At 40.9% G+C, this 104990-nt stretch overlaps 2 protein-coding genes and 1 long non-coding RNA gene across 5 annotated transcripts; 1 reads left to right on the top strand and 2 right to left on the bottom strand.

Annotated features, from left to right (window-relative positions):
- Positions 1–17808: 17808 nt before the first annotated feature.
- Positions 17809–70719, top strand: RHOBTB3 (Rho related BTB domain containing 3). Its single transcript, XM_014867549.3, has 12 exons — positions 17809–18438; positions 18618–18843; positions 23373–23559; positions 33226–33380; positions 36378–36489; positions 38985–39350; positions 46006–46118; positions 49368–49488; positions 54656–54829; positions 57343–57509; positions 61909–62005; positions 67789–70719. Coding segments are annotated over exons 1-12 (1836 nt in total). The 5' UTR covers positions 17809–18436; the 3' UTR covers positions 67905–70719.
- GLRX (glutaredoxin) lies at positions 57900–102341 on the bottom strand. 3 transcript variants are annotated; one of them, XM_070517749.1, is made up of 3 exons: positions 101863–102200; positions 96146–96265; positions 57900–60471 (listed from the first exon to the last, which is right to left on the bottom strand). In XM_070517749.1, exons 1-2 carry the CDS (start codon positions 102070–102072, stop codon positions 96152–96154), a joined length of 324 nt encoding a protein of 107 aa, XP_070373850.1. In that variant the 5' UTR covers positions 102073–102200; the 3' UTR covers positions 57900–60471; positions 96146–96151. The 3 variants fall into 3 exon arrangements, with proteins under 3 accessions (XP_070373850.1, XP_014723015.1, XP_014723023.1); XM_014867529.3 differs by lacking the exon at positions 57900–60471 and adding an exon at positions 93429–94550 and having other exon boundaries at positions 101863–102341; XM_014867537.3 differs by lacking the exon at positions 57900–60471 and adding an exon at positions 93429–94553.
- LOC139046206 (uncharacterized) lies at positions 97039–98766 on the bottom strand. Its single transcript, XR_011505935.1, has 3 exons — positions 98669–98766; positions 97460–97571; positions 97039–97162 (listed from the first exon to the last, which is right to left on the bottom strand). It is a non-coding gene; the product is annotated as an uncharacterized lncRNA (long non-coding RNA).
- Positions 102342–104990: the final 2649 nt, after the last annotated feature.

The raw sequence follows: 104990 nt of genomic DNA, 5'->3' as shown, positions 1-104990 counted from the left end.
GAGTGCCACTGGTTGTGTCATGCGGGATGCTGCCTCAATGTGGCCTGACGAGCAGTGGCCATGTCCACGCCCAGGATCCAAACCGGTGAAACCCTGGGCCGCCGAAGCAGAGGGCACGAACTTAACCACTCCGCCACGTGGCTGGCCCCTAAGCTTTTTCATTTTAAATGATTTTTTATAGCTAATAACTGTCAAGAAACACACAAACATTAACTGAAATCTCAAACAACACAAGAGTACTATATTTCTATTGTTTGTCCATGGTTTCTAATTCAAATGTAAATAGCTTAAGATTTCCATTATTCAGAAACCCTCCCAGATTTTCTTTTTTGATGAATCAGAAGGATTCGTCTATCTCCTTACTTTCCTACTTCTGTAAGGAAAGCTAGAGAGGCACAGAAGGAGAAAAGGAGGAAAGACGACATGTTTCCTATCGCGTCTGGGGGTCCTGGATTCCTGAAGCTCACCCGTTTGACCTCCTCCCACCCCCAGCGACAACAAAAGAATCCATTCCCCAGACCTTCTTTTAGACTGGTGACTAACAAATCTTTTGATGGCCCGTTTGGTTCCTTTAGTCCACGAAGTCTTCCAGAGTCAAGAGTGAACTCGGTTCCCTCCTAGAGGAGCTGCTCCACAGGTCAGTCTCAGGGAGACCCCAGGGCGACCCCCCACTTTACAGCCAGAAGGTAAATTAAACTATTTCCCTCCCCGCTCATTCCTTTAATCATTTAAATAAGTTCTTAAATTCTAATATTTCTCTCAGTAACCAGAAAAGAGAGCAATTTCTCTGCTTCTCAATCTTATCTAAACAGAAACTCTGAGTACATCATACAAACTTACAACAATATTCATTTTCCTTGAGATATATATATATCATATAAAATACGTTTATCATATAAAATTTGTAGTTTCAACAATATTTATTTGAATATATATCATTTAAAAATATATATCATATAAAAATTTGTATGTAAAATATATGTTTATTTTTTGCTTAATATTTCTGCTTTACAGCTAAAGAGACAAGTTCCTCACTAGCAGGAACACACCTTATCAAGTTACTTGTATAAAATAATGGGGCAATGGAAGGTTTGGTCTTGTCATTTTGACTCTACTGTTTTTGAACCTGAGGGTGTTTTGACACAAAAGCTTTTTTTTTTTTTGCTGAGGAAGATTCACCCTGGCTAACATCTGTGCCAGCCTTCCTCCACTTTATATGTGAGTCACTACCGTAGCGTGGCTGATGAGTGCTGTAGGTCCATGCCCAGGATCCAGACCTGCAAACCTGGGCTGCTGAAACAGAGCACGCCAAACTTAACCACTGCACCATGGGGCTGGCCCCAGCATGTTTTAATTAAAATATTTAGCATCAGAAACCAACATTAAAGAATCTTAGAATTCTATAGTCAGCTAAGTTATCACTCAAGAAAAAAAGTGAAATAAAGGGTTTTTTTCAGACAAAAGTCAGAGGAGTTTTACCACAGCTAGGGCCTATTCACTCTTATTCTTGAATGGTAACTTAGATGAGGAATTTTAGAAGAAGGAAATTCTGAAGGAAGGATGGATGTGAGAAGCAATATTAGTAAAAGGGACCTATTATCACATGGATAAATCTAAACAAACTTTGACCTTTAAAATAACAATAACAAGGACTCAGTTTAGTAGTTAAAAAAAAAGCTAAAATACTGGATGAGAATTACAAGTAAGTGGGGAATGGGACGGAGACATTGTATACATTAAATTTACACGTTAACTGATAAAGAATTGACATTCACATGATGTTAAATTGTTCTATCCAAGAACATGTGTGCCAGATGACATTTTCCAAAGATGCTGCAACAACATCTCCCATTCCACATGCTCTTCTACAATGCAGCCTTAGCATTCTTCTCACTAAAAAATGGGGTCTATGTCCTCTCCCCTTTAATCTGAGCAGGCGTATCACTCACTTGTAACTGACAGAATGCAGCTGAAGTGACGCTTTGTGGATTCTAAGACTAGGTTACAAAAGGTGATGCAGTTTCCTCCTTGTTCAGTGGGACACTCTCTTCCGTATCCTTGAACAACCAAGCGAGAAATCCAGCTGCCCTAAGGCCTTTACCTTGTAAGGAAGCCACAAGGGGAGGGCATGTGTAGGCCATCTGGTTGTCCCCCAGCTGAAGTCTCAGCCAACTGCCAGCATCAACTGCCAGACATGTAAGTGAATATGCCTCCAGATGATTCCAGCCCCAAGTCATTGGGCTGCTCAGAGCAGTTTCATCACTGCAAGCCATTAGAGTCTATGCCCCTGAGGCCCCAGACATGGTGCAGCAGAGACGAGTCCTTCCTCCTGTGTGCTGTCTGCATCTTTGACCCACAGAATTTGTGAGCATAATAAAATGGCTGTTTTAAGGCACTATTTTCAGAGTAATTTTCTTTGTTATCCTAGAAATAGTAGCTAGAGGAAACAGGGAATGCTTTTTCGTTGGTTCAGTTTTTCCTACTGATGTTTAAGTTTTCTTCATATAGATTCATATGGTTCTTGTTCATTGAGTTCCAAAAGATTTTATCCTATATGTTGCTATTATAAATAGAATGTTTTCTTCTATTATATTTTCTAATTAGATGTTGTCTATATATATATGGATTAATTACATGCAGTCATTGTTCCTGGCCAATTTACTTAATTTTCTTATTGTTCTAACAGTTTTCCTATTGATTCTCTTGGGATTTCCAGGCATACAATCATAGCTTCTGAAAATGATTTTTAGGGGCACCAAAGTACATAGAGCAATTATTAACAGATCTAAAGGGAGAAATTAAAAGTGACACAATAATAGTAGGGGACTGCAACACCCCACTTACTTGAATGGACAGATCATCCAGACAAAAAATCAACAAGGAAATAGTAGATTTAAACGAAACACTTGACCAGATGGACTTAATAGATACAGAGAGCATTCCATCCAAAACCAGCAGAATATACATTCAAGTACCCTTGGAACATTCTCAAAGATGAAAATGATGATTTTATTCCTTTTTTCCAACTTTTTATGTTTCTATTTTATTTTTCTTTTCTGTCTCAGGTAAATTAAGTTCTACACATGCTGAGTTTACATAAATGTATTAATTTTTAAGTGGCTACAGTTATCAAACTTTTCTTTTATGAGTAAGTTTTCTGAGGAACGACCAAGTGAAGATGCCTGGGCAACAGGATATATAGGCCTAATACTCAGGTGAGAAAGATGGGATCTCAGAGTTTGAAATTTGAGAATCATCAATGTATCGACAAGTGTAGAAGCTCTGAGAACAGATGAAAAGTCTCCAGGAGGAACAGGGTATAGCATGAGAAGAGAAAAGGTCTAGGATGGAAACCTAAGAAACTCCAGCATATAAAGACTGGCAGAACAAGGTAACCCTGGGGGTGATCAGCAGAGAGGTGGAAAAAACAAGGAAGGTGCTTAGTAGTAGAAGGAAGAAAGATGGCATCTCAAGAAGGGGGGAAAGGTGGATAAGTTCTTAAGAAACCTGAGGAGAGTCTTTGGGATTGGGCACTATGGAAGCCCTTGGTGACCTTGAAAACAGCGGTGCAACTGGAGTAGTGGGGATGAAAACTAGATTGTAGTGAGTTGAGAAATGAGTAGCATGTGAGAAAAGAGAGATTCATCTGTAAACAACCCTTTGAAGAAGTTTGGCTTAATCATTAGAATTAATAACAGGATTTAGCAAAATGTCTGAAGGCAAAAATCAATGTCAAAAATCAACTGTACTTTTATACATCAACAACAAACAGGTAGAAGATGAATAGGAAAAATATTTCCTTTATAATAACATCTAAAAATATCAGGTAGCTAGGAATAAACCTAAGAAAAGTCATGTAATGCCTCTATGGAGAAAGTTATAAAACTCATTGAAAAACATTTTAAAAGACCTACATAAATGGAGAGATATACTATGTTCATAAATTGGAAGATTAAATCCCAAATTGATTTATAGACAATGCAATCCCAATTAAAAATCTCAACTGATTTTTTCATGGAACTTGACAATCTGATCCTAAAATTTGTGTAGGATTGCAAAGGCCAAGAACAGGAAGAGAGACTTGAAAAAGTAGGATTGGGTGGAAGACCTATCTGAACACTATAATAATTAAGACAGCATGGTATTGGCAGGATAGCCAAATAGACCACGGAAAAGCCCAGACCCAGGCATTCATAGACAGTGAACGTGTGAAATAGGGGGCAGTGCAGAGCACTAGGGAAATGATACTCTTTTCAATAAATGATGTTTGAACAACTGGATATCCACATGGAGAAAAATAAAGTTGCACACACATCTACTTTGCATCATATACAACAGTTATTTCCAGGTAGATTAAAGACCTACCTATGAAAGGTAAAATTTAAAATTTCTGAAAATAATACAGAAAAAATTTTATGATCTCAGGTTAGGGAGGAATTTCTTAAACAGGACAGAAAAAGTCCTAACTGTAAAGGAAATACGACTGATAAATTTGATTTCATTAAATTGAAGAACTTCAGAAAGGCAAAGAAAGTGAAAAGATAAACCACAGAATGGGAAGACACATTGGTATATAACCAACAAAGGACTACAATCTAGAATACAAAAATAATTCATTCAGATTAAGGAAAAAAGACGACCCAAGGTAAAAATGGGCAAAAGATTTCAACAGATACCTCATAAAAGAAGAAGTCCACAGGGCCAATAAAAATCAATCATATTATTTGTCAGGGAAATGCAAATTAAAATCAGAATGGCTTACTTCCCACCAGAACTGGCAAAAATTCTACAGTCTGAAAGTAACAGGATAGTTCCTTTGGTGAAGATGTAGAGAACCATAATCACTTATGACTATGTTTGTGGTGTAACATGGAGCTACCACTTTGGAAAATTGTCTGGCATTATCTGATAAAATTAAATTCATGCATATTTTATGATGTAGTAATCTCAGTCCTACATGTATACTGTAGAAAAAATAATGTACATAGGTGCATGGACAAGAATGTTCATAGCAGTAGTATTTATGACAGCCCCAAACTGGAAACAACACACATATTCATCAACACGAGAACGGGTGTATAAATCATAGTACATTCAGGTACTAGAATTCTACTCAGCAACGAAAATGAATGAACTGTTGTTACATGTAACAATATGGATGCAACTTCTGTAAATAACACTGAACAAAGGACGCACGACACAACAAAATACACACACCATGACTCCACTTAGATCAAGTTCAGAAGCAGACAACTATTTCCTCTGGGATTGCACACACGGTCGTGTATTGGCATACTCAAACTTGGTAACTGAGGGTTGTTTAATAAAAGGTGTGGGCAGGGCTTAGGAAAAGCTATCAGGAACAATGCAGTGTCCTAGGGCTCCTAACAGCAAGAGCCATAACCATCCCTAGGCATAAAGGGGTAAGCAGAGGGAATCCAGTAGGAGAGCAACGTGAAGAGGTAAGTTTCACAGGAACTGTGGCCTTTGGTTAGTGTGATGTTTAATTTAATGCTGGGCCGTGGTGCCCTGATATTTGGTGAAAATTTATCTGGATTTCTGTGACGGTGTTTTTTTTTTTTTAATACAAAATTAACATTTAAATCAGTGGGTTTGAGTAATGCAGACTACTCTCCATAATATGGGTGGGCCTCACCCAATCAGTTGAAGGCTCTACCAGAATGAAGACTGACCTCCTCCAAGCAAGAAGGAATTCTTGCAGCAGATTGCCTTTGAACTTGAACTACAACTCTTCCCTAGTTCTCCAGCCATCTGGCCTTGCTGCAGATTTTGGATTTATCAGGACTCCACGATTACATAAGGCAATTCCTTAAAATAAATCTCTCTCTCCCTCATATATATATATGAGGGAAAAAAAGTTGCTTTGAGCCAGATGGGGAAGAAAGAATTGTAGCTAGAAACTCAGACATGTCTAAAGGCTGATAGTAAAGAACAGTAGAGAGGTTAATGTTGAAGACACAGGAGAAGAAAGGGGAAATAGATGGAGCGCAGTCCCTCCAATAGTGACAGAGGAAGCACACGCAGCACTAGCAGAGGGATTGGGCTCAAATTAGATAAGGGATATTTATTGCACTGTAACTGAAGGAAAAAGAAAAGGACCTACGTGGCTGCCTGTAAATTTGTCAGCTTAGTAGTGGGAAGCTGAAGGGGGGTTCCCCACCTGATGCTTTGTTTTTCTCTGTGATAGAAAACATGAGGGAAGAGAAGCGGGGAAGGAGGATGTCAAAGTCAGAGATGGAGGACAATGAGGAGGCTTGAACCACTTTGGAGAAGAAGAGCGAGCACTAGCTAGGTTTGCCGGCGGTACTGAATGCCTGATTGAAGTTGGAGATTGGGAATTTGCAGCACCATCAATCTGCAGAGTTTTGAGATTTTCTACCATAAAATATAGCAACCCAGATATGGGTACAAAAAAGTCAGACACCTGGGTTGATCCAGGATTGAGGTTTCAGAATGAAGGACAATAGAACAAGGCATGTGAGGGTAGGAACAAGAAACACAACTTGAAATCTCAAGTGGCGTATGAAGGAAATGAAGACAGGAGAGGGCTGGCAGAGAGAGAGAAAGTGGAAAGGTCAAGAGTTTGGAGGTTCTACTAGAGCATGAGCAGGGAGCAACTGAATGATGGCAACAGAAGGATCGAAAGCTGTATGTCCCGGTTGCGGAACATTCAAATGCATTATTTTAGATGAGGAGTAGTTGCAGGTGGTAATAACACCTAGCGCCTGGCCATGGGAAACAAGTGATGAAGTGGAATGGAGGTGAGGGTCGCCAAAGATGAAGAAGCTGAGATGTTCAAAGGGGAATTCGTGCAGATATTGACATCATGGATGACCACAGACATATTGGAGCAGGGAGAAAAACAGTGAACGGGGTATGTGTGGGGAGGGTGAGGTGGGAAGGTTGACTGGGATGTTGCTGAATGACAGCAACAGGAGAGATAGAGGGGAATATAGTCTTCAGGAGGATGGAGGAGTAATGGTCTGGCTCTCTCCCTCCGCTCCAACTGGAATTCCAGAAGGTAAGCTAGAGCGGTTTGGCAGGAAGCAAAGTATGAGCAAACCTAGATGAGCAGGCTGTTGTAGCTGGGCCTGTAACAAGGATCTCAGGGAATGGGGCATGCTAAGTTAAACTGGCTACAAAGCTTTCAGGAAGAATTAGCCCTAGAAATGTCCTGAAATTGAGCAGTGGATGGTATTGGCGGCCTAGATGCCCAGACTAGCTCTGGAAGACTCAGAGCGTTTAGGTCACTCACCCATATGAGAACCTGGTAGTAAAAAGCACATGTGCATTATACACAATTATTTGCATACCTGTTCAGCAGGTTATCGGATTCCTTCAAAGCTCTAGGTTAAGAATCATACGTAGAAGGTGGCTTTGTAAATGTGGCTATTGGACGATTTTGGTGGCTAATTCCATGGTGCAGATAGATATGAATCTCTCCTAAAAGGCTGACCCTGCCAATCAGAAGCGAAAATATCAAATTGAACAAGGCATAAATTGGCTTAATGCAGTTTGCTCTGGAAAATAAGGTCTCTATGACAATTCAATGCTGCCATAATTCTAATTAAAGTATTTATATATGCAAAGCATCCTGGGATCAAAATAACCTGTACCTTAGGTGCTTAATAAATGTTTGTTGAACTAAAAAGACAACAGTGGGCTTCCCATGTAGACTTTCCTACAGGGAAAGGACGATGTTGACCACATATTATAGATTCCTAGGCTCTTTTGTAGTTACCATTCTCATTATAAATGAGCAAATTAGTATTCTAGTTTACACACTGTCCTCGTGTGAATTGGGTTAGCACAAGCCTTGTCCCTTGAGTATGACCAGCTCTGGGCACTCTGACAAAATAAAGTTTCTGGATTTGCAAAACCAAGGAATGAGTCCTGGAAAATGTGACTTGACTGAGGCAATGTCATTTTGAGGCCAGCCTCAGCAGCCCAGCTGGCCTCTCCTTGTGACATTTCAAGCTTGGTTGTTTAGAACAGTGACTCTATTTAAATCAATTTGACCTCCTGCAATAAAAATCTTTGAGACCACGACGGAGTCATTAGCAAAACATTGTTGTAATCATAGTTAATGCAAGAGGGCTGAGTAATTAATTAGAAATCATAGAGAGTTAATAAAACATGCTGGCTGAAAATGCCTCCTAATTCTAGAGTCTAGCGTGGGGAGTTACTAATAGTGTAGAATTTGTAACTGTTCATGGGTAGTGACCTAGTAACAGACCGTTCCATTTTAAGGCTACAGCTAGTGAGTACTAAAATGCTTGTAACAAAACAAAGCAAAGAAAAGCAAAGCAAACTGCTTTTTTGTCTGTTTTATTGTGTTTGTATTATATTATACTTCATTGCTTCTTGTGTTATGCTAGGGTTGCACATTTCTGAGTGTCTCATTCTTTTTGTTCATAGAATCACAGACTTTTCCCACAATTCTGAAGAGTTAGACATAATGACCAGTAAAAACAGGATTTTTTTCCAGCATGGCAAACATTCCAATAACAATTTCTTTTTTTTTTTCTGCTTTATTTCCCCAACCCCCCCCGTATACAGTTGTATATCCTAGTTGCATGTCCTTCCAGTTGTGGGATGTGGGACGCCACCTCAACGTGGCCTGATGAGCCGTCCCATGTCTGCGCCCAGGATCTGAACCCTGGGCCGCCGCAGCGGAGCGCACGAACTTAACCACTCGACCGCGGAGCCGGCCCCCAGTAACAATTTCTGATTATTCTCTTGTTTCTGTTCACCTACAAAAAGATAGTTTCTAACCAACCAGTCCAATGAAATGTCATTTCATGGCAGTTTTCACTGAAGAAAAGAGTTTTCTTGCCCCTCAGAATTTCATATATTCTTTTTAAGATTTACCAATTTCAATAGTAGTAAACCAAGGTACGTGGAAGAAAAGTCACAGTACGAACAAGTCCCATCCTTTAATTCCACCTTGCATCAAGTAATTTAATTCTTCTTTTTATATTAAATCAGCAAGGATATGCTATGGCTTACAGGCCAACCTTGAGAAGACTTTTTAAAAACTCCTGGGCTTGCAGTGGGCAACTTATGCTGCTAGCTGGGTGGGAGGTTAGGAATGGGAGTGTTGGAGGGTTTGTTCAAGTCCCTCTCTTTGAGGGATATTTCAGTGGAAAGTTTGAGAAGCTCTCTTTGCCCCTGGGCTAAGTCCAGAAACACGTTTGCTCTGTTTTCCTTACTGATCACTTTACTGAGAAAGTCCGAATGCCTTTTAATGTAGATTGAATTGCCCTTGTCCCTCCCTGATCCTAACGCTGGAAGGAGTTTGTCACGCGAGAACATCCTGAGGAAGCACAAGGAACAGGCCCCTTCATTAGCAGAAACTGTACAGGCCCTGCAGGAGTGGGGACAGCTCTTGGTGGGGAAGGGGGTTTCGATCCGGTTGCAGTGGGGAAAGAAACTGGTGGTGTAGCTGGAGAGATGACAATAACTACACAAGTCCAGATATTTTCATTTGAAAGTGAGAAGAGAGAATAGCAATCAAAAATCACATCGAAGCCCCAGATTAAGATTTTTAAAAATTGAATGAGCTCTAAAGAGGAGCACGGAGATCAGTGTCAATAAGAATATGCTCAAGGGGACTGATGGAGAAGATGAGAAGCAGAAAAAATGTCCTTAAGATAAGCCAAAAAATATAAATGCCTCAGCCAAGTGATCTGTTAGAATGCCGAAAGGACTATTCTCCAAGTATACAAGCTGCCAACTTCACGTTTAATGGTATCAGTTGGGCTTTCCTCAGAGAAAAGATCTCTGAGAAAATTTCAATTGCTATTCACTATAAAATAGAGTTTTTAACTTCAGAGAGAATTATAGACTCAGAAGTGAAAAGTAAAAGTAAAAGGCAAGTCAAGAAAATAAGGATCAGAAGTATTGTGTGAGCGCAGAAGTCAGGTTAAGTGGCTTGTGATAGCTATTGAATGAAAAAGAAGAACATGTCAAAGCATGTGGGTGAAATACCCCCGTTGGGATGATGCCCAATGGATGGCCGTAGCAGAGAAGCACGTACCCAAATACGGCAAGTAAGACGAATACAAGAGATGGGGAAGACTTAGGAATTTATCATTGTAAATGGCACATCTTTTAGTACAGTTAAAACTAGAGCCAGATTACAGGAATATTGAAAAGAATCTATTTTTTAATGTATTCAAGTTCTTCAAAAAGAAGGCCTATTAACAAAGTTATAGTGTGATTGAAATTACGCCATTTAAATCTAATATCCTATATTTCTGTATGGCTACAAATGGAAAACTTCACAAAATATTGTGCATAAATAATATTATGCTCGATTGTGATACTTGTATATCTGTTTTTCAAGGGCTAACTAACAGAGCAGGCATATTAAAGGCAAAACAATCAGATTTCTTTGAAATTCAACCCTTTGAAAAGTGCTTGTAGAAACAAGCAGTCCTGGTTCAAAGGAACATATGTTGTGGTATTTTTACGTAATATTTTAACTGGAAAACAGAATGGTTGTTTGAAAAACGTGATTGGGCACAATGATAGAGCTGGTGGATAATATAAATCCAATCAAATTAGCATTTTAGACCTTTTCTGAAAGAGCTTAGGCTAGCTGCATTTGGCACACAAATAACATCCTGGATTGCCACTTTACCGTCTCCAAACAGAATTGACGATATCACGGCCTTGCAATTTAGAAGTCCGCAATTCAGAAGAAAAGTGTAAGCTCTAGTTGTAAAAAGAAAAAAAAAAAAAAGCTAATCTTGAATTTAATGATTTCTGTGTAAATTTGCAAACTCTATCTCTCATTAGATTAGTTAATACAATGCAAATACATTATTCACTGGGCTGATTTCTAGGCAAGTAGGTCTGCAGTTTATCTGTGTGCCTTCTATCTCCTCTTTACTTCCTCTCTCACAGCCGCCCTCGCCCAGCAGCCAGCCCCAAGCCCTGTTCTGCTTCCTGGCAGCCAGGCCTCCACTGTGGTGCCCTTCTAAACTCGCTCTCTAGAGCACAACCCTAGGCACCTGACTGGAAGTCTCCAAACTTTTCTGACCGAGCACCCTATCAGAAAGGATTCTGCGCACACCCCCAAAATCCTTATAAAATACGTGTATATATTACTGTTAATATATTATGAATACAATAAAACATACTGAACTAGAAAATTTTCAATAGATGAGATAAAAATGAAGTAAATCATATTTTAAATAATTAAAAATGCATTAATAATAATACAAAATACATTTTCCTCTAACGTGTTACTGTTAATAATGCTTTTTAGGGAGAACAATAATTGAAGATGCCTCCTTATTTTTTAAATCTTGGTTGAACTTTTCATGCTACAGCAAGGCAGCTGTCTGCTTTTGTTGCAGTTCATTTAAAGGCTCTCTGAAAAGAGCTCGCAGAGATGTATAGATTTAAATGGAAGAACTGCCTCATTAGCTGGGTTACTAAATCATGATAGTACTTATTTTTCAGTCCTTTCACTCATCCGATTTTGGTTGAAATCTGATGATTACATTTCTGTCTTGTCTAATGTTATTGATTTGTTCCTGTAAACTAATCAGAAGATGTTGAACATTTTTATATTTTTAACAAATGGCTTCAAAATCCACAGAAATTTTATTAGGAGAATGTTTAAGTGGGTTAAAAAATCCTGTAAGCTATAAGAGTTTATATAGGTCACATGCATTGTTTTCAATCACAAAAATCACACAATGAAGGAAATATTTTCAAACATCAACAGAGCATAGTGGGTAAGGGCATAGGCCCTGGAGCCAATTGTCTAAGTCAGAATCCCAGCTCCTCTACTCACTACTTGCGTAGCTGTGGGCAAGTTAATTAGCCTCTCTGTGCCTCAATTTTCTCTCCTGTAAAATAGGATAATGATAGAACCTACTCAACAGGGGTGTTATGAAAATTAAGTCAGTCAATATTTGTAAAGCACTTAATATCTGGCATATGGTAAGTATATGTAAGTATGTAAAGATTATGGGGAGAATTCTCATTCCCTACTGTTTTAAGTGTAATAATTAAAATCCCTGTTGAAATCAGTTGGGTATTATCTAGCAAAGGTGGACATACACACACCCTGTGACCAAGCATACCCACCAAGATACTATGTTTTAAAACAAGAGTGGTCCTAGCAGCTTTGTTTGTAATAGACAAAAACTATAAATAACCCACATGTCCATCTACAATGGAATGGAAAAGTAAGTGGTCATTTATATATCCACTGGATGCTATTCAGCAATAAAAAGGAATGAAAACAGCAAACTACAGCTACATCAACATGAATGAATCTTACAAATTCTGATGAGCATAAGAACCAAGACACAGAAGGGTAAATACAGTGTGATGCCACTTATACCAAGTTCAAGGAGAAGGAAAACCAAAATATTAGTTTAGGAATGCATGTATAGGTAGCAAAACTATAAGGAAAAATAAGTAAATAACCATCACAAAAGTCAGGCTCCTGATTATCTCTGAGGAAAAGAAGAGGATTGTAACTGAGGAGGGGCACAGTGGGTTTGTGTGTGTGAGTGTGGGTATGAGTGTGTGTATGCGTGTGTCCACCCTTGCATGTGTGTTGATAATGCTCTGTTTTCTGACCTGGGAGATGTTTAGGAATGTTTATTTTATAATTATTTATTAACTTATTGCACACTTATTATGCACTTTTCTGTATCTGTGTTATATATCACAATGAAGACATCTTTAAAAACTGCTATACAAGTCTCATTTTCACCAAATTAACTGCATTGTTAACATCCTATATTGTCGTGTTTCTGGCTCCAACTTCTTGGCTGGAATAACTGCTTATGAGATATACCTTGAATGAATTTCATGTGGTTGCTCTCACTGTATCCTTAGTATAGAATCCTTCCTTTTTTAAAAAAAAAAAATACTTCTTTAGTCTAAACAATTAATCCATCAGTGGTTACACTTACACAAGTTTTGAATAAAACATAGGTTTTTTTTTTTTAAAAGTCTGTTATTATTTAAAATATCATTGAAAGACGTAGTAGGAAAAGAATATCTTTTCCAATATAGCTTGCCTTTAGTGGCTCACAAAAAACTGTCATTTTTAAATGTATTTCACTGTTGAAACACAATGTAGTAAATACCACACTGAAACAAAATCTATCAAATACCATAATTGAGACATATTAAAAACATCCGTGCTTGCAGTGTAACCTTACAGTAAACTTCCCACATTGTGTAACTTGTTCCAGCACTTGTGTCTTTGGGTCTTTGGCAACGTTTTATTTGCATATTCTCGAGGTATTTGCTGTCAAAGGAATGCAGTTGCTTTTTTCCATTTGTGTTCCATGTATTATTTCAGACGTTTTTTCTTGGCAAGAAGAAAACTATTTTCCCAATCGTATGTTGCTTTTCGACTTTCATTTTTAAGAAAGTTCAGAAGAGGCTTTTTAGCATTTGCAATTGGTGAGTTTTCTTTAAAGTATTGGCTTGAATAGTATATTACTTACATATGCTGGAAATATTGTTGAGTTTTATCTTCATCTTTGGATGTCTTGTTTTTACATGGCCAGCTAATCATAATCAGATCAGAATATCCAGAATATAATTATCTGTTACCTATAATATGCACTTAGGATGAGGTCGATGTTAGCAATAGTAGATGTAAATCCATATTTAAAACAGTGTTCTTCATAATTTCAATTATTATGGTCAATTTCTTATCAGATCTGATTAGCCATTTGTTTTTTATTTTGTAATGTGCTCCCAAAGAGTGTTAGAAATGTCAGCTTAGCCAGTTGTGCCTGTTCTTGCATCATTAACACTATCTCCATTGGTCTGTGCTTTAACAGTTTGCTTAAATATCATCCATAAATCCACTTAGTCAGATTCAAAAACTGCAACATGGGGCAATATGTGGAAAGAGAACAAAGCACAGAGCCCTCCCCTCCCCCACTGTGTGCTGCTGTGCCCCCACCCTCTCCCCTGAACCCCCTCTACCTGCCCATTAACACAAGTGGGGGTGTTAGTGCCAATCTTCACATTAGATGTTAGTAAGGTTTAATTTATTCCCCTCCTTTTTTGGTAAAAAAAAAATATATCTATCTATCTATCTATCTATCTATTTGTAAATAGGCGTTCCAACACCTTATTCTGGAATTTCAGAAGTCACCTTCTTCACCCCACTTTGCTCTTGCTCTAGATGGGCTTAAAATTTTGTTTGTTTTTAATGTTAGAAACCCCATCTTTTTAATGAAAATGAACATGAAACGCTGATACATATTAAGAAAGAAAAAAAGATGGCAGTAAGACTGCTCCGGTTGACTTTGAAACGGGAGGAGGAGGCGCTTGGACCTCTTTAAGCATCTCTCTTCCCACCTCCTCAGGCAGGCTTGAAGTTTCCTCCATGGAAACCTAGTTTCCTTGAAACACAGTTGGAAAAATCTTATGCCAAGCCTCGGTCTTCAGACATGCCCTTAGCAATACTTGCTTCCTCTCTAGTCATTAAGGAACCAGCATGTTTTTCAAAGGCTGGTATGTTAATATTCATGATCTGGGGACCAGTGATAGCTCACTGAGTTACTGCACATGTACCTTACACTCATATGTGGGTACATTTTATCTGGGGATAAGAACATCCATCAGAATAAACATGAAATGGTGGCATTTCAGTCCTGAAAATAGGAAAACACATTGTTTGGACTGCAGGCCCTTCCTTGTGTGTTCCCCAGTGACCTTGAGGTTGAAGAACATATGATAATCTAGTTTGTTACACGCTGGTAAAAGCAAAAAATTTTTTTAAATGCTACAAATGAAGAAAAGTACAAATATATAAACCAAACAAAAATTGTAAATAAAAGAGGAATAATTATAAAAAAGTGGACTTAAGATAATTATGAAAAGAATCTTTAAAATATCAGGAAATGGACCATCTGTGATAACATATTAGCCAAGATGAGTAACACTAGCTGCTGTAATAATTGACCCTGAAATGTCTGGCTTAACTCAATAAAGATCTATTTTCTCATTCATATCACAGTACAATGCATGCTGTGAGAAGGCTCTGCTGTAACCAGTCATTCAGGGACCCAGGCTCCTTCCACACTGCAGACCAACAGATTCAAACACATGGCTCCAATGTTTGACCTAGCTTCATCCAGTTGGTAGACGAAAAGATGTACGATAAAAGAGAGTGGAGGGGCCAGCCCAGTGGCATAGTGGTTAAGTTTGCACACTCTGCTTCGGCGGCCTGGGGTTTGAGGGTTCGGATCCCAGGCATGGACGTGCACACTGCTCATCAAGCCGTGCTGTGGCAGCATCCACATACAAAATAAAGGCAGATTGCCACAGGTGTTAACCCAGGCACAATCTCCCTCAAGCAAAAAGAGGAAGATTGGCAACAGATGTTAGCTCAGGGCTAATCTTCCTCACCAAGAAAAAAAGGAAGAGAGAGTGGAGAAGGCACACCTCTTAATTGCTCAGTAGGGATCATATTCCACTAGTGAGAACTAATCACATGGCACTACCTTCTTGCAAAACCTTTGGGAAACGTAGTTTAGTTTTGGGTCCTGGAAGAGAAAAGGGGTTTGGTGAGCTTCTAGCTGGGCTTTGTCATATACACAGAGGTTGGTCTAGGGATTCCCGATCTATAACTTGAGTATCACCAGGTCTGACTTTGGAAATCTCTTGGGAAGCCTCTAGCACTCTCTTTTCTGCCTGTTGTAATAAAGGAATCTGCACACCAGCACAAATTCAGCTTTTGCTGTTCCCTGACCAAGCCATGATCTTCCATGTCTCTACACCTTTGCATGTGATTTGCATTTGATGTCTGTTCATTCTTTCCAATATTCCTTCTCTTCCAATCTCTTCTTCCAAATCTAGCAAGTTCTTCCTCATATTTTAAGACCTAAGAAAATGTTTACTTCCTCTATGAACTTCTCTCTGATGACGCGGAAGGTGCAGATCTCTTCTTAATTCACTGAACTTTATCCTTGTACTTTGTACCTACCTCTATTATGCATAAGCCTATATTATAATTATTTAAGGAACGAGTATGTTTTCAAAATGATCGGGTGCATTAATGCTCACAATATAGTGACTATAAACAAGAGACTTAGCTTCATGAGGATAAGGACTGAGTCATGTATTTTAGCATCTCCCATGCCTACTCAGCCCAGGCCTGGCTCACATAATTAATAACTGAAGAAAAAAATGAATGCTGTCTCCTTTCCTGTCACTTCCCAGTGTCTCTCTCACTCTCTCTTTTTTTGTATTGTGGTAAAAACCATGTAACACAAAATTTACCATCTTCCTTTTTAAGTGTTCATTACAGAAGTAACTAGAGGCACCTTGTTTGCAACAGATCTCAAGAACGCTTTCATCTTGCAAAACTGAAACTCCATCCTCATTGAAAAACTCCTCATTTCCCCCTCCCCTCAGCCACTAGTAACTACCATTCTACTTTCTGTTTCTGGGAGTTGGACTACCTTAGATGACTCATGTAAGTGAATAATGCTGTATTTCTCTTTCCATGACTGGCTTATTTCATTTAGCATAACCCCCTCAAGATTCATTACTGTTGTAACATATGACAGAATTTCCTTCTTTTTTAAGGCCAAATAATATTTCATTGTATGTACATACCCCATTTTTTAAATCCATTCATCCATCGTGGTGTCTTTAACTTACAGTTGCTGAAGGGGACTGATGAGGAAATCTATTTTCTATTGACCAAAGAGAAAGTGATCCTGTACTCTTAAATATTTCAGAATGGTTTAGGTTCTGGAAACTAAAAGAGAAACTATACTGAGTGGAAAGGGAAATCAGACTTCTTAAAAATCACTGACTACCTGAAGAACGGCTCCTATCACACCCTATCTGAGCAGAGACACTATTACACTACCGTCAACTGAGCAGCAAGGGCCCATAATAAACAACTGTTCACATTCCAAAGGCCTCTGACCCTGGTCTTTTCACGGCCCTGCTCAGTATCTCCTGTTTCATACCCTCAAAATAGCTCTGTTGAGAAAAGAAATAGCGAAATTTTAAAGTAGGGCAAAATAAATAAATGCATAAAGGAATAAACAAGAACCTTTTCAACACAGAGCACTTATCAGAGTTTTCACGTTTATGGAGAAGCCGAGCCCGGAGAAACCTCTGACTTTCTCGGCGTTAGTGGCTTCCAGCGTTCATTTGCGTGGAGGTAGTTTTGAGGCCCTTTAGGGACCTTCCCAACCTTTACTTCAGTGCGTTATCAGGAAAGAATCTAGAGTATCCTTGCATTAGCATGATGCTTATTTTTTCAGTTAGTCTGAGGAGCTATTATTAAACATGTCGCCATTAACGTGTACTGAAAAATCTTCAAGTAAACTTGCATTTAGCTTGTAAACACGTTAAACACCTCACACGTAACTTTTCAAAACTATCACAAGAACTCCAGCACTTAAAAAAAAATCCTGCCGTTGTGGGTAAAATATGCCAAATACAGCTTCAAATAGTAATTAATTCCCCCCAAGCGATATTAGCAAATTAATTGGTGTGTGAACAAAGAACCCTTTCTGCACCAGCATGAATGTTGCCTTTATTTTTTTCTCACAAGTATGATTTTGGAAAACAGCTGTAGTACATGTTGACAAATGACAAAGCAGCACACGTAGTAAAAGACTTCGGTCAAGGCCAAGAGAGGAAAACAAATCGGGGCTGCTGGAGCGGCCAGCGGGCTGCACCCCCTCGCCTCCCTCTTTCCCAGGCTTTCGGGAGCGGGGGCCTCCCCGCCCCACCCCCTTGCCCTGGCTCTGGTTACACCCTTTCGAGTTGAACAAACTTGCTGCAGGCGGATTGGCGACCGGGAGCTCTGGGGCTCGGATGGTGTATTTATTAATTTATACTCCGCCGCGCCCCGCGCCGGCCGCTGCCTTGTATCCGGCCGCCGCCGCCCGGCCCGGGGCCTCGGCGGGGAGCGCGTCCTCCGCATCCGCCCGACCCCCAAGGCCGGCACGTGCTGCGCCCGCCCGTGGGCCCGCGGAGGGGGCGGAGGCCCCGGCGCTTCTGCTAACCCCTCTCGGCCAGAAGGAGGAGCAGCGGCAGCAGCAGGAGGCGACAGCAACCCGGCCGAGGGAGCGCGGCGGAGAGGGGGCTGCGGCGCCCGGGCGCCCGGCGACGCTCGGCCGCGGTCGAGGAGGCGGGGAGCGGCGCGGCCGCACGGGATGGTCCCCGGCACTTCCTGACTGGCTGGCAGCGCGCCCCCGGCCCCTCGGCTGGCTCGCTCGCTCGCTGGCTCGCGCGGGCCCGCTCTGCGTCGGCCGCGCCGCGGTGGAAGCGCGCGGGGGACTCGGCCGGGGATGAGCTGATTGCGGGTAAATCAGCCGCCGCCGGGCCCCGAGAGGCCGCGAGGAACCGCTTTTCTCCGACTCGCCGCGCTGCCCCTGGATTGGCGATCATGTACGTACGCGTCGCGGTCCTGCCATTGTCTCCAGCCCAGCGCGTGCCGTGCGCCCCGGGCCGAGGGGCGCGTGCCCATCCTCGCGGCGCGCTGCCCCCCGCACTTCCTGTTCCGAGGAAGGCGATCCGCGCGCTGACCGCACGCCTCTTCTCCCCCTCGCCCCCTCTCTGTCGTGTAGGTCCATTCACATCGTGGCGCTGGGGAACGAGGGGGACTCGTTCCACCAGGACAATCGGCCGTCGGGGCTCATCCGCACTTACCTGGGGAGAAGCCCGCTGGTCTCAGGGGACGAAAGCAGCTTGTTGCTGAACGCGACCAGCACGGTCGCGCGTCCTGTGTTCACCGAGTATCAGGCCAGCGCGTTCGGGAATGTCAAGCTGGTGGTCCACGACTGTCCCGTCTGGGTAAGGGGCGGCAGCTGCTCGGTCCGAGGCTGACGGAGCTTTTCTTTCCATCCCCCCCACCCCCTTGTCCCCTTTCATGAATGTGGAATGTCCGGGTCATCTGGGCAGAGTTTTCAAACATTTTTGAGAAAATCTTTGGTCCTTTGTTTCATCGGGCAGGGGGCAGCCCAGTAGGAGAACACTCTTAGGAGGCAAAAAGCCCCAGTGGGAGAGTGGAGCACTTACTCGTATGCTGCACGACCGTGGGTTGTCCCTTGGTAGACAGCTGACAGTTGAATGTGTCAACCCCAAGGGACGGGGTCACTAAGTTTCACCAGCAGAGAGCAATGTTTTTTCATGCCTACCCTGTGGGTGATAGTGTAATATTAGTGTTCTAAAAATAAAAGTCTCTAAAAGTTCAACACAGGCAAAAATACTGTCCACTGGGGCAGGTCAGAAATAGGACCCCCGGAAAGGAGGGGAAAAGACGGGGACTGAGAATTAATTTTGAACGACTCATTTATAGCAGTATCCAGCTCTGAAAATTTTAATTTGTGATTTGACTTTTAATGGTGTAGATGCTCTTGATATAGTAGCCATTTGTTTTTAGGGACTCATAAATCGGAAATAATATTACTGATATTACTGATACTATTGGGAATGTTTAAAATCTTTAAAATTTGTCATGATTGAAATTGTAATGAAGTCGATAAATTCTAGTGTAATTCTTGAGTGATAAAAAGCAAAAGGAATCTACTTGACACATATACATGTTTTCAATACACAATAACATCGTATTTGGAATGTTTTCATTTAATCTTATTTGAATATTTCTGATTCTTTGCTGGTATTGGAGTTATATTGCAGCTAAAGATTACATTTCATAACAGAAGAAAGTTTAGTGTCTGAAAAGAAAATGCGAAGTATCATTATGTGAGGTTTTACATTTAAACAACAATTTTTAAAAACTTAATTGGGGGCTATAAGGGACTAGTGCATCTTTCTGAAGAAATGTATAGACTATACATAGAAAAATTTCTTATTTTGGAATTTCCATATTACAGAAAGAAAGATCACTTGTCCACGTAAATTTTTGCTTAAAGGGAAGTCGTGTTTTCATTACCAGGGACGCTGTTAAACTCCCAGTTATGACAATGATGATGCTAATCATAGTCAGCATTGATAGAGAACTTTTTGGCCGTAGTCTGTGAGGGCAAATGAAACACTTCTTTTACTTTGGTCATTTCATTGTGAAAGATCTTACGCTCTAAAAACTTACTGGTTCTGCATGCGGTTGAACAAATATTGAGTGAATAGAGTAAATAAATGTGGGAAAAAAAATAAGCTGAATTAGGATGTTAGGGTTACCTTTCCTGTTTTTTCTTTGAGCTGTTAACTCTTTCCTGTTTGTGTTGTTAACTTAGCAAAAAGCAATGCTTGTGATCGCATGTATTGTAGTAAATGAAATCCTCCAAATAGATTAAAATAAGCCTCAGTAGTCTGGGGTTTTTTTTGCCATGTACTTATTGTTATGTTTTGTTATGCTAATCACCTTTTGTTTGGTTAGACTCTGGCCTTGGGGTGTTGAGTTTGTGACGAGGTGCAATTTTCGGGGTTATGGTGGTTTTCAGATCTAGTAGAATATATTTGTAGAGCTACTCCTTATAAGGTGCTTTTCTTCTCTTGGTGATAAGTAAAAGCCCGTCAGAGATATTAAAGTTGATTGTATTCATCAGTTGATGTTTGACATATGTACTGAATCAGAATATTAAATATGGCCGAGTAGATAGAGCACAGGTTTTGATATTAAAAGGACCTGATTTCAGATCCCCACCTTGCTACCTAGTGGCTGTGTTCCCTGTAAGTCGCTTATCCTCTCTTAGCCTTACTTCCCTATGTATAAAATAAAATAAATGTAAAAACCCCTGTCTCCTAGTGCCGTGCTGAAGAATAAATGAGATAGTACATGTGGAGTTCTTAGCCCAGAGGCTAGCATGTAGCAGGTACTCAATAAGTGGTAGCTGCTAGAATAATAAAGTGTTCATCACAACTTCAGTATAGCCGTGTGTCACTTATGCTAAGCAAAAGTGAAGTGTACCCCCACGTCATTTAGGATTTGCACAAATACGGTACATTGAGGTAGCAGTGTTCGTACGTAGTAAGTGCTGTATTTGGAGCCTCACAATCAAGTAGAATAAACTTGTTTTACTGTAAAAATTCAGATTATTTTTAAAAAGATGAGTTCCATTCTCCAAACGTGGCTCCAGGCCTTGTGTTGCATAACCTCCTAGAGGAAATCCTGGAACTGATTTACAAGGGGTGGGAGAATTTGATTTCCTTCATGTTTCTAGAAACCAGTCGAGGATTTTCTGTTCGACATAGTTTTGAGAAGAAACGTGGCGTTGTTTCCTTGGAGCTAGAATGAGAGAGTTGTGCTTCTCTTTCCTAGTTTTCCCCTAGATCTGTAGCCTGTTTCTGGATCCTTGCCGTATATCCTTGGCAGTTTCTAAATAAATGTGGTTCAAATTCATTATCTGTAGCTCATTAGTTAGTATGTCTCTCTTGCACCCGCCCCTTTTTTGGCGCAGTTATATTATTATTTTATTTCTAGATCTTTTCCTGTTTATTAAAAATATTCCATAAAAAGCCGTGAGGTAATATATGCCGAGTTTTCTTGTGCAGGGTTTGAAGCTCTGATTTGTATTAAAAATAAAATTATTTTTAGTCTCTATATTCTCAATACCTCTGTGTTGATGATGCCAAAACCCATTTTCTCGTGACATTTTCCCTTACATGTTTCCTTTTTCCCTGTACACCTCCCCAGTAATTCTGGAATTCCAAACTATTTGGAATGTGAAGAGCAGTTACTTTTGATTTGTTCTCTCAGAGTTAAATGGCTGCTTAATATTGGTCCCACTTGTATTTAGCGTTTTCTTTTTTTTTATCCCATTCATCTGACTCTCCTCTTTCTTTGTTATACTCAGATACCCTGTTATATTTGTGTACTTTGAACTTGAATACTATAACAGATACAGTTGGAACGGAATGGGTTTTGTGGTTTGGGATTTGGAAATCAGCATAGAGCTCTGCTGGGAAGCTTTTCAATTTCTTGATCTGTGTCCCATTTCACTTCTCCCCCCTCTTACACTTTCTACAAAGATCAAGACCTTGCATTTGGTGTTTATATTCCATAGTTCGCCTATTTTTAAAAATTGTTTTACTCTTCCTTAAAAATGCTCTGTGCATCCCACTTTCACCAAGGCGTTTACACCTGAAAATTCTGCAGTTCTTGTTACTCTGAGTGCACTTGTAGGAAACGGGTGGGAAGGGAGGGTATGGGGAATCGGGAGAGGCCTTGCTGGGGGCACGGGAGGTACTAGTGAGAAGAAGCTCTCTCTGCAAAAGGGCATTGCTGTGTGAGGCTTTTCCAGAATTTTCCATCATAGGATAAAAGCTCTGTCACATGGATTTTGGTTGAGTGATTCAGACACTGTTAACCCTATTTTGGACTCATAGTTCAGAGTGCAAACTTTCATAGCCCAACAGTTTTTGGACCTATTAGCCACATCTAGCTGTCTACTTTCTTAATCTAGATTTATTACATCCTAGAAATACACACCAGAGACCATATGAAAGGACAAATAATGATTAATAGTTAACTGGAATATGAGAAAAAACCTACTTGTACATATTTGGCAGTGGTGTTTGGATATATAAAGATATTTTCCTTATATCAATAGTCACACAAAAACTGAAAAATTGTTTCTAAAATATCAAAGCAATTTAAGAAGTAGCATCTGTAATAAATTAGTTTGGCCCTAATTCTAAATATTAATATTATTAACTATAGTCCAAAAGTAAAGATTTCAAAACTGGAAAGATTTTTTCCTGAATTTTTACTTTACATGAGCAAAATACATGAATTGCAAATATATTCCTTACCCTGTTAGCGCCTTAGAAGACACAGTATCTTTTTGTGGAGGTATGTCCTCCCATACATGCTATACGTATACAGTACTGCCCAAGGATGGATAAAGTTGGAGATTATATTTGAGTTTTGAAAATATGGAACTCCACAGAATTCACACTGTACTACAATTCAGAACACTGAACAATCCTGCAGTGTCTAACTGGGTCACAGAAAATCCTTCGAAGCTTCCTAACTCATACTGATGCTCTTGCGTCTAATCCATAGTGTTACATTTTTGAAATTATTAGGTGATAAAAATATGGCATTATTTTAAAACAAAGTGCTTATTTTCAAGTACAAATGTTGAAAGAGGTTGCTTATTTCATCAGACTCTCAGGAATTCTGTAGAATTTTACGACTGTATCGTCGTCTAGGCTAAATGAAGAAGAATTTTTAAAAAAAGCTGGTGGGCTTCAAACATTTTTAATTTTATGTAGTTACTGTTTTAAAAAGTAAACTTCTTCGTATGAATTCTGAAAATTAAAATATAGCAAAGAATTTAAACAAAGATGTTACCATGTATTTCTTGATTGATTTGAAGACAAGCAGACTAAAGATTACTCTCTGCATTTTGGTTTAGGACATTTTTGACAGTGATTGGTACACCTCTCGAAATCTCATTGGGGGCGCTGACATCATTGTGATCAAATACAACGTAAATGACAAGTTTTCATTCCATGAAGTAAGAGACAATTATATTCCGGTGATAAAAAGAGCATTAAATTCAGTTCCAGTAATCATTGCTGCTGTTGGTACCAGACAAAATGGTAAGTATTTGATCTTCTTTTTTATAATGAGAGTGCAGGTACTGTATTCATTTTACACAGAGCTAAGTTTATTAATGATTAATACAGTTTAGGAAAAAAACCAAAATGGTTGTGGATTCCAATGCCAGCTGTTCTCTCTTCATCATGGGATAGGATAATGAGACATCAAAGGAAAGTGTTGCAAATTTCTGCTGTGATTCTGATGGTTACAAATTTGTCTTCTAAACTGCTCTTCTTCAGTAACGAAGGAAGTTAGTAATTGTGTTTTGTTTTGTTTTGTTTGAGGAAGATTAGCCCTGAGCTAACTGCTGCCAGTCCTCCTCTTTTTTTTTTTTCTGAGGAAGACTGGCCCTGAGCTAACATCCGTGCCCATCTTCCTCTACTTTATATGTGGGATGCCTACCACAGCATGGTGTGCCAAGTGGTGCCGTGTCCACACCCGGGATCCGAACTGGCAAACCCCAGGCCCCTGAAGCAGAATGTGCGCACTTAACTGCTGCGCCACTGAGCCAGTAATTGTGTTCTTTTGATATAGGAGAGATAGTAGGCTGATGCTGAGCACTGGAAAACTTTTTGTGTGTGTGTGAGGAAGATTGGCCCTGAGCTAACATCTTTGCCAATCTTCCTCTTTTTGCTTGAGGAAGATTGTTGCTGAACTAACATCTCTGCCAGTCTTTCTCTATTTTGTGTGTGTGATGCTGGTCCTTGCCTGGGATCCAAACCCGTGAACCCTGGGCCACCGAAGCAGAGTGCGTGAACTTAACCAATGTGCCACCGGGCTGGCCCCTGGAAAACTCTTTTTTGACAATCTAAAGGTCCATCCAGGTGGGAAGGGCAATTGTCCACATAAGGACGTGGGCTTGGGCGCTGGCCTTAGGTAGCTAGCAATGGGTGAGCTGAATTCTCTGACAACACTGCCCTAGGGGATGGATTATTTACTCTGTGGCTGATGGATCAGTTTGGTTCAGTCCGTTTCAGTAGTTGCCGCTATGCTTATTTTTGTCAGCTATCTCAGTGCCAACTCAATTCACTTTGATTTGGTGATGTTTTATAGTTCTTCTTAGTGGCATTCCCTCAGTAAAGCTGTCTTTAAAATTTTATTTTTATTCATTTATGTTTTGTACTTTTTTATTGAGGTGTAGCAAAGTAAAGGACAAAGTTCATTAATCTTAGTGTGCAGCTTAGAGCATGTTTACGCATATGTACACACATGCACCTTTCACACAGACCAAGATGGAGAGCCTCTGCAGCCCTCTGGAAGGCTCTCTCATGCCTCTTCCAGTTAATAACACCCCTCCCCAGAGGGAACTGCTGTTCCAACTTCTAATAACATAGGTTAGTTGTACCTTCTCTTGAACTTCATACAAATGGAATTATACAGTGTGTAGTGTCTTGTGTCTAATTTCAGTTAGCATGGTACTTTTGAGATTCATCTATGTTGTGCTTATCTATAATTTGTTCTTTTTATTGCTGCATATTATTGCATGATATGACTATGCCATAATTTTCTCACGCATTCCTTTGATGATGCTTAGGTTGTTACTTAGGAGTAGGATTGTTGGGTCATAGGGTGGGTGTATGTTTAGCATTAGAAGATCCAAATAAAGCAGGCTTGACCTTTCCTTGACCCCACATCCACTCTACTTCCCTATCTTTCGCATTGCTGGCCGTGATTCTTGAAAGAGTCATCCATGCTTCCTGAGCCCACTTCCTGGCTTCCCATTCATTCTTCAGTCCACCACAGTCTGACTTTGACTTTCACAATTACACTGAGTTTGTTCTCACTCGGGGTCACCAGTTATATGCTTATTGCCAAATTTAATACATTTTAATAACAATTCTCTCTTTGAAATGATTCAAACACACCTCTTGCTCCATTTAATAAAGCCACCCTTTCTTTCCCAGCTGTGCTAATTCTCTGTCTTCTTTACTGGCCCATCCCCTTCCCCCCACACCTGCACACTTACACGAACACTCCCTGTAGTTGTTGCCCAGGGTTCCATCCTTTGGTTTCACCTCTTCTTGCTGTTTACTTTGACCACGAACTCACTGATCCGTTGCCCTAGCTTCCCCTGGATAGACATTGATGATCACCCAGTCTGTTTCTCTGGCTCCAGTCTCTCTCCTGACCCTTATCTCCACAGACATCTTCCTCTTTCTGCTGAATTCCTTGTCTCAGTGAATGATGCCAAACCGATCCATTCATCCGAACTACAATCATCCAGCCCAGCTTTCTCTCCCATTCCCCATATCCAGTTGACTAAGAAGCTCTTTTGATTTTCCATTTTATATAAATCTCAGACTCACTGTTTTCTCTTCACTTTCACTGGCTGTCAGACCCTAGTCATTTAATTCTCTGTCATAGTGGCCTTTTTGGTCTCCTAAAGGGGCAGTTCCAGATTTTGTAGGAGCTGAAATGTATACAATTTTAGAGGTCCTTTGTAAGGAAAAAACTACAAAATTACAAAATTAATTTCAAATTGTAAAAGTACGTGTATGTACAAAAGTGAATATTTATTTAGAAAGAGAAAAGAAAGCACAACAAATTTTAAATCTAAAAAAGCTGTCAAATACCACAAATATATATTTTAAAAGTTTCTGTTATTTAACACCTTGACACTTTAACTTTTCTTGTATTTGTTGGGCTGCATAGTCTCTGATCACCTCTTCATATAATAACCACTTTTTGATATTTTCTGTAGAGAGAACAAAAGATCGTTTTTCTTCCAGCATATTTCTTCACTCTCCACATCTTTTTGGTGCTGGGCTCTACAGTTTGTGTTGTGTTCGTCTTTCAGCTTGGCATCTTAGTGTCTTGACACCAAATAAATCTGCACAGTGGGTGGCAAAAGCATTCCCGAAGGCCATTCATGTACCAGGACACTTAACCATACAAGGAAGTGATGACAGACACAAATAATATCTCACTAAACCTAAATTTAAATTCCCCTTAGCATGATCCCCAAAATGCCCATGGTTACTCCAGAGCTGCTCTCACAGTGAAGTGAGTTGGAGTGGAAAGAGACATGGTCTTAACCAAATGTAATTAAAATATCTTATTTTGCAAATTTTACAAAAGCATATAACCACGTAAAAGAATCTGGTGCTCAGGGTTCTCCCAGGGCTTTGGGAAGAACCCACAAGAAAAGGGCCTTGAAGCTTAAGCTTCATCAGCTTCATGTTAAATTGGCCCGTGGTCTCTTATTCCTGCATTGCCTCTTTCTGAAATAAATCCTCTGGGTATAATCATCTCAGAATACAAGTCAGATCATGACACTCAATGCTTAAATTCTTTAGAAACTTTCCTCTTTTCCCCTAACTTTTATTTGCTAAATTTCAAACCTAAGAAAATTGACAAAAGGACAATGAACCCCAGAAATTGCAAAGACACACACATGCGCGGATACACGCTTTTTCTCTCTACAACATTTGAGAGTAAATTGGAAACATTATGGGATCTCTTCAGTCCTAATTACTTAAGCCTGTATCATCTAAGAACAAAGCCCTCCTCCTATTAACCAGAATGCAGTCAGTCATCACTCAAGAAATGTAACTGTTATCTATTATACTATTATTTAAAATATAATTCATATTCATAATTCCCCGGTTGTTCCAAAGCTTTTTCCAATCCAGGATGAAATTAAGGGTTACTTATTGCATTTAGTTGTCTTGTCTCTCTAGTCCCTTTTAATCCAGAAGAGTTCCTTAGCTTTTTTGCTGGGGTAGGGAGGCATGAAGGAGGTGTCTTTCATGACATTCACATTTTTAAAGAATCCAAACCCATTATTTTGCATAAGTCCTTCAGCTGTGATAACTGTGGTTGCAAAATAGTGATTTTCTATCATCCCTTCTACACTTATTACTTGGTATTCTTCTGTAAATAGAGCCTTCCCTTCTCTCTGCTACTACATCTTTCTTTTAGAATCATTTTGATTCATGGGTTTGTTTTTTAAGTTCAATACTTTATAATCTCTTCTCCTCAGTATTCTTTCTGATGTTCACATTACCCCAACTTTTCCCAGAGGGAGCCTCTTCAAGCTGGCTTCAATTAATTTTTGAGTCTTTCCTTATTTTCTGGCATGAGATGTTCCAGGCTCACCTTAGACTGTGCCTACCCCAGCCCTGGAATCAGTTATTTCTTCAGGGAGCCTTGGTTTCTTTTAATGAGTAATGGGATTTAGAAACCAAGATCTGGGCTCTGGGGGTGCTCATTACTTTAGGTGTCTTTGCCTCTAGATACTTTCATTGGATAGAGCCATATATATGTGTATTTTAAATCATGGATTCCCACTGATGCCCTCACTCCAATCCAGTATTCGTATCCACTTTAATAGTTTTCTATTGTAAAGTCTTATCTGAAATACAAGATCCTTCATGATGTAGCCCCTGACTAATTCTAGGACCTTGTAGGACTCAATCCTCTGTGGCTTATATACCCATCACACTAAACTACTTGAAGAGCTTAATGTCTTTCTTTAGATCTGGCAAAGTCAACTTTCTAAATTCTTCAGATATCACTTTCCGTCCATTTTCTCTATTCTCTCATTTTGGGTCTCTTGTTAGACTAATGTTGAAATTTCTGGATCTCTCCTGCATGTCTCTAATCTTTCTTTTATATTTCCTATTCCTTTATTTCTCTGTGTTGCATTATAGGAGAATTCCCTGGGCATTTTTTCTAGGTCACAAATTAGTTCTGCTGGGTCCGTTCTGCTATTCTGCTTTAAAATTTCAACAGCTTTTCATATCCAAGATCTCAAGTTGATTTATTTTTCATGATTTCTTGTTCCTATTTTAAGGATGCAAATACTTAAAAAAAAAAAGAAAAAAAGAACCTTCTTTCAATTAATTATCCTTATTTTAAAATTCTGTTTTGATTGGTCTATTAAATCTGGTTTTGAGGGGAGCGTACCAAGTCTTCCCATTTGATGAGATTTTATTTCATGGTATGGATGCTTCTCAAATGTTGGGTAATTCTTAATTTCCCTAGTTTTGTAGTTTAGATACTCTGTTGAATTGATGCCTTCCTCCTCCTCTGCCCAACAGCTCTCTGGGGTAGGGGTGAGAATATACTCAGGATTCACAGGCCTGGCTGCTTCCACTGGGGTGCTCGGCCTAGTCTCCGCTCTGTTGCCCTTGGGCCGCCTCCTTGCTTCTGCATCCCATTGCTGAGCAGGGAGCACTTTTGATGTTGCCACAGTGCATGAGATCCTGCCTATACTCTGAGCTTCAGCTTCCCTCTTTGGTCCTGTGCTGTCTGCCGTCAGCCTCTCAGGCACTCCTAGTTTCTGGGCTAATGAGAATCTCTTCTCTAATTTTTGAGTGTTGCTGTATGTGCACACCTCCCTTCCTCCTTCTCTGTCTTCCTCCCTCCTCCGTCCCTCCTTTCTTCCTTCCTTTCTTCCTTCCTTTCTCCCTTCGTCTTTCTCCCCCTCCCCCTTTTTATTTCATCACTTTTTTGGTTTGGCAGGGAGGGGAGATTGCAGTGTGGGCTTAGCTTGCTATCTTGAAACTGGAAGTGACGCTGTGTTCCCTTTTTTCTCACATCCGGGCCTCTGCATATGCTATATCCCCTGATCAGAGTGCCTCTCTACACAACCCCTATGATGTCTGCGGAGCAAATTCATACTTGTCCATTAAATCGTTACCTCTTCTGTGAAGCCTTCTATGGTCCCCTCAGCAGAGTTAATTTCCTCTCTTCTGTTCCCATGGTGATTCTGTACACCTTTATTTTAGTACTTATTATATTGTGTTATAATTGTTTGCCGTCAAGTCCATCTTGGCTCCGTTGACTATGAGCTTCTTTTATCTGTGTATCCTTATATCCCTAGTATTTGATGGTAGGTGCTCAGTAAATATGTGTTCATTGAGCGGCCGAATGGTTTTATGAGTATACATAAGTGAAAAAAATCACTTTCACTAACAAGATGAAATTAATTTACCATATAAGATGTGATCACAAATCTAAACCTGGCTATTTAACTCATGGACATTTATTGTACCCCCCCCCCCCGCCTATCTCTTGAAATACAGTGGTCCCCCCTTATCGCCATTTCACTTTCCATGGTTTCAGTTAAACCAAGATTAACCATGGTTCGAAAATATTAATTGAAAATTCCAGAAATAAACAATTCATAAATTTTAAATTGGTATGTCATTCTGAGTAGTGTGATGAAATTTCGCATCATCTAGCTCCATCCAGCCCCGTGATCGTGAATTGTCTCTTTGTCCAGCGTGTCCCCGCTGTATAGCTGTATACTGCCACCCACCCCTTTATCACTTGGTAGCCGTCTTGTTATCAGATTGACTGTCACAGTATCGCAGTGCTTGTGTTCAAGTAAGCCTTATTTTACTTAATAATGGCCACAAAGCACAAGAGTAGTGATGCTGGCAATTCGAATGTGCCGAAGAGAAGCTGTAAAGTGCTTCCTTTAAGTGAAAAGGTGGAAGTTCTCAACTTAATAAGGAAAAAAAAAAAGGTATGCTGCGGTTGCTAAGATCTACATAACTTTTATTACAGTATATTGTTATAATTGTTCTATTTTATTATTAGTTATTGTTACTCTCCTACTGTGCTTAACATAAATTAAACTTTATCATAGGTATGTATGTACTGTATAGGAAAAAACCTACTATATATAGGGTTTGGTACTATCCAAGGTTTCAGGCCTCCACTAGGAGTCTTGGAACGTATCCCCCAGGGATAAGGGTGGACGGCTGTACAAGAAACCGTGCTGGGTGTTCTCCTCTGGTAGCTCCTCTCTTGAACTCTTTTAGAATTAGTTCAGCAAACACTATCAGTCTCATTTCTTTCCTTTGTGATACATGTTTTGACAAGCTTGACTGTGTGTATATCTTCTTCATCATCTATGGCTCTGAATAAATTTTTGGCTTTTACTAAATCTCGAATCTATCTTTAAAGTAGAAATTTTTTTCCAAACATGCCTAGGGTGTATTCATCACCTGAAACTCCTGAAAATTCGCTTCCTGTCTTCTTTTCTTTGTGAAGTTCTGATAGAGCCTACTACATTGCTAGGCTAGAATTCTTAAAAGGATTTCTAAAAGTTTCAAGCATTGGCAACATTGTAAGAATCACCCTATAGGTTCTGAAAGCCACTGCTTTGAAAAAGATGCCATTCATTTGAATTCCAGAGTTACATTGTGTTTGCTTTAAAAAAATAGACATTTTGTGATAACATCTTAAAAGACAATATGTAAGAAAGAAAAAAACTACAGTAACACTGTAGAAGTGTAACATTCTAATTCACAGAGTCCCCTGACTCTGAGGTAGGCTCACAGGAGTGAGCTCCTGAAGAAGGCGCCGTGATTTAAAATTCTTTTGGGTCCTCTGATTGTTCCTGATGAAATGCTTAACGAAGATTTATTTAATCCATAAATGTTGGTTGATTCTCCTACCCAACACATAATGACTAGGCATTTTTCCTTTTGAATGCATGTAAACAAAAGAAATGTCTTCTGTGTCGTAGAGGAGACATAAGGATTAGGTATAAGGAGGAACTTCCTAGGCATGTGTGTCAGGAAGATGCTTATGACTACACATGATGGAAAACCCCCCTCAGCTGAGTTAAACCTGAAATTAATTGTATTTTCCCTCAAATCAAGATTATTTGTTAAAAACTATTTCACACTATGTTCACTTAATTTTTCACTTGAAACATTACTGACTTTGCTTTATTTTTGTCTAGAAATAAAGTTTAATGAGATGATCTGCCTACCCACCCCATTCCATCAACATAAGGAGAGCTTTGTGGACATAAGAAGGACTCTGTCTTTAGAAACCAAAGGCACCGTTTATGAAGGCTTTGTAAAGAATGTGAAATACCAATGTGTTATTTTTCAAGATAGGCAAAATTTTGTATGAAAACTATATTTGCTCCAAACCTAAAATGATCTTTAAAAAAGTAAATGCAAAGACTCAGATGAGAATTTATAGCATAATTTAGAGAACCCAAACTTAATTTTTAAATCATGTATCTTTGAAATTAATAATTCTTTGCTCAAACTACATTTTTATCTTATTTTTTGATGTCCCTTTATCAGGGGGAACAAGTAACAGTTTTGTTGTTTCTCCATCTCTTAACACGCAGAGAAAGTTGGACAAGTGACGTGACTTCTCTGAGCCTCATTTTCCTTCTATGTAAAATGAGGAAGTGACTTCATGGTTTCTGAGCTCTAAAATGCTTTCAGTGAAGCTGAAATTATCTAAATCGTGTGTGTAGTACGCACATGCACTAACTATCCTTGGTATACACCCTATATGTGTGTATATGTGCTCCATCTATATGCAGTTCCTTGCTAGGGAGTGTGTCGTGTGTGCTGTAGGGAGTTGCCCAAATGCCCTTTCAAGGCCATTGTACTTACTCCCTCAGTTACTGGGCCTCTTGGCTGCTGATGGCTCACAGCTGAGTCCCTTTCCAGGCATTACCCTCTGCTGATAGAAGCTGTTTGCCCAAGGTTGTGTCCCCTCCATGCAGGCAGCCCTCCTCTAATTCCTGGTGGATTTAGGGATACAAAGGCCCAGCTGCCTTTCCCCAAATGGGGAACCACTCTAGAGCTCCAGAGCCCCTTGTAGAATCAGCTGAGGTCCCGGTTGCAGCTATATTGCAGTTTGCATTTTTCCTCTGCCCAGTCCTACTTCCCTCACTCCTCAGAAGAGTTGATCCCAAGATCACCGCCCAGTAAACCTCCTGCACACCAGTCTCTATCTCAGAGTCTGCTTCCCAGGGAAGCCAACCTACAACAACATGCGTTTCTAGAAATGGATTTACCTTCTTTTGGCTGCCTTTTGAACAATGACATATCTGATGTTGTGGCATGAAACAAAACAAACCTAGCTGATGGATACAGGTTGAACGTATGTTTTTAGCCTCATTAAGGAGTGTCCTTATAGATAGGTTGATGTACCAGTTTCCCAGCCATAGATCTGTACATGATACAACCATGAATATTGGGACAGTTCACATTTTGAGTAAATACTTTTTATTCCTTCAGTTTTTTAATTTTTTAATCTTGAAGAAAAAGATAAAGAGGGTCTGAATTTGGTCTCTGCAATTGAATGCTTTAGAGTCTAATAATGGAAATGTATGGATTAGTAAGAATGTACTTTATATGAAATCTACAAAGAGAGTGGCAATTTTGCAGCCTCAAAGAGTCAGGTCAATTTGGAGACTCTGTTAAAATAAAACTATAAGGCCTATTCAAACTTGGTGAATATATTTAAAGTTCCTTACAAAAAAAAAAAACCAACCCACTGTTTTCCATAGTTTCTAAGGGCAATCAAGTTGTTAAATTTGTATTGATACTCAGGATGTCAAGGTTGTGTAAAAGAAAGCAGGCCTGCCATTATTGGCACTTCGGTCTAATTACTATAATAGCCTTGGTAATATCCATTCACCTATTTTTAAATTCTTCTATTTTCTAAAACACTGTTCATCCTTCTTGCAGTTAAAGCTTGTTTATTTTAGGGACTTTTCTATTATCATCGACATTTTTCATTCAGAGTCTAGTGAATAGTGGATGTACAAAATGCCCTTGAACTGTGGTTCTGGTATGAGCTCTTAATTTGTTGTTTAATGTTCAGGTTGTCTCTGTACATTTTTTTTCCTGTTTAATTTCAAAGCTCTTTGTTACTCACGTTCGTTTTCTCAGAAGAATTACCTTGTACGTGCCCACTGTGTACCTCAGACCGGGGGAGCTGTGTCAGCACGACGGAAGGGATCCAGCTTGCTAAGGAACTAGGCGCTACCTATCTGGAGCTGCACAGCCTTGACGATTTCTACATAGGAAAATATTTTGGTGGAGTGGTGAGTGGAAATTCTTGTTACATAAATTAAAGTCGTTTGTCAGGTTGGCTCTTTAGCTATTTTCCAGAACGTCAATTACAACTTTCATTTTAAAAGCATGATTTGTTTCAACCTTGAGAAGTAAAATAAGAGTAACTAGAAAAAGAGTTTTTTCAGAGTAAAATTACGATTTTATTTTTGTCTCCAAATGAAACACTTCCTATTGTCTAATAGGATATTTGATGATACTTTATTAGTCTTTGTCGCACATAACAAAAGCATGTTTACTTACACAAACCTGTGATGTCGGTTTTGATAGTAATCTTTATACAGCTCAGTGAGCCTGGCAACCTGAACCAGAGGGCCCTGAAGGTTCTCTTTCATTTCTGTTTGCCATCTGAAAAGAATAATTTTTCTTCTCTATGTGTGCTTCGGCAAGATTTCTTGTACTTCTGGACTTGGTGTAGCTCAAAAATATCCAGAGGAGCTACTGATACAAATAGCTTCTTGTTGGATATGTGGGGAGCCAGAGCTTGCTGCTGTGTTGCAGTGGTGTTTACTGGGTCCTGTGGGCATTTTGAGGCCCTTCTCAGCACACAGCACCTACCCTACAGTATTCGGACTGCATGGACTAGGTCCTTGGAGAAGACTGTGGACTTGTATCATTTAAGTATTAACTGACTTTGGAACTATCTTTCCAACTCTCTAAGAAGTGACTTCTTTAAACAGACAAATCTAGTAAACATGGATAAGAGGTTTAAACCAAAGTAAACCTTACATTAAGCAGGAGCACTTCGGTCTTCTCCATCAGTGCCCTAGCTCTTTGTCAAGGACTCTTTCCAATATGCCAGAATATTCATTATGTAGATTCCTGTAGAAATGTTGAGGTTTCCACAGATGACTATCGAAATTTCATTTGTTCATTTCTTGGAGTTGCTACACTCCAAATAAGAACCAAAAATAAAGTAAGAACCAAATATAAATGATTCTGACTTCTCGCAAATGTAATTGGCTGTTATTCACCCAGTAAGGGAAAGAAACATTAATAATACAGCATTAAGGAAGATATGCTCACAATATTAATATTATCAATTACTGTAAGAAACTTTTGTCTTATTTATTGGTAGTGATAGGCAGTGGCTAGAAAGGTAGAGAGGGGTGGAATCTGATTTTCCTGTCAAGCAGATTACATTTTAGTGGTTTTAAAAATAAATCTTAATTTGGTCTAAGAATCTTGCATTTCCCTGAAATACCTAGGGAGTTAGGGGAAAAAATGTAGTTTGGTTTCATTTGTTGGAGAGGAAGTGGCTGGTTCTCTTGGGGGCCTTAGGTCTCCTTGTCCCCCATTTTAGAATCAGTCTTCCCACCTCCCAGCTCCCATTTTCCCATCCCTCTCTTCTTTCCCCTCCTTGTTTCTCTTTGTTCCTAATGCCTAGTTTTGCAGTTAGGGTTGGCGGCATGAGGAATATTGAAGATGTGGTCAAGGTGGGGAGAAAGACATGGTGGTCTCTTTTTTCCTTAACTCACAACTTGATGAGAATGTGGAAATAAGATCAGAATGATCTGTTTTCAGACTCTTGAGTAGTAAAGTACAACTGAGATCTTGAGTGTAAGAAATAATGGCATTTTCAAGAATATGGATGGAGATGATGTCAGACTGAAAGGAGCATTTAAAATCTTGTGTTTAAGAGTCAGGGATGAAGATCTGGCAAGAGGGGCAGGTGCCTCCAACTTTTAAAGAGCCCCATCTGGTCGTCCTCCAGTTACACTCCTCCCCACAGGGCACGAATTGATGGGGCCCCTTCTAGACCTGCACCATCCAATATGGTAGCCACTGGCCACATGTAGCTATTTGTATTTAAATCAATTTTTAAAAATTCAGTTCTTCTGGCGCACTAGCCACGTTTCAGGTGCTCCGTAGCTACATGTGGCTAGTGGCTACTGTACTGAATAACACAGATATCACAGATATAATTTCCATCAACACAGAATAGAAAGTTCTATTGAACAGTGCTGTGACCATGCTCCAAAATCCAGGACCCCAGAATTCTCTGATGAGCCGGCCCTGAGTCTGTTGCCCCGGCCTATGCAGGCCTCTTTACTAGGTCTATCCTCCTGAAGGTGGACCACATTGCTGCTGTGTACATCCCTAGGTCTGAGAGGTGGCCGAGGGGTGACTGCTTTTGAGGAATGGGAAAGGGGAAAGTGAGTGGAGCTTGGATATGTGAGTGTGGATGTCTACTTGTTTGCATGAAGATCCTCAAGGTGTGGGATGGAGCAGGGATGAGGAGAGAAGGGGCAGTCTTGGGGCCCAGGAGCTAGGGCCCAGCTTTCCCTGTGCCACATGAAACTCCAAGGAATCTGAGAATTTAAATCCGAACCTAGCCTACCAGACTTTTGTGATGATGTATTTGTCAGAGGAGGATAGAATATTTTTTACATGACAATTTGTTTTCTTGGTTTGTGATATTTAAATATTTGTGAATGTGGCATGTGATCCTCCATTTGTACTTTTGCCCCAGGCCTCATAGTGTAAGGCACAGGCCTGGAGCTGTGTAAGTGCATGTGGTGAAGATTTTTAATTTATAACATAAAGGATATATTTCAAAGTAATTTTATTCAAGAAAAAAATAGAGCAGATGTGAACTTCCCTGGCTGATAGGAGCATCTGTGACATAGAGCCAGATCTGTCCTGCCTTCAATTTTTCTAGTATTAACTGCTTTGGGTGCCACGAGACAGTTATTGACAGTCACACAGTTGTACTGCTTGGCTTTCTTGATTATTCAAGAGAATAAAGAGTTCTTCTTGAATGGATGGTTTATTTATGGTTAGACAAGGCACAATCTATTCTACTTGATGCATTTTTTTAAATAAAAAAATTGTTGAAAAGTGCTAAAGCATACATGTAAATAGTACTGTCATTAAAAAATATTTGGCAAATGTGATTTGGGGTATAAATTGTCATGTCAGATAGATAGTTTCTTGGCACTTTAATTAAAATTTGATTCATCTTTTAGTTGGAGTATTTCATGATTCAAGCCTTAAATCAGAAGACAAGTGAAAAAATGAAGAAAAGGAAAATGAGCAGCTCGTTTCATGGAATTAGACCACCTCAGCTTGAACAACCAGGTGCGTTTATAACCCATGTCTAGACTTTCAGTTGATATTTATTATAGATCATTTCATAAGTCCTAGAGCAATTGTCCTCAAATTTGAGTATGTTCAGGACTCACCTGACATTCTTCTTCGGGAAATCTGGGATGGGGCCCAGAATCTGCTTTTCAAATAAGCTTCCCTGGTGATTCTGAAGCAGGCGGTACTTGGACTATATTTTGAGGAATACTGGCTTAAAATCTTGAGCCTATCAATTCTTAAAAAAATAATATGTGTGGTGGAGAGCTGTTCCAGATTAAAGTCTGATGAGAAATAACAACCAAACACACTGCATGACCCTTGGTTGGCCACTTGTTCAATAAAAACATCTAAAAGACTTTCTTGTGACCGTTGGGTAAAACTTTAATATCGACTGGAAATTAGATGATATTATGGAATTACTGTTAATTTTCTTATGTGTGGTAATGGTATTGTGGTTAATGGAAGAATGTCCTTATTCTTAGGTGAATGAGAAAGAGCCGAAGTATCCTGATAATTACAACTTACTTTTAGATGGTTCAGCAGTATGAGTGTGTGTGGATGTGAGTGTATCTATCCATCAATAAGGCAAAAAATGACAAAATGTTAATAATTGCAGAATCTAAGTGAAGGATATATGTGTGCCCGTTGTATCATTCTTTCAACTTTTTTCAATGTTTGAAAATGTTCATAATACGAAGTCAGAGGAAAGTAAAATAAATAAAATTACATCAACTGTTATCAGAATTTTTTGCTTAATTTTGTGATAGAAATAGAATAGTACTCTATCCAGATCAATTTGTTATGGATATTGTTTTAAAAAGTAGGGACTTGATAAATATTTGCTAAATGAATGGATGTAAATAAAAATCAGGAGAATGTAAATTAGGATAGGAGGTCAACTCCAGGTTTAAAAAAAAAATGCAGATATAGAGACCATAAATGACCCACGCTTGGCTTTGAGTTTCTGGTGTGCAAAGTGAGAGGGGAGACATGGTCTGCTATGTAGCAAACACAAGCGCTTTAAATACTTTCTGCATGAGAATATGGGTGAGGAAGAAGCCAAGTAAATAATGTAGATAGATTATTCTTTTGTTCTTTTTAATCAAAAAGAGAAAATACACCAGTTCCTCAGAGAAGCAAAGCCCTTCATGTCATTTAGCATTAAAAGAAATTTCTCATGTTGGTCTTCATTTGGGGGCACTAGGTGATAGTGTGGACAGGGCCTTCAAAAGCATCCTGTCGGCAAGGCAGTCTCAGCTCTCACAAGGCTGCTGCTTGTACCCTTGTGTTAGGAGAGCTGTGTTATTTCGCAGAACATTACCCAGGGCTCCAGGACGACACAGGTCTGGGTACACATTCATTCTGGGGCTGACTTGTTCTGAGGGCAGATGCTGCGCTCTGGGCACGTGGCTTTCAGGCATTTCTCAGCCTTTAAGGTTCTGTGAAGGTGCCTCAGGCAGTGGAGAGGAGGGCGGGTGAGGCAGAGTTCAGGCAGAGCCCCTCCTCCGAGTACCTTGTTCCTGTCTGTTTTATAGACTGGAGTTTTGCTTTAGAATAAAGAATTTTTATTGCTAAAGCAGTTTGAATTCCTCTGATTTGGAGGATTGCATGTTCTTCAAGCAACCCTTCATAGATAACGCTTTCCTCAGCTCAGCTTTGGGTAAAAGTTAGACAGCTGACATTTTCCCGTTAGGATCTATGATCAGGCTCTAGGGCGTGGTCCACTGTGTGGATATGTTGAATTGATGAAGGGCTAGTCAGTCTTTGCTGGTGGTCAAACTAGGAAATGGCAAGTTACTTCATCTTTTGGAAATTAAGGAGCCTAGTTAACACTCTACCTGAAGTGTGCTGAGGGGAAAAAGCTGGTTTGGGGCAAACATATTGTTTTACTAGGAGAAAAGCAATATTAATTTTAGGATCAAAATAAAATGGTGAAAATGGTTTCCAACAGTCGAGTCCAAGACTCAGAGCCCTGGCTTTGAGAGGCTGCAGTTTTCACAAGCTAGCCCTCCACCTCCACTTCCCGTCCCCGGAGGATAACGACCTCACTTGTGAGGTTGGCTTCTTCAGAACTTATTCAGCAATTTGTTTGAAATTTTTGTCGGGCGAAAGTAAAGAATGATGACTACCAGCACACTAAAGTTCAGTGTTTGGAGAAATATTTTATTTTGGGACACACAAATAGTGAGAAATGCCATTTTATTGCTCTGTATGGCATTAGTATGTTTTTCATTTGCACTATAAAAAATACAGTATTTCCGTATGCCTGTGTTATCCCTGGATAATTAGTTTACATATGTTTATTATCAGGTTAAGCTATACAAAATTGCTATTTTTGTAGGTCAAAAATGGCCAAACAGTGGCAATTTCATATGGTTTAACCTAATGTTAAAAAATATTGTTTTGTTATGTTTAAAATAAACCTGAAATGATTGGATCTTTAGACCTAAAAAATAGTTTGTTATTTTTATTTTCTTTTTTTGAAACAGAAAAAATGCCTGTCTTAAAGGCTGAAGCATCGCATTATAACTCTGATTTAAATAACTTGCTGTTCTGCTGCCAGTGTGTGGATGTGGTATTTTACAACCCAGATTTAAAGGAAGTTGTAGAAGCCCACAAGATTGTTCTCTGCGCCGTAAGCCATGTTTTCATGCTGCTTTTCAATGTGAAGAGTCCTGCTGACATTCAGGATTCCAGCATCATCCGAACTACCCAGGATCTCTTCGCCATAAACAGAGATCCTGCCTTTTCAGGTGCTAGTCAGGATTCTCCAGGCAACCCACCATTACGAGTCATTGTTAAAGACGTCCTCTTCTGTTCTTGTTTATCGGACATTCTGCGCTTCATTTATTCAGGTATCTTGTCAAATGGTTCTGGTGCATTCTCTTGAACTTTTGAAGTGAAGTATGCCTGTGGTCCTCAGGTGAATTGGTTAGTTTTGGTTAGTTCTTCTTCCTACCACCTGAGGCAAAGATTATGCATGAAATAGTCTTTGTTTATATACAGGAAGTGGACCAAGCTTTCTATCTTCCTTACAAATACTTGCCTTGGTTTAAAATCTACTTGTAAAAACAATAGTCTCTTTACCTACTGAGCATGTGTGTTAGTATTTTATTTAAAAAAAAATATCCAGAATGTGAAAATATAGGCATTTCTTGTCCAGTTTAACTTTAAAGAAATAATGTTTTTCAAGTGTATGTGAATATAAGTGTCTACATCTTAAAACCTAGCTATTTATTCTCCTTTCTGTCTGACTCTTTGATTTTGGAGGGAATTGAGGACAGAAGTTAGCAAGGTCATTGCATTCAGGTTAGGGACTGGAAAAGGTATTTAAAGATAGTTTAGCCTGAGATCTGATCAACTTTGGCTATAACTATTTTAGACTTTATTTTTTTTTCTTACTGTGCCCTTATATTTTCAAGATTCAACTTGGCAATTATTTTTCTTCTTGTCCTTTTAAAAACTCAATAGCAACTATATTCTAAAGAACAGAAGTTTTATCTAGTCATGAGCAAATTGAAGGTGTCATATCTGAGGGTCCCATATAAGAATGGAAAAGAATGGATGTAAAATGGTTTTTAAAGTAAGCATCTAAACATAAAATTTCTGAGAACTTTTTCTCTTCTTTAATTTTCTTTTCCCACTTGGAATCATTTGCTGATGAAATATTAGATTAAGGTCATTCCTTCTCTGGAATGTATTAGGTGAAACATTTATAATCTGTTTTTAGACTTCAGAATTGGGGGCAGATAGGAAGTTTGTAAAGGTTTTCAAATAAAAAGTGTCATTTCATGTAGGTAGGAAAGTTTTGGGTAGCCTTCAGTTGAAATGATTGATATTAAAGATAAAATTTTACTTATTTCATTTGGGTTGTGGTTGTATAATTTTATAAGTGAAAATAAAAATTAATGGTTGTGAAAAATACAGTTACAGCATGCAGATTTAAGTGGATTAAAAATGTATATATGTTAGAGTAGAATATAGTGGTGGGTCTTAAATCCTTCGTTCAGTGACTGTTGGCTTGGAAAAGGCATAAGAAACCACTGCTACAGAGCGTTCCAGCACAGTGCCTTCAACATGGCCGCTTTTCTGTGTCAGCTGAATTAATGAGTAGACTCTAGCAGCTGTGAATCATCATATGGCTAAACCAGACTAGGTAAAGACTTCAGTTAGTACTACACATTTTTGTGTTTAAACTTAGAATCTCACAATTCAGAATTTAAGACTAATGTTGAAAGACCAAAATGTATACTGTTAAAAAAAAGTCTTTAATGCTATGTTTGGAGAACTATAAAGGAAGTGTTTGGCTTTTCTTTTCAATGATCTTACTGTTGAAATTATGAATTATTCACCAAGTTTCCCACAATATCCATTGAGTACTTTCAAAGACACATGAACACTTTGAGGTCAGTTATGTCCTCTCTAACGTGGTAGCAGTAAATAGCTAGACGTACCTCCAGTGACGGCACCTGATTGTCTTTCTCCTAGGGAGTGATTTTTTTTAAATTGCAAAATTAATACATGCAGATGGAATAAAGGGGGAAAGAAAAGAAAAATAAAATTTCTCCTCATCTCCTATTCCCCTTCCCCAGAGTCAATTATCTCTCATAAGTATTTTATGTGTTCACTCTAATGCTATTTGAAAGAATTTAATATATTGGGATATTTGCATTCAGGAAAATGTCATCTTTGGTAACTGCTGTTTTTCAGGAACCACAGGTAATGTCCCCTGACTGGAGCATGCATGGGAAGTGATGGCTCATAGGAGATGAGGCTGGCAAGGCCCGTGGGAGCTCTTCCTGCTGTTCTTAGAAGCTGTTCTAGAATTTTAAGCATGATCAGACTCAGTTTTAGAAAGCTCATCTCTGGTGATAGTAGAAGGATGGAATAGAGCAGACAAGACAGAAGTCGAGTCAGGAGGCCCTGTTACTCTGGAGATCAACCTCAGGAAGGCCAATACTCTGACAACAGGTGGTTGGTGTTGGGGCTGGTCCATCATCTGGACCAGTGCTTTTCAAACCTTAAAGTGCAAACAAGTCAGCTGGGGATCTTGCTAATGTGCAGATTCTGATTTAGTAGGCCCAGGTGAGGCATGAGATGCTGCATTTCCAACAGCCTCAGGTGATGCTGATGCTCTGGACCACAAGCAGCTGCAACACCTGTGCTGGGAAGAACTGGGTACCAGCTATCGTCAGGGAATAAGGGCTTGGAATTCAGCACAGAGGACCAGGAGAGGAACCCAGTTATCAGTCTCAGGGCACAAAGTCAGGGGTCAGATGCAAGACTGACTGATGTGGAGCTTTTTGGCGCTGGGGCTGTCGGTGCCGTGTTGTAGCCCTGGCCTGAAGTTGGGGAGAGCAGATGCTTAGTATTTGGGTGGAAACTAAGCGGGCCTGGGAATAGGATTCAAGGGCAGAGGGCACGATGGCAAGGAGAGCTACAAGCCCTTGACCAGTCCAGAGCATGGGCTTCCTAATCTGCCACAGAGCTCTTGCACTTCTGCTCTGTCCTTGTGTGTCACAGTCCAGACAAGAGGTGGTGTCAGGTATGAGCAGGGCCACAGGCCATTGACCTGGGGCTACAGGGAGACGCTGATTCTGGTTGAGCAGAAGGGAAAATGAATGCTTGAGCAGGTACCTATTAGTTATTCTTTAATTATTTACAGAGTATAACCTCAGACTCAAGGAAAAGTGACTTTAAGTCATTTTTAAAGAGATGTTAAAGCTGTATTTGCACAGTAATGAAAATTATGAAAAATGCAAAAAATTTAAGAGAAAAGAAATCAAATAGATTTCCACTCTCAAATATCTGAACATTTATTGATGTTTTGTTTTACCCTCTAGTCTTTGTTTATGAACAGGTTACTGTTTTTTAAAAACATATTTTTATCAAATCAAACAAAAAATTTAAATCTACATTTTTTTCTCAGAGACTTCAATAAAGAGGCCAGGCTTGTGTGTCTTTTTGGTTTGTTTTTCTTGTTCTTGACGTTGAACATTTAAAAATTTTTGAACAGCGCACAAGTTTTAAGACCCAGTTATGCAATGGTTTCCTCGCAGAAGCCCCGGCCTACCCACCAGTTATGGCAGGGACCGTAGGAGACAGGAGCCGTTTGTGCTCCTGTCAGCTGGGTTGGTAAGAGAGGTAGAACTCCGTGACATGGCATGCTCAGGAATATTTGCCCTGAGCAAACATGGGCTGAAAAGCCATATTAAACCTATCTCCTGCCCTTTTTTTTAATGAACCAAATTGAAAGAATGTCTTGTTTTTTTTAGATAGTTTAGCATAGTTTTTTTTTTTTTTAATCTTTAGGAATTTGAAATTTTATATATATTGTGTCACCATTGGACATCTGGATCTTATATTTAGGAAGGACTTGTTTAATAATCTAGCTAACACTTTACACACATATGTACAGCTTCAGTTTATTTTCCTATTCAGATTTCTGAGCAAACAGACACAGTGATAGTGTCCGTTTTGTTTATGTTATTTTTCTATTGGATAAGACCCAACCCTGCATAATGTATAAGTACTTAATAATTAACACCAGAGGAGAAGGAGGAATCTGAAAAGTGAGGCCAGCAGTTTCCTGGTCTTCACAGAGTAATCCGTAAATGGCATATAATTGTGACATTCTTACAATACCCGATACAGTCTTTATGCTTGCAAATTCCTGAGTCACACGATCTCAGATGGTTAGGAATTGAAATATTTCTAAGAGCCTCAAGAATTTAGCTTTGAGCTCTTCCTGCCACAGATGGCTCTTAGAATTTCACGTCACTTACTGAAATGCTGCCAGCGTAAATGAATATGTGGACGAGCGTTCATCTTCAGTTTGCATCGTATTCTTCAGCTCTTGGAATTATTCTGTAGCATGCTCTTTTCTGCATTGCATTAAAAACACAGCTTAGTGTGCACAAACATACCACGCTCTCTAAAGAGTATAATAAATGCTTGGAAAGGAAAATCTCAGTCAGTTTTGCAGACAAATAAGTTCTAGAGATCTGCTGTACAGACAACATTATGCCTATTGTTAACCATACTGTATTATACACTGAAAACCATTAAGAGGATATAGATTCCATGTTAAATGTTCTTTTGACAATAAAAAAAATGAAAAGAAAATCCTAATCTGAGGATTATGGCTTTATTAGGACCTAAAAGTGTCAAAGGTGATTTGATTAGCATTTCTAATTATGAAAACAGCCTGATCATTAAAGTGTCCTGATGAACTAGTCTTACTTTCATTTTCGGTTATTGGATCTTTCTGTGTTTGTTCTCAAACAGATTTGTGACCTGTAGGGATTTACCTGCTCCTAATCCCATATGTTTAGATTTGTTGCTTGCTTTCTTTCAGATAATCTTCTGAATGGAGATATTGTGTAGGTGTTCTTTAAGTAATATAATTTTACTTTTAGGAGACAGTATCTGTGCTGCCCTTCAGCATGCATGAATGCAGACAATCAAAAATACCTACACCTACAGGTTGCTGCATCCCACTAACCCTGGGCTTTCACGATGGATGAAATGTCTAAAGGAAGAGCAGTGGTCATCAGCACTCAGTGCACTTTAAAATGACCTGGCAGACTTTTAAAATTGATGTCCGGGCCCCAGCCCTAGAAATTCTAATTTAACTGGTCTGGGGATGAGACCTCCTCTGATGGTATTTTATGAAAGATCTCCAGATAAATGTAATGTGCAAGTAGAGTTGAGAATTACTGGCATAGAGTAAATTTTCTTGATCTGGGGTCCTTTGGTTTCTAAGGGATTCTTCTGCTCCTGACATTTTTATAGAGACTTTATTGTCTATGTGTGCATGGGAAATTTTCTGGAGAGACAATCTGAAGAATTTATCAGATTGTGAAAAAAGTGTGCGACTTTAAAGTTAAAAGTCATTAGTGCAGGAAGAGGGAAACAAAAGCACAGACTTGCTCTAGACTGCACACCTTTGGGAATTGGAGGAGGAAGGGGAGCTAACAGTGAACTCAGGAAAAGGGTGATCAAAAGTAGGAAGAATCGGTGGTGTGCTGGAGCTGGCTGGCACCAGCTTGTGCGAGCCAATTGGATTTCTCTCTTCCCAATTCTGTATTCTGCGAAGTCATGTTGGTAGGTTGAATTTGGCCATGGTGGAAGTACTTACATCACAGAAATAGCAAATGCCTCAAATCAGGGCTCTCCTTTTCCCTCCCCCTAGGACACACTGTAGTAATCGTGACAGCCAGGTGAGGAGAAGTTTAACGACATGCGAGAGTGCCAAGTGCTGAGGGCTCAGCTGTGATGAGGCCTGAGAGCCGCTGGACCATCAGTCTAACTCTTCAGATTAGCTTTGGATCTCGTTGGTACAGGCTAGCTGCAATTGCCTGACCTCATTGGTTCAATTAATGCTTATTATGTGCCCTCCCCACTCCCATATATCCATGAAGGCATCTGGCAAAGTTCTGGATGTGGGGAGGGAAGCATCAGAAGAGACAGATTGAAAGCAGAAAGAAAAGCATCTTGAGTTACCCAGAGAGGGGAAGCGACTTGCTTAAAGTTACACCAGTAATTAGTGGCAGAAATAGAACTTGAACCTGCGTCTCCCCACTATGCCTGCCCACACTACACCTTTCTGAATTCTATTTTTAGGAGTTAGGACTTTCTATAAGCCATGAGATGGATGGGGATGATCTCTCGGAATATCGTGATCAGTTTGGAAATTTATCAGCATTGAGTAATAGGATAGATTCGATGGGAAAAAGGCCACTAGGGAGCAGGGAGGCTGATCGGAGGCTGCTGCAGGCCAAGTGACAGGGGTGCTTGGGGAGAAGGTGAACTTGTGCTGATCGTCAAAAAGGAGTTTCATAAGACACAGAAAAAGGGCTGACAGTGTGAGACAGAAGGAAGTGAGCCTAGGAAAAGATACCTTGGAAGGGGTTTGGGGTGAAGACAAGGGGAGAGAGGGACCAGGAGGGATGATTTTGCTCCAATGCCACGGTCCTGTAGCACATCAGAAAATTATCTAGCTCCTTTTCTTCAGGTTGGTTCTATAGAGTTGGCTATGGAGCATCCTGATGTGTTCCTGACAGTGCATGAGACCGTCCGAATGCATTTTGTTCCTACTGCTTATTCCTCTACCTGATGGTAGTCACGGCTCTCCATGATCAGAATGATTTAATTCAACCTTAGAAAAGACCACATACGCCTTCTTACCTAGAGCAAGTAAATAGTTTGGGTGTTGGACCACTTGTGATGGTAACTCATATTCTGGCCATTGCCATTATCACTAGCTGACCACTACTATGGAGGGATGACAGCTGTTCAGAGAGGAAGACTTTAGGTTTTGAGCAATAATTTAGAGGAAGGCAAACTGATTTTTTAAAAATGTAAGAGCTGTTTAAATGTTTTAGTGTAATTACAAAGATATATATTTGGTAAAGAAAATACTAAAAAAGGGGGAACACTGATATCTAATAAGAGTTTTTTTCTTCCTGCTTTATCAGAAAAATTCAGTATATATTAATTGGTTTACAGGTGCTTTCCAGTGGGAAGAATTGGAAGAAGATATCAGGAAGAAGTTGAAAGATTCTGGGGATGTTTCCAGTGTAATTGAGAAAGTTAAGTGCATTTTAAAAACACCAGGAAAGGTAAATCAGTTTATTGTAAGTTAGTTTACTTTGATTTTCTCTGAATTGTAACTAATATACTATGATGAATATGATATTGAGTTATGAGAAGAGTCAATAATATATAAATTTGTTGGCCTTAAGTCTGTTTTTTAACATTTAAATATTTACATCTTATTTCTCACTGTCTCTGATTTTAATTCATATAAGAATTACAATATGTGTGTGTCATGTCTGTAAAATCTTGGTTTGTGAATTCCGTCCTCTGAAACCTGCCCCTGGAGCTCCAGGAAGATGCGGTCCATGTCAAGAATGGAGGGCTGCTGAATGTGTCTAGTTACAGATAAGCTTTTGGAGGGGATGCTTTCTCACTCCTCACAGTTTAGGTCCACATAGTTTTCAGGAGCAAGGCAGTTTCTGTGTGTCCCTTTTTCAGGAGTTCTGAGAAATCTCTTTGACCAGGTAGACAGTTAAGGATTTGTTTGTCATCTAGTATAGGTTCAAATTTATACATTAGGTCCAAAGATTATAAAAATACAGACTTTGTATGTAGTCATACACTTGTGCACGTTAAAACTCTAGTTGAGTTAGATTGTACAGAGTCTGTAAGAGGTTTAAAAGTAAATTTGTTAAGTTTTAAGACAACTACACTACACAATTTAGCCAGTGTATTCTTATTTCAGATTCTGTGATAAACAAATTAGCTACAGTAGATAAAAATGTGAGTTATGTGCAATGCCTGGCAGAATATAGGTTTATACTAAATGTAGGAAGAAGTGATTATTTCTTTAATGTTTTTATACAGATAACTGTCAATTCTACAACCTAAGTTTTTAACATTTTAAGTTAATATTTTAAAACTGAACTAGTTTTTATGAAGATTCGTGATTATTCTTTAATTGAGAAAATGGTCTTTTTTTTAACAAACTGACATGGAATTAAAGGGCAAGACCTTTCTTATTTTAATAACATTTCAGCAGATATATAGAAGCTGTCCACTTTTACAGGTGTGTGGCAGGGTGCTAGCTTTCTTGCAGTCTAATTCAACTAAATAATACTTTTGTAGAAATGTGCACATAAACCTGCATTCTGTTGTTCAGAAGTTCTCTGGATTAACTCGTTTATGGACCAGTGAAAATGTACATTATGTACAGCTGTGTTCTCTCCAAACTTCTGCCCTCCCATTTTTTTTCCCCAAATTCAAGGCATAGGTGAGAAGGGAATCTGTTTACATAGATTCATAATCTTTATATATATATATATATATATATATATAGTCATACCAAGTATATACACATAGGAATTTATACATATATTCATACCTAGTATACATCTACATAATATTCATGATATACAAATTCGTAACCTTTATCTGAATGATTAGGGCAGAGTGTTGCCTTTTGTTCTAAACCTGAGCCTTTCCTTGGGCCTGATTTTGAACACAGTCATTCCTTTGAGTACTGTGAATAAAATGAATCCTTGTTATGGAAGGGAAGGCTGAGGGCTGTATGATTCCATGATGTTGAACTAAATTCCCTCCTTTGCGCAGGAAGAGAGAAGAGTTCTGTGTTTTCTTCCCATGCTTTCCTGGGCTGAGGGTCTCTCTCATTCATTGAGTACAACACAGGGCTATAACAATGAATTGGGAATCAGAAAATGTACGTTTAAATTATGAGTCTGCCACGAATTTTCTCTGTGACTTTGAGCAAGTCTTCTCAGGGCTCTCTGTAAAATGGAATAACCTGGAGGATTTTGAAAGCCTGTGCTAGCTCTCAAATTCTCTGATGCTTTTTGTCTGTTTCTCTCCTTTATGTGTGGCAGTCACCTGAATCCTCTCCACAAACTCCTTCACTGGGGGTTAAGTATATTGTCAATAGGATCTGAGAAAATACTTTAAGGACCAGGAATTGTTTTGGTTCTCTGTCTTGCTCATGGGTATCATTCTGGAGAGTGTTGTCTTCTTCCTAATGAGGAAGGATAATATTTTTTTTCCCTCTCACCAAACATTTTAACTTGCCACCATAGAAGATTAATGCGAAGTGGGAAGTAGGTGCCATTTATTCTTATTGCTAAAGTCATATGCTTGGTTATTTCTGAGGGATAAAGCTTTCTGAATTCCCTAGCTGGCAAGCAGAGGTCAGCATTCTGGCTGGGCTGAGGTTCTGAGATTCAGCAGGGGAAATGAGTAGAAGGTAAAGGAAGAGGGGCTGGCCCTCGATTTCTGGGGTTGGCACAAAAGAATGTCAAAGATGACAGAAAGGATAAACAGAGCACCCAGTCCTGAGTGGGGAGCAGAGGAAGGCTGGAGACCACTGGGTCAGGCAGAGAAGCAATGGTCCTGGAGGCTGCCAGCTAGAGTGAGCCGGTGTGTGAGGACAGACAGGGCAAGTCAAGGAAGAGGTTCTCTGACTCCAGAGCAGAGACCCAGGCAGCCTGTCACGGGTTCCAGCAGTCCCGGCTGTGGGTAGGAAAGAGATCTAGGACTATAAGATTGTAGATTAAGATGGAGGTGAACCAATGTTTCACCCTCAGCTATTTTAATGTTGATCTAGTAGGCTGTAGGACATGGTGCGATAGGGGAAAAATAGGTATTTTTCGTAATTACAAGTGAAAATTTTGTATAGTATGTACCTTCTTTTTTTTATTGAGTTAATGATAGGTTACAATCTTGTGAAATTTCAGTTGTACATTAATGTTTGTCAGTCATGTTGTAGGTGCACCACTTCACCCTTTGTGCCCACCCCCCACCCCACCTTTCCCCTGGTATCCACTAAACTGTTCTTAGTCCACATTTTTAAATTCCTCATATGAGTGGAGTCATACACAGATTATCCTTCTCTAGCTGGCTTATTTCACTTAACATAGTATGTACTTTCTTAATTAGTGAACAAAGGAGCAGGCTGTACGTGTAAGGACTTTTTTGTGAGGCATTCATATGAGGTTGAACTGCTGTTGTCTGTTTCTCAGATGACAGAGACCCGTGGGGAAGCTCTGGACCCCACAGCTTCTCAGCCATAGAATTGAGCGCTTGCTTAGCCAGTTCACTCACTGCTCTGAGTGCCGCGGAGGCCGCGTTGCTCACTGTCAGGCAGCAGATGTAGTTCTGGAGGATAAGTTCCCATGAAAGCTATGATCAGAGATGCCATAGAGTAGGTAAGCATTATTTCTTAAAACATTTAGGGCAATTTTCCAAATTCTCTAACCAGCCCATTTATGTTATCAAAGCATATTGTTCAATATTTGCCCTTGTATTTTTGTTTTTCCTTATAGATTAATTGCCTAAGGAATTGCAAAACCTATCAAGCCAGAAAACCTCTGTGGTTTTATAGCACTTCCCTCAAGTTTTTCCTTAACAAACCAATGCTTGCTGATGTTGTCTTCGAAATACAAGGTATAGTTCAATTTTTACAAAGTTCATTATTTGTTTTTATTTCTTGTTTTCTAACCTAATTTTCTATTTCAGCTTTGAATATTTCAGGTAAAGTAATGACTATTCTCTGTTGTGGGATGTAGATTAATACTGCCTAAATTTCAACAAAATCTTCAAGGGAAATGAAATGTTTTATCAAAATAAGGAAAGAAAATTATATTTTCCTTAGCTTTTTTTCTCCATAGCGTATGCTTCATTAACTTTCAGGGATGAGCAAGAGATGGGGTGATTTATAATATCACCCCATAAAATATTTTTGTTTGTATATTTAAGATCCTAGTTTTTTGAATCCTCTGAAACCAGCCCACTTAAAATTATATTGCCTCTAGCTTATTTTATTCAGCTCTCTTCCTTTTTACTGGAGGAAAAGGAACTAACCATGGGTTGAGGGTCATGCCTGGCTTACATCAGGCATCTGTAGATATAGCTACTTATTCCTGACAGCACTGAGAATTATCACCAGAGCAACTGAGAGCTGCTTTTTCTCTCTGTAGGAAAAAACTGCTACCTAATTTTAATAAAGATGAGCTGTTTAGTGCCCATTATTGATTATTTGCTTGGATAAGTTTGTCACTTTAGTAGATTAAAAGCATAATCTTAAAACAAATGGTCAGATACCCTCAATTATGCAAGAAGGATAGCAGTTGTTTCCAAATGAATTAAGTAGAACTTCAGACAGGCTATTATTTAAAGGAAGATATAATTCTAATTTTATGGTAGAAATGTATGGCAGCTAAGAGTCATTTACTATATAAAATTTTCCCCCAGAAAGATTCATTTTCCTTTTAATTTTGGCCATTAGCCAAGACAAACAATGAATTGGACATTTTCCAAAGTGCCTTCTGATACGCTGCTGTCAGCGCTGTCTGTAATGTGAGTGTAGGACATTGAGAATGGGACAAAAGAGTGACCTTGAAAGACATGAAAAATGATTTGGCAAAAGGAAAGCTGAGACCAAATTTACTTATAATTTGCATAGGAGTCATTAACACCTGCTTATAATTTGCGTTGATACCAAACATTGTGTTAGTGTAACCTACTGAAAAGATTTTCAAAAGGGAATATGCAACACGTGAAAATATGTGTTATATTAAAAGAAAAGAAAGAGCAGCGATGGGCTGGAAGGGCTAGTTGGATGGCAGCACGGATGCTTTGCAGCAGCTGCTGTGGTGTTCTTCGTAGCCTCCCCAGCTCGAAACCCAAGGCTTATCAGGCAGTCACGAGTAGGGAGAAGCAAGAATGAGTGGAAGCAGAGTGTGGCGACAGCTTCTGTGCTGTCAGCTGGAGGAGAGGCAAGCCTAGCTTCTGAAGAGTGAGGGGAGGGAAGCTTCCAGTGTGTAGAAGGCAGCAGTGTTGTCTCCTCCTCCAGAGGGCTGAGCCTGTGGTCTGGGGCCCTCGCTCCAGCCTTGGCTTTGCATTCAACCTGTGTGTGTCCTTGGGCAAGTCACTTCGCATGTCTGGCCTTAAGTCTTCTCATTTGCAAAGTGAAGGTGAACCATATAGATTCTAAAAGGTCCCTTCTGTTGTTAAGCTTGATGAGGTGGTAGTCACAGGGCCTAGAAAGACCTGGCTGGGATCTTGCTTGGCTGCATACTTAATGTATAGCTTTGGCTGTGTTACCTGACGTTTCTGATCCTTTGTTTCCTTGCCTGTAAAATGGGGATACTCGTTTCCACCTGGTAGAGTGGTCACAGGGATTGAGAGGGTGTGTGTAAAGGTAGACACCCCTCCCGCCCCCCGCAATGGCAGCCAACACTGGTGAGTCACTGCACTTGGCCTGCGGAACCCAGGGCCGTGAGAAATCCTTCTTTTAAAATGTTCCAGGCCGTCACCCACAACCGGCTGGAGTTGACCTGGGGTATAAAACTTATTTACTGGGGCTGGCCTCGTGGCTGAATGGTTAAGTTTGCGCTCTGCTTTGGTGGCCCTGGAGTTTCACTGTTTCGGATGCTGGGCTTGGACCTAGTACTGTTCATCTAGCCATGCTGAGGTGGCGTCCCACACAGCACAACCAGAATCTACACTATGGAATCTGCAACTAAGTACTGGGGGGCTTTGAGGAGAAAGCAAAAAAAAAAAAAGAAGAACAAGAGGATTGGCAACAGATGTTAGCTCAGGTGCCAATCTTTGAAAGAAAAAAACAAAAACCTATTTACTGTCCCTATAATAGATAGTCATTATTTATATTTATATAAATATATTTATATATATATATATATATATATATATATTTTTTTTTTTACTACCACCCCCAGTTTGTTGTTTGGGTTTGTATCTTTTTCCATTAAATAATTTTTTTTTTTAAAAAGCTACTAGAGCAGCTCTGAAACTTGGTAAACATTTAGACCTGATCTAGAATGATATTAGTTTCCTTTTGACATTTGAATCTGCATCTCATGAAAAATACCTTTAGAAAGTCATGTTCCGTCCCTGTCTCCTTGTGTGGTACATATTCTAAGTCTCTTGAACCAGGCAAGTTTCCTGTTTTCAGAATAAAACCAAAAACAATTCTCATAATTTAAGTTTTAAAACTTGGCAAGTAGTGTGAAGAATGTATGACAAATGTAGTATTTTATTCTACTATAAAATAAAAACAAAGACTTTAATAATCTATGCAAAGTTACTAGAAAACTTGGGCTTTTAAATTTTGTTTTACTGTTAAAACTCTTTTCCTTAAAAAGTTTCTTACAACTGTTAACAGCAATTAAATACTACAAAGGAAAGATTCTTTAGGCCTTGACATTTTCAAAGAACATGTTTATTTTTTAACTAGAAAATTGATGTCTTTTTCCCCTTGAGTAATTCTTCAGTGCTGTCCTATTGCTGTTTAGTATGTAAACACTGCATTATGCTCTTTCAGCATGTTTTAAACAGTGTTTATATATTTATACAGTTTATATACAATGCTTAAAAATGTGACTATACTGAGGTGTATTGTATTACAGTTTCACAACAGAACAATTTATAACACCAAAACAGCAGTTGAAAAAGGTGAGAAGCAGAGCTGGCCTGGTGGCATAGTGGTTAAGTTTGTGCTCTCTGCTTTGGCAGCCCAGGGTTCACAGGTTCGGATCCTGGGTGTGGACCTACACACTGCTCATGGAGCATGTATATAGGAGGTGTCCCACGTACAAAATAGAGGAAGACTGGCAACAGGTGTTAGCTCAGGGCCAATCTTCCTCACGAAAGAAAACAAAACAAAAAAACCAAAAAGTGGTGAGAAATAGAAGTTGATATTTTCTTAACTGGAGATATAATGGTTTTCCAAACTAAATTTTGAGTTTGAAATCGGCTTGAAAATGCTTTAAGATACTGAGTGTATTATTGATGATTTTGTAACCACATTATCAATGGAAAATTTCTGTTAAAATTCCAAGGTTACTTATCAAATTCCTTCCTCATCTACTGTCCTTTTGGTATTTTTGGCCAGTCTTAAATCCCTCTGCTTAACCCAAATGATAGTTTATCTAGTTTTGTTTAAGCCATGCTTCTAATTTTCCTTTTCTTTTTTTCATAGTACCCTATTTAAGATTTTAAAACCTTAAAATTACCAGTCAAATTGCTTTACCTGTTTGAATTCTTTGTTAATTACTATATACAGACATACGCAGCATTCTTTAATCATGGAAACTGGTTGTCCCTCGTCCATGAACACTGTAACATTGGGGGCAGGCGGCCTAAAGGCAAAGAGGCAGAGGGCCCAGAGGGGAGGATGCCTGCTGTAGGTGTGTGGTGACTGGCAGGGATGCTCCTGCGGCCGCTTCTCCCTGCTCCAGCAGGAGGTGCACCTGCGCAAATCGCAGTGGCGAGCAGAGAGCTGAGAACTGGCTACATATGTCGGGTGTTGCTTGTAGATCCTGAGGAATTATTGGCTTTGGAGAAAGTCGCTGGGCTTGATGGAGCTCTTTTTTTCTGAGCCAGAAGATGTTTTGCTTGGATTTAAAGAAGGCGAAGAACCCCATAATTGTAAATATTTAGAGAAGAATATATGCCCCCAAGAAGTATAAGATTTTTAGGGATGCATAGATGAAGACTCTTGGGCTGAGCAGAGTGGTTTGGCTCATAGAGTTGCTTTCTGGGAAGGGTCAGCTTTGTCACTCACACTGGCTGTGGTGTCATCCGCCAAACTAAAAGCTTGACTGCTCCAAAGCAGGGCAGCTTCGTCTTCCTCATCTTTGTATCTTCAATAGCAAACATGGTGATTGGCACATGGTGCGTGTTCAGTAACGATCCATTGAACTGATCCAGACTGAACTGAAGGCTGGCTGTGGATTCATGGTTTCCTAAGGTGGTGGGAGTGAGAGAACTGCTTCTCCACCCCTGAGCCCCTGGCCACGTGTCCCCCATCTGGGGCTGCCTTGGTGCAGTGGCGTGGTAGCTGGAGGGCTTAGCAAGCTTTCCCTGGAGAGTCAGTTTAGTTTAATGAGCTTCAGTGAAGGGTATGAGCTGAGGGGCCTTTAAAATTGAAAGTAGCTGTGGCTCTCCCAGAAGCAGGCATTGTTCATTCAGGAAAGAGAGGTTCCCTGGGGAGGCAGTAAGCTGGGGAGACAGCAGGGCACTACCCCATCCCCCTCCAAATTTTCCGTGAGGTCTGAGATGCCTCCCTTGGCCTCACGAGAGATTCCCTTGCCGTTCCTGCTGAGATCTATGGACTACTTAGGCCAAGGATGGTTTACTTCCTATAGTCCTGTTTCTGACAAGGGAAAGCCTGGCCAGGACTGTTCTGTGAGTTGTTCAAGAAAGGTAATTGTGTTGTTTTCTCAGGAGGCATGTGGGCAGGAGTGGCTGGTGGTATTTCAAGCCAGTTGGAAAGGATGGATGTTTGGCTGTAAACACATGAAGCAGAATATTTTATTCCCATGTTTCTATCTTCAGGAAATATAACCTAAGTAACAAATAGTTGCCTGACTTGCAAATTGTTGGTTTCAAAGTCAACTTTGAAATCTCTTTGTCAATTAAAAATTGAAAAGTCTCTGAATTAATGCTGTTTATCACCCCAAAATTTGGTTTCTGTACATCAGCTCAGCTGTGACTAATGCAATACCACTCTAATTAGAAGAAAGATTGGGAGAATAATACCTCTGCAAGTTTGTCTTACGAAGCTTTGTTTATCTTTTGAATCTTGTAGGTACGACGGTGCCAGCCCACAGGGCCATCCTGGTGGCCCGCTGTGAAGTGATGGCGGCCATGTTTAATGGGAACTACATGGAAGCAAAGAGTGTTCTCATTCCAGTTTATGGTGTTTCCAAAGAGACTTTCCTGTCGTTCTTAGAATACCTGTATACAGACTCCTGTTGCCCAGGTGAGCAGTATAAATGTCAGATAATATCTCACAATTCTTTCTTTCCCTGTTACCGATTTCGATAAGTTGCTTCCTGTGAAATCTGTTTTCATCTAAGGTTTATCAGAGTTGACATAATGGAATGTGCTAAGCAGGAGGATGTGGTGGTGGGACAGCAGTGTATTTTCAGTCAGTTCAAATGGAAGAGCAGTCATTGGGTACCTCTTATGGGCCCTCAGACTCCGGCATAAGTTCACATGTTCCAGCCGGTACCAACAGTGTGGTGACACTGTTGGCGCCCTAGAAATGGAGATGTCTCGTGGTACCCAGTGGCTACTCTGATTCTACAGACTGGGGCAGAGAGCTCCTTGGAGCACTGTCCCTTCCAGGAGAAGAAGAGGGTGGACAACTGCTTTTATGGCTCTGACTTCTGATGGAGGCACATTTAAGGACTTTGAATATTCTGAGACCCACCTTGGTCATCTCTCTAGCCCAGAGGATGTGAGGTTGTTTAAGGCCTTCTTCTCACATCTCCTAAAGTCAGACTCTCCTAGAGCTGACCTCTCTGGAAACTTTTCCTAAGATGTTTCGAATGCTCAGTGGACTGTAGGATTTATTTTCCTATTTACTGACCTAGGACTATCTTTGATTAGGAACTAACCATCTATGGCAGCTACAGGTTGGAACAGATCTTGCTGGGTTCCTCTACCTGGAGGCATCTTGGAGAAGCTGCACAATCCTTTCAAGGGGCCTTGGCGCCTTGGGATACTGGCATGGAAGCCCTTCCCTTTGATTAATCTTCATTCTTTGTCCACCAGATGGCTCCCACCACAACCATAACTAGAATAAGCCCCTCCTGGCTTCATCCAGGAGCCTGAGACCCTGACTACAGACCCTAGCCAGGTGCCCTAGCAAATATAAAAAGAAAACACACATTTCAGACCATACCTCTCTTCAGGTTTACTGCTTTAATTTTTAGATTTGGAAGATTTCCTATGTTTGTTACTGAATACTCTTAAGTTTTAAACAAGTCATGAGCCCTCTAGTGAAAGGTATTAGAAGTTCCAAAAAAGAAAATTCTTTTTTAAATGGAGTTAATTCTGGTCTTGCAGCTGCTGCACAGTTTTAGAGCCAGTTACAGTTGCTACTGTCAGTGTTAAAGACTGGTTATAATTTTTGCTTAATAAAAATGAGAGCATTGATTCTCATCAGAGTGCCTTATTATTATTATTTCAATACCAGCAAATTTGTATATTAAATAAAAAATTTGACCAGATTTGAAATAATAAGAAAATTTGGTGTCTCAGTCATCCTCTCAGTAGGGTAACTGAAGCTTCAAATTTTAGGTTTTATCTTGCTAATTAGGAAAAGTGCTCAGAAAAGCGATAATAACTATAGAACAAAAGCACTTTAAAAATAGATAAAAGGTGTGTGGGGAAAAGGAGTCACAATGAATAATCAAAAAGTTAAGTTGGACACTGGGATATTTTCACTGGGAAAATCACAAAAAGGTAATCCATTCATTATGTTAAATATTTATCATATACAGTGTTCTTGGTTCCTAGCTACAAAAGAATGTAAGAAGTTTAAGGAGGGATAAGAAAGAGAATTACAGTAGTCCCCCCTTACCCGAGGGGGATATGTTCCAAGACCCCCAGTGGATGCCTGAAACCATGGATGGTACTGAACCCTATGTGTATTATGTTTATTCCTAACTAGCAGGCTCATGGGCAGGTAGCATATAGAGTGTGGATACACTGGACAAAGGGATGATTTGTGTCACAGGCAAGGTGGGGGACAGAGCTGGACGGTGACAGATTTTGTCATGCTATGGCGCACAATTTAGACCTTATGAATTATTTATTTTTGGAATTTTCTATTTAATATTTTTGAACTGTGCTTGACACGGAAAGCAAAACTGCAGATAAGGGCCGACTACTATTCATGAAAAATCAGATTCATAGAGAAACTGTTGAAAAAAAACCCCAGAAACAAACCTAAGTGATTGCCTAAGTCGGGGATGGGGCAGTGGGGAGTGATTGTTTAATGGACACTGAGTTTCAGTTTGGGAAGATGAAAAAGTTCAGGAGATGGATAGTGGTGATGGTTGCACAACAATGTGAATGTACTTAATGCCACTGTACTGTACACTTAAAAATGGTTAATGGTAAATTTTATGTTTATTTTATCACAATAAAAACAAAACAGACATACCTGGGGACTAAAGCCTGGGGATGAAAAATTGCAAGGATTTATTTTAGCTAGCAGAAAGAATTACCCCATAGCCCTAGAATCGATTATTAAGGGCAATTCTAGAATCTCCTTCTCTGGAGAGTTAAAAACAAAAGGAAACAAAAAACAATGCATAGATTCACTTCTGAGTGTGAAGGCTTAGAACGCTGACTTCTTCGGGGCTTTTTCTAGGCTTTCTGTTCTACGTTGGATGACATAGTCAGCATTTTTGTTGTTTAGTTTTAGGTCATGAAGGAAATGGCTTTATTGTCCGTTTTCTCTTCTTTCCCTTCCTGCATCAGCCGGCATTTTCCAGGCCATGTGTCTCCTGATCTGTGCCGAGATGTACCAGGTGTCCAGACTGCAGCACATCTGTGAGCTGTTCATCATCACACAGCTGCAGAGCATGCCGAGCCGGGAACTGGCGGCCATGAACCTCGATATAGTTGACCTGCTCAAAAAAGCCAAGGTAATTGGCCCTGTGTATCTGGTTATTTGATTTTTTAAAAATCTTATAAAAAGTCGTACTGCTTTTAAAAAATTTCTGTTTATTAAGAGATATATTAGTGCTTGTCTTGGTTTGGAATTTTGGCTAACTGAGGTTAAAGTACCCTCACAACAATTTCTGTGGCTAGATAATTTTGAAGCATAGGGTTTTTGAGCAGTCCATTTCTAAGGAGATAGAATTTTCCAATATGAATTTTTTTCAACTGAATAGTGGCCCGTATTAGAATCATTTGGGTATGGTACTCTATTACGTTGTATAGGCATTATAGGAAGTAGAGTTTACATTGAATTTCCCCAAAACGATCACATCTTAGGGTTCCTAAAAGGAAAATGACAAAATTGGTCCATACATACGATAGAGACGGTTCAGCTAAACTCATTTATTTGTTCATTCATTCATTCATTCACTTTGTGAACATATGTCGAAGTTCTGGTATTGTAGGAGGTATGTAGGAGGTATTGATGTACCTCATTAATCCTTTCGGAATGCCTTTTGTTGATATGTCTCATGGTATCAAGAAAATATTCAGTAGAAACATTTGAGTTGAGAATCATTACAATACACCATGCTTCTTCTGGCTTCTTCTAAGCTTGGGCTGTTTTGTTGTTAAGAATTATATTGCCGCACATCTAGGCAACAGAGTTTACACAATTAAACTAGTTGTGAGTAACTACAATTACAAAGACTCTAGCATATGAGTTGGACAAAGGACTGGGCCAGGTCTGTAAATAAACTGGGTCTGCTTTCTTGAAATCTGCTTCTGGAACTCTCAGATGTTGTCCCAGTCCAACATCTGCCACCTCCTCATGACAACTCTCCTTTATCCCTGGGAACAGGAAGTTTACCTAGTTGAGTCATCCTGCCCTTGGTTAGTCCACCATTCCATCCCCTGCCTTAAGACAGTGCAGGGCTCAGGCACACGGTCACGTGTACTGAGCTTGCAGTAAGCTGAACCTTCTAGGACTTTTTCACGGGAATATATTTGACCCATCATTACCGACTATCAAGACTTCGTAAAATATGATCTGGCAGACCACATATTGGTTATCCTACCAACTTTGACATCCAGAATTAGAAAAATATGACAACTTTGTCTTCATCCAAGTTGCTAAAATGGAGCCACACAATGGGCCAAAAGACAGACCTGTGACAGCCAAAGGCTTGCCTCCAGGTTGAGATGGATTTAAGCAACATGTATATTTCTGGACATAGAAGGGAATTCATTTAAAGCATATAGGTCTTCTCTTACTCTCTCCTTAACTGTTTTGAAGTTCATTTCTCTCATAATCAAGTCTTAAGATCCTATGTATTTAATATGAGAGATAAAAACAAATTAAAAAAATTGAGTAACTCTGATCTCTCTTTGTAATATATTTACATTGAGCTTGGGATAAATACCTGCCCTCTAGATTTAGTTTAAAAATTCTTTTTTATTCTTTCTAGCATTATCACAACCTCAGTTCATTTTCGATGTGTCATTTTCATGCTGTTCTAACAAGTCTGTCATACTTTAAAAAATTGGACGCCAGCTCCTCTTTCCTTATCTTGTAGTATCCTTTTAAATAGTTTATGCAGAAGAGAACTTCCTGTATGGTTGCACTGATGTCTCTAGGTGTTCCCCGCCCCCAAACACATAGGCACTTGATTCCTTATCAGGGAGCGTCATTTATGGTTGCATTGTCATAAGTTCCTCCTGACCTGCTTTCCCTGACTGTGGTTTCTGACTACCTGATTATCCTTATTTTTTTCCCTTCAATTTTAAAAGTCTAAGATACCAGCCCTTTTTGAATTTTACTGTTTGTTTCTGAAAACTTTTCTATGTGGTAAGATTAAACCTACAGCTACTAGTTTTCCTTTATTCTATTCCTGGTGGTCCCTAATTTGGCAATTATGAATCCCAGCTAACAGGATAATGTTTCTTTCCCACTTCTCTTTGAAGTTCCTAGTTTGAGGTTCCACTTTACCAGCCAGGTCATCTGGTTGGTCAGAATTCAGTTAACCTTTCCCTCATTGTTTCTCTGACTTCTGGGAGGTGAAATTGTCTTTTAGCAGAATTAGACTTCCAGTAGCTCCCAGAATAATCAAACTTTCCAGTTACTCTGTTACCATCTCTGCCAGTTTTCTATTCTGTATCAGGAAAGCATTAGTTCATATCTTCGATATAGTTGAGCAGTTTTGGTATCTCTCACTTCTGCTTGCACTTTCCCCTAACCTCTCAATTCTTTACCATGGTCCTACCTTCAGCTTCATATATTTCCTTTAAGTTGAACTCTTAACATGCAAGAGACGCGTCTTTCCCTTAATCCGATCAGTTCCTTCAGATTGAGGTGGAAATTTCCTTATCTTTACTTCCTTTAAACCTTATTCAGCCAAACTTTCCTATGAAGTCCTATTTACTCTTATATTAAAGTTTTAAACTCAATTTCTTCACTTATAATCTGTACATTAATATTTGGCTGCTTCAGGCCACCAGTTTTGTTTCTGACCTTTTTCTTGTGAGTTTCTGGATACTTTCTCCACCATTATAATTCTTCACAGAGCTGTTAAAGGCTATAGCATTTGGTTCATGTTTTTTTTTGTTTTAATGCCTTTCTTTTTTCTTCTGTTGTTTATTTCGGTTTAAACCAATTTTCTCAGAACAGCATATATTCTTTCAAAAACAGTAGTTCTTGCAGTGAGATTCATGCTATTTCTTGCCAAGAGCCCACAATTATGATATCTTAAATCTGGTCAACAATGAAATCCTTCATTTTAATCATGTTTTTGTAGCCAGATATTCATTTCTGTGATGTCTCTTCTCTTTAAAGTCACTGTCCTCAGACAATGTTCTAAACGTTTTTTGTAGGTTTTCTGCTCTGGTGGCTTCTGTTAAAATAGCTACACAGTCTTGCTCTATTCCCTTGAGATCACTCACATTCATCTGCTGAAAGATAAGGTGAAAAAAGATTGTTAAAATGTGACATGGGGTTAAATAAACTATAAAGTCTCTTAGAATTCAAAAATTCAGATTTCGTATAATGAAAATCAGAGACCTATGAATTTATGTGTTAGAATATTCCCGTGTTTTAACTTTTCAAAAGAGTGATACTTTAGTTTCTTCCTTAGCATCTGAGATTACAAATCTTTCTTCAATTTAGCGTTATTTATTGCTTATATAGTATTTTTGAGTGTCTTTAAAAGAGCTATATTTAGTCTAAAGATGGAAACAACCTAAATGTCCATGAACAAATGAATGGATAAACAAAATGTGGTATATACATACGGTGGGATATTATTCAGCCTTAAAAAAGAATGAAATTTTAATACATGTTGCAATGTGGATGAACCGTGAGGACATTAGGCTAAATAAAATAAAACAGACATAAAAGGACAAATATTGTATAATTTGACTTATGTGAAGTACCAAGAATAGTCAAATTCATAGAAAGAAGGAAGAATACTTGTTACCAGGGACTGGGGTTGAGGAAAAGGGTACAGAGTTTCAGTTGGGGATGATAAAAAAGTTCCGGAATAGATAGTGGTGACGGTTGCACAATAACATGATTGTACTTAGTGCCACTGAACTGTAAACTTAAAGATGGTTAAAATGGTAACTTTTATGTTATGTGTATTTTACCACAGTAATAATAAGAGCTGTGCTCGTGCACCAAAGTTGCCTGCCAGCAAGTTGCTGTAGTCTGGATTGAGTGGTTAAGTGGATCAGTGAGTGTCACTGGGTGGGTACCAAGGTGATGATGTCATGGCCAAGTTGCTCTAAGTTTCCCTTCCATTAGCTGTTGGAACTTAGAATGAGAAATGTGCTGCTCAGTGTAACAGTCTAGTTAAGAGCAACTATTCAGACATAAGCTTCCCACAGAAATATTTATACGTTGCAACCCATACCCTTAGAATGATATTTCCTCCTTAAAATATTTTTTGGTTCACTCCTCAGGTGAACTTGTTTAGATATGGCCAAGGGTATACCTTTGCTAACCATAATCTTTTCTCTGCTACACAGATACAAGTGTAGTTAGTGAAGGTCATGACCTTAGATTAAAAGCTTAAACTAAGTCCTCAAGAACCTCAAATAGTCTGTTAACCACAGACGCAGCCGTGCATCTGCTTCAAGACTTCAGCCACTCCAGCAGCAGTAGCTCATTGTTTTTATGAGCCAGTGTCTTCATTGAGGTAATTTTGTTAGTATTTGTTAATAATACTCCGTATTCCTTTCTGCTGTCAGAGTAGGCTGAAGGCTGCGTTGTATACAGACACATTAAACATGGGTTTGGGCTCTCCGTGAGTCCACCCAGACCACTATTAATCTGATCATCACGGTGATGCGTTATGAGCGGTATTGTTTCACTTTCCATTTTTCTTGCAGTTTCACCACTCTGACTGCCTTTCCACCTGGCTACTTCATTTCATTGCCACTAACTACCTCATCTTCAGTCAAAAGCCTGAGTTTCAGGATCTTTCAGGTAGATTGCCAATTACTGTTTTGAAAAGAAATCTTTATGTTGTTTGTAGATCTGAGACATAGTTTGTAAGAATAGTAGTTTTAAAAAATAAAAAGTCACTGTAATTCATTTCCTTTTAAATACGCAGTGTGGGAACTGATGACACTTTAACTTATGGTCACCTGTGTTACATAAGAGGCTTGACCTGCGTTACACCAAAAGTTTTCTAATGATTGGTTTATAGCTCCCATTTATTTTTAAATACATTTTTTCCCCTAAGTAGAGAGCTAAGGTGTCCTCAAGTGGCATTTGGTTGTGATAGACGAGATCTTGGTTTTAACCACCTAAGCAAGCAAAATTTAAACAGTATGTATTTTAAAATTTTTTCTTGTAAAGGAATTGTAACTATTATTTATTATTTACAATATGTAGTTCTATTGTACTGACATCTGTATCCACTAAGTATATCTATATAGGAGTTCATTATATTACTTGGAAATAATAGATTTTATTGATCAAAGTGTTGCAAAACTTTTTGAGCAGAGAGTATACATAATGTGATTTTTAAGGTAAATTATAAAGATTAAAACCAGTCACAGGGTGAGCTGCTCAGTGCTGCCTAAGAGGAAAGAGAATGAAAATAGAATAGTCATCAGAGTAGACCATCAGTTTAGATTCAACGTTTGCTCATGTTATTACCTAGAAGAGACTCAAAGAATAAGGAAGTTAAATAACACCTAGTCAAGTAGTTTCAAACTCTAAACAGAGAAATCTCCTTGGAGATGCCTGGAGGTCTTCTGAGATGGGGGCAGAGAGTGGAGAGAGGGGGAGGGCAGAGGGAGGGAAGAAGAGAGGCTGAAATTTCTAATTCTTTGACTCCTCCCTTGCACCTTCAAACAGTAGTTGCACTTGTATTTGTTTTATATTAGAATTCTCCATAAAATTTTACCTGTAAACGAGAACTTGCTGCTAAAAGATGTGAAAATCTCCGGTTTTACTCAGCTACTCCTTGTACAGTTAAGGAAACCAAGAAACACACAGTCAGTTTTGGGCAGATGTATTGGCAGAGGTATTTAGCCAGTCAAAAATAGGCATTGTATGCCTACTGGGAGCCTCCTTACGTAGAATTCACCTGTTAGTGCAATAGAGTAACATAATAAATCAAAGCAGAACAATAGATATTTACTAACCATCTACTTTCTGAAGGAAAAAACAAACTGATCCATTCATAAAAATAAGGCGTGCTTCTGCTTGCTGTTAGTGCCATCTAGTCAATTCCGACTCCTAGCGACATCGTGTACAGCAGAGCGGAACCCTGCCCAGTCTTTTTGCGCCATCCTCTCACCTTCCAGCACTCTAGCAGACGATGCTTCACTGCTATTCACAGGGTTTTCTTGGCCATTTTTTTGGAAATTGGTGGCCAGGTCCTTCTTCCTAGTCTGTCTTAGTCTGGAAGCTCCACTGAAACCTGTCCAACATGGTGACCCTGCTGGTATTTGAAATATTGGTGGCATAGCTTTCAGCGTCACAGCAACATGCAGCCACCACAGTATGACGACCAACAGACGGGTGGTGTGGTTCCCTGACCAGGAAATGAACCCAGGCCACAGAGGTGAGAGCACTGAATCTTGATCATTAGACCCCTGGTTGGTTAGTAGGGACATTGTTATAGAGTTATTCTTTAAGAATTCAATTAAAAATGAAAGTGAGTGAACCACCTTCATTGTGCCACCTTAGGTCACCTTCATTTATAAAAGAAGAACAAGATTATTTGTCAGTCGCTCTTCTGTATAGATGTATGATACACATAGAGTACTATTGCTACCTTGGGAGAAAGATGCTTTATAAATCCTTTGAGTTATTAGTTTTTATTTTATTTTATTACTTATACAATTGCCTATACAATATGTTATGACCACCCAGCATGGTGAGCAGCAGGTCTCCAGGGCGTAATCTGAGAAGGCAGGGTAAGAAGATGAGGCTGTGTCAGTGATTATCTTATGTTCCTTTGATGGGCACTCAAAGGGCATCTTGAGTGCTCTGACTCAGCAGTACCTGTTCATGTCTACGACCTGCTGTGATGTGTCCTCCTGGGCAGAGGAAGAAATCCCCGTGTAGATAAGAGAAAACTCGACAGTCTAAATCAGTGGTCGCAAACTGGCAGTCTGTGGGTTGAATGTAGCCGCCAAGGGGTTTTATTCAGCCCACACAGTATTATTATTTTTTTAGTGTCAATATTTAAAAATTGTAACATGTAACATTTTAAAATTCCAAATTTCCGCTTCTTTTGAAAAGCTGGGATGTGGCTACTCTGGGCCCATCTTCCTATGTGGCACCAACCCGGAACTGAGCAGTAGCTGCCCATTTTAAAGGACCATGTCCTCTCCAGAGTGTCATAGTCACCTCTCTTCCCTATTGCCTTACACTAGGACTACTTCACATGGTCACTTGAAGTTGAAATGGGTTCTTAGCACAATCACTTTACAGCTTCCTTAAAGAACTGCCCATTTCCGGCTTCAAAAATTGTCAAATTATTATTGGAATTCTGTGCATTGTTTCCTCTTAACTGAGAATTTTTCTTCTTTAGCGGTGTTTAGAAATTGAAAAGTAATACTGGAAAAGATCTCAGGTCAATGCTGGCACTGATACATCAGAACACAGTTAAATAACTTACTAAGTGTTAGATGTATTTTATATACTGGACTCTTATGAAAACAAACAGCAATGCACAGGAATATGAATTACCCTTGGTATTTAAGGATTTGTTACTCTCACAGTTTAATTTTCAATATTATATTTTGTATTATTTATTGTGGAGGCTTTTTTCGTGTTTTGTTTTTTGCTGGCTGCCAGAGCTCATCTGTGATGACTTTTCTCTTTTTTGTCTTAACTCAGGGAGTAGTCTTATGTAACCTTTGCTTCCTAATGAAACGTATAACTAATTTCCCTGAGCAGCTAGGTTGTTCCTTTTTGTCCAGTCCTGCATCCTGGATCAAGACCTTCATAATCCAAATTATAATACATGAAGTTAAACAGTAGATGGGGAAGTGGAAACTGACTTAGCAGAAGGAAACCTAAGTGCCCTCATGTTCCACCACACGCCCAGCTGGTTGACCAGTCTGGGATAGGTTGCTGAATGACCAAAGAAAAGACCCGGAGACAGCAAACGAGACATATGGGTCTACTGGAGAGTTACTTACAGGAAAGGTCCATTGGTGGCTGGCTGGACAGGAAATGTGCACTTGCTACCACCCCCTGAGAGAAGCTTGCTTAAGTAGGCAGAGGAACAAAGCCTGCATGCTTGCCAAGGGGGACTGTCCCTATATGACCTGCATTCCAAGGACCAGAGTGCCCCCTAGAGGGCCTCTGTGTTCCCTCAGACCTGGAGGGTCTTTGTGCTAACTGTCCCATAAGAAAGCAGCTGGGTTGGTTAAGCCCAGGACTCTTATCATCATGAGTGCTGGTGCATAGCCCAGACAAGCAACCTCAAGGACACATGGTTTTAAACGGGGCGTGCTGGGTAGTGCCCCTATACCTCAGAAAGGAATACTGATGAGAACCAAGCTGATTCACCCAGCAGAATACCAAAAGCCTTAGGAATTCGAGGGAGTAGCTATTTCACAAAGCAGAATGAGGCTTGGGGCTGAAAGTAGTATAATTAGTTGAATGTTAAGAAGGTTTTGCTACACTCTCTCCCACCCAGGCAGGCAACTGCTTCTCCCTCATCATCACAGGAGATGGGAGGTTTATTCCCGGAGAAATTAAACCAAAAAAGTTATAGAATCATGAATTCTAGGGAGAATTGGGGTAAGAAGCTGGATTGAAAACATGGGGGTCATGTGAAAATATACACATTGTATAGTAAGCCTCCAGCCTCCTTCCCATATCCAGATTCTAGAATTCTGGCAGCCAGGTATTTGCCATCTTGAGTCCCATACTCTGGACATGAAATTGAAGCATCCTTCTCTGACCTCAGAAAAAAAACATATAGGTACAGTCATTTGGGAATTCTCTCAATGAACCCAACAGATATCTGCTCAACCATGGTGCAGTGTATTCCACCAGTCTAGTTCTACCCATGCCCAGAAGATTTCCAAACAGCTTTCCAGCATCTCACTCTTAAATACAAAGAGATGACTGAGGATCAACAGATGTTTGAGGCAATGTCCAACATGAAAGATACCAAAGCCAAATCAAAATGAATAAAAACAGAAGAGAAGGAACTTAGAGGAACAAAGAATAGAAGGAAACCTAAAATTAATATCCTCAAAGAATAAGAGATGTGTATCCATAAAGCAGGGTTAGAATGTTATAGAAAAGAAACAGCATTCATGGAGACAGAAAGTAGAATGGTGGGTGCCAGGGACTGGGGAGGGGAGGTAGTCGTTGTCTGATGGGTAAAGAGTTTCAGTTTTGCAAGAGGGAAAGAGTTCTGGGGATTGGCTGCACAACATTGTGAATGTACTTAACACCACTGAACTGCACACTTAGAAATGGTTAAGATGGCAAATGTTATGTTATGCATATTTCACCATAATTTAAAAGAAATAATAAAAGAGCAAGAAGTCGTTCTTGGAAATTAGAAATATGGTAGCAAAAAGAAAAAAACCCCAACTAAATAAATAAAGGAGTTGAAACATAAATAAAAAGAGTTGAAAGATAAAGGTAAGGAGATCTAGAAAGTAGGACAAAAAGATAAAGAGACAGATAGGAGAGAAACAATTTTTTAAAAATTGGAGGCTCAATTCAGGAGGTGAAGTATCTGAGTAATAGAAGTTAATATAGAAAAAACCACTGGGGAGGAAATTATCAAAGAAATAATATATGAAGTTATCTCAGTACTGAAGGACCTGAGTCACCAGATTGAAAGGATCTGCTAAATGCTGAGTGCTGAGCTTGATGAATGGACGAGGTCCATCACTGAGACATGCAAGAACACCAACTATAAGTAGGAAAATCTAAAAGTTTACTGGATAAAAAAAAACCAACACAGAGTACTTACCAAGGACTATGAATCTGAATGGCAGTGGAGTTCTTAACAACCTGGGAAACTAGAAAGCGGTGGAGTACTGCCTTCAACATTAAGAGGGAAGTTTTCAACCTAGAACTCTATACCAAACCAAATTATCAGCTGTGTGTGAGGATAGATTAAAGACTAAAGACATTTCATCACAAGCAAGGTCTCAAAAATACTTATTCTGTACCCTCTTTTTAAGGAAACTAATAAAGGTTGTGGTTCACCAGAACTAGAGAATAAACAGAGTGAAGGGCCTGGAGGCCAGGGGTGGAGGGATATGACACAAAAGCATGAAGCGGGCCTGGAAGGCAAGAGTGCCAGGGCTCTGATGAGAAGGGAGGTCCCCAGGGCAGCAACTGCAATGACACCAGTACAGGAGTGGATAGATTACCCCATAACTGTGGCTGGGTGGAAAATAGAATTGAGAGGACTGTAAAGAGTTTGAAAGGTTTAGTTAGCTACAAAGAAAACTGATTAAATGAAAAAACAAGTTAGTTATCATCTCCAGGAAAAACAAGTCCCATTTGAAAAAAAAGAACATAATCAAATATTACCTGATTAATCAATGAACAAGATGTATATAATTGTAAATCACATAATAACATAAAGCCTGGTGACTGATTTAACCCAGAGTTGTGTTAAATGATTGTGGAAGGCTTGAGGAAAGGGTAGGGGTCCTATAGCAGAGCTTGGATCTCTTCTGTTAAATAAGAAATCAACAGTTAATATCTAAACTTGATCTAAAATAAGATATATTCAATTAACATTCTTTTTCTAAAATTTTTAGTGGAAGAGCGCAGTTTTGTTGAAAAGCACAGATGGCCGTCGAATATGTACTTGAAGCAGCTTGCGGAATACCGGAAGTATATTCACTCCCGGAAGTGTCGTTGCTTAGTAATGTAACCTGACGTTTTTACATACATACGCTCTTTTTATTATTGTGAAGAATGGGATACCTCTGGGTTCCAGTAAAATTCTTCTGACCAAAACCAATATGGGCGTTAAAAAAAAAAAACAGAAAATCACCATACTGCTTAATGTTTTTCTTAGTTCTATTGGGATCTTAAAAGGGAACAAAATCTATGTAGGCTAAAACTAAGGCTTCACCCTAGTATATAAAGCTGTTGTACATCCATTTTTTCCCTTTAAGATGCCTTATTCCTCTAGTGATATTAATACCCCTCCCAGTTAAGCGACGTTTAAGTTTTAAAAAAATCATATAAGATTAATACAGAAATTTCATCATGTCTGATTACTTGCTCTATAAAAATAAGGGGCATTTCAGACCCAGTATGACTATATAATGAGAAATCTAGGGTAAGGCTGATCAATCTGAAATTTTAGGAATAGAAATTTACATAGGATTTTGAAAGTAAAATGCCACTTGGTTTCAAATCAGTGACAGTGTTTGAACCATCGTGAAAAAAAATTTCTGTTTGTATCTGGACAACCCAACTGAGACACCTTGTCTCTTCCCTGGGATTCTGGTTAGGCAGGAAACCTCAACAGGGCTGGCTTTATGGCCATGTAACCTGTGTAGTTGCACAGGGCTCTTCACTTGGTTTCATGCTCTGCTATCACCACCTTCAAATTCTTAATTATGTTTGAAGAAAGGCCCCTCATTTTCACTTTGCACTGGGCCTATAGTTACGAAAATTTCCTAGCAAGATATGTACCATGTTTTCTTGCCAAATATCGTTCTCTCTGAAAGCAGAAGAGAGGCATTGACATCAAGGAAAGAGAAGGAGGCTTGCTGAGGGAAGGGATCACATGGGGTTTCCCATCTTTGGGGAAGTCTGTACCACCCAGGGCCTCTCTCCACTACCAGTTTGGCTGGCAAGTCAGAAATACATCATGTTATCTTAGCTTTAAAACACTTACAGTTCTGGCTCTATCACAGATGAACAATACTTTCTCTATCGTTCTGTAAGACCAGGATGTTGGTAAAAGTGACTGATCAGCATGACTTTAATGTGCATTTATAAAGATGCTCATAGTAAAAGATGCTTTCTAGAGAATTCACTATCGAAAGCTCAAGACTTTTTTGTTGTAGAGTATTTACTAGGATTAGGATGTCAGTGGCTTGAATTGTTTGAATTCTTTCTGGGGACCGCAAGGTTATTTGATGAAGGGTAGCATGAATCTTGTCCTTCAAGGTTACCCAGTAAGTTAAAAGAAAGGATAAAAAGCCTTGTTTCATGTAGAGAAAATGGTACTAGGATAGAGGACAGAATTATAGTTTCTCTTGTATCACATGTCAACAGAAGTAATTACATTAGAAACTTACAAGCCGAGAGATGGAAAACTAGATTACTATTTATTCTTAGCATTATTTTTATCTGTAATTCAATATTAGAATATATTTTTCTTTTAATTTCCAGTGACCTTAGAATACACATAGTTTTTCCAACTATGCAAAGGTTTGGTTAAACAATTTTATGCCATAGTATTAGACATAATACTATACAGTTAGTCCTTGGTTGTGTACCAACACTGTCAGAGTAAAACAGTAAAAAGTCCCTACATATATCTTCTAAGAAACCTGATTTTAATTGGATTGTGTTGATGAAGATTACTGGAATGCATTTTATTTGTTTTTAATTTTAATCACTTGGATTAATCAACTCTTGGCAAATCTCATTTGATAAGGGTTAGCATTATAAAGAATAGATGCTGTAGATTTCTAAAAATTCATTCACATTTAAGACCTTTTAAAATGCACTGTTAGCCTTTCGTTCTTCATAAGCATATTCTTACCCCTATGTGGATTACAGTACTTAAAATTCTAAATCAATAACTTTTAAACTAGGAAATTGAAAAATAGAAATTCTAAAGCAAAATAAAGTATTTTCTTGAAAATACTATTTAACATTTAAATAGACCATAGTTTGTTTTTAGGTTGTTTGGCCTGAGCGGAAGTTGGTTTTGAGAGCTGGTGCTCTGTTGGTGTTAAGCATGTAGTTTTTATTATGAAAGTTCTTTATCACCTGTGTTAGTGACACAAACACACAGATGTCATAGCTCTCCAGAGCTAGTCAGAACAGTAATCAGTTTTTAAACCTAGGCTCTTCAGTACCTTTGAATTAACTCAATTTAGAATAACAAGAAATTTAAAAATACTTATAAACTATCTTGGAGAAAAGAGTACTCTTTTTGAGTGGTTTTTTTTTTTTAATTGAAAGATGATTTCTGAAGGAATATATGCTTTGTGCTGATCTCTCCTTCACAATATTTGCAATCATTTTAATTAGAGAAGATCCTGTATGGTAGAACTAAGGCCTTTTCTTCTTGGGCCGTGTTTTCACCTTATATAACCCTTTGTATACTTCTGACTACTCTGTGCTCCTATTATAGGCGAGTAGGCTTGTAATATACAAGTTTCAGTAACATAAGTGAAATTCACCCTGTCACAAGCCAACATGGTTGCTTCACATTGGGCTGTAGCAGAAACTGAAGATTTGGATGATTTTGACTTCTAAGACAGCTAAACTTTTCAACTATAATTTAAAAAACTACACTACACTGATATAATTAATCAGACAAAAATGTCCTCAAGAGTACTTTATTTTATTTAAAACATCTGTTTAATTCTACCTTTAATAATTTTGCAAAGAAGGGTATGTGTGTATTTTAATATAGCCTGACCTGAATTTGTATGTTTTTAGCTTTAGTATTTAACATTTTGTAACAAATAAACTTTTTTTTAAAACAAGCATAACACAGTGTCCTGAGTTATTTTACCTTGGATGTTGAAATGCTGAAATAAATTTGGGAATACTGCCTTTTGTTTCTCAAGCATAATTATGTGTCACAGATAATTTCCATTATGTGTAAAATATTTAGTATGTTACTAGTAATGGTAGATAACTCGTGATCGTGATGAGATAAAGAAATTTACGTTACCTTTAATGGCTGGTACCAGAATTTTTCTTGACAAAACTGCCTTTATTTAGGAAAATGCTTTGATAATTATTTAGCGTAGAAGGAGCCCCTGTAGGCTGGAGTGGTGGCTGGGGCCAGGACTTTTGAGAAGTGGAGAAGCTGCTCTGCATAGTTGAGAGATAAGAATTTGGAACTTTCCAACAAAATGAAAAGGCAACCTACCAAATGAGATAAAATATTTGCAAACCATATATCTGATAAGGGGTTAATATCCAAAATGTACAGAGAACTCATACAACTCAATAGCAAAAAAACCTCCAAATAATCCTATGAAAGGATGGGCAAAGGATCTGAACAGACATTTAAAAAGAAAAAACCATACAGATGGCCAACAGGTACAAGAAAAGATGCTCAACATCACTAATCATCAGGGAAATGCCAATCAAGCCCATAATGAGATGTCAACTCACACCTGTTAGAATGGTTGTTATCAAAAAGACGAGAAATAGGGGTTGGCCCCGTGGCCGAGTGGTTAAGTTTGTGCCCTCCACTTCAGTGGCCCAGGGTTTTGCTGCTTTGGATCCTGGGTGCGGACATGGCACCACTCATCAGGTCATGCTGAGGTGGCATCCGACACAGCACAACCAGAGGCAGACACAACTAAAATCTACAACTATGTACTGGGGAGCTTTGGGGAGAAGAAAGAAAAAAGAAGATTGGCAACAGTTGTTAGCTCAGGTGCCAATCTTTAAAAAAAAAGACAAGAAATAAGTATTGGCAAGGATATGGAGAAAAGGGAACACTTGTGCACTGTTGGTGGGAATGTAAATTGGTGTAGCCACTATGGAAGATAGTATGGAGGTTCCTCAAAGAATTAAAAATAGAACTACCATATGATCTATCAGTTCCACTTTTGGGTATTTATCCAAAGAAAATGAAAACACTAAACTTGGAAAGATATCTGCACACCATGTTCATTGCAGCATTATTTGCAATAGCAAGATGTGGAAGCAACCTAAGTGTCCGTCAATGAATAAAGAGTGTGTGTGTATATATATACATATATATATATATAGTGGAATATTATTCAGCTATAAAAAGAGAAGGAAATCTTGCCATTTGTGACAACATGGGTAGACTTTGAGGGTGTTTATGCTAAGTGAAATAAGTCAGACAGAGAAAGACAAACACCATATGATCTCACTTATATGTGAAATCTAAAACAAAAACAAACCAAAAAAACTCCAAAACTGAACTCATAGATACAGAGAACAGAGTGGTGGTTGCCAGAAGTCGGGGGTGGGGGGGTGGAACATAGGCAAAATGAGTGAAGGGGTCAAAAGGTACAAACTTCCAGTTATAAAATAAGTCATGGTGATATAGTGTACAGCATGATAACTATAGTTAATAATACTGTATTGTATATTTGAAAGTTGCTAAGAGAATAGATCTTAAAAGTTTTCATCACAAGAAAGAAAAATTTTTAACTATATATGGGGACAGATATTAATTAGACTTATTGTGATCATTTTGCAATAAATACAAATATTGAATCATTATGTTGTACACCTGAAATGAATACAAGTCATAGTCATGCATCGCATAATGACATTTCGGTCAATGACAGACCACGTATATGACGGTGGTCAGGTAGGAACAGTACCACATAGCCTAGGTGTGTGCTAGACTGTACCATCTAGGTTTGTGTAAGTACACTTTATTATGTTCACACAACGATGAAATTGCCTAACAAACCATTTCTCAGAATGTATCCCCAGCATTAAGCAACACATAAGTGTATATGTCAACTATAGCTCAATTAAAAAAAAAGGAATTTGGAATTCTCTTTTGGAAATGAGGAGCCCAGAGAGAAGGGGGAGAGAGACCAGGCAGCCATAACATGAGGATAGGGTGTGACTATGTTATACAACCCCTCAGAAGGTTCCCAAATTGCCAGCGAAGTCTACTAAACCCATAAAGGTCTCCACAATTCCATTGGAATTATGTTCTTAACACAAATCCCATCTGGGAACACACCCTTCTAGAAGACCCCTATTGCCTATAGATGAACCTCCACAGTTCTCACTGCCAGCAAGGCCTTTTTCATAACGCAGCCCCATCTTTCCTGCCTTGACATGTGGAACTGTCCATCCAGATTGTCTGTGTACTTGCACACCTCATACTCTTGCCATGGCTTGGGTTGAGTTGCCATTCCTTGTCAAGTTTGCAAACTCCTGCATATCCTGTAAAGCTCCACTTAAACATTATATCTCTTTTGCTTTCTGTGACTCTCCCAGGAAGAATTAATTGCTTCCACCATGTGTCTTTCCTTAGCTCTTATACCTTTTTTATGGCATTCTTTGCATTTTAGGTCTTTATGTATTGATGGTCTCTATTGGCTATAACTTGAGGGCAGGGACCATGTCTTGATTTATCTTTGTGACCCCCACTTTGCAACTCTCCATCAGGCACAAGGACTGACATAGACTGTGTGTATAATAAATGGCACTGAAAAGGCCAGATTGCCCCAGATGGAAGAATAATGAAAAACTTGCAGGTGAGAAGTATGCTTATACTTGAAGCTTTTTTGCTGTCACAAGTAGCCAGAGTCAGCTGGCACGTGGGATCTGGAGTGACCAGGGTGGCTGTCTCTCTTGGGAGTTGATAAACATATGGAATGGAGGAGTGATAAGTGGTGGACCATTGAGGTTCCTCAAAGAATTAAAAGTAGGGGATGAGGCACTGACGGGATGCAGAATATGTACAAAATGATCTTTGGGGACACCTCTGCCTGGGAGTCTCCTTTGGAGGTCAGGCAATAAGATGGGAAGGGGGATGAGGTAGGGGCGGGCAAAAGAATTTCTGTTGTGCATAATGAAGGCAAAACAGCTCCCAGTGTTACACATAAAGTTGTATGCAAATGATGCTTTAATTGCATGTAAATGATTTCCCTGGCATGGGGCTGGCTGTGTTCTGCAAATCTTAGTTGTCCTGCTCTACTGTTATAGCTTAATGTTCAACAATGAGCTAATGATCAGCACTAGTATGAGAGTGTCTGACATTATCTTACATGTTCAGGGCAAGGAGCTCTCTTAGTTACTCTTATTTAATAACATGCAATTTAGTGGACACAATATATTATTATTATGTTTTAAGTGGAGAGGAGATGGGATATCAGCCTCCCTTCTTTGCCGGAAACTTGGACTGGGAAGATCCGCCGGAGAACTCTCTAACTCAAAAATAAACTACCCAAAACCAAAACAGTGACTTTTCCTTGAAGTCTGAGCTTAGTCCCTCATCTATGACTTTGAGTCTCTCTTGTTTTGTTCACATCCAAGCGAGATGGGCCATCCTTTTATCTTGTTTCTTCTTCCCCTAGTAACTACATCACCACTGAAACCCTTTTCTCTTATACTTAATTCCTATGACTCCAGAGTTCCCAGTGGTTTAGTCTCTGACATGTCATGTTCAAGCAGAACAGTTCGACAGGCAAAAATTATTAAAAATGTTTCTCATTCCTTTTTATTTTTTAGTGTTATCATTTTGTCATAGGTAATATATTTGCCTGGCTCAAAATAATATAAAAAGTATACTTTGAGAAGAGAGCCCTTGTTCCTATCCCTGTTCCCCTCACCCCACTTCCCACATTCCCTATAGGTAATCACCTTCATTTGTTTCTTATGCATCATTACAGTGTTTATTTATGTGAATACAAGAAAGTGAAAATGTATATTCTCATCTTCCTCCCTACAGTAAACAGAATAATGGCCCTCCAAAGATGTCCACATCCCTAATCCCCAGAGCCTGTGAATGTTGCCTTTCATGGCAAAAGGGACTTTGCAGGTGTTGTTACCAAACCAGGTTCATTTTTGCCTGCCGCCCAGAAAGCCAAACACCGAGATGACGAGACTGCAGCAGAGAGAGGGTTTACTCACAGGGCACTCATGGGAGGAAGCGAGAACAGGAGCCTCGAATTCGCTTCCCCGAAAATAGGAACTCAGGGATATTTATGGAAGAGGGGGCAAGGTGTTCTGAAATGTGGAGCAAGGTGATTGGAGGTGAGGAGAAGTGAGGTAACTGTTGATCTGCACAAGCATAGTCAGACTCCATGTCTCTTTGTAGGACCCATGCTCACAAAATGGCGGCTTTAGCGTGATCTGAGGGTGGAGCTTTTAGCCTGTTGGCATCAAAAGGCCACCTATTGGACATCTGCATGGGCCCAGGTGATGAGTTGGTGGTCTCAACCTGCCTGGAGTGGACAAAGGGGTTCTAATTCCTGAAAAACAGCTCACACACCCATTACCATGGTGACCCAGGCTCCAGGGAGCTATCATCTATAGGAGCCTGGTGGGAGTTGACAGCATATTGCCTAAACAGCACAGTTAACAATTGGTGGGTTAAACAGCTAAAAGCTGTAATGAGTAATTGCAAAAAAGGAAAAAATCTTTAGTTCCTAGCTAGTTAATCATCAATGGCTAACTCCCTGCTGGTTTCAGTGTGATTAAGTTAAGGGTCTTGAGATGAGAAGATGATCCTGAGTTGGTCCATTGTAATCCCACGGGCCCCTATAAGAGGGAGGCAGTAGAGTAAGAGGACAGGAGGCAATGTGAGGAAGAGAGATTTGAAGATGCTACCCCTTGAAGATAGAGGAAGGGGTCATGAGCCAAGGACGAAGACAGCCTTTAGAAGCTGGAGAAAGCAAGGAAATGGACTCTCCTCAGAGCCTCCAGAAGGAACCAGCCCTGTTAACACCTTGACTTTAGCCTAACTGGACTGATTTTGGACTTTTGAACTCCAGAATTGTAAGACAATAAATTTGTGTTGTTTTAAGCCACTGAGTTTGTGATCATTTGTTACCGCAGCAATAGGAAACTAATACACCCCCTTTCTTATACGAAGGTGACATGAATTACATCCTTTGTTCTCAGTACCATTTAAGGGAAGGTAGGTGGGGTCAATACCTTGAACATAACAATTCATTAAGCCAGTCGTTCTCAAACTGTAGTAGTTATCAGAATTATCTGAAGGGCTTTTTAAAACACAGGATGCTGGGCCCCAGTCCCAGAGTTCTGGTGTTGACCATCTTGGTTGGGGCATGAGAATTTTCATTTGGAACAAGTTCCCAGGCCATGCTGATACTGCTGGTCCATAGAATGTGCTTTGAGAATCCATTAAACAATTCCATTTTGGGGGGGGGGGGTCTGAAGCCCTGGACTACTCCAGAGCCTTCCTCCTCCCCCAGCCCGCAGGGGCTTCCCCTCCCACTCCCCTGTCAGCTTGACCTTTGGCTTCTAGACTTAAATCCCTCCTCTGTCTCCTTGATTATTTTACTAGCTCTGTCCTTCTCCCCTCATTGTGCTAATTCTGCTTGACAGGGTTTCCCCTGAGGCGTGGGCCTGTGAGCAGCCAGGAGAGAGCATCCCAGGATGATTTCTCCTGGTTGGGGTTGTGGGGTTGGGGTGGCACTGCACTCACGCGCTCAGCCTCCTGCAGGCCTCCCTGTCACCCGTCTCCCCATCTCTCTGGCTTTCTCTGGGCTTATACTCAGTGCTGGGCCTGTGGCCCTCCTGTCCAACGGATGACGCAGGCTGTGAATTCTCAATGAATGAATGTAAAACTAAATTCCAAAGGGACTTAGTCCTGTGTGCACCATTAAACGGGAAATTTGCGTTCCCTCAACCATTTTTGTTTACAATGACAGATTTTGCTACTATTGCAGAATATAGTTTTTTTCCTGAAAATTGTCTACCTTTTTGTTGTTATGATTTAAAAAAAATACTCAGCTGCCCCGTAAGAATTGGAAGCAATATTGGAGCACAATGATAAATAATTTTTTTTATACCACAGGCCCTTTTAGGACAAAGTTGGGTTAAACCAGTTTTATGAGCCCTGGAAATTCCTGTCACAGGGAGCAGGGAGTTACCCAGTAACTGCTGCCCCCTCACACATTTGCTTCAAACTTCTGAGTGCTTCTCCCTGTCTCCTCTTGATTGGAAGTAGCTTGCTTTTGCCTTTACTTTTAGTAAGTTTAAACCTGTAGAAAAATACATACAATTTCCTTAGTTTCTGTGCCCATCTGCCTCTACTTTATATGTGGGACGCCTGCCACATGGCTTGACAAACAGTGCATACGTCCGCACCTGGGATCCGAACCAGCGAATCCCGGGCCACCAAAGCAGAATGTGCGAACTTTACTGTGCCACCAGGCCAGCCCCATGTGTAGACCATTTTTACCTTCCTAGAGATTTCTTATCTAATTCTCTCCCCATGGTCACCTGGGTAACTGGACACATTGCTGTTCTTTGGTCTTGCGTCCCGTCCCCTTGGTTGGAAGAGGAGTACGGTTGCTTTTCTAGTTTACAGTGACTTCCTCTGAGGAATGAAGTACTTCAGAGTAAACTAGGACATTTTGGTCTAAGGTAACTATATACCAAAATCCCGAAGAGGCCACAGCTAGAAGCCCTGGTAATGGGTGGGAGGGCAGATTACGGGGCTGCGATGCCCAGGCAAGGTTCAAATGCTTTCCTTGACTAGATGGAAAGCAAAAGTTAAGATATTTCCTTGACAAGAATTCAAATGTAAAGATGATCATTTAAATAAGTAAATAGATGACTATCAACTCTTACCTGGGCATTTTCCCAAGTGGCACACTATCACCACCACCACCACAAACAAGAACAAAACTTTCTCTTTAATAACCCTCACAGTTTTTAATGAATATGGTAAGAAAAGCTGACCTTGTATGAGACCTTACCATTAGTAGACATCAGGGGTTCCTAAGCTGCTGTTGGGTGCCAGTCTGGCGTGGACACAAAATAACCTATAACTATGCGATAGATAAGAGAAATAAAGTGAGTTTACTTGAGCCAGAGTGAGGATTATAACCCGGGCAGGCCTTAGAAAGCATTCTGTGGAAGCATGGGTTTCAGTACAGTCTTATATCTTTTTAGAACAAAGAACATACGTTAAACACACCCAGGATACATTTCCATCAAAATTTCAAGGAAGTATTCAGTTGCAAATTAGCAGGTCAAGATGACCCTGATGTCAGGAAAGGGACTATGCGGCTGTTACCAATAGGACATTACCAATAGGGCGTAGGAGGGGAAGTAGGCATTCTTATCCTAAGAGAGTGCCTTCTTTACTTTTATGGTTAAGCCGATGTACAATGTATATTTGATAGGGCATAAGTGAGGCTTGCTAGTTCAAGCCGAATCAGTTTTGAACCCGAATAGTTACCCCATATACCTTAATATGTGAAAATCTCTTGTCACTGGATATACTGATTGCTTATATTTTACTTCATTTTTATGTCTTTTAGCACCATTTCTGAAACGTGATAGTTGCTTAAAAAATGTCCATTGCATTGAACGGGACACGGTTGACAGAGAACCCAGCAGTTCCTCGTCTTCGTGCTGACGGTGTTGACTGTTATGGCCCAGGTGCCCCATTTCTACTTAGGGACCAGTGAACTTTGATGCGGGGTCGGTGAGCCAAGGAGTCGAAAGAAAGATTTCTTAGACTCTTAAGATCTGGCAGTAGTGCTCTTTTATTTAGAGAATAGTATAGAATAGCATGGGGACAGGACCCACGGGCAGTCAGAGCTCCTGCTGCTGCCCCGAGTTGAGGGTTAGGGCTAAATTTAAGGCATAGGTATGTGAGTCATCTCTTTACGAAGACAAAGGAAAGAACGAAAAAAAAGTTAAAATGGTATCAGTGCAGGTGGGGTCTGGTCATTGGGTGATCCCATGACTTTTAGACAAGAATCAAATTGGATTAAGTAAAGGTTAGAAAGGTTAGACGCCACCACCCTAAACCAGTTACATGAGATTGCCAGACAGCAACCAACTTAAGTTCTTGCCTTCTCGATTAAGAGTTTCTAGGGATAAGGTCATCTCTCTTCTTCCTGGTACAGAGAGGGAGGCACCTTTTACAGATAGAGATTTACCTTACAAATGTAAATGTGTCCCAACAAGGGTAAGTTCCATTCCCCAGAGCCTCCTTCCCTGTCCCAGTTTATCAAAAGCAATTAGCCCAAAACAATCCTGATGCCAAAGAGTCATATCTTGGGGTGGCCAATTTCAGGTCCCTACAAGCTCATCACCCCCTTCCTTCACAAATGCAAATGTCTCTCAAAAGGGCAAGCAAAATTCCAGTCCTCGGAGCCTGCTTCTCATCTGTAGTTTTAAAAGTAACCAGCCTAAAATCCTCATCAAACTTGACTAGACAGTTTGGGCCCTGGGAAGGGGCACAGAGGACGCCCACAACAGAAGCAGGGTGAGACCCCACCCTCAAGGGACTTCAAAGGCAGGGCCTTCAGGGAGGGGCAAGTGTGGAAGCACAGGAGGGCCACATGAGACACCCCAGGAGTAACTTCAGGAGACTTCAGGTGGAGGCATAACTGAGTGAAATCTCTGTTATTACTGTTTGTATGAACTCCATAGGCTGGTGAGGCCTGGGGAAATTGAAGTATTATTTATTATTTCAACTTTACCACTTACTGCACTTGTACTTTACATATATAATTTCCTTTAGAAGAGACACTATAACACGGGAAAGTAGTCTGGTGGGGCGACTGAACACAAGGGTGATGAAGCCAGACCAAGCCAGATGTAGCCCAGGTTGTCAGATCCCAGGTCTACCTCTTACTGTGTGACTTCAGACTGGTGAAGTGGCCTCTCTGTGGACTTCATTTGCTCATTTACAACAGGTAACTAAAGGAGGCAGCCACCTTATGGTTTCAATAGGAGGAATAAATGAGATCAGACAAATAAAATGCTGAAACCAGGGTCTTGCACAGACTTAGTACTTTGTAAGTATTAGTGTTGTCATTATTATTATCACATTGTCTCAGCAATGAGCCAGCGCCATCAGTATCTCCACTCTAAAATGAACACAGTGAGTAAAGGCCTAAGGTCATGTAGTTAATAAGTGGCAGAGCTGGGAAGAACCCAGACGTCACTCCAAAGCCCATATGTTATACCAGCTAGCAAACAGCCTCCGTGAGCATTCTAAGAAAAATGTAAAATAATCCAGCTAACACTAGAATTGATGCTCCCTTTGGAGGTGCTGCAACAATGCTGGCTTTGTGCAATGTGGCAAGACAAATGGAGACTGGATGTGTCCCTAGAAGACATATTCATTGAGGTTCCTTGCAAGCTGACTCCAAAGTCAAGGAGTCATCAAGATAATCACCCCTCCCCCACCTCCAACCCTACTCTCCTCTCTGGAAACTATTCCAAGGTTGAATTTGATCATGATTCTTCAAACGTTATGACTGGTTAACACCCCACCTTTGTGGTTAATAATTGAACTAAGTAACCCAAGACTGATGACGGGAAAACAAACAGCATATCCTGCTATGAACTGGTCAGAGAGAAGGGGAGCTGCTTGCAGGGCCCATTCAACCCCAACAGCCAGAGAGTGAGATTTCTCTGCTAGTCCTCTTCCATTTTAATTAATTTAAATTTAATTAATTAACTTAATTAATTCTCATGGTAAGAAGCCAAGCTGGAGAGATTTGCTTAGCCACAGGACACAGCTAGGAGATAGCCTAATCAGGATTTGAATTCAGTCCATCCTGCGTCTAAACTGTAACATTCTGCCCTTGGAATTGCAATTTCAGGTTCTTGGGCCAGTTCCTATAGGAGCTGTGCAGCTTACATGGACATTCTCTCATTGAACTGTACAACAAAAATGGGCCAATTACGTGAGCTATAAAATATACCCAAATAAAGTTGGAAAAAAAAGAAAGAGAGAAAGGAAAAAAGAAAAGAAGGAAGGATGGGAGGGAGGGAGGAAGGAAGAACAACATGAGTAGCCATAAAAATGCTTTCTCATTGGCTCAATAACCACTGTAAAATGTGACGTGAGTTCACTGAAGGTCGGTAGAACTGAATCAAAATGGAAAAATTTTGTTTCTGGGGAAATACTTTGCACACCCCCTTGTGAACTTCTTACCCGCCCCTCTATGTCAAGCCCACAATACAGCCTTGCGACCAATGCTCTTCACTCCTTGAAGAGCAAGTACAAACATTTGTGTGTGTGTGTGTTTGTTTTTGGTAACGGTGTGCTTGCTGTAGTTGACAGAGTCCTAGGATCTATGACTTTCTGAAGGAGCTCAATCTTTTTTGAAGAAGAAAAGTTAGCCCTGAGCTAATATCTGCCACCAATCCTCCTCTTTTTCTGAGAAAGACTGGCCCTGAACTAACGTCCACGGCCATCTTCCTCTGCTTTATATGCGGGACACCTGCCACAGCATGGCTTGACAAGCAGTGCATAGGTCCGCACTTGGGATCTGAAGCGGCGAACCCCAGGCCACCGAAGCTGAACGTGTGAACTTAACTGCTGTGCCACTGGGCCAGCACCTGAAAGAAACTTTGACTTTCCCCCCAACTGCCTAAAAGAATTTAAGATAGAAGGCCTGTCCCAGGACAGGCCATCGCCATAGATAACTTTGTGTATCGGTAAACTGGAAGAGTCCTTGCCAAGCCCATTTTTATCAAAAGATCTCTTTCAGGTCCCACTGTCCATAGACGGCCCAGCAAACACTTGTTTAACAAACATTTGCGTTTCCATCTCCATGTAAATTGTCTTCCTCCCCTTTGAAGCCCCAAATCACTACCCCCAATATCCTCCTTTGTCTTTAGCTAAAAATGGTATTTAAGGTAGCAGCTTTGGCCATTTTGGTGAGGTGCTCAGTTTTCCTGGATTTCTTCCATGTATATGTGTTATTAAACTTTGTTTGACTTTCTCCTGTTGGTCTGTCTCATGTCAATTCAATTCTTAGACCAGCCAGAAGGACCTAGAAGGTAGAGAAACTGTCTTCCTCCCCTACAGTGTCTTTCAAGGAATTGGTTCATTTCATCTAGGTTATCAAATTTGCTGGCATAGAGTTGTTCATAGTATTCCTTTATTATCCTTTCAATGTCCATGGGACCTGTAGTGATATAGTCTCTTTCATTTCTGATATTAGTAATTTGTGTCCTTTCTCTTTTTTTCCTAGGTAGCCTGGCTAGAGGTTTTTTTTTAAATTTTATTGAACTTTTCAAAGAACCAGGTTTTGGTTTTGTTGGTTTTCTCTATTCATTGTGTGTTTTCAGTTTCATCTATTTCTGCTCTAATTTTTATTATTTCTTTTCTTCTGCTTAATTTGAGTTTAACTTGCTCTTTTTTTCCCTAGTTTCCTAAGGTAGAAGCTTAAAAGACTGATTTTAGATTTTTCTTTTTCGATATATACATTCAATGATAGAAATTTCCCTCTAAGCACTGCTTTTGCTGCATTCCACAAATTTTGAGAAGTTGTCTTTTCATTTTCATTTAGATCAAAAATATTTTAAATTTGTCTCAAGATTTCTTATTAGATCCATGTGTTATTTAGAAGTGTGTTCTTTAATTCCTATGAATTTTAGGATTTTTCAGGTATCGTCCTATTATTAATTTTTAGTTTAATTCCACTGTGATCTGAGAGCAGACATTGCATGATATATTTCTTTTAAATTTGTTAAGGTATGTTTTATGGTCCCGAACGTGGGTTTATCCTGGTGAATGTTCCATGTGAGCTTGAGAAGAATGTGCATTCTGCTGTTGTTGGATGTAGTCTATAGATGTTGATACTATCTAGTTGATCGATGGTGTTGTTGAGTTCAGTTATGTCCTTACTGATTTTCTGCCTGCAGGATCTATCCATTTATGATAGAGGAAGGTTGAAGTCTCCAACTATAATAGCAGATTCATCTATTGTTCTTTGTAGTTCTGTCAGTTTTTGCCTCAGGTATTTTGATGCTCTGTTATGAGGCACATACATGTTAAGGAAGGTGCATTTCTTCTCGGAGAATTTATCCCTTTATCTTTATGTAATGCTTCTCTTTATCCTTGGTAATTTTCCTTGCTTTGAAGTCTGCTCTGCTTAAAATTAATATAACTACTCCCACTTTCTTCTGATTAGTGTTAGCATGGCGTAACTTTCTCCATCCATTTGTTTTTAATCTATATGTGTCTTTATACTTAAAGTGAGTTCTTGTGGACAACATATAGTTGAGTCTTGTTTTTTTGATCCATTCTGACAATCTCTGTCTTTTAATAGGTGCATTTAGACCATTGACATTCAAAGCAAGTATTGGTATACTTGGATTAATATCTATCATATTTGTTGCTGCTTTCCATTTGTTGCCTTTGTTCATTGTTCCTATTTTTGTCTTCCATTTTTTTTCCTGCCTTTTGTGGTATTAATTTAGCATTTTATATGGTTCCATTTTTTTTTCCTTTTGTAGCATATCAGTTATGTATTTTTTTACCTTTTTGTTTAGTGGTTGCCCGAGAGTTTGCAATATATATTTACATCTAATCCAAGTCTACTTCCAAATAACTCTACACTGCTTCACAGGTAGTGTGAGTACCATAGAATAACAAAATAATCCTAATTCCTCCATCCTGCCCCTTGTATCATTGCTGTCACTCATTTCACTGATACATAGCATACATATGCCCGTGTATATATATACATTCCCTTACACATAAGCAGACATAATCAAATACATTGTTGCTATTAGTATTTTGAGCAAACTGTTATCTACTTGCTCAATTATGAATAGGAAAAATAAAAGTTTTTATTTTACCTTCACTGATTCCTTCTTTAGTGCTCTTTCATTCTCTATGTAGATCCCAGTTTCTGACTTAAATCACTTCTCTTCTCTCTGAAGAACTTTTTTTAACATTTCTTGCAAGGCAGGTCTACTGGCAACAAATTCCTCCAACTTTTGTTTGTCTGAGAAACTCTTTATTTCTCCTTCACTTTTGAAGGGTAATTTTGCAGGGCAGAGAATTCTAGGTTGGTGGGTTTTTTCTTTCAACACTTTAAATATTTTAGTCTACTGTTGTCTTGCTTGCATGGTTTCTGAGAAGAAGTCAGGTGTAATTTTTATCTTTGTTCCTCTTTAGGTAAGGCATTTTTTTCTCTGGCTCTTTTCGAGATTTTTTATTTATTTTTTATTTTCTGTAGTTTGAAAATGATATGCTAGGTGTAGTTTTTTTTTTTGGCATTTATCCTGTTTGGTGTTCTCTGAGCTTCCTGGACCTGTGGTTTGGTGTCTGATATTAACTTTGGGAAATTCTCAGTGATTATTGTTTCAAATGTTTCTTCTGTTCCTTCTCTCTTTATTCTCCTTCTGGTATTCCCATTACGCATATGTTATTGTCTCATAGTTCTCAGGTACCCTGTTCTGTTTTTTTTTCTCAGTCTATTTTTCTCTCTTGCTTTTCAGTTTTGGAGATTTCTATTGAGATGTCCTCAAGCTCAGATATTCTTTCTTCAGTCTTAGTCTGTTCTGGCTACTGTAACAAATTACCACAGACTGGGGAGCTTATAAAGAACAGAAATTTATTTCTTACATTTCTGGAGGCTGCCAAGTCCAAGATCAAGGTGCCAGCATGATTGAGTGAGGGCCTTCTTCCTGATTCATAGCTGGGGGCTTCTCACTGTGTCCTCACGTGGTTGAAGGGGCTAGGCAGCTCTGTGGGATCCCTTTTATAAGAGCACTAATCCCATTCATGAGGGCTCCACCCTCATGACCTAATCACTTCCCAAAGGCCACCTTCTAACACCATCATATTGGGTGTAAGGATTCCAACATGTGCATTTGGGGGATGGGGAGGAGGGACACAAACATTCAGACCACAGCACATTTCAAGTCCACTAATGAGCCTATCAAATTAAGTCCATTCTTTTTTTTTTTAAGATTTTATTTTTTTCCTTTTTCTCCCCAAAGCCCCCTGGTACATAGTTGTATATTCTTAGTTGTGGTTCCTTCTAGTTGTGGCATGTGGGATGCTGCCTCAGCGTGGCCTGATGAACAGTGCTATGTCCGCGCCCAGGATTCGAACTGATGAAACACTGGGCCTCCTGCAGCGGAACACGAGAACTTAACCACTGGGCCACAGGGCCAGCCCCTGAAGTCCATTCTTTACTTCCGTTACAGTACTTTTGATCTCTAGATTTTTTTTTTGATTCTTTCTCGGGATTTCTGTCTCTCTGCTTGCATTACCCATCTATTCTTGCATCCTGTCTACTTTATCTATTGGAGTCTTTAGCATGTTCATCACAGTTATTTTAAATTTCCAGTCTGATGATTCCAACATGCCTGCCATATCTGAATCTGGTCTGATGCTTGCTCTCTGTCTTCCAACTGTGTTTTTTGCTTCTCTCTCTCTCTCTTTCTTTTTTTTTTTGCTGAGGAAGTTTCGCCCTGAGCTAACATCTTTTCCAATCTCCCTCTGTTTTGTATGTAGGTTGCTGCCACAGCACGGCCACCAGTGAGGGGTACAGGTCCATGCCCAGGATCCGAACCCAGGCCACAGAAGCAGAGCTTAACCATTAGGCCACGGGGCTGGCTCCATGTTTTTTGCCTTGTAATTTTTCCTTGATAGCCAGACACAATATACTGGACTGGGTACCTGCTGTAAATAGACCTTTAGTAATGTGGTGATAAGATATGTGGAGGGAAGAGAAGCCACCTATATTCCCATGAGTAGGTCTCAGTTTGTAGTGAGCCAGTGCCTCTGGCCTGTGAGCTTCACATGTGCTTCTCAGTCACCCCTGCCTCCCCCTCTGCCCGACCCCCAGCCAAGTCAAATAGGATGGCTAGTATGGAACTGGGTATTTCCCTTCTCCCTATGGAAGGCTAGAGGGGACTGAAGTGGGGTTTTCCCCTCCCCCAGGTCAGTTAGGCTCTGATAAAACCCCAGCAGTTTAGGCCCTAGTTAAATAGTTAACTCCTGAGGACAGACTTTGTTAAGAAAAGCAGAGTGCTCTAGTATATTTCAAAATGGTTCCTTGTCTTCTTCGCCTGCTGGAAGCAGAAGAGATTGTTTCTGAAATTCAATATTTATCGTGAGAACCTAGTTAGAACTCCAGGAAGTAAAACTCACAAAACTGTGGGAGCCCCCTGATGACTGGGTCCCCCTGGAGATTTTTACTCTAGACTTGTCCACACTGAGCCTCCAGCAATTTGTCAATTACAGTTCCGGTTTCCCTACCCAGCGCTAATTTTCACCAAGCTCTCTGCTCTGTAAGTTGTGATTCTCTGTATTTGCCTACCAGTCTCTCCAGTTTGGTGGGCAATGGTTTACCCTGTGACCTCAATTCTCTTATGGATCTAAGGAGAGTTGTGGATTTTTCAGTTTATTCAGCTTTTTACTTGTTAGGATGGAGTGTTGACTTCCAAGCTTCTGACATGCCGAATTGGAAACTGGAAGTCCTCAAGAGCACAAGTGTTAAAGTAGATCAGATAAAAGGCTTGGACTCTCAAAATGAGAGTAAGCCCTGTAGGCCAGCATATTGTTTAGCCCGGCATTTCCCAAATTCATTTGACCATCGAACCCCTTTTTTCGTGCAACATTTATTAACATGTCATGGAACCAGCGTTCTGAAGAACCTTCTCTGGGAAACACTGAGCTAAGAGACAGGCCATGCTGGAGAAGTCAAATCATTTCTTGTGTTGTAGCTCAAAGCCCAGAGATCCAGGAGGCCCTTCACTCATTGTGCTGGACCAGGAAACACGAGTAGGTCTCCATAACAATGAAACAGCTAGTGAAAGGCAGAGTGGTTGTGAGTATGTACTCCTGGAAGCCTGCTGGGCTCACATCCTGGCTCTGCTGAGAGACCCTGGGCAATTTACATAACCTCTCTGTGCCTCAGTTTTTCCATCTGTAGAATGGAAATGATGATGATAGCAGTTGGCTTGTAGGGCTGCTGTGAGAATTACATGAATGAAAACATGTTCAAAACTTAGAATGTGCTTAGCACCCAGTGAGTGCAGCTGGTCTTTCTAAGCTTCTATCACGACAGCATGCAGACTCTTACATTCACCTATTTCAACCAATGGGGAGATTATATAGCCTCTTTAAAATGCCTAGGAAACACGGGATAAAACTCATTATATGTTGACTTGGGTACAAGTTAACCATAATTTGCTACTACCTTTACACTGCAGTTACAATCTGTGTAAGCAGGAAGACTGAGAACCAGTGCTGTTAGCCGTCTCTTTGGTACAGGGCAATAGTCTCCGGTATTTCCAAACTTGTGGACTCTCCACTTTCTTTTTTCAATATTAGAAGATGGGGCAGACCAGCATCTCTCCATATGTAGCGGTTGTGTGTTAGCCATTGACTGAGAAAACAGTCTATCAAAAGCCACTGTGAATGCTGGACTGCTTTGTTCAAAAGTAAGTTAAATATTTTGAATAGATAATTATAGGGGTATGTGTTACCCAACCAGGTTCGTTTTTGCCCACTGCCCAGAACACCAAGACGACGAGACTGCAGTAGAGAGAGAGTTTATTCACAAGGCAGCCCCATGAGGAAGTGAGAACAGGAGCCTCAAATTTGCTTCCTTGGAAATAGGGACTCAGGGATATTTATGGGATGGGGGCAAGGTGATCAGAAATGTGGAGTGAGGTGATTGGAGGTGAGGAGAGATGAGGTTATTCATGATCTGCGCAAGAATAGTCAGACTCCATGCCTCTTCATAGGACCCATACTCACAAAATGGCGGTGTTAGCATGATCTGAGGGTGGAGTTTTTAGCCTCGTGATATCAAAAGGTCGCCTATTGGACATCTCCATGGGCCCCGTTGATGAGTTTGGTGGTCTCAACCAGCCTGGAGTGGCAAAAGGGGTTCTAATTCCTGAAAAACAGCTCACACACCCATTACCATGGTGACCCAGGCTCCAGGAAGATGTTATCTATAGGAGCCTAGTGGGAGTCAGATAGCATATTGCCTAAAGAGCAACATTAACAATGGGTGGGTTAAACAGCTAAAAGCTGTAATGAGTAATTGCAAAAAGGAAAAAAACTTTAGTACCTAGATACTTAATCAACAATGGCTGTTTGCTGGTTTCATATGCACTGATCCCTTAAATGGATTTATATTTTATCCTCTGCTGCTGCTGTCACACAAGAAAATAAACCAAGAAAAACTTCTAACTGGGTAAATCAATTGTTCACCTTTATTAAAATATTGGAAAAACTAGATGCAGTGAAAGATACATAGAATGGCACCTTTCTATGCACCTGTGGCAAATTGGAATGTCTGTGTAGACTCTCTGACCCTCTCAATAGCCCTGAGATCCCCTAGGGGCTCATTCTCCTGTAGGCAAAGAACAGTGAGTGGAGAAAACTGTCCTCATGCTGAAGACTGTCGGGCTACGGGGGAACACCTCCCTCCTCAGATTCCTGTGGAAGGGGATTTCTCCTCTCCTGCCAGCTCAGGCAGTGTTCAGGGAGCATTTTGCATCCATTGCTCCGTCCCTCTCGTAGATGAGGGGAATTTCTCTGGTCATATTAAGGACAGTCTATCAGCCATTGGGTCACACCTGGGGGGGGAGGGTAAATTGTCCTCAAAAGTGTCCTGAAGCCACATCCTCCCCTCCCTGGTGCTGCCTGCCTTGGGCTTCCTGGATGGGGAGAAGAACGAGGGCTCCTCCTTGGTTAACCTGCTGTTTGTCTGTCTGTGGACGCCCACACTCTTCCCTCTCTGGAAGCAGCCTGTGGCCCATCCTTTTCCTCCCTTGCTACTCTCTGGCACTCTGCAATCATCCAGCAACTGTGTTAGTGACTGGGATCTTCCAAGCAGGGTCCTGATTAAGGACACTGAGTCAGCTTTGTGCACCACTCTCGTCACACATGGGGTTGCATTCTAGATGCTGAGGGACAGCCCTCAGGGCCACAGCTTCCAGCTGATTTCTCTAATTTGACCTTCCCAAGAGTTGTCAGCCTGTTCCCAGAGTGGATCCTTTGGTCCCCGTTTGACACCTCTGGTCAGAACCCAGGGCAGATTATGTTAAAGATCATCCATACCCGCTCCACAGGATGACTTGGAAGTATAAGGAAAGGCAGTGCAAAGTCTCCACTGTAAAACAACGTGTAATCCTGTGTATGACGTATTCCAAGTTTCACAAAGCACACGAGGAAAGAGAGAAGGCAGTTGCTCCACTCTCTCCTGAGAAAGCTCAGCTCTAGGGGGCCAGGGGCTGTAACCTTGGTAGCAGGGAAGGAAGACCCCAAATGGGCAAGAAGAGCCCCCAGGAATAAAACCCCAGGAGCGCTAACTGCAACCCCAGAGAGGTTACCAGAGGTTCGGCACTTTCATTAACTCTCCTAATGCCCCTTCTTTTCTCCTCCACCTCAGTTTTGCACAGCTCACTAGAAAAGTCACCTGGGGACAGGAAATGTAAATCTGACTCGTGTTTAAATATCACCTGTGCTTAAAGGGATGTGGGCAGATTCTCTTAAGATTAAAGTGTGCCCCTTCAGACTTTATGCTCGCTGTATTTAATAAGAAAAGATCACTATTAATATAAGAATGGAATTTTACTTAAAATATCTCAGGAGCCCAGTTCTTTAAAATATTTTCCGGAACCCACTAACCATTGCATGGTGCAGTGAAATTAGAGAACACGGCTCTCCCTTACAACCAAGTGTCAAGATAATGGCGTAATGATACTCACTGGGGATAGAAATAGTGCCACCTGTCCCACACACCCATGTATCACCCCCAGTTGTTACTTCCCTTTAAGGGCCGTCTTTGGACAGCCTTGAATTGGGGGAAGGGCTGTCAGTCACCACCTCCAGGGGCCAGGAAGCAGCAGACTGAAGGCAGTTATTAAAATGAGACATGTGCAAGGGATTGAATTGCTTGCTTTTTAAAGTAAACAGAAGCAGAGCTTTGGCTATGAATTTTTTGCGTGTTATTTTTGTTGCTTTCCTCTGCCAACCCCTTGTGCCAACCTCTCAGTGCTCTTTGGATGATAGTGCTTTCTATTCCTGTGTAATAACCCAGAAACACTCAGCAAGGAGCCGGCAGAAAACAGGAGATTACAGGAGAGTCTGCACACTGACCAGGGGGCTGCCGAGTCTCTTTCCCCTGCTTGGCAGCCAGAACCTGGCAGCAAGGCCCAACCCCCTGACCGTGAAACTGGAGAAGCTGAACGGCTCCAGAGAAAAACATCCAGGAACTAACACGTGGGGGATCTGCACCTGATCATTCATTCATTCATTCATTCAGACACCCAACAGATATTTCTCAGTGACTACTATATGCAGGCAGTCTTCTTGATGCTGCAGATACAGCAGTGAATAAAACCAATACACATTCCTGGCCTTGAGGGGTTTACATTTTGGTGGTGAAACAGACAATAAAGAAAATAAATAAACGAATTGTACAATATATTAGGTAATAAATGCTATAGAGGAAAACAAAACAAGGAAGCGGGATAGAATGCTAGGTGAAATTTTAACTAGGCTGATGTGGGAAACCTTGCTGAGAAGGTGACATTTGAACAAAGACCCTGTGATGAAGCCAACCAGTAGGCAAGCCCAATCCATGCACACAAGTCTTCCAACCAGCTGTTGGTGCCTCCTTCTTAAATATCTAGTCAGACCTCCAGACATTTGTGGATGGCCTTTAAATGTAGAGCAGAAACAGAAAATAGGGACTCAGAGGGGAAGGAGATAAAGCAGGAATCAGAAGACAGCTTTTTAAAAAGCTCCAGCCATAATTAATATCCTTCCAGAGATGAAGGAAATGATTGTATCCATAAAAAAAGAACAAGAAAAAAAAAAAGGAAACAACTAAGAACAAGAAAGAACTCTTGGAAATAGGAAAAAAGTCATAGTTGGAATAATTCAGTAAAGAAGTTTTTAAAAAATCACAATCACCTCAGAGAGATAATGTACTACAGCCATGAAACAAAAACAGTTCTATAAAAAGAGGAACATTCAGATACTATTGAAGAGCTATTGGATATTAAGCACATTGACATCAGAATTAAAAACTCAACAGAACGGTAGGAAGATAAAGATGAGCAAATCCCCCGGGGGGAGAAAAAGAGATTGAAAATAAGAGAGAGAATATAACAAAAATTAAGGACAAGTCCAGGAGAGCCAATAGGTGATTACCAGGAGTTCCAGAAAGAGAACTCAGAGAAGATAGAGGAGAGGAAAGCATCCATGAAACAATCCAATGAAATTTCTAAGAACTGAAAGACAAGAGAGAAGATTGAATGGACCGCCCAAACCTCCGAGTAGCGCCCAAAATGTATGAAAATAGCCCCTCTCCAAGGTATGTCAGTGTGCTATTTTAGAGCACAGGACCCCAAGGGAAGATTTTGTAAGCTTCCAGAGTAGAAAACAAACAAACAAACAAACCCAAACTGGTCATCCACCAAGTATCAGGAATCAGAATGGCTTCAGATTTCTTAACAGCAACACGGACAGCAGAAGACAGTGAGCAGCGACGTCAGAGTTCTGCAGGAAACCGATTCCTAACTAGGAGCTATATCTGGACAAACTATCAACCAAATACGAGGGCAAAATAAAGATATTTTCAGATAAACAAGGTTTCAAAAAGCTTACTTCCCATTCTCTCTTTCTTAATAACCATGGAGGATATATGGTCCTCCAAAATGGAAAAAAAAAAAAAGGACATCATCTGCTAATTTTCCTTCAATATCCATTCCTTTGGTGTGGACCTCCCTGACTTTTAGCTGGCCAAGGAGCTTCTCAGCAGGGACACCATTGCCCAGCCTCCCCTGTGGCTAAGGGAGGCCCTGGACGAAGTCCTGGCCAAGGGATGGGAGCAGAAGTGGTGCATACAACTCCTGGGTTGGTGGGAGTCCATGGGGCAAAGCCCCTTTGGACTGTTATGAGAGAGACAATTAAGCTTCTAACGTAATTTTGTCACGGCAGTTTAGTTGTAACAAATACATATGGGGCGTGGGAAATAGGAGATCAGGAAACTGAATCCCCAGGATGATGGTGAAGGGACATCGCGGGAAGAGAGCTGTGCCCTGACACACACGGCAACGATTCCAGATTGCAGTGGTGTAATTCTCCATGTTGAGGGCTCTCCTGCTGTACCTTTTTTTTTTTAAGATGGACACCTGAGCTAACATCTGTTACTAGTCTTTTTTTTTTTTTCCTTCTTCCTCTCTCCAAAGCACCCCAGTACATAGTTGTATATTTTAGTTGTGGGTCCTTCTAGTTGTGGCATGTGGCATGTCGCCCCCTCAGCATGGCTTGATGAGCGGTGCCGTGTCTATGCCCAGGGTCCGAACCAGCAAAACCCTGTGACCCGGAAGCACAGCGCATGAACTTAACTGCTTGGCCACAGGGCCGGCCCCCGGCTGTACCTTATTTAACTCGAGGACAGAATGCTCAAATGAGCCTGAAGCAGAATCTTATCTGTACTTAGTTGCCTCATGCTGACATTTTTATTCATGCCACACACTTGGCTAGTCGAGGGTGTGCCACACTCCCACAGAAGTGATGTGCTTTGACCTACTCCTGAGAGTGGGAGGTGGGCTGTGGAAGCAGGAAACACAGAGCAGCCCGCTTCCATCGACCATATTTCTGGGGCATGCCCAGTACCTGTTCACATGATAGCCTCCCTGACCACCAAAGACTCACTCAGGACCACCCCTCTGGTAAACTCCCCAGGAAGCTGAAGCCAGTCTATGACCCAGAGCCTCTGTCCGGCTCATCTTCTCCTGGGGTCGTTCATCTGATTGTCATATCACCCTTTCCTTACACAGCGAGATTGGTGTTTGCTGTTGCTTTTCGAAACTAAGATGTATTGTTTAGGGATATTTAGAGAGTAAAACTATAAAGAGAAGTGTCAGAATGATTGCAACAACGAGCTAGTGTTCCCTCTGTGGAGGGAAGAGGTTAAACAGAGATGTTAAGCAATGCCTCTTGCCTTTGAGTATTTCTGAGTCTGGCAAGAACCCAGAACAGATGATTGATGACAACACAACCTGATGAGGGTTTTAAAGTACCTCTATGCAGAGGGCTTTAGGATCACAGAAGAGGGAGCAAGTCTGGGAGATCCGATATGTGATTACTAGGAGTTCCAGAAAGAGAACACAGAAAAGATAGAGGAAAGTCAAAAGGCAGTGAGAGGAGAGGGTATGTAAAGGGGGAGGTAGTCTGTAAGTCAGGGCTTGAAGGAGGAGTATGACAGCAAAACAAAGGCTAAGAAAGGGCATCTCTGGAGGAGGAAACACATGAGCAGAGACAGAGGAGTATGAAAGAAAGTGCAGGCAAGCGAACTGGAGTGGATCAGGGACAGTGCAGGTTGCACACCGCGCAGCCTCCAGGGGGTGTCAATCAGAGCGTTGTGCAGTGCATGACCTGCACAATCATCCACAGCAGTCTGGTTGAAAGCAGTGGTAGAGCCCGTAAGGGAAGGAAGAGTAAGCCAAAAGCACAAGGGTATTAAGTGAGAAATGGAAAATGGAACATGAAATGAAAAAGACTATTATTAAACCCTAAACAGTATTCAATAGGCTAGTGTTGATATATTACATTCAAATTGTCATTTCAATATAAAATTGGAAAATCACATCAACCATTTGTCCTCAATGAGGGACAATAGCATGTGCTTTATAACGGCGAGAGAAAAACATAAAGCTTTAAATTGGTGTATTTTGCATTAATACCATTCCTTAAGGTCTTGAGAACATAGAAAAGAATTGGACAAAGATCACTGTATCATCTCTGGGTACTTCTTTATTAGAAAAGAAATTAACATTCACCCTAAAGACTGCAGAAGGAAATTAACTTACTCTTGCAATGCTAGAACAAACTTCACAGTAAGGGATCCTTAAGTTTTCAGAGAGTAGGGAAAAAAAGGAGAGAGAAAATAATTTAGGACCGTGTTTCTTAAATTTGGCTACTTTCACAGACATACCCTTGGGGGAGGGAGTTGTAAGTTTTCTGTGATAACGTTTTAAATTTCATGTTTTACTTTGGTTCATAATCTAAGCAAATTAACACATACTTGTTCAGGATGACCTGGATGAGCATCTTAGGCAAGAGATGATCACGGCATCTCCACCTGGACCTCCGATCACTGGGCACCAGGAGGCCAACAGTGCTTAATGTTTCATGCGGACTTTCTCAAATGGGGCCCTCAGGCCCTTCATTTCTTAACTCACTTCTCCAATTTCTTAACTGTTGAACATTTCCTGTGAGAGCTGTGAATTTGTCAAGGTTGAGAACACTGTTTCAGAGCAAATGATTCTCAAGATAGGAGTGGGGTGGAGTGAGGATGGTAACCAGGGAGACACATGCAGTTTGAAAAAGTACATTCAAAATACTTATTGATTTCATAGTACAAACTCCATAAAGCCAAACTCAACAAAATAATTTTCAGGTAGTAGCAGAAAACCAACTACAGATTCATCCTGAGGGGCTTGGGATAAACTTGGTTGCGAAACACTGGCTTAGAGGTAGACGAGGCCCGGCGCATGGAGGACAATCATAAGAAACATGTGCCAAAGAGAGAGAACATCTTTTGAGTCAGTGAGTGAATTCTAGGCCATGACTGTCACGGTCTTTTGGAACCCAAAGGGCCGATCCAGAAGAAACCCAAGACATCCATCAACCTTCTCAGATCTGTGATTTGGGGCAAGTTGAGCCACTTTTAACACTAAATCAAAAAAGAAAAAGCTATTTTTGCCAACCCCCACCCCTCCTTTTTTGGTTAACATATTTCAGAAGTAAACAGCTGCTGTAGCTGGGTAAAGGTAGCCCCTGATCCATCCACCAGGAAGTGCTGTCATCATAGCAATGCTATTCAGCTCTCAGGGGGACATCAGTCTGGGATCAGCTCTGCTGGGAAAAAATACAGAGAACTGGATTTTCTTGGAAAGGTAAATTCCCCTCATTTCCCTTTTCATTACCAGGACACTTACTCTTGCTATTTAAACACAATGTGTTACAGATGGCCCTGGGATGCAGCTGCCAGCAAAATACTGAGAGCATATAATGCAAATAAAGAAAGCTTGTGAGTATGGGGGACTCTAATGGCCACCCCAACATAGAGGTAGTTGGGGAAACGGTATTCCTCATCTTCCCAGGAATGTCATTAGCTTCCTTCCATTCTTCGTCTAAGCCTAAATTGCTAAAAAAAAGTATTCCAGAATAGGAAACATTTGGCACCATAGTTAATTGGGTTAAGTGCTTTAGTGCACGGGGTGAGGCCAGGAAGCTCACCCAAGCAGACAGTGCTCACCTGCCTAGAGGATGTTGTAGAATTGTGATTAGAAGGCTTATAATATTAACTATTTTATTTCAAGGGATTCAGTTATATTTTTCCAGACCTTTCTTTTTCATACTTCTGTTGCTATTCTGAGTAACCACCACAAATTATACATACTCATTTCTCAAGGGTAAGTTATTAATTAATGGATAATAAATACCCCTCAAAGAATATTTTGGTTTAAGAACCATACATTTCTCCTTTGACTAAAAAAAACAGAGTCTCTGTATGTATGAGTCAGTGGAGTTGGCCTGGCTTGAAGCTGGCTAGCACTAACAAGAGCCGGGGGAGAAGGGAGCTCAGCAGACCCCAAAAGTAGGCTGGTTCCTTTCTGAATAGTTCATCACCCTATGGTTTTCCATTGAGCCAAGGATCTCCTTTAGGTTACAATTTTAGAAAACTTCGTTTTGGCGTTTGGGAAGCCAATTAGATCGAATTGATTTGCAGTGTAAATACAGCAAAGCAAAAGTTACCTTGATTTCACGTTGCACTCAGAATCATCCAGATTACTTACCAAGGCCTGCGTGCTCTGGCCCCTGCCCACATTTACTCCTCTTCCTTCTCACTACACTTCACTCGGTCTGCTCTTGCTTCCCTTCTCTTCCTTGAAGAGTCCATACTTCTCACGTCAGGGCCTTTGCACTTGCTATTCCCTCTGCCTGAAAAGGCCTTCTGCTTCACCTTCACATAGCTGTCTCCATCTTGTCAACCAAGCCTCAGCTCAACCAGCCCCTCTGAGAAAGGCCTTCCCACGCCATATCAGCTAAATTTGCTCCCCACTCCCTACCATGTTCTATCACATTATCCTATTTATTTGTTTCAGGAATTATCTACTTGTTTCTGATCTGTCTACCTCTCTAGAATACAAGTCCCATGTTATCTTTTTGTTCACTACTATATTCCCAGTGCCTAGTACAGCATCTGGCATGTGGTAAGTGCTTAATAAACATTTGTTAAATGAAGGTCGAGTGAGAGGATTTCCTCCCATTGACACAATTAATCCCTTTGTAAAATGTGAAGTCACATAAATGACCTCACGGGTCCCCAAACCACCCCAAATCATTCTTTCCCTAGCCAGAACGCCTTCCTAGCTTATAATAAAACATGGCAATAGAATGCCACTGTCTCCCAGTGTTCTGGGCCCAGTGTCCCACCTGTCACTCACCTGTAATTATTCTAGAGCTCCAATTTGCTTTAGCCGTGTCAACAGCTGCCCACTCTGATGCATGTTGAGTAGGTCAGTGCATCCACCTATACAGTCTTTACCGATGAAGACGCGAGGTACCTAAAAAAGCAAACAAGCCAGGACATTTAGGAACTTAATTATTAGGTTAGAAAGAATGACATTTTCTCCTTCCTCTAAATATTTTCCATGATCCAAAGCTGTTCAAATCACTTTACAACCTCCTCTTATATATTCTTTCAGGTCAGAACTTTCTCTTCTAAGTGTAAAATTATTCACTAAAGAATTTAAGCCAAGATGTTTTTCAAATTGCATGTGCTGTGCGTAAGATTGCCCAACTAGTCAGGGTGATTTAAAATTTCCCTCTGCAGAAACACAGTTCAGGGAAGCAATTTTGGTTGGCTGCAGCTAGACCACCCTGATTAAATTCCGGTTCCTCTGCAGCTGGGACCACCCCTGAGACATAAGCCATGGCAACCAGGTAGGAGTTTGTTTCTAAATACAGTAGGAAAAGTACCTGCATTAGGTCTCTGCCCCTGATTTTCAGGTCCACGGTTTATTACAGTCATCTTTCTCTGTCATGAGCTCTGTCCTCAGTGGTGATGTCCGAGTCTCCCTTTTTAATCCCTGGCCCATCATGAAATGTGTAAGTGCTACAGCTCTGGGAGCAAGCACGTTCGTCTGCTTTGGTTTCACACCTGGCTTGGGTGGGTCACCCACGGCAAGATTTACACAATCAGTCTGACACAGTCATCACATCCACTGAGTGCATTTATCTCCAATCACACTCAGGCTCCTGCCCTGCTGCTAGGCACATTCCAGAATTCCAGAGGGCTCTTGGAATCCTGAAGGAGGAGGAAGTCCTCTCACTGTGGCCCGGACAACCTCCAGGCCAAGGGGGTTACACAAAGGCTGACAGGTAGTGAAGAAACAAGCACAAGATGGGTCACCTGAGTGGTTAGAAGCAAGAAGCTCCTCTCCCTGGACACGAGGAACATACTAGAAAGGGTGGGAGAAGTGAGAGATAGAAAGCAGTAAGAATATTTTCAAAGCTGTTGATTTTCCTCAGAGGGCATAGTAATTCAAGCGAATTTTTTTAAAAAATGAGAGAGCTGAGGAAGAGGGTTGAATTATTTTGGATAAGTCCTGACAGTATTTTTATTAAGAAGGGGTCTGGGTGGAAGTGAGCTTTAAAAATTAAGGCCAAAATTAAAAGAATCCAGCACCACATTTCTGTGGCTATTTCCTCTTGCCTCAAGAGTGGGAAAGAACACACAGGACGCGGACTGAGAAGACCTGCTCACGTCGTCCTCGTCGCTCACTGGAGGTGCAGCCTGCTCCACCGCACCACACGGCGGGCTGGGCTTCGCACATGGGAAGTGCCATCGAGGCCACATTGTTTTCTCAGCTGAAAGAATAGCCGCAGAAAGATGAGCCCAGAAACCTCAGCTTTCCCCTGGGTCCTGGCCATTATTTTAGAGAAAATAAAGCCCCCTCCCCCAATTGTTGGAGGCCCTTTGGCTTTTATCTCCCCAGAAACACTAGGCTGTGGTCAGTTGTAACAGTAAATAGAACAAAATCCTAATGTAATTCTAATATAATTATACGTCAGAGCACCTTCTGTTGAAGGCATCGCATAAGGAGATAAAAATCATCTGAGCTTTAAAAAAGAGACGTATTCATTCTGGAACTTCTATGTTTTCAAAAAGGTCTGAGCCATTGTTGAACGGGCGTCAGAACTGCTGAAGGGCTTGTTAAAACATAGATTTCTACTACCCTCCCCAAAATTCTGATAGAGGACATCTGGGTGGGGGTCCAAGAATTTGTATTTCTGACGAGTTTGCAGGTGAAGCTGACACGGCTGCCCCAGGGCTCGCGTGTGTAAACCACTGTTTACACTGGCTGACGCCGAGCAGCTGTTCATTCCTCCCAGGGTACAGTGGCTTTGAAAACCCACAGCCCTACAGCAGCCCCCACCGCGTGGCAGAGGCCCTGACACAGGATGGCGCTGTCTCCAGGGTGGGGCCGTATGCACACCACTGGGCAAAGAAGCTGTTTGCCTAGGAGCTGAAAGGCCCCTTTGCCCGTACACCCCCCCTCTAGTTAGGCAACAGCAAAAGCACTTGAAAGCACAACAGTCACCAGCACCCCCAAAGGGAGCTGAACCACAGGCTGCACAGGACAGAGTGCGGGGCTGTGGTGACAAGACAGGAAACTGTTGATTGAGCTGAGGAACGATGAAGAAACGCACCCTCTGTGCGCTCCCCACGGCCCCGTCCCCTTCTTCAGAGGAACTTGAGAGTCTGTTACTATCAAGAAGCAGAAAGACAACTGCCACCCTAACAACCCTTGCTCTCCTGGAAGTGGTTTCTCCAGCCCCCAGCCTCAGCGAGGCGGCATCTTCTGTGCTCTAAGCTTACTCGGATGCAGCTACTAAAGCTCCTTCTCAACACCGCTCACCCCTCCCTGGATGCGTCCCTGTTACAAGCCACGAGCATTTCTCACATGAATTACAGCTGGAGCCTCCAGGCATCTCCCAGCTTCAATCCTCGCCTGGCGTCCCTAGAGTCTCTTCTCCTGACAGCCACCAGAGTGACCCTTTCAAAATGAAACTAGATTCAAAACTAACTCCTCTGCTGTCTCACATCACGTGCCACAGTTTTCATGATAGCTTGAAAGGCCTTCCCAACCCATACCCCATCATCTCTTCCTGTTCTCCACTCTCCCACCAGCTCACAATGCTCCAGCCATGCAGGCCTCCTTGCCAGGCACATTTCTGCCACAGGAACTTTGCACTTGCTGTTCCCACTGCCTGGATGCTCTGCCCCTGTATGTCTGTGTGCCTTCCGTCCTCACCTCCTTTAGAGATTAACTCCAATCAGTGAGGCCCTGATGGCTCCATTTAAAGCTGTACCTACTGCCTCTCTTTCCTTCTTAGCTCTTCTCCACAGCACATATCACTTACCACCTTCCAACATAATGTTTCATTCTGTTTACTAGAATGGAAGTTCCACAAGGGCAGGAGTTTTTTTTTTTTTTTTTTCTGTTCATGGCAGTGTTTCCAACGTCCAGAAAAGTGCCTACGATGTAGTAGGTGCTTAAAAATATTTGTTGTATCCAGCAGAATTATCCTTCAAAGTGAAGGAGAAATAAACACTTTCACACAGTCAAAAATTAGGGGAATTTATCGCTAATAGATTTGCCTTGCAAGAAATGTTCAAAGTTCCTCACAGAGAAGGAAAATGATAGAGGTCAGAAACGGATCTACATAAGGAAAGAAAGAGCTTTAGAGAAGGAATAAATGACGGCACTGAGCTAGGAACCGGGGCTATAGCAAAACCAGAACAGGTTTCTCCAAGTACATGGCCCAACTGAAGACCTCAGTTTCTGTAATCAGTGAAGTCCAGCTGGGTTCCTACTGTCTGCACAGCACCACAGGTCAGTGCAGGATGAGTAAGATAGGAACCACTCTCAAGTTTTCAGTTTCTTCGAATACAAACCCTTCACTGTTGGGGAGCATGAGGCATACAACATCAAAGGATTTATTCTCCTTAGAGGAATGCCTTTCGGACTCAAGAACCTGTGAAAAATATTTTTTTAAATTCAAAAACAACCTTAAAAGACTACTAGAAGAAAAATTGTTGCTTTACAAAAAACAAAAAATTGTTGAATGAACGCATGAATAGGTTTGTTTTTCCTGCTAGAGAATAAAGACTGCCTAGCTGAGCCGTGGCTCCCAAAACTTGTTGCAAATTGGAATTACCTGGGGATCTTTTCTTTGATAGGAAATAAACTATTTTTTCCCCAGCTTGAAGTATAATTGACAAATTTGTAAATATTTAAGGTGTACAATGTCATGGTTTGATGGCATGTCATGGTATGTTGTGAAATGATTACCATAATCAAGTTAATTAACTTACTCATCACCTCACGTGGTTACCATTTTTGTGTACGCAGGGAGAACACTTAAGATCTACTCTCTGCAAATTTCAAGCATAAGATACAGTATCGTTAACTATAGTCATCATGCTGTACTTTAGATCCCCAGAACTTATTCATCTTATAAGTTTCTACCCTTTGACCTGGGAATCTTTAAAACCACTAAGGCCTGGCTCCCACCTCTGACTTGGTGTTTTTGGTGAGGAAGATTGGCCCTGAGCTAACATCTGTTGCCAATCTTCCTTTTTTTTTTCCTCCCCAAAGCCCCAGCACATAGTTGTATATCCCAGTTGTAGGTCATTCTAGCTCTTTCGTGTGGGATGCTGTCACAGCATGGCTTGATGTGTGGTGTGTAGGTCTGCTGCCAGGATCTGGTGGGGCCAACCCCAGGCAACCAAAGCGGAGCACAGGAACTTCACTACCCAGCCACGGGCCGCCCCGACATGGTGTTTCAATTGGTATGGGGTATGACTTGGGATTTTTTTAAAAAAAAATGCTCCTCAGGTGATTCTAACATGCAGCAACACCTGAGAACCCCTGGCAGTGAGGGGTCCATCACAGCCGGGTCCATGGCAGTACTTGTACCACTCTTTCCTTCTCAGGACCCGAAGCCTGCACAGCTGGAGGTCCAGCTAAGCAGCAAGGGTCTCTCTCACCACTGTGTCCTCTGTTCCAGGACCTCCCAAAGGCAGGAGTCCTCCCCTGGGGTCCTGGAAGCAACAGGTTTGGCCTCTGTGATTTCTGACTGGAGAGGCGGGAAGGAACAGCCTCCCATGCTTTACTCTGAGAATTCAGAAGAAACCCTGGAAGTCAGATTAAAACTGAACTAGGATATGTGCTTCTGCAAACACTGTGTCCTAGAATATACATCCTGAAAGGGAACTTGGGTGAGCAGGTGGGACATCACTCACCCAACCCAGCACCAGAACTGATGCAGGCGATCTGGCTGGCTGGGCATCCCCCCAGAAGCCTCGGACCCCAAGGAAGAGGAAGCCTGTTCAGATCAAAGAGAGCAGTTCTTAGAGGGGCTCACGGTCTACTCATACCAAAGGGGACTTAGAGGTCGCCTACTCTAGTCTGGTCTGGCAGCCGAGGAGGTCCTTGAGGATCACAGAGGTGGTGACTTGCCCAGGATCACACAGCAAGCCACTGTGAGAGGCAGGCGGGAACTCTGGCCTCTGGACTTCCTCCTATGACAGGCCTGGAAACATCCCGTCGTGTAGAACAAGGGGCAAATAAAGAGCCGTTAGATTTTGCCAGTGGGAGGAGTTAGATAAGGAAGAATGAGCAAATTAGGTTAAAGAGAGCCTAGAGAAAAGAATGAAGGACAGCGAATCCCGCTTGGCTGTGGAAAACAGAAGACAAGAGTGTGCACGATTCCCATATGCAGTAGCAGAAAGGGACAGATCACACTTGGTCCTTCCACCCCGAACCCGCAAGCTGAAAACTATCATTTCACGGCAGGGCTTAAAACAAAGACTCTAGATAACTCCTCCACGACAGCCGCTCGGCCCACTGACCCTGACGCGCAGTCAGCTGCCCTCCCTCCTCCCATCTCAGGGGACCCTTGGCTGCAGTCGGGCCGCCCGTTCCAGGGGCCCGTCGTGCTCAGGCGCCTCCCCCACCCCGCACAGCCCTCCCGACGCCTTGAGTGACGCAGCCCTAGCGGTGCCCTAGAGAAAGGCACAGGCGGACCCTGCTCACAGCTCGGTGAAGAAAACGGAATCGGTGAGCATTTTAGAACGAAACCCCAGGCTCACCGTTCTGGCTCCTGTGAGCTCTTGCAAATAATCCTGAATCTTGCTCGCGTCGTCGCCGGTGGCTGTGATATCGACAAATTCCAAAGACCCTTGTTTGAAGGGCAATCGGCTGAGGAGCTCGTGGGTCTTTTTGCAGTAGGGGCAAGTGGGCTTGATGAACACAACCACCTTCCCGGGCTGGAGCTTGCTGTTCACAAACTCTTTAGCCATGCTGACAGGCTGCCGCCTCCCGGGGAGGAATCCTCAATTGCAGGTATTGCTCGGGGTGCAAAACGAGGCCCAGCCAGCTGGCTCCCATTTAAAGGAACCTCCCTGGAGGAGGAGTTTGCCCGGTAGCCTACTCAGTTTTTAAAGGGACAGCCCCAAAGTCATTTCAGTCTGGTGTGATTCACCTGCTGGAGATGCCGGGGAATGCATACTTGTATTTAGTCACCGATAGCTATGCCCAGGGCGTCATTGTCCTCAGATCTTTCAGGAGTGCCTGCCCTTTGGCAGAAAGCATAGTCAAATAACCCTCTGGGGAAGCACAAAGTGCACAGGCCAGCCCCAGGGAGGGAGCCGTGACCTCAGAGGCAGGCAGTGACCTCTTGGAGTAAAACCTTTGTTTTGCTTCTCAGAGACACAGTTTTTTAAAACTCATGGAAACAGAATCATTCAAGAAACAGAATGCCTTGAAATCTCTTTAGTGGAAGTGGGTTGGAAATTGTGACTTTGCATCCCGTCTTGAGGCTGCTCCTAGGGCATTTTGCTTGGCCGGCATGGTGGGTGTTTTGCTGTAGTGATTATTTAATTTAATTTAATTTAATTAATTAATTTATTTATTTTGAGGAAGATTAGCCCTGAGCTAACTACTGCCAGTCCTCCTCTTTTTTGCTGAGGAAGACTGGCCCTGAGCTAACATCCATGCCCACCTTCCTCTGCTTTGTATGTGGGATGCCTACCACAGCATGGTGTGCCAAGCCGTGCCATGTCCGCACCCGGAATCCGAACCAGCGAACCCTGGGCCGCTGAGAAGCAGAACATGCGAACTTAATCGCTGCGCCACCGGGCAGGCACTGTTGTGATTATTTTAATGGCATTAGTTCCCAACATTTAAAAATGTGAACATTTGCAACCTCTCTCTGAAAAGTCAGGTGACATTCCTTTGTGGTAGCAGCTGGGGCTGAGTAGCTATTGTCCCCTCGGGCAGACAGTGGCTCCATTTTCCATAGGCCCCCTGGCCAGCTCCTGCCTTCCGGACACCTGCCTCTTCACCCCATTAGCATTTGAGTTTGTGACCCTTGAACAACAGTTTAGCATGGAAGCAAATTCCGACACAACCCCTGCTTTCAAACCACAGATCCCATGAGGGTCTTTTTGTCTGTTTGAGCCTGTGTTTCCACTGTTGGGGATAGAAGCCGTATAATAACTCAGGGACCACATTCACCTCAAGTGTTAGAAGACCTGAAGCCAGGGCTCTAGGACTAGAAAATCCGATGCTCCTCCTGCGGTGCCCGTGCCCCCCACTGTGGTGAGCGAAGTCTTCTGCTCTAGGTTCTGACGCCCTCTGGGTACGGTAAGTTCAATAAATAAATCAAGGAAAAACCACCTCCCTTGAAAGTGATTCAGCCTTTCCCCGAGGAAGTGTTATACTGAAACTAGAGTATCTTCTGAAAGGTGGGGCCTGGGCCAGAGCTGGACGCTTCCAGTGGTTGTCATGTGGGTGGAATCCCAAGCATAGCGTGATTGAGAGAAGGAAAGAAAATTGACTCCAGGAAGCAGCTATAATTATTAATAAAATTAAATGGCAACACGAGAAACCCAGATTCTGAGTCACAGAGAGGGAGCTACTAAGTGAGATCTCTGTCAACAAAAAGAATCTGCTAGAGCCAGGAGGCCTGAGGCAACTGGTCCTGGTCAGGGCTGGGACTTCCCAACCCATGGATTCGCCTTCCTCCTGACTAAGCTCATGGCAGCATTTGGTTGCCTCTCTTCATTTTCTTCCTTTAGCTCACTTCCGTGGCCAGTCCCCACCTGAGGCCCAGGGTCTCTTCAGGGCCCTCAGAGCTGCCGCCTTCTCTTCATCAAGCCCAAGGTTCATCAACACGCCTTGTACCTTGCTATTCTCTCAGAGCCGCCACCTTCAGTTCACCAGGCCCAAGGTTCATCAACACGCCTTGTACCTGGCTATTCCCTCAGAGCCTTTCCCTTCTCGGTGCCTGGGGTTCGCCTCTCCATCAGCATGTCATGATGTTCCCCCCTCCCTTGATTAAAACCACCACCACCTGCCATCTCCTTTGTCCTGTTTTCCTCCCTCCACCCTTTCCTTAACAGCCATCTTTCACAAACCTTGCTGTTCTGTTTGCTGTGTGCACTTTACTCCCCTCCCACTCTCCTCACCTCATGGCGATCTGGCCTCATTATCACACGTTCTGCTGAAACGCCTTTGGCCTGCCTCAACCATGGCCTCTACATTGCTAAATCACCCTGTGGCCAGGTGTCCTGACTGAGACTAACTCGGGAGTGTGGGTGTGGAGTTTTTGGTAAACTAGTGGAGTGAACCTCCTCAAGGACCAGTTTGCAGAGGGTCCCCTGGGGGTTTGAGTACCTGGGGCAGAGACTAGGGTACAGGGGGCTCTGTCATCTGCCCTACAGCTCAGCCCTAGGGACTGGTGTCTGAAACCTTAGGACAGATGGCTGCAGGAAGCCTGCTGAAGAAGGCATTTTCATGAGGAACTGTGTGAGACATGGAACACCAACGGATGGCAAAGAGGAGGTGTCTGCCACATTTCTCAGAAAATTCTATGGCTTCAGCTCAGTGAAGCATTCAGAGCATGGGATGCTCTGCTTCAGTGACATCATGAAGCTTTGTAGCTTTGGCCCATCAGGAGACGGAATCCATGGGTCTGAGGGGCATTTCAAGGGGGCTGGAGGGAGGCCCAGTCCTCAAGTGCTGTGGACATCAACAGAGGTGTGTGTGGAAGAGCACATGAGGACTCTTCCTGGGCTTGTGCACGACACCCCCGGGCACTCCCAGAAATGCTTACTGGGAATCGAGGGCTTTTTTTAAGGGACCGGAGGTTCTGCTATGGAGGCAACAAGCTCATGATATGTGTGAAACGTGGGCTGTTACTGTTAATGTGATCTTA

The sequence above is a fragment of the Equus asinus genome, chromosome 9 (genome assembly GCF_041296235.1).
Source record: "Equus asinus isolate D_3611 breed Donkey chromosome 9, EquAss-T2T_v2, whole genome shotgun sequence".
In the NCBI taxonomy this organism is placed as follows: domain Eukaryota; kingdom Metazoa; phylum Chordata; class Mammalia; order Perissodactyla; family Equidae; genus Equus; species Equus asinus.
This window is presented reverse-complemented; position numbering and strand designations above follow the sequence as displayed.

Coding starts and splice junctions, on each gene's coding strand:
- RHOBTB3 (XM_014867549.3), top strand. Junction 23,560..33,225: donor TGTTGGTACCAGACAAAATG/GTAAGTATTTGA, acceptor TCGTTTTCTCAG/AAGAATTACCTTGTACGTGC. Junction 54,830..57,342: donor TACAGACTCCTGTTGCCCAG/GTGAGCAGTATA, acceptor TTCCTGCATCAG/CCGGCATTTTCCAGGCCATG.
- GLRX (XM_014867529.3), bottom strand. CDS start 102,072: ATGGCTAAAGAGTTTGTGAACAGCAAGCTCCAGCCCGGGAAGGTGGTT. Junction 96,266..101,862: donor AGCTCACAGGAGCCAGAACG/GTGAGCCTGGGG, acceptor TTGCTTTTTTAG/GTACCTCGCGTCTTCATCGG.